The sequence below is a fragment of the Poecile atricapillus genome, chromosome W, assembly GCF_030490865.1.
Source record: "Poecile atricapillus isolate bPoeAtr1 chromosome W, bPoeAtr1.hap1, whole genome shotgun sequence".
NCBI lineage: Eukaryota > Metazoa > Chordata > Aves > Passeriformes > Paridae > Poecile > Poecile atricapillus.
Genome location: NC_081288.1, coordinates 43709046 through 43830941, shown reverse-complemented (window position 1 = coordinate 43830941; position 121896 = coordinate 43709046). Strand labels below are relative to the sequence as shown.

At 39.3% G+C, this 121896-nt stretch overlaps 4 protein-coding genes, 1 long non-coding RNA gene and 1 other non-coding gene across 10 annotated transcripts; 2 read left to right on the top strand and 4 right to left on the bottom strand.

The window, feature by feature from the left end:
• Window positions 1–245: 245 nt before the first annotated feature.
• On the bottom strand, window positions 246–9934 carry LOC131592312 (KICSTOR subunit 2). Of its 2 annotated transcripts, XM_058863729.1 has the most exons (4): window positions 9632–9934; window positions 7537–7610; window positions 7322–7458; window positions 246–2976 (listed from the first exon to the last, which is right to left on the bottom strand). In XM_058863729.1, exons 1-4 carry the CDS (start codon window positions 9864–9866, stop codon window positions 2160–2162), a joined length of 1263 nt encoding a protein of 420 aa, XP_058719712.1. In that variant the 5' UTR covers window positions 9867–9934; the 3' UTR covers window positions 246–2159. The 2 variants fall into 2 exon arrangements, with proteins under 2 accessions (XP_058719712.1, XP_058719711.1); XM_058863728.1 differs by having other exon boundaries at window positions 7322–7610.
• A 1396-nt stretch (window positions 9935–11330) lies between these two features.
• LOC131592313 (large ribosomal subunit protein eL20) lies at window positions 11331–14911 on the bottom strand. The gene is made up of 5 exons (XM_058863730.1): window positions 14793–14911; window positions 14228–14407; window positions 13515–13644; window positions 11899–12008; window positions 11331–11480 (listed from the first exon to the last, which is right to left on the bottom strand). The coding sequence occupies exons 1-5, from the start codon at window positions 14808–14810 to the stop codon at window positions 11388–11390; spliced, it is 531 nt and encodes a 176-aa protein (XP_058719713.1). The 5' UTR covers window positions 14811–14911; the 3' UTR covers window positions 11331–11387.
• LOC131592530 (small nucleolar RNA SNORA68) lies at window positions 12789–12920 on the bottom strand. The gene has a single exon (XR_009280648.1). It is a non-coding gene; the product is annotated as a small nucleolar RNA SNORA68 (small nucleolar RNA).
• Window positions 14912–15963: 1052 nt separating the features above from the next.
• Window positions 15964–45813, top strand: LOC131592310 (exportin-T). Of its 3 annotated transcripts, XR_009280586.1 has the most exons (27): window positions 15964–16122; window positions 19572–19705; window positions 21530–21612; window positions 22668–22724; window positions 24185–24254; window positions 25431–25649; window positions 26265–26449; window positions 26798–26966; window positions 28202–28438; window positions 28740–28778; window positions 30420–30482; window positions 31413–31537; window positions 32409–32553; window positions 32702–32821; window positions 33003–33097; window positions 33870–33939; window positions 34244–34482; window positions 34968–35253; window positions 36463–36652; window positions 37877–37993; window positions 38076–38191; window positions 38689–38736; window positions 39673–39744; window positions 40288–40344; window positions 40830–41050; window positions 42625–42737; window positions 45391–45813. XR_009280586.1 is itself a non-coding variant. In XM_058863725.1 (25 exons), exons 2-25 carry the CDS (start codon window positions 19646–19648, stop codon window positions 40854–40856), a joined length of 2889 nt encoding a protein of 962 aa, XP_058719708.1. In that variant the 5' UTR covers window positions 15964–16122; window positions 19572–19645; the 3' UTR covers window positions 40857–41433. The 3 variants fall into 3 exon arrangements, 1 of the variants encoding a protein (XP_058719708.1); XR_009280585.1 differs by lacking the exon at window positions 45391–45813 and having other exon boundaries at window positions 42625–42814; XM_058863725.1 differs by lacking the exons at window positions 42625–42737; window positions 45391–45813 and having other exon boundaries at window positions 40830–41433.
• Window positions 39622–47742, bottom strand: LOC131592315 (uncharacterized). Its single transcript, XR_009280588.1, has 4 exons — window positions 47605–47742; window positions 43977–44099; window positions 41835–41893; window positions 39622–39754 (listed from the first exon to the last, which is right to left on the bottom strand). It is a non-coding gene; the product is annotated as an uncharacterized LOC131592315 (long non-coding RNA).
• A 422-nt stretch (window positions 47743–48164) lies between these two features.
• On the top strand, window positions 48165–76735 carry LOC131592311 (serine/threonine-protein kinase TBK1). 2 transcript variants are annotated; one of them, XM_058863727.1, is made up of 21 exons: window positions 48165–48216; window positions 52154–52270; window positions 53945–54085; window positions 54917–55046; window positions 55618–55799; window positions 56606–56766; window positions 58616–58726; window positions 60449–60628; window positions 62169–62365; window positions 63553–63611; window positions 64737–64828; window positions 65281–65382; window positions 67383–67461; window positions 68314–68435; window positions 68563–68639; window positions 68985–69024; window positions 71306–71407; window positions 71503–71599; window positions 72640–72746; window positions 73042–73113; window positions 73890–76735. In XM_058863727.1, exons 2-21 carry the CDS (start codon window positions 52184–52186, stop codon window positions 73939–73941), a joined length of 2190 nt encoding a protein of 729 aa, XP_058719710.1. In that variant the 5' UTR covers window positions 48165–48216; window positions 52154–52183; the 3' UTR covers window positions 73942–76735. The 2 variants fall into 2 exon arrangements, with proteins under 2 accessions (XP_058719710.1, XP_058719709.1); XM_058863726.1 differs by having other exon boundaries at window positions 48174–48220.
• Window positions 76736–121896: the final 45161 nt, after the last annotated feature.

Sequence of the window (121896 nt, the reverse complement as noted above, 5' to 3'; positions counted from 1 at the left end):
CTGCTGAACAGTCACCTCCTTTTCCTCTCCCCATAAAAACCACTGGGAACAGCCTCTAGCCATTTCAGCAGCTGGTAAAAGCTACTGGTCTGCTTCAAAGGGCAGCAGTTTTCCCTTCCACCTCTTCCAGCTCCTCCCCTGCAACTCAAAAATGAACATGTCTGTACCACACACAGTTTCCTCCTCCAGTTTTCTCTCCCCTTTCCCACAGATACTATGACAGGGAAGTACTCTACAGACAGACAAATTTTGTACAACACTTTATTTACGCTGCTGAAGATTGGGAATGAGTTCTGGCGACAGTTCCTTTTGTGTTACTCAGGCTGAGGAAGTCAAAACTACACGTTATTACAAGGTCACTGTCCCACAGAAGGAAGCACACAAACTCTCTGTAGTACTATCACTTTGTCCTGTTAAAATGCAATTCAAACTGCAAAGAGCAACACTCTTAAAAAACCAGGTGCCCTCCAGCTGCTGGTATATTTGCAACCCCTGTTATTTTCTAGTGGCAAAGAGCAGACAGCTTTTTCAAGTGGTGCTGCAGTCAGACCAAGACTTCAGGTAAAAGGCAGTAGCACAGATATTCAAAACAGGCTACACACAGTTAGAGCAAAGCATGTCAAGTTCCATTTGGCACAGAGTGGAAAGTCAGAGCTTGTACTTCAAGAACAGAACGCAATTATATGATTGTAAAAAGTCAGCATTTGCAGAGAGGCAATACAAGTTACCACAACCTTCTGTGGGAGAGGAAGGGAATCGTTACAGACACATTCGCTAAAGTATCTTTTATAGTTCGATCTTAACAGAAACCAACATTTTTACTTAAACTCCCTTTTAAAAACAACTTGATGATGTTATTATACATTACAGTGTCAACTAATGACCTTACTTTACTACACTTATATACACATCAGTTGTCCTGAACCCCCGTGAAAGTGCGTGCACAACTGCATAGCTAACAGTCAGAAGAATCCTGCAATGTAAGGCTAGAGGCACAGCCAAATGGACCCCTTTATTGTATTTGGAAACCCTGATTTCCAAATTAAAGCACTTTCAGGGTAACTAGAAAACATACTTTTTCCAACCCTGCAGCCTTGGAGTGGTGAAAGAATGAGGTAAACATACTGCATAGGCTATATATTTAAATCCAAATCCCCAAAGTGTTTTGGCTTAATTATGAAATTATTGAAAACTGAACAGAGAGAAAAAATAGTAATAAAAACCTGAAAACAAATCTAGGCTGACACTAACAGCATATTAGACAAGAAATCATTTAGAAAGGGCATTTTCTACTGGTTTTTTTTATTTGTTTTTTAAGTTAACCAAACAAAAGCTAACAAATCAAATACAGCCTTGGTGCTTTTTCCATGGAGCTGCTTCTTCTAGAACTGCTCAAATTCAATTTGTCTGCTTCAGTTAGTCCGAGCCAAGACTGGGCCCACACGGTCACAGCACTCCAGAGAATATCAGCCCTCCAGGCCATGCTGCAGCTTTTCTTGCCCAGCCCAAGTCCTGGAGCAATGACCAAACTTTAAAATACAGGGCCTTTAGAACAGATAACCAGCACTTAACAGAGTGCCAGAGACCTCAACTGTCATTTTAAACCACTTGGAAACTAAATTATAATTAACAATAGTGACTTTTCTGATTATCATATTTTTATTTAAAATGTGTCTTTTGCAGGTTCACTTTTTTTAATATTCCCTTGCGTCAGTGTTTAGTTCCCAGAAATCATTCCTGTCAGGCAATGCAGTTTTCTGAAAAGATAGTATCTTCCATCCTCACCACATTTTCAATAAACTCTGTAGAAGACAGTCAATGATCAGACTATGATAAAGTGCATATATTCCTTTCTGATACAGGCAACAAAACTGTGGACTAAAAAAATAAATCATACTAGAAATTGAAAACCACACCAAAAAAAACCCACAGTGGCCCTTTACCACCCCACAATTAAGTTCCTCACTGAGTACTGCCCAAAAATACTTTTCTTCAAGTGTCTGTTAGCTTAAAAAAAAAAAAAAAAAGGAACTTACAACGTTTAAAAAAATGGTTCCTTTTCAATTAGACTCTGAGAATCACTAATTTATGTAACTTTGAAAGCTACAGCTCCCTCAAGGCTGCCATAGCGCCTTGACAACTTTTAAGTAGTTTGTACTTCACCCTTTGGACCCAGGTTTCAAGCTTGCAAAAGCTTTGGAGTTCTTAAGGGAATGTGAAATTTCATTGAGAAAAGAAATAAAATGATAGTCCCTTTCTGACTTCTTGGACTCAAAAATAACTACAATGGTAAAGTGAGGTTCAGGGCGAGTCAGAAAGTAGGTGCTTTGGACTTTGTCATCATAGAAGTGAACAACCTTCTCCAAACTGTTGAGGTCAGAGGTTCTGTCAGTCATAATCATGATCACATTGGGCCAGTGCATAACAGGCCTGTCACTGGGCAGAGACACCACTGCAGGGTACTGATCCACTCCTTTGGGGGCTTCCCTGTATGAATGGGGATGATGATAACCATGTCCCTGAAAACTTTCTGATCCACGATTGTCAAAAATTAAGGAAACATTGACAGCATCATACTTCCGGATGAAGCTGGAAATTTTCCCAAAGTAATCAGGATTTGTTTTAGCAGTCAAAGTTTTCATTTCAGATGCTGTTGTCTGTCGACTGAGGGCCTCATGAAAGTAAAAACTAAACTTGGCAAGGAGAATGTTTTTGAGCTTCATCAGCCAGAGGAAGAGGTGTGGAGGCTGCACAGCCTTCTGAGACTGCCCTCCAAACAGGTGCTTCTTGGTCTCCCGCTGTTTCTCAAAAATTTGGCCCCAAGTCTGTAGCTTTGTGTGAGCACTGTGCAAGTTGACCAGGGATGGAAGGAATTTCCACTCTGAGATCTGAGCCTGAGCCTTTAAGAGGTGTGCAAGCACATCTACCTCCAGCTGGAAACTGCTTTCAAGAGGACTGAGGATTGGATGATGAAACCTAGAAAACATAACATTAGTCAAGACATGAGAACTGCTGTACGCAATGGTGAAATAATCAGATAGTATTTGCCAGTTAACAGACAAAAGATCAAATATCAAAGCAGAGCAAAGTGTAAACAAAAAATAATATTCTTAAAGAACAACTCTTTTTACATAATTAGGGTAAATATTTTCATGAACAAACAACGCTTCACATCTGACAAAAAAACCACCAGTCAGACATTTCTCTATCAAAGTAAGGGAGTTATTTTTCATCAGTTCAAGAACAATCACGGTTTATCTTAATCCATTAACTACTTTAACACCATTTCTTTTTAAATTCAGGTGATCTTGCTCCAATTTAAAATCTCTGGCAGTAATATATGTCTTGATGGTTCTAGAATAGCAGTAAGACATTAAGTTAAAGGAATTATGTTATAAATTTATTGTTCACATAGGGGAGCTAGGAGGAAGCCAAGATGAGCTTGGTTTTGCTTACTGGAACCACAATTAACTCCTTCTCACTTCTTCTTCCTGATGTTGAGAAAAAATACAGATGCAGTCTACCTCTCTTCCCATGATACTCAAATTATTTGCAAATTTATAACGTCATCAATGACATACTTAATTGAAACAGTGAAAAAGTGTAATGTAAAATATGTAACTTTAGAAAGAAGTCGCCTTTTCAGTAAATGTGTTCCCTCATTGGCATTTAGGATTCAGAGAGATCTCTAATAAAGAACAATGAACAGTTCAAATACAAGATTTGATGAGGTTTCCGTTTAAGTAAAGACACATTTATCTTCTCACTTCAGAAAAATACCTTGGGTCTTATTATTGGTTTCAAACAAGAAAGTTTATACAGAATTTTTCCAACTTTTAAAACTAAAGCAGTGTCATTATTCCTGTTAGTTTCTAGATCACAACAAATACCATCTGTTTTGTCCAAGACCAAACACTTCATTTTGTTGTAGACTAGAAGAGAGAATGAAAATGTCAGGCTTTTCATTCCCTCTCCACTACTCTTCCTTTGGCCTGTGAGAAATGTCTCTTTTATGACTGATTTGTAAGCATCTCTTTTTTTTTTTTTGAAGCCACAATTTGTATCTTGCAAGGATTTGTTATTAAGATGCAAGTCCAAATTTATTTGAAGAAAATTAAGAATTAAGAATATCATAAACCAGCTGATGCACCACATGGGGCAAACCAGCCTGGCTGGGTGACCAGGCATCTCCTGCACACAGCATTATGTCAGCAACCCTAACGTCGACCTGTTGTAGCAGAGATCCAGTGTTCACTGATCACTTTGGTGGGCTGAGAAGTCCACAGCATATTTACATTGCCTTGAACAAACAAGAGTACAAACAAGAGTCAACAAAAAGTAATTTCTAACAGTCAAAATGAAATCTCTCCAATGGTTTTGGTATTCACCAGAAAAAGTTCTGTTGCTGTGTATTTTAAGAGGGTACTAAAAGCATTATGCAACATTATTTGTTGCAGTCCCATCAAATGACACACAGCACAGTGGTTTAAACACATTTGCAGTCAGATCAAGAAAGTTTTCTTCCATAATCGTAAAAAACCTTATTAAGGCAGCACTGCCAAAGTCTCCTGGATTAACATTCTGATGTACAGCTTCCACTTCGACTTTGCTTCACAGCTTTCCTAATGTCTCACTGTGCAGCAGGCTTTGCTAAACTGTTTTAATCAAAAAATACACACCTCAGCTACAGCTGAGAAGCTTGATATGGCTGCCGAGCAAACTGACGAGTTATGTACTAAGTATAACTGCTGTAATTGAGTTTTATATTACAGAAACATCCAAATGAGCTCAGTGTCATGTACAACAGACAAGTTTTTACAGTATTTCATAAGCCAGAGTGTTAAAAACTTAAAAGCATATGGGAAATTTGATTTTTTCCTCCTAATCATTCCTGAAAGCAGAGGGATGGTAGTTTTGTTTTGCAGACTGTGAAGAAGCCACATTTTCCTTTTATTTGCTTCCAGAGATCACAAATTCATGCACATATTACACAATGCTTACTAGATAAAAAAACATTAAACATTTAAAAATCATTACGTCAAAATAGGTGTTATAGTTATCCATTTTATACTAAGCTTTTAAAGGATCCTGCTTCTGAGGCTGCTTTAAGTATTTAAGATCTCACTCAAACCACGAATTAAAAATTTCAGGAGAAATTACTTCACCAGATGTATTGTAGAGAAAAATGGAAAAGAAAATGTTGAGTACTGGCCATGCACAAGTCAGCAGTAAGTAGCAATAAAATAGTAACAAAATAGCCTTAAACTGTTCAAGAATTAATGATATTTCAGATACAAACAATATGTCGTGTTAACTGTCAATTCTGCTATTCCTTTACCAGCAACCAGGTATTTCCTCTATGTTAACTGACCAGATGTTTTCACACATAAAGGAAAGAAACCAAGGCCAGAACCTCTCTAGAAAATGCACATCCTGTCCAGCCTTAGCACAGCTGGCTGAAATGATGGCACACATCCTCAACTACCAGTGAGGAACATATTGACAGAGGGAAGAGGCTGGGTAAGGATGACTTTATTTAATCTTTCACCTGTAAAGCAGAAATGCCTTGCAGCCAGTACATATCAACATAACACACCCCAGAAACTGATCTGAGATATAAAGAAAGGAAGGACTAAAGAAATAGATCATTATACCTACTTTTTTCACAAATATTCTGTACATCACTCAGGAGGAGCACACTGCAGCTACTGAATTAGCTCTGACAGCATCTTAGATTGTCTCTGTCATAAAGACTGCTTGTTAACCCAAAGCAAGATCATCAGTATTTTTTTCCACGGAGATATTACTTTTTTTTTTTTTTAAGATGCTATAATGTAGTTATATAACATATATTATATAAACATATTATATAACATATAATGCCATAGAAATACAAATGTGTACCTGTGAAATTTATTTAAGTAGCATAGTAAAACCTTTTGTATGCAGGTATAGTCTCCAATCACTTCATCAAAGTAAGAATTTCAGTTCTCAGATTTTTACAGTGCTGTTGATTCAGCACATGCTCAGAACAGATGGCAGTTGTTAGTACAAGAGAAATCAAGTTTTCAAAAAAAAAACAAACCACAAACAAAAAATGCCAACAACAAAAACACCCAAAACATTAAACTTACTTCCATTTATTCCTTAAAGTTCTTAAAAGTTCCTTAAAATTCTTTAAGGTTTACCAAGGAAAATATATCTCAGTTTCAGGTTTTTATTGGACTAACAGCCCATTTTAAGTGATCACAAGCCAAGAACTACAAAACATCACTACTAAGATTATACAGACTAGTTTTGATTTTCAAATTGCAGAATTACATAGCAATTTGCCAAAGGTATCCCTAAAAAAAATTAGTGAATCAGCTGCAGTGCTTCAATTTGGAATATCAAAAAGCAGCACTGAATTATTTTCATTTTTCCTAGGTGAACACTATAAAAATCATAACTGAAAAAAGCAAACACTATATAAATACTCTCCCCAAAAGTCTTCTTAGACACTATTTCACTAACAAGGATTTAAAGAAATTCAACCACATTTGACAGTCAACTCCCTACAATGGCTACCTTTTTGGTTTAAAATGAAGAGGCAGAATTCAAGTGTGTTGACAAGCATTCAAAAATTCTCTTTTAAACTGCCATCACTTTCAAGGCACAGAAGCTGGATGTGAAATACCCAACCTACCCTCATATAGAAACATCCCAGGATTTTTGTAACAGTAACTATTAAATCTTAACTTCAAGAAACCATATTGGCAAGGACCAAGGTCTCAGAGGTGCTCCTTCTACAGGCTCCAAGACCTCTGGAGAAAAGTGGTAACAAAGCACCATAAAGCCCTGCCAGCTAGGCCAGATAGTTGTGGTGTACCTTTTAGATCTAAGCAGATATATATATTCTAGCCTAAAAAATAAGATCATCACACATGTATTTGCTTTATTTACATCACCTTTACTGAAGTCCACTTGAAATTATGGCTTGTTTCCTCTCCCCTGCCAAAGAAAAAGTTCAAGAAGCCTTGCATCTTATAAAAGGAAAATCACTCTTCCTCTCTCCTGAAAATGAACATGCTGAGCATTAAGGCATAGGGAGGAAGGCTCCTAGTACACCACGAGCAGACTCTCTTTGTTATTTTTCTTCTTTTGAAGAAACTTCATGCATCTCATGCTGCTGGCCAACACAGACTTCACACATGAATTCGTGAAGGGACTGTGCTGTTCAGCAGTCAAAGGACAGCAAAGTCTTTAGGTTTGCTTTGAATTCCAGCATCAGGTATTACAGATCACATGTCTGAGTATGTACTGCCAGCAAAGAAGCACTGACCTTGAACTGTATTTCTTTAAGATGGATTCCAAAATGTTTACCAGTTCCTCAGAGTTAATGAACTTTTGGGTGCTGAGCGTGTACATTTTTTCATAGAAGTCAGCAATTTCCATCCGAGCCTGAACAAAAAAACAGAGCTGTTCAGACAGGTGAGAAAGCAGCTCTTCCAAGTGAGGAGCTGTTCCTCCTAGTGCATTGTGACCCGTCGCCACCACCTTCTTCAGCTCATTATGCAGAGATGTGTAGATGGTTCGGATGGAGTCCTTTCGGCTGAAGAATGACTGACCACCTGTTCAGATAAATATGGAGGTATTACCAAAATCCAGGGATAGCAAAGATAGACAGCAACACTGTCTAAAATTCTTGTAATTATATATCTAGTTATTTCTAAGTATTGTTTAATTACAGTACTAGTTTTAACAAAGAAACAGAATTCAGTGTTTTATTCTGCAAGTTACTGAATTACTGCATATGCTCTGAAGAGCTTTATGTAATTACATGCAAGCTACACTTCTCCCAATGGCTGCTGCAAAACAGTAACTCCTTCAGGGCTGCCTCAGCCATGCATTCTTAAAGGTCAGCTTTAAGAAACCCAGGGTTCAGTTAAATTTGCTACTATGACACATGACCTGGAAATACTGTTATCTATGGAAGTCAGAAGAATTAAGTCATCATGACCTGACTGATCAAATTTTAATAGCATCCACTCCTATTAATAACTCTAGACATTGTCCAGAGAATTCCCTTAACAACCCTTCCTCAACCATGAAGCACTCAAATTCAGTAAGCAACCTTTAAATGGGAACCATGTGACATCTGTGTGTACAAATCAAATATTTCTAGTCCCTGTACAATCTCAGTATAAGCCAGAATTCAAAGGGGAAAAAAAATCACACTTTATCCCAGTGAGACCACAGTGCAGGTCAATCCATAACTAAAACTTGGAGGGTGAGAGGGTGAACAAGAAGTCATCTGTGCTTCTTTCTACCTGCTCAACGCTATGAGGAACTTAAAAAAGAAAAGAAGACAGGAGTAAAGAGTCAAAGTGAAAAATATTTAACTTTGACATTATGAAAAAACTGTATAAATGTACTAGCTTTATTTCATAGTTTCTATTTACAGAAAACCTAACGTGCCATTCTGGCAGTCAACAGTTGCAGCAGAGCAAAGACCACAGGACTGAGTCTGAATCTTTTAAAGATTCCAAATTTAGGTGCAACTTTGTTTATAAATTTTGTAATGCTGGATAGCTCTTTCCACATTCCTCTTATACATATAATGTTCAAAAATGACCATTGACATTTGAGGTAGAGAACTGGCTATTATAGTGAAACAGCTCCCACTGTAACACATAAGCTGTGCCCCAGACATAGGCAGGAGGAAGAATCATCTACTGAAGTTGTTCATGAATAATAAACAAAACTTTGCCCCTTCTGTTGTCACCTTTATCCTTTCTACAAGCACCAAATTCACTCTTTAAAGTCAGCCTTACAGACAGAGTTTTGGCTGTAAAGGTCTTTTTACAAATAGTTCCAAGTCACCACTTAAATAACAAAGAAAGGCAAATTTTCTCCATGGTTTAATGTGCTATACATCAGACTCATATCCTTTGATCCATACCCATCTGCAGTTCAAAAAGAAAATAAGCAGCTTTGCTTATTTTGCTAAGCAGGGTAGTATCATGAAAGCTTGTCCTGTGCCACACTGAGATTTTTCTGTTTGTCTACTGACAAAACATGAAGCAGCTGAGATCGTCCATGTCCAAAGTTCCCAGAGATCCTGCAGTACTTGCATAGGTAACAACTCCTAGGATGCTATATCCATCCCCGAGTAATTACACATATACACCTCTAAGACAAGGTGAAAAAGCTTTAACACTTTGGTCACCCCAGTAAGCTCATCTTTGCCTGTATCTCAGCCAAAGCATCTCCACAAAGAAAACCTCAGCTCTTGGGAAGGGCGGGTAGGTACCCTACCGGCCAGTGAAGAGATGCATGGACTGGCACAACAGCCAATGTGCCACCTGCAAGGGACCTGTCCTCCTCTCCTTCCCTCATCAGGGGCAGCACAAGCGGCACAGCCGGTTTCTCAGCGGGCGCACGGACACTCGCTAAGCCAGCGCTTGTCTTCCAGACACGCACGGACCCGCCGGGGCAGGGCCCCGGGGCCCCCGGGTGCGCGGCGCTGAGCGAACACCGGCTGCCAGGCGAGCTCCCAGCCCCGCACCCGCGGAGCCCAGCGCGGGGCAGGCCCCCGGGCTGAGGCGGGCACGGGTTGGGGGAGCTGGTCCCTCCCTCCCCGGAGCGGTACCTAGCTTCTGTCCCAGGAAGGTCATGCTGTGATAGGCCTTCTCGGCCGCCGCCAGGTGCGCCAGCCCGGCCAGCAGCGCCAGCCAGCTGGACCCCGCGCTCTTGTTGGCCTCCCGCTCCTTCTCCACATTGTCCTTGGCCTTGTCGTAGGAGAAGATGCCCAGGTGGGAGAAGAAGGTCTCCAGCACGGCCTGCTCCACCGGCACCGGCGCTCCCAGCGGGATCGACTCCCCCATCCCGCCCGGCGCCTCCGCAGCGGCCGCGACTTCCGGGTCCGGCGCCCGCCCGCCCGCGCGAGGGAGCACGTGACCGGCGAGGCGGGGAGCGGCCGGCTCGGGGTCACGTGACGGGCCCGGGCTCGCGCTGCCGGCGGGCGGGGCAGCGGAAGCGCCGGGGAGCAGCGGGCCCGGGGCCGCGCGCGTTCCTGGGAGCAGGGCCCTGCCGGCCGCTCGCCGCCGGCCTGCGATTCATGCTGTCAGCGTAAAGCCAGACCCACTTTCCTGCTAAATTGAGCTCTCAGTGTAAAAAGTTCTAAACAGCAAGGTCTGAGGCCCTTATTCCCACCTCTTTGACTCCCACAGGACCCTCCAGCTACTTTGGGTTTAGTTCCTCCCTCCCTTACGACTGGGGAGACTGTGGATTGCCCACATTAACCCCATTTTCTTCAGTTCCCGTTTCAGACAGAAGAGCTGCCTGAACTGATTCTCCGTGCAGGCGATGACTGAGCCAAGGGCCCAGGCCGTGTAAGGGGAGCTCGCTGTGGCCACACCGAACTGGTCCCAGTTCCACAGAACAACTACCTGCCCTTGCACGGACAGACAGCACCTCTCCAGACTGACGGGCAGCTCTCCAGCTAACCCAGATAGGATACATTCCGTTTCCTCTCTGCACAGTATTTCCCTGCACTCTAACAGCACCTGCAGCTGTTTTTAAGCTGACATCTGGACACAACACAGCATCAGCTCTCTTCACTGGTGTGACCCATGTACTAATTTATGTAGCTGACTGCCTTCTTCAGGAAACATCACTGAAAATGGGCACCAGATGCAAGCACCACCTTTCAGTTTGAAGCAGCCTTTTAAATAAACCTCAACTACACAGTGTCTGCAAGCTTCTTACTGTAAACAAAGTGGCCTAAGGATTTGGGCTTGGATATAAAAATTGTCATTATTTTCATTCCTTGACCTAATAAAAGTATACATCTGCCAAGCCCTTCATCGCTTTTCTAGGCACAGGCAGCTCTGTACACATCCTTGAGCTTATTCAGAGTGGTGTGTAACATTCGTGAAAAGGTTCCGATTAGAACTAAAATTTTGACTTCAAATGCTTAACATTTGAAGCAGCTTAACTGAAGTTATGAGGACATAACTTTATTCTTACAACTGATAAGTCTGAGTTCTGCATGCACCAGAAGCTGCCTTCTTTCTGAACTCAACTGTTCACTTAATATGCACAAGGGACAAAACGGGTGTAGGATTTTACAGCTGCTCGACAACAGACTTCTCTGACCTGGGAAGTTGGTTATTAAAATTTGATTTATTGATGTGGTATTTCAGTAATTTAAGTCAGCACCTGAAACACTCACCTGTTCAAGACCATCACAGCTGTGAACAGTAGGCTGCCAATGGTTTACAGAAAATAAAAGAGTAGGAAGGAGGACTCCTAGAAAACCAGAACAGTCTCCAAAACACAACTGGAAGTGAAAGGTTCCAATAAGACCTTTATTGCAACACGGAGTTGACAACATGTTTTTGTATTTAATAGAAAGTATTTGGTCTCTTGGTGGTGAAACGTGGTTTGTGCTGGCGACGCAGAACTCTGTGCGGCAGCGGGAACTTGATTTTAGAATCCTGCAAGAAAAATATTTCTATGTTAATTGAGGGGATGAATCAGATGAACACCACAAAATTGTTTGGAATAAATAGCCAAGCTGTACTGAGTGACTAACTTATGCTTAAAAAATAGTCCATCCACAAATTAGAATATACTTTACAGGACTTAATGAATTACTTAATTTTGCATTCTTTCTTTTTCAAAATAATGCCAGTCAGAGGCATGTTTTCTGCACCATAACATGTATTTGTTTATTGTGACTTTCTTCCAAATATCTGCAGCAGTAGAAATTTTCATCATATAATATCATATACCATAATCATGAACACATGCACCCAAGTTTGGTTCCTGCCTTTTTTTTGGCTGCAAAGCAAACCTGTACCACTCAGGAGAGATCCCCTCATCCAGCAGCCACTGCAGGGTTGGCTCACTTACATGGAACTGCTTGACTGCTGGTCTGCGGCACTTGCTGGCAGCAATTTCCTCAACCTTCATGATCTGGATAGAGTGAGCACGGGCACGATGACGGGCTCCCATATCACGGTCTAGAACAACAGAACTCATTAAAAATAAATTTTATGACATTTTCAGTTCAAGACTCTTACAGCTTTTTTTCAAGAAATGTTCATAGTGCCATCTACAACTTTCAAAATTACTGATCAGCTGTAATTAAAATCACTGTTTCTATTATGTAAAGTGATGGCACAAATCACAAAACCAACAGCAGCAGCAAATTCTTCCTGCAAGTTTTAAGTATGCTCCTCAACAGGAAGAGCCATCTTAGTCTTCTTGTCCAATTTCAAGAAAGTACAGATGGACACAAGTAATATAGCTAGGACTATTCACTCTCTTGCAAGAGAAAAAAAATCCTGTGATTTAGAATCAACACTGAAATATGATCACTGGAAAGACACATGAACTTCAAAACACCTTCCCTTCCAAAAGAAAGGTGCAAGTAAAAGTAGGACCCGAGGATAACTTTACTTTTTATTGAAACTGATCAGCAATAGAACCACAAACTGATGTTCATCCCACACAATCAGGCTTTCTGAACAGAAGAAAGCATCTGTACTTAGGCTACCTGAAAATGCCTCTATTCAGCAGTGCCGATCACTGGCTTCAAATCACATCCACAGCTAGTTACACGGGTATGCCTGTTGAAATACTACTGTGTTTCCCATGAAGATACAACATACCTATTAAAAACTTACCTGTCACAACTATTCTTGAACATAAAAGTACCAGTCATTGTATCATGAAAAATAAGATTCCTGGGTCTCTTAAGCAATCCTTTGGTATGTTCATTAACAGGGATTATTGTACATTAATGTAGAACCTTCAATTTCACTTTCAACAGCACTTCAGCTTTTGAAAGGCGACAAGATACCTTTAATATTTGCACACATGACAAGAATATCATTATTAAGAACAATATTCTTTGGGTTTTTATGTGCAATCTGTAGTGCTTATAGCACTTTGGAGACAAGTATCAACAGCTCAAGTACTTCACAAAACAGACTGAAATCAGAACAACCATTAATTCTCCCTGAAATGAGGTGATGAGATCTTGGAGTAACAATATGGGTATTCTTCCTGTGATTTTTTTTTTTTCTTTACTTGCTCAATAAAGGACAGATGCCAGTATATTCTGTATGATCTCTGAAATATTCTCTTTACAAGACTTGGAAAGATATATTCAATTATCTTAAAACAGCACAGTGCAGGAAATGCATACAGCACCTGAAAAGTCATTAAATTTGCAGTTTGTATATCGAAACTCATTACTAGAATTGTAGAAAGACACATCAAAAAGAAGTGGAACTATTTTCCAGTCAGAGAAACTGTATAAAGAGAGGTAACAAGTCAGATACCACATGCATAACCAAGAAACATCTACAGAATTATCTGGCAACCCCCTCCTTTAATTTTCCAGTCTTCCAGTTATTTTACCATGGATTAAGCCAGCATGCTTTATGCCCAGTTTGAGAATTAATATTCTGCTTGTATACTGATCCTACTGTTTTACACCTCAAAAGGTTGCATATACTTACAGCACTGAGTGACAGCACCCGCAGTGGTCAAATCTCTGTACTCCCTGTACATGTTGTGGGTTCCACTACGAGAATCATAGCGCAACCAAATACCAAAATTTTTTACCCGCAGAGGGGACTTCTCATACACCTGGAATTACACAAGAGCATGGAAGTGGTTAGAGATGATGTACTACCACCATTTTACAATTTTAAGAATAAGTATTTCACAGCTCTAACAAAACTGATGTTTTAAGTCTTACCATCAAAAAACAAGTCTTCGTTCTCTTTCCCCTTACCAACATAGCTAGATTTATGTCTTGGTAATTTAGAGGACAAAGCTTTAACAATTCAAAGGAAAATACAAGATTTCAGCTCAAGTGAGAGTTTTTGAAGTACCAAGGTAGAAGAGTGTAAGCACACAAACATCCACTTTCCCAGGGTTATGAATATCCAAATGCGTCTTAAAAGGCATATTGCACTATGCACCAAGTCTAAGAATGAGAGCCACACATAGCTCATAATTTTGAATAGGTAAGTAAATTTCTATTTACTTTACAGGACATATACCACTACTTCCAAAAACTAAACTTGTCACTCCTTTTCATAGCAATTGAAAGCTGAATTGATTTCAACCTCACACCACATAACTGCGATTGCTGCAAAATCCTTCCACATACACCTGCTGGAATTCCATAAGAAATTCCCACGTTTTTAGGTTTTTAATCCTTCACCTGGCCACAGTACACAATCTCTCCAGAAGACTTCTTCATCTTCTTCAGCTGAGAAACGAAGTACCAGAATCGGGACTTGGCGACAACATGGTTCGGAGCGAAGATGCGCATACGGTACAGAGGCGGGGTCGTGCATTTCGGCGTGGGCAGGCAGCGCCCCACCACCTTGTACTCCCGCAGCTGCAGGGACATCAAAAGCAGACAAGCCGCAGTGAGTGAGCCGCGGAGCCACCACCGCGCCCACCCCGCGCCGAATCCGCGGCTCCTCAAAGGAGCAACGCGACGAGAGGAGCTCAATCCAGAGGCGGAGAGAGCCCCTTGCGCCAGGCGGGTCCATCTCCCCGTGGATCTCCCCGCGGTGCCACCCGCCGATCTGGGCCCGCACCTGGCGGGAGCGGCGCCGCCGCCATGTTGGCCCCTCGCCGCCTCACGGGCCGGGAGGCGCCGTTCGGACACGCACGGGCCACTTTCGAGCGCTACAACCCGCCACCGACGCCCTCCCGACGGCCACTTCGGCCGCACTCCCGGCCCCAGCTGCGCCCGCCGGGCCCCGGCCCGTACTCACGGTGCCCGACGCCTTCATGGCGCTCCTCCGCCGCGGCCCGCAGGAAAGGAAAGGGACGGCCGCGTGCGCCGCCGCCTGACGTCAGTCACCCAGCCCCGCCCCCGGCGGCCCGCGCGGCGATTGGCTGAGAGCGGAGCGCGATTGGAGCACGTAGCTGTCAGTCCCCGCGCGCGGCCCTGGCTTCCGGGCTGGCGGCACCGCGTGGTCCGGCCCGAACGGCGCCGTTCTGCCCCGTGCCCTGCAGGCAGCCGGGCTCCGGCCCTCTATTCCCATCACCTGGGCCATGGGCCTGCGTGGTCCCGATACAAAGAGACCTATCTGTGCGTGACTCCGTCTCTCGCCCGCCCTGCTGGCGTCGGGGCGAAGGACGTGGCAGGGAGGCTCCAGGCGGGGGCACCGCAATCCCCCCGGGGCGGTAGCCGGGAGCGGAGAGCTATCGAGGGAACCTCTCTCGCTCATCGTCCTTTGTGAGAGCGAGGTCACTGGCTACCGCCCCTGGGGTTCGCTCCCACGCACTCAGTTCCATGGGAAGCCTCTCTTTTGCGGCTGGTCCCGCCGGCTGCTCGTTCCCCCGTGCACCGTGAGCGGACAGCGGCTCTCCAGGCAGGACAAGCAAGTCTTGAGCTCTGAGCGCCTCACGCCTTTTGAGAGCTGTGCTGCCGCAGTCACGGGATAAAAATGGGTTTTGCCTTGAAAGATACTGTAACAGCAGCGCGGCTGGGACGGGTTTGTAATGGAGTTGCTGGGGTTTACGTCGGTTTTAAGTCTGGCCCGGCGGCCACGCGGGCGTGTGGTGACGCCAACCCCCGCACACGGCGCTGCGTTGCAGAGCTCTGTGCGCAGGAGCCCAGTGCCACATGTGCGGACACAGCTGGATCACTCCTCACGGACGAGTCCACGCCAGCCCAAGCCCTGCCCTGTGCGCGTTCCCAAGCAGGTCGTTCCGGCCGCTACTGCGGAGCTCGCACCGGCGGCCCAGCCCCGCCCAGCCCCCACTGACACAGCACCATTTCCAGACACTGGAGGCAGGTCGGGGGTGGGCCGGGACTGCTCTAGTTTATTCCGCCGGTGCGATCGGTTTTACAGCGGTGCTGGCGGTACTGAGCGAGGGCAGGACTACGGCTCCCAGGCCGCCCCGCGGCCGGGGCACATTCCGGCGTGCCCCGCGGCCGGCCGGCTTGGTGGAGAGGGGCGGTCCTGCTTCTCTCCTCCTCCTCCCGCCGCCAGCCGAGGCGGCGCGGCCCGGCCCGCTCCGCTCCCTGTGCTCGTGGCGGCTGCGGAGCCGTGGGGGTGGGCGGGAGCCGGCGGCGATGGAGCACTGACCGGGAAGGTACCGGTGGGGGGGCGCGGGCAGGACGCGACACGCGGAGCGGGTGACTCAGCCTGGGGGGGAAGGGGCAGTGTGGGCTGAGCTGGCGGCGCCTGCGGGCTCCCGCGAGTCCCCCGGCCGGTTCCCTCAGCCCGGGGCCGCCTCCCCAGCAGCCGAGAGGCTCCGGGGAAGGGGGGGAGGCTCCGCCGCGTCCGCCTGGCCCCGCTGCTGGGGAACAGCGGGGGCTGCAGCCGGCCGGGCCCTGCCGGTCCCGCCCTGCGGGTGCCACGAAAAATATCTGTGTTCTTCTCTGCTGATACACGCTGTAATCTGCGGTGCGGTTCTGCTCGCGGGAGCTGCCGCCTCGGTGCCTGTCCATCCGCTATGGTTCCGGTGGGGGAAGGAAGAAATCGTAGGACGGCAGCATGAGGGGAGGGAGGGACCTCCCCGCACCTCCATATTCCGCTGGTGGCGGCGTGGTGGGAGCGGTGGTTCCCCGCCGTGGGGGCTGGGGCTGGGTCACTCCCAGCGGCCCGGGACGGCGCTGGGGAGGTTTAAGGGCGAGCCGACGGCTGTGCCGCGGAGCTGGGCGCGGGGGCTGTGAGTTCCCGAGCGGAGCCGTGCGGGCTCTTCCCAGCAACAGGAGACCGGGCTCTGACCGAGTCTGGGGCGGGGGCAAGGAGGCCTTGCTCCTTACTGGGAATTCCTGCCAGTAAAATTGTGCCTGAAACTAAGACCTAATGTCACTTCTAGAAAGAAAAACTTTTCTAGTCCAGTTGAAAAGTTGTCGAAGTAGCAGTAGTTACACAGCTGTTGGCTTTAACCGCGTGTTAGGTTAGTGTAAAGGGTAGAGAGGCCAAAGAAGCTGTAAATATGCCCAAGGTTTGCAGCAAGCAAAACCACAAAACAGACTGTAAAAAATGAATTTTAATGTCTTTGTTTTATTAGAGAGAAAACTTGAGGAAATTCAAATGAGGCACACCACTGGCTCCCCCTGTGTTGTCATATCTTAAAATGCCTGCTGAACATGAAGCTTTTTATAATTGCTGATTGTTCCCGTGCTTAGCATCTGTAGTTAAAATGCTTTGAATGCTTTCATTATTGGGGTATATCTGGATCGAAGTTGCACACTTTGACCACTTTTGTATTGTTAATTGATCAGTCTTCTTCACTTAAAGTGGGTTGACCTTTTTTTTCCCTCCTTCTTTCCACTATGAAAACAATCATTACTGTTAAATGCATTTTTAAGTATTTAGTAGGGGAAAGGGAGTAAATTATTTTGATGAGACATACTTGTATGACTTCACTGGTAAGGAACTGCATCCTTCTAAGTACTGTATGATGAGTTTGCCACCTGACATGGTGTACTGCTTAACAAAAAATAATCTCTAAGTAAATAAGGCAATACTTTCTGCACGGCTGCATATTAACTATTAATGCTATCAATTGTTTTTATAAATAAGCCTTGCTTTAATGACATACTTGATGCTACAGCTAAGTGCATTTTGCAGTGGGTTTTGTGAATTATTAGTACTATTAAAAACCACTGCTTAGTTTTGCTTTTGAAGTGTAACTGGCTGGTTAAATAGATTTGTGGTAGAAAAATTACCTGCTTACGTTAAACCATGAGATATGAAAAGCTATTTTATTTTTCTTAAGAGGTTCATTCAAATATTTGATGTCACTGATTGTCTTTTAGAGTTGTCTAGTCAAGATGAAACTGAGAAAAGGCTATATGGTAGAAGCTGAAATTTTAAATACACTCATGAGGCATTTAGAAAATTAGTAGAACTGATTTGTGTTGCTGTTAGCAATAACAAGTGAAAAGAATACGTTTGAGTTGTGTTATTTTTATTAGCAAAATTTGTCACCCAGGTATAAATCACCTGCCCAGAAAATAGTAATGTACTGATATCAGCAGGTAAATATGCAAAAAAATGCCTCTGTATATTAAATAGTTGAGTAACTCCGGACCAGACCCTAATCAAAAGATGCAATTAATTTATTTTTTTTCATTTTCCCTGGAGCATTTTACCTTTTTTTAATCTGGCTCTTCTGGATGTTGATTATGGGGAAAGCAGATTGGGGGCTGGGAATGCAGAGGGAGAAGACTCAGCACAGCAAGTGTAATCCCTGAAGATTCTACCCCTGAGGGGGATCACTGTGACTAAGGGAGTCTGTGAGGCTTCTTTTGCCAGGAGTCATCACTTTGTTCCAGACTTTCTGGTTTCCATCCTGCCAAAACCTGCAAATTTTTTTTTGTGTGAACTCAATTTTACTTACTAAATTGCTTTTCATTGTGCACTTTGGCATAGTGTATTCTGTCTTGACTTTTCTACAAGAGTCTGTTACCATGTTAAATGTTGAGCTCTCCTTTTCAGTTGTGCTTGCTGTTGCTTGTCACTGCGCCACTTTTCTCCCCGTGGAGGAGGGTGAACAGTAGAGCGTGCAGGAGACACAATACTAAGAAATTAGAAGTTCTACCTATGGTTATGTAGGCAGCTTCAAACCACAGCTCCTTTGTAATTTCGTCTCTTCCTCTTGTCTCTTCCTTTCCCCTACCTCCTACATACTTATGTAACAAGACCTGATTTTGGGCCTAATTAACAATGTTACCATGGGGGGGGAGGGGGGAAAGGGGCAGAGATCTGAAGGATAGATGGATTTTTGTCCCCTCTTGTTATTTAACAGCATCCTAGTATTTGACAGGGAAGATTTATTTTTTTTAAATTCTCTGTGTTTTACTAGAGCATTGCAGAACAGCCTATAGAGGCAAGCCATCTTTAGAACATTTGTCTGGCTTACTTGTTAATTTTACACTGAATTTTCTAAATAAAAATCATTGCTAGTAAATCAGCACCCATCAGTAGGAACAGAAAACTTTTGTTAACAGTGTGGTGTATTTTGTGGTTAACTTCTAAGACATGTGTATATGTATGCTATAGAAGGACCCCCAATGACTTTGCCCCTACAATGGGAAATACTTAATAAGTTGGTGTATGAAGCATCTTATCTATATTAGAGTTGAGTAGAGATTCTTCTTTTTTTCTTTTTTTTTTCTTTTTTTTTTTTTTTTTTGTAGTTAGGTTTGTGGTGGGGAAAAAAAAAGCTGTCTTCCATTTAAGGAGTAGATTTATGCCTATGTCATATCTTGGTGAAACTTCTGCATGCTTGAAATTTGAATTTAAGCCTTTCAGCTGAATACTATACATAATGCCATCTTTCTGCTAACTAATTTCTCTTTTCAGGAGAACTGAAGTATATGGAAGGTTTAAAGTTTCCTTATTCAGTATGAAATACAGTACCGTGAAAAGTTGATTAAAGGACTTAGAATTCTGGTATCTGTATTGGAAGTGTGTGCATTCATGGAGTATGTTATTTGAGGTTTGAGGGCCAACTTTTGTCATTGTTGCTGTCCTGGTTTTAATTTTTCTTATTCTGCTGAGCAAATAAAATTTCTCTATTTGCAGATGATCGTATTTTCCCCTCTAGAAGAAGTGGGCAAAGCAGTTAGGAACAGGAAACAACGAATATAGCAGTAGAGATGGATGAACAAGCCCTTTTAGGGCTCAACCCAAATGCTGATGCAGACTTCAGACAAAGAGTATGTAATTAATTTCCTTTTCTCTCTAATAGCTAGAGGTAGTATTGCAGTGCAAATATCCCACATTTTCTTGGGCTGGGCGAGTTTGTTGAGTTTGTTTTTTGAGCCAATGCATAAAGTTGTGGTGGCAAGTACAAAACAAAGTCATGTTGCAAACATGTAAGCTGAGGGGGGGTGTTATCAATTCTGTTACACTTCAGTTCAATTGCACTTAAAATGCATAGAATTTATTTTTCTGGACTCTGTTTCTGTTTTTTCAGTTCTTTGTACTTGTTGCTCAACTCTGTACATAGATTCTCATAGAATGAAATTCAGCCACTGAAAATAATTTGCTTGAAATTAGCATGTTGATTCTTGGATGGTTTTTAACTATAATTTTAATGGATTACCTAGGTTTAGTGTCTTTTTAATGAAATGTGTGGGTTTAATTGTACTGAAGCTTATGTTATTGTAAAACAGGTTAAGAAAGTAATCGTATGTGGGTAACATTTATTTCATAAGAGATGCTTTTATGAAAATACATTATTCATATAACTATTTATTGAGTAATTATCTCTGCTGATTGCCATGTTAATTTAACTGTCTACAAGATAACTTCTAGTAAAGTCTTTCAGGAATGAGGATGTTAATACCGTGGTTTTGTGTTCGTAGAACAAATCCTGGAATGTTTAAAACAATTACAAATGTGGTTTGATTTGATTTTCTAAGTAGCCTGTTAAATATGTTGGTTCTGTGTATTTGGCCTTTTTAAAAGGATGGATATAGCTAATCTTTAGTGATCTGTCAATACAATATCACTAAAATTGGAAGGGTTTAGATTTGACCGTTTAACTATGCAGTCTGCCCAGTTTTGAAATATTTCATAGCAGAAGGGGCCCTACCTTTTCCACTATTGTGTAAGATGTAACATAAGGAAAGTATCAAACCATTTTTAGTAAAACAATACTTTAAGTAAAGTATCACGAAGTATCACTAGTACGAACTACAGAAAGTGAATTATTATTTTAGAACTTCATTCTGAATAATTACTTTGGGAGATGACTTTGGTAAATGAAAACCTTTGTGAAATAAAGCAAAAAGCAGCCTCTAAAAATATCCAACAGCGAAACCTGCCCCTTGAAATACATGCATTCATAGAATTGAAATAATATTGTTAATCTAATCTGTGCTTCAAAACTTGCTTTACTATTCTGTATTACAGGTCACACTGAGCCTTAAAGCAATTAAATCAAATTAACTGTTGTCAAAAGCTGTTTAGAAGTCCTGATAAGTAACGTGATTATTTAAAATTTGGTAGAGATTTCATTGATTTCTGTAGAAGATTCAGAAACTGACAATTTTCCAGATGATCAGTGTTTGGTTGTTTTTTGAGCTTGAGGTGTTGAATGTGAGCAAAGTGGTGCAACAAAAATAGTAAGTTGTTTCAGTGAAAAATCTAAATTACCACTTCTTTAGAATTTGTGGAAGGAATTTTAACTTGGATGTGAATTTCCACTTATATGGAAAGGCCTTGAGCAAGCTGCTCTAGTCAACTGTCTAGTCTAGTCTGTGGAGATTCCATCTAACCTCAACGCATCTGGTTCTTTGACTTCTGTATTCAAGTAACAAAAATCTTTGTATTGAATATGAAGTGGAAATGGGTACTTATGATATTAGCATTTGGAAGAAACCTGCTCAGTGTTAAGGTGATTAGGGAGCCACTGGAATGTATCCAAATACAGTTTTTTTGAAGAAGAGCTGTTTAAATACAAGGGCAAGTGTGAATTATATGTATTGCTACATGTTTTGTTCTTTTTAAAGTGAGATTTACCTTGATTTTTGCAGGCACTAGCCTACTTTGAGCAGCTCAAGATATCTCAGGATGCTTGGCAAGTCTGTGCAGAAGCATTAGCTCAGAGTATATACAGGTAATGTAACTAATAATTTCTTATTTTCATTAATAATATGTGTGGGTCTGCTTTGCAGCATAATAGACAAACTAGATTGTTGAAAGTTAATATGGTCTTCATACTATTTTTAAAACCATAGTTGATCTGTGGCCTCTGTGTAATGGTTTTCACATAAGAGCAATATATAAATTAAACTCTATTAATTTAGTAGCATAAAGACTGCTGATTTTTGAAATTCAGGGGACAAGAAGTGGCTGACAGTTGCCCACTGAGACTATAGACTTCAGTGATCTCATAAGTAGTTCCTTGTCCCTGTTCTATGGAGTAGGCCATCCCATTTTTCAAGATGCAGAGTATGTAATCACCACTATTTTTGCACATAGTTGTGTATTTACATCAAAAATACTAGATTGTCACTGTTTTATGGAATAATTCAATTTGGAAGGAAATGGAGGGGTGCATATCTCCTGAATAACAGCAGTAGTTTATAGTGAATGCTTTTTTGTATGTGTTTTATCAAAACTACTGACTCCGTCAGAATGTGCAGCAATTAAAACCATGTAAGATTAGAAATTAGAATCTTTAAAAAATACATTATGCTTGTTGCAAGTTTTAGATTGTAAGATAAAAAGTGGTGTGGGTAACAGAGCACATGGAATGTCTGTGCTTAATCTATACTTCAGTTTGTCTTTACCTTTGATTTTTAAGATGCAGAGTACAACTTGCACTTAGCGTAGTAGTGGGCCTCAAACATACTATTGAAGCCTGATAGATTTTTGTAAGGACAGGATACAGTAGGTATTGTAGTTTTATTTGTTCAATACTGAAATCAAACCATAACAAATAGGTGACTATAGAAAAAAAGGCTAATATCAAACATAAATATTAGCAGTTGCTCATTTCTACCAGATTAACTGCTTTACTATTTGTCATTTTTGCTTTAAAGTAACTGTAGCCGCAGGTTTGTTTTTTTCTAGTGCCAAAGGGGCAATCTGATTGTAATATTTGAGGAATTTTTTTCTTCACAGAAATGTGTACCATATTGTTTTCAGTAACAAAATTTTCTTTTCTAGTGATGATCACATCAAGTTCTTCTGCTTTCAAGTTCTGGAACATCAAGTTAAATTCAAGTGAGTAATTTTTGTTGGCACCATCCCTATACATCCATTTAATTCCCTTTTTATTCTGCTTGCAAATAAAATCGTATCTGTTGCCTGGTTCTGTTTGATGAGGTGTCTGTAGTCTAGTGCAGAGAGCTGTCTTGTATTTCTTTACCTTTTCCTTAGAGAAGTTTTGAGCAGCGTGCTCTGCTCTCAGCTAGTCTAACATCTGTGTATGGCCCAGTGCAGACCCAGTTAGCAAGGACTGCTTGAAACTTAACTATTCCTGTCTGCAGATTCAGGCTTTACTCTGTACTCTCACCAGTTGTTGCAGCCATTCTCTGTAGAGAGTCCTGGACTTTAGACAGAGCCCCATTCATTCAATAACCATAGCAGAGATGTTGAGAAAGAAGTCTTTTCACTGAGTGGTGGTTTCATAAAACCACAATTCTAGGGAAAAGTACTTGTTAATACTATGAATGTCATTGCACAGAACTATATTTTTTCCTCACTTTGGGCTCCCTTGCTCTGGAATTGAGCATCATGGAATCTTTGAATATCATCATGGCTGCTTGTAATACACTGAACAGGTCAGGAGTTTAGATAGGAATAAGATGTACTTTGTGACTGATTTCTACAGTTTGGTATGAGTGCAAATGTTAGAGACTAATTACCTAATTTTACCTGTCCTCTTTTCTCTGCTTCTTTCATCCCTGTCACCGTTTCCTTCAGTATGTTTTCTTTCTTGTTTCCTACTGCTTATTTTCTTTAAACATTTTCAGTGGGGTGGGTTTTTTATGTCTTTAGTGAGCAGTTGGCTGTGACAGAAACACTGGAGTCCTATTCAGTCATTCCTATTAAGGACTCTGTAAACCTATAGCTAACTCTCTTTGCAATAGAGCATTCTCAGTTTCACTAGTCCTGGCAGAGGTATGGCTTGTATTTGAGGTGAGCTGGATATAATGTCACAATTTGCCAGGACTATATCTAATGACATAAAGCAGAATTACTTCCTTGGATTTTTTTGACATAAGTGTGATAGTAAATGTAGTGTAGGTTAGATCAGCGAAGGACTTCTTGTACTCAATAGCGATAGTCTTCTATGTGTAGTAAACAAGTTCAAGCATATACAGATGTCTCTTTCTTCTTCCTTTGGCCTATGGTCAAATGTGTATTTTTATCAGGGTGATAAGTCCTGTCCCTAATAGAGCACCTGTCCTGCAAAATTTCAAGCTTCTACTCCAATGTAGAAGGCAGTAATGCCTCAAGATGTGATCTATTACTACGGGTAAAATGTTTTTTAATATTTTTGCCTTTTTTAAAGTTAAAATTTTAGCATGCAAATAGTTTTGTAAATTGCTGTCATAGAAACTTTTCATTTATGTTAATGTGGAGGTTTATATACCATATAAAAGAGTTTTTTCTTTGCTGAGTGTTGGTGCTTGTCATGAAGCACAGTTGTATTTTGACCTCAATGTTTTTTGTTTCAGATATTCTGAACTTACTGAAGTCCAGCAGCAGCTAATTAGGGAAACACTCATAACATGGCTGCAAGCACAGGTATGTATGTCCTTCACAGCAGTGTTACATGTTAAGTTTTTAGGCTAACACAAGACATTGAGTGTGGACTAAATGTTTCATCTGTTGTTTGTGTTTAAAGATGGCTTCCTGCAGATATTTGGTACCTGATTGTTAAAGGTTTGAGAATTTTTTTTAAATCAAGTGTTGTAAAGAAGTCCATGCCTGAACTTATTACTAAATATGTAATTCTTGTATCAGATAATGAATGTGGTTTAATCAATTGTAAATCAATGTGTAAGATAAGGTGTATTAAAATTTCCCCTTTAGAGGGGTATAATACAGACTCCTGATGTTTCTGGGTGTCTAGAGGAGGAGCAGGCCTGCTAATTCTTTTTCTAAGATCCTACTGAGTGAACTCCTATCTACTTAGAATCTGCTGGCAGATGTTTATCAGTCCTCTGGCAGATGTTTGTCACTCCTCTGTTAGTACCATGGCAGAGTATGGACTATTCTTGCTTGTGGAATTAGTTACTGTAGCCAAACTTGTAGTATCAGCCCCACCCAGGAGTTTGCAGTCAGCAGAACCATCCACTGGTTTGTCCATACCTGCCATTATATAGCTGTCATTCCACTTCTGCGCTGAAGATTAACATAGTTGCTGTGTAGAAAGTTTAACAGTAGGAAATAGAATATAACAGAGTTTAAAATACAGTTTTTACTGTTAAAAACCAGATCATTATGAAGTGGATTAAATTGCTTTTCTCCTTGTGGCAAACTGTTCCATTTAGGAGTTTATAAAAGGGAAAGGAGAAAAGGGGAGATTGGTAGTGACAGTTTTTTTTATTTTTTCCCTTAGATTTAGGAACTTCCCTTACTATTCTTAGCACTAACATCTAACACAGGCACAAGCTAGCTACAGGAGGACTGTAACTTTGATCTAACTGGCAAATGGCCCTTTAGTCTTTGAGTAGTACACTTGATGTCTTGGTACTGAATGAAAGGCTTAGGACTGTATCACCCATAGAGAACATCTTCCCCATTGCATGACAGTTTAGCCAATTTTTCTTTAAATTCCTTGGAAATGTAAGGGTTTCTTTTTTGGTCTCAGACAGGAAGAGAGGTAGTACATTAACTACTGCAGAGAGATCAACAAACCCATAAGATTCTTCTATAATTTATTAAGAATATACAGATGAAATGTCTTGTTTCTGCCAGATGCTGAATCCCCAGCCTGAGAAGACTTTTATTCGCAACAAAGCAGCACAAGTCTTTGCATTGCTTTTTGTTACTGAATATCTCACAAAATGGCCCAAGTTTTTTTTTGACATTCTGTCAGTAGTTGACCTTAATCCACGAGGTGTGGATATGTACCTCAGAATCCTGATGGCTGTTGATGCTGAGCTGGTGGACCGGGATGTTGTTCATACATCAGAGGCAAGTTATTATTTTGCATTAAAAAAATGTTTTTGTTTTAAAATTTTAAGACGTTCTCTTCCTTTAATTAGAGCAGAAGGTTTTTAGATATGCTTTTTTCCTGTGGCAGCTCTGCCTTAGACACTTCAGATGTTTAGCTTTAGATGTACATTTGATTTAAATTCAAAATATTTTGTTTAGCTTTGTTGTTTAATACTTTTTATGATTTCATACTTTTCAGCTAATATTTATTTTTCCTTGAAAGCTTTCAAACAAAATTTAATCAACTGAGTTTGCCAGTGTAATGCTAGACTTACTCGTTTTAAGTTGTTAATTTTTTTGTAGTGCGTGTTTTAAGGGGTCCTAACATCGCAAGTCCATTTAATGATTTAGAGGACTGTTCTTCTTTTTCTGCCTTTTTTTTTTTTCAGTGTTTGGGCATTGTGGATAATAAAAGAGAAAGCTTAGGATATTTTAGTTTTATTTATTGGAAGAAAAAAAACATGTTCATGGGGTTTCTGATTTATGTATCTTGCTATGACACATGATGTCTGCAAGTGGATACAAAAATGCTACTAATTTGACAAGATGCTAATCTGTGACAAGACTGATTTTATCCTTTTTTTGTATTGATAGGAGGCTCGTAGGAACACCTTACTAAAAGATACTATGAGGGAACAGTGCATTCCAAGTCTGGTGGAATCATGGTACCAAATCTTACAGAATTATCAATATAATAACTCAGAGTTGACATGCCAGTGCCTTGAAGTAGTTGGAGCTTATGTATCCTGGATAGATTTGAGCCTGATAGCCAATGAAAGGTAAGGTTTTGATGGAAAGGGTTTGCAAATATCACCTTGGTAGTGTGCTGACTCTACAGAGTGAAATATATATATACAAGTCTTTTAAAGATGGTTTTTAATTCTATGTTTGGAGTTTTGGGAATTTTTAGAGAGTGTTTTTGCAAGCCAAGCTGATATAAAGGCCACACTAAACATTACTCAATTTGCTGTGTTTTCTTTAAAATGTATAAAATTGTTAAGTTCTGACAGTACAATAGAAAAAGAAGAGTTGTAAAAAGAAATAATTCTAAATATGCACACAAATAATATAAAGCTTCTATACAGTGTTACTTTGTGCATCTAAAGCTAAACTTTTTTTCTCTGAAGGTTTATAAATATGCTGCTAGGTCACATGTCTGTGGAAGTTCTCCGGGAAGAAGCCTGTGATTGTTTGTTTGAAATTGTAAATAAGGGAATGGACCCAATTGATAAAACAAAACTGGTTGAGTCTTTATGTCAAGTATTGCAGTCTGCTGGCCTCTTCAGTATTGATCAGGTTTGTGCATTGATTTTTAACAACAGGAATGAGTCATAGGTTGCTGACAGTTCTTAAATAAGCAGATGCACAGAAAATTATAAAGCAGTCCATAGATTAGAGGGAAGTACTTTTGCTTCTGCATCAAAGCTGAACACTTCTTTCAGTTTTCTTATACTTAAATTTAAGAGCTTATTATTAATGTTTATTATTAGTTTGGATGAAACACGCAGGGTTTCATTCTAGAAGCAAGGTACTATGTTACTCCTCTGTTCCTCTCCTAGAGTATGCTGTGCTTACTGTTAATACTGGTTCTGTGTTTCCTTGTCTTGAATCTTCCCTTCTGAATGATTCTGTAATAGGTACTGTAGCCAAGATCACTGATTTAATGTCTCATCCTGAAAAAATCTACACATAATTAGGTACGGCAAAGAGCTTTCTTAAGGACACATGTACTCTTTTGCCTGTGTGCACTATCAAACATGAGGCTTGAAATGCTTATCTATAAGCTGGAAAAGTATACCTACTAACTAAACACACATTGCCTGGCAGATGCCATGTTCAAGGAACAGCTGTTCACTACTTGCTGTGGAGAAAGAGCAACTAGTCCTTACGAAGATGTAGTTCTTAGATTGCAAGGCTTTTACCTCTTACTTTTGAAACTTTTGTCAAATTTGTGGTCCTACTTATAAAAATCTTACCTCAGACTTTCTTAGGTGGACTTGTTATTTTTACATTTTTGTACAGTTTATGGCAGAGTTGGTGGCTGCTTCAGGGGTATTCTTGATTCTGATCAATGTTTTCCTGCAAAGCAAGCCAGAAGTATTTAATATTAACTCACTCTTATAGGCAGTACTGAAAGGTAATACTTGTCATCAGTATTTCTGAAGTGAGCCACAGCTATTAATTCTTTGAAGTTTTTTCATAAAAACATTTTCCTCTTATACAGCCTAAAATTTATGGTAGGCGTGTGCTGCTGCTTTTATTTTTAACCTGCTTATTGTTGTAGAGAGAGAAGCAAACAAATCTGAAGAGATGAAGCAAGCTACTGTTATGTAATGGAGGACAGCCACGTCTGGCATTGCTTTAGCTTTTTTCTCTATTCCCGGGGGGAAAAGAACCAGTTGTAGGCAGTTGGTAGTTTCCATCAAGGAGAAAAGTGTTGGTTTAATTGTACATACTAGACATGGCTAGTACAGTCTCTAGTCTCATGTTATTTAAGTGTAAGCTTTTTAATTGGATGTCTTTTCTTGCAGGAGGATGATGTGGACTTTTTGGCCAGATTTTCTAAGCTGGTCAATGGGATGGGGCAAGCATTAATAGCTAGTTGGACTAAACTGATAAAAAATGGTGATATGAAGAGTGCTCAAGACACTCTACAAGCTATTGAAGCAAAAGTGGCCCTGATGTTGCAACTTCTAATTCATGAAGATGATGATATCTCTTCCAACATCATTGGCTTCTGTTACGACTACCTTCACATTCTGAAACAAGTAAATATGTCTGGCTTCTATTTAACACCAATTCTGACATGATTTAATTTGATTTTTGTGTGAATGTCTCATACTTTGTGCAAACTGACTTGGAAAATAGGTTTTTTGACTAATTAGCATTCTGTTTCTTTAATGCCTGTGGTCATGCTATTTCTTTAATGTTTAGAGATCTGAAGGAGTTGAGTTAAATCTTGTGATAAGGGGAAAGGCAGATCGTATGGCTGTTAAAAAAGCAAGTCTTTCTCTTAGTAATGAAGGAGTTAGAATACAAAAAAAATAACACTTGAATTTTATTTTCCAGCTTTCTGCACTTTCAGACCAACAAAAAGCTAATGTAGAGGTAGGTATTTTTTTTACTATAGTTGTTTTACTTCAAGGACACGTTAGATCAGAATATTTTGTTTTGCTGAAACAAATCATATTTCATTTATGTGCCTCAATGTATATGTATATGTATATGACAATAGTTAAAAGTGAAGACTTAAAAGTATGGACAGTGTGTTCCATATTTTACTAAGTAACTACAGTTGTTTCTTTAAATAGCAAACCTATGTTGAGTTGTGTATGAAGATGAAAGAGCTGGTTTTCCCAAACAATCCTTAAGCATATGTTGGCAAGCTCTTCTGCAGGCTATACTGTTCAAAGAATATTCTTAAATCAACACAGAAGAGTTTTTTCCTTGAAGTCTTTATTTTTATTAAAACCTGTCCTAATTCCAAAGGATTGGAAGAAGTCTAGGAAGGATTGTCATAAATATAACTATTAATAATATAGATTAAATTTAAGAAAGAAGCAACAATTGAGAAATAACAGTTGTAATTATGAGCAGTTACATGTTAAACATTATATCAAATATACATTAAGCTCAAGTAGGTAATCTTAAGTTTATATATAAAACATAAAGTTTATGTCCAGTTTTGGAGGTAGTAAACTTACTTGGGTTTTTCAGCCCAGTCTGCACCAATGTAGATATACTGATTTGGATGTTGAACTGGTTAGATTGGTGCAGCATTATTTCAACAGGTATGATTCCTTTTCCTTTACAAAGAAAGCTGAACTCTGTACCTGTTCTAACATGAAAAGTTGAAATTGGATAACTCTGCTGTAGAGTATCTTGATCTCCTTTTGTCTAATGTGTGTTTAAATTGGATTAGGTAACACAAAAAGAGAACTTTGATAATAATACAGAATCTTTTTATTTTTGTGGCTGTCTTTTGTTGTTACAGCTAGATCAAATGATGTTACTACTGTGGTACACTTAAGACACTGAAAGTTGGAATATGTTACTGTCCTGAAATATGTTGATTTAAGTTGCTTTCAAACTGGAGATTTTTATGTTGCAACTATTTCCTTATTTTACTTGAGGATTTGTGTTAAATTGAGAAACAATCATAACAAGTTTTTTTCTTTAATCCAACTAAACCAATGTAATAATAAATTATTGGGAAATAGTCTTACTGTTCTTTGTCTGAAGCTTTAAATTTTGTGCTTAGCAACATTCCTTTGAAGTTCTGCATTTTAAAGTTTACACCTGTTGATTATTTGAACAGGAAAAAAAGGGGGGCTTATTTCTTGTGCCTCTGAAGTTCCAAAGTTTTTTTCTTAGGAGGATCACATTTTTAATTCTGAGGATGACAGGTCTTTCTAAGCATTTTTGGCTACAAGTGTACTGCATTCATGTTTTGAAATTATTTTAATTCTTAAATATCACTTCTTAGAGAGAAGCAGACACTTCTCACAGGTCACGGTGACACTTGCTGTCTGTCTGGAATAGCATCTGTGTATTGTTTGGATATAATCCATCTGTTTTGATTTGGACTATTAACTTCTTCTAAACCTCTGAAAATAATAGTTCAAAAGAGATTAAAATATTTGTAAACACATAACATTAGCTTCAATGTTTTCTTGGCTGTAGTATTTTTAACAGTTATTTCTTATAAACTTGTCTGCTTCCGTGCTTACTATTCTGTTTTTGTCCTAGGCAATCATGTTGGCTGTTATGAAGAAGTTGACATATGATGAAGAATATAATTTTGAAAATGAGGTATTGTGTTGTAGGAATAAACAGACACATGCAACTTAATTATATGTAGTAAAACTTGCTCACACATAAAGTCTGTATTTTTCATAGACTTAAGATTAAATAGTAGGAAGCAAGGATGTGTAGGCTGAGTTTTTTTCCTATGGAAAGCTTCTAGGCATGTCTGCATAGGTCAAAACAACATAGTAAAGGTATATCCAAGCCAGCTGAGTTAACAGTATTTGTGGCTGTATTTGTGCAGAACAAATTCCTAGGCAAATACAGCTGTGCTGATAACTAAACATAGCTGTTGAGGTGGCTTATTCAGTGCAAATCTGCATGTTTCTGCACCCCACTTCTGTCTTGCAAAAGTACTTGAGAAATATTGTGTAATGAAACTCTCAAAAGACATGCTGCTTGAGCTATTGGAAATGGTCAAACTACTGCAAAAATGAGCTAAAGATTTCATTTTCCTTCCATGTTTAAATCTCTGTCAGCCAACAGTAATGATTATGTGAGACGTACTTTGTCCCAGGCTGTTCAGAGAGCTGTAATCTTAAAAGGGTTAACTTAAACTGTATCCAGTCCATCATAAATGTTGTCAATCCAATTTTAAAACGAAGCTAGAAGCTAAGAAAGAATGTCTTTGAGGAGTGAGTCAATTTTTAAGAATTGGGTCAATAAGGTTTTGCGAAGAGCATTTTCTTTCTTGTACTTTTGGCTGGTTTTCATTTTGGAAATCCTTTTCAGTATGTTTCTGGACTGAATGCAGTGTATCTCAACATATTATATCCAGCCATAAAAAGAGCCTGCTTTTTGTTGCAAGAGCACTGGATCAGCATTATTGAATTCTCTTGAGTTTGCTATACTGGTTTTGTATGTACATGATGGTTGTGGATTAATTTAAACATGAAAATAAGGACTTTACTGATGTGATTTTTTTTTTTTTGGTAGGGTGAAGATGAGGCAATGTTTGTGGAGTACAGAAAACAGCTGAAACTGTTGCTGGACAGACTTGCTCAGGTTTCACCAGAATTACTGTTGGCATCTGTCCGCAGAGTTTTTAACACTACACTTCAGTAAGTTGGGGTTTATAACTTGTTTTGTATGATGCCTTTTTGGAGTTTGGTTTTTATTTTCCTTTTGTAAACCATCAGTCTCTAGTGAAATGTGTGATGCAGCAAGGTGAAGTCAGTTGACAGAATGAGCTTGTTACAACTTAATGAAAAATATGACTGTATAATCTGATACTCAGCTCCTTAGAAAGAAAAAGCTTACTTTTTATAACCTTAAATAGCAGCTTGTCTTTCCTAGAGATGTTTCTTGATTTTTGTCACTTACCTACGCAGCACCAGCTATTTGGACAGATGCTCACTTTGCCACATCTCATAAGAGCTTCCTTAAGGTGAAAATATTATGTGTTACTTTTATCAGAAAAACAAGGTTGGATGGAGGGAAAAAAAATCTAAGTGAAATATTTCTGAAAAGAAAAAAGTAGATTTAATCCTGGAAACTGCACACAAGTAAAGAAACATTATTATTTCCCTGGCTAGGAGGAGAGTTATGTGTATACAAATAAAAATCCAGTATTGTTTGTAGTTACCTTGTACCTTAACTGAGCCTCTTATGTGAAGCTGAATGGCTTGTCCTTGTGTCATAGTAGGTGGGTTTCTATCTAAATAAGTACAATAGAAATCTGTAGCTGTCAAGCTGAAACAGACAAAAGAAAGTTGGTGGTGATCTGATGAGGAGGTGGTATTTTAGAGGATAAAGTCTCTCAGAAGCATCCTAAATAACTGCCTGGGCCTTCCAGTGTTTTCCTTAGTTTAACACTGTTCTTTTTAAGCTGTGCATCTAGAAGAAGGCTTAAACAAAAATACTAACATGATATAATTGTGATTATTTCATAAGGTACTAAAGACTAACATGATCTTCATATTCTTTCTCTAGGAACTGGCAGACGACACGATTCATGGAAGTAGAAGTGGCAATAAGGCTGCTGTATATGTTAGCTGAGGCTCTTCCTGTATCTCATGGTGCTCACTTCTCTGGTGATGTTACTAAAGCTACAGCTTTACAAGACATGATGAGAACGGTAAGCATGTCTTGAGAGCTGTTTAAAAGTGCCACTAAAGACTGGAATGTTTCATTTCAAATGGCTCATCTTAATTGCATGTCACTTATGTTGCAGTTAGGTTTTATAAACATCTAAAATACTAACTTGCTAATGTTTTTGTTTGTAGCTGGTGACTTCTGGTGTTAGTGCCTATCAACACACATCAGTGACCCTGGAATTTTTTGAAACCGTGGTTAGATATGAAAAATTCTTTGCTGTTGAACCTCAGCACATTCCAACTGTACTAGTAAGTTTCATGTCATTTACATTTTTAACTAGCTGAGACTAGGTAAGTTCTTTAGACTTAGAAAATGTTTCTGTTCTCTAAAGGTCCCTAAGGAAACTGGGTTTCTGAACTTGTTGGATGATTAGATTTGTCCCCTGCCTTGTTTAGGCTTTCTAAGACTGAGATGCTTTATTGCTTGCAGATGGCATTTTTAGATCACCGTGGTCTTCGTCATACAAGTCCCAAAGTACGGAGTCGAACAGCTTACCTCTTTTCCAGATTTGTCAAGTCTCTTAAGTGAGTAAATAAATGCATCCAAGTGGCACCGAATCTACTACACACAACACTTCAGTATGTCCCCATTGTCATTGCAACAGGCTGGGCTTCAGATGGACTGCAATGAAGTAAAATACCAAAACAGTGCTCTAGCAGGATTGGTCTACAGTGTAATACTAATGTAGCAATGGAAATAATTAGTCACAGAACAAAGAAGTGGAACTCATACACTTAGTTTATTTTGTCAGATGTTAAACCTGATCCACAATACAAAGCCTTTTCTACTTTTTCTCAGTAAACAGAGCTGAGTGGGAGTGGATCTGGAGACTTTCAAGAGTAACTCTTCCTTGTCTCTAAATTTTGAATAATTTCAGATTTTATACTGATGAAGTTTACTCAGTATATGAGTCCTTTGAACAGTCCTATCCTGTTGGTCTTATTTCACAGGCACGTATTTCATTTAGAGGCAGAAGAAGCTCAGAGATGGCTCAGATTCCAGCATGCTTTTATTTTTCTACTGTTCAAAATACTTCACTTAAATGATGCATACTTTTAAAAAATGAGGGAAAGAAAGAAATAGTTATTTCCCACTATGCCATGTATTTATTTGGCCTACCACTAGCATCATACCCATAAGACAGATTTTTCTGCAACAGTGCTTTGATATTTAAAGGGGATTCCTATATGAAGAGGGTAGTTTAGCATCTACCTTCACAGCTTACATAAAGTATCTTAAAACCTGTAAAAATGAATGTGCTTCTAAGTAGTGTTATGTACTTGTGTTTTACTTCAGTAAGCAAATGAATCCCTATATTGAAGATGTTCTGAACAGAATACAAGACCTGATGGAACTTTCTCCTCCTGTGAGTATTTGCAGTAAGTTTTTGTAATGTCACAGTGTGGCTTGCACTTACCAGTGTGCCTGAGTACTTGCTGAATTGTAAGCTTAGCATGCAGACATTTAAGCACAAATAATTATCCTGCTTTTTTGGTATGAGATGACTTGCACACCTTACTTTTTGTACCTAATTGTAATAATCTTGCTTATTTGGGTTTCTGAGAGTATAGGGCAGAGATGGGTGTGTGTATATAGAAGGCTATAAAGTTTGAGAAGACAGCCGTGATAGAAGACACTTAGAGAATTATGCCTGTTATCTTCAATTTTAGGAAAATGGCTACCAGGCACTGTTAAGCAGTGATGATCAACTTTTCATTTATGAAACAGCTGGAGTGTTAATAGTTAACAGCGAATACTCTGCAGAAAGGAAACAGGTTCTGATGAGGAATTTGTTGACTCCGCTGATGGAGAAGTTCAAAGTATTGTTAGAAAAACTGATGATGGCACAAGACGAGGACAGACAGATGGCACTGGCTGACTGCCTCAATCATGCTGTTGGGTTTGCTAGGTAGGTACAGCACAGTAACACTGTTTATAAACCATATTTCTGGTTGGAGTAAAAAGGAAATACAAGGGATTTACTGGGAGGAGGGACTGAGTTTTCTACTTTGACCTAGAAAATGATCAGTGGTTGTAGAATTTTTTTGTGATAGCTGAGAAAATAAGTTAAATCCCCTTAGAAGAGCCTGCTTTGTATATACAGAGAATATTGAGCAAGTTCATAATGAATCAGCATCTATTTCTTGGCTCAAAGAATGGTATGCAGCTAATCTAATAATGTGTTGTTGGTAAATTGTTAGAATTTAATTCTCAGAAACTGCCAAAATGATGCTACTTCATATGAAAATATTCTGTTCATTACTTCCACTGTCTGGCTCCCATTTCATGAAATGGAGTATCGTAGTTTAGTGCCTGGGTTGGAAAGCATTTGCTACTGCTTCTTCATTGTACTGGAATGTGAGCTTATGTAAAACTTGATGTGTGCTTTTACAGCCGAACCAGCAAGGCTTTCAGCAATAAGCAAACTGTAAAACAATGTGGATGCTCAGAGGTTTATCTGGACTGCTTACAAACATTTCTGCCAGCTCTCAGTTGTCCATTACAAAAGGAAGTTCTGAGAAGTGGTGTCCGCACTTTCCTTCACCGCATGATTATTTGCCTAGAGGAAGAAGTTCTTCCGTTCATTCCTTCTGCCTCTGAACATATGCTTAAAGATTGTGAAGCAAAAGATCTTCAAGAGTTCATTCCTCTTATAAACCAAATAACAGCTAAGTTTAAGGTATGATATTGGATAAGCTTTTCAGGGTCAAAGTGCTGCTGAGAGATCATCTTTTCTAGTTCCAGAAAACCAGTTATTGTGTTAGAACCCTCCCTAAAAATTAATAAATAAGTGTATTTTGAAGGCTGCTATGGGGAAACTTCTTTGATCACAGTCATACATTGCTGGACTCACAGTGATTAAATGACTGATTTTTTTTCTTTGATTAGTCTTTGATTTTGATTGTGTTTAAGTTTTTGGATTCGGTATTTTAAAATACTACTTGCAGCACAAATTTTTTTTTATTGACACAATTAACTTTGTGCCCTCCACTGAAGTTTTAAGTTAATGGTACAAATTAGCTTACAGATACACAAGGTTTGCAATGAGATCTTGTCTTTTATAACAAGATTTCCAGAAGACAGAGATACAGAAATATAGATTTATATCGGAGATAACAGTACATAATTAGAAATAGTCCATGAAAGATGAGGAACATAAAAGAAAAAAGTCACAGGAGCAAGATGAGACAAATACCATGTTCAGGTGTAACGTTTAAGTTTGTATGATACAGTACTATTCTTATTATAACATGGTAAAATAAAGATCCTAGCTTCTATAGTCTCACCTTGAATACTTAAAAGGCATAGTAAAGAGAAGATAAAAGATAAAATCTCGCTTAAGCATTAAGAAGCTACCATAAAGTTCCCTCTTTGTGCAATTCTGACGTGACTGAATAGCACACGCCTTCAGTTTTTCAATTCATAATTTAGTGCCCTTACATATATTTCTCACTAAAAGTGTTGTGACAAATTTATTCTGTAATGTCAGTAGGAAAACCTTTTCTTTAGGAATCCTTAAAGAAAAGTTCTATAAAAGCTGTCCTGTTGCCAGTTTAAACGTCTTAGAGATGGTATTTCAGGATATTTGAAATTGTCTGTCTGAACAGAAGACAGAAGGATAAAAAAGCCTGAAAAGCCTTTTCCTACACAAGATGAGGCTAGATAGAACTAGTTATTTTTGTGCAAAAGGCTTAAATTGGGTGGTGTGTAAGTCAAGGTGTAGTAATGTTCATGGTGACCCTGATGCAACTTGCTGTGTTATAAGTAATTATATGAAATTACCAACATTAAAAGTGAATCCAAGTGGAGAATTCTAAGGAGCTTTCAGGTTTTAACTTTTAAATGTTCAATTTCTCTTTTTGAGCTGAAACCCTCTTCTGATCTTCAGACACAGGTTTCACCTTTTCTGCAACAGATGTTTATGCCACTACTTCATGCTATTTTTGAGGTGTTGCTCCTTCCAGCAGAAGAAAATGACCAGTCTGCTGCTTTAGAAAAACAGATGTTACGGAGGAGTTACTTTGCTTTTCTGCAAACAGTAACTGGTAGTGGAATGAGTGAAGTCATAGCTAATCAAGGTAAGGAATTCAGTTTCTCAAAGGATAGTACTGTGGTTATTCTCACCTCTGTTTTATCTGAGAAAATTATTAGCCTAGTTCCTGGCAAGTACCATTAACTTAATAATCCATTAATTACAGTAGAATGGATTAATGGAAATACTATGTTCACCTTGCCTAATTCAAATTACCTGTTGTACAGGAATTTGGGGTTGTGAAATCCAGCTACAATAGGCATATTCTTCCTATTGATCTTTTCAGCTTAATGTGATCACTGAGCCTGTTAGGATAAAAAGTGTATCCATCTTCATGTATCATTGTATTTGTCTGGTGAATTGAAGATCATACAGTGTATACCAATGTGTAGCAGTGTTCAGACTGCTGGGCAAGACCACTCAGAGACTATTCATTGTGTCTTTTTGAAAGGACACATCAGTAAATTCTATAAACTTCTATTACTGTTGCCTGATCTTGTTATCTATGGTAGAAGGTATCATGTGACTTAATATATATATGTAGTTACCAGGTTTTCCTCACCTTTACTGGCCACAAGCAAATTAGTTCGTTTTCACAGTGGGAATTTGAAGTCGGACATCTCACTGCTTGATACGTTAAGTGATTCTTTCTATTTGAAGTCCATCAAAATGGCTAGGGACTTGAGAAAGTTTAAAATTACTCATCTGGTAAGTGAAGCTCAGAATTCCTTTCCCCTGTCCTAAAATGGTGTAGTACTGCTGGGAAAGGAAAAAGTAGCATTAAGTAGTGAGAGCTTTCTTGAAAGAAGCACTTGGTAGTTGCGATAGGCCAAGAAATTTTTCAAGGAATCAAACAAGCATAGATGCAGCACAGAAATTTTAATTGTGTGAAAAATATCCTGTCATATCCTGCAAGATAAGCTAACTACTTCAATGCTGCTGAGTTTTAATTAACTCTTCCAAGTTTAGGTGAAGAGGACAAAATTTATATTTGTAAACAGATCAAAGTACTTCCCTGACCTTTGTGTGTGTTAAAGGCCAGAAGAGCAATTTAAATCTCCAAACTTAAAAAAAAAAAAATTATAACCTAAATAAGAGTTGTCTTGCATCGTAGGGGAAACTTCCCAAAAATATTTGAGATTTGTGCAAAAAAGAGCTATTTTGAAGTTGAAGCATGATTTCCAGGTCAGTATTTGTATAAAATAGTGTATGATACCAAAACATTTTAGGCTGCAATTTGAAGTGACAAGTTTATTTTAATGTGTTTAAGGTGCAGAGAATGTGGAACGTGTGTTGTTCACTGTCATTCAAGGAGCAGTGGATTACCCAGATCCTATTGCACAGAAGACTTGTTTTATTATTCTTTCTAAGTTGGTGGAGCTCTGGGGTAAGAATGTCTTTCCAGAATTCCTATCTATCTGCTACTACCCATGAAGCAATAATAGAACTTAAATTATTTTTCTTTTTAGGAGGTAAAGATGGACCAGTAGGTTTTGCAGACTTTGTCTACAAGCACATTGTTCCTGCATGTTTCTTAGCACCTTTGAAGCAAACGTTTGACTTAGCAGATGCCCAGACAGTACTGGTGTGTATTATAGATGGGTTTTTTTGCATTTATTCCTGTGGGGCAGATTCAAGCTACCAAAACTACAATAGCCATGGGGTATTAAAGATTGTTATCTCAGAAATAGATAGGTTTTGCAGGATTTTTTTACATTTAGGTATCTGTATGATTAATTATTGAATATTGTGATAGTGTATCCTGTAGTTTACCTAGGCTTAAAATCAATTGGAGATCTAAGTATTTAACATTGACCTGCGTTATTTATTAACTAATGTTCAGTGGAAGTGAACACACAGACTTGGCTGTTCTCTAGTTCATTTTGGATTCAGCTGTGCAGGGGTTTTTCCTGATTAGAGTGGAACAAAATCTGGAAGGTCAAGACTTGGCATTGTGTGAAGGGAAAATGAAGGGATAATGGCATGAACTAGCCCTTGTTTTGGGCCTCATTAGGTTCTTTAGCTTCGAATAGTGAACCAACAGACCAATCCAACAGCCTAATGCTCTGTATTACATTTCAGGCTTTATCAGAATGTGCAGTGACGTTGAAAACAATTCATCTCAAAAGGGTAAGCTTCGTCATACTTCACAGGGAATAACTGTCACAAGTTTCTTTCTAGTGGTTTTATCAATTTCTAAAAGTTAGATACTTACTAGGATGAATTATAGGTGAATATTGCACTGTTGTATAAAGTAACAGGATGATCATAATGCTGTGCATAAATACAGGATCCAGTAGTTCTACCTCATGATAAAGTAATGCAAAATACTGACTCTTCATTAAGGAGAAAAATCGTCTTGCTTTTTTGCTGTCCTAGTTCCAGGGTAACTTATGTGAATTAGTAAAGTTGATTCACTTTCCCTTGGTAGATCTTTTGGGTTATGTTTGTATTCTGACATCTTATGCTGTAATCCCACCTGTGCTGAAAGTCATCTGATAAATATAGATAAAGAAAACAAAAACTGAAGTGTTGATCAAAATGTTTGTTTCGCTCAAAGGTTTGGACATTCCATTTTTTTACTGCTTAGTTGACTGCATATTACATAGTCAGTGTTACAAGAGGAGAAATACTGTGTTCATCTTCACTTGGCTACTGAATTTTGCAATGGGAGTAGTATGGTAAAGCAGTAGGCAGATGCTGATACCCAATTATTTTATTTCTTCCAAATGTCAGATAATGAAATTGGAGCTGCCTCCATAATTAACTGTCTCTCAGAGTTGACATGTAACAAACTGATTCTATTGTAATTCTTATTTCAGTGCAATTTTTACTGCGTGTTTCTTTTGTGTAATAAAAGATACCAAATTGCAGTAGAACCTTTAATGCCAAGATTGGGAAGTCTTTTTATTTGCTAACAGCTGAGAATAACTTAAACATTTGAAAAGCATTCCTTTTCTGTAAAAAGGTGATGTAGACTACCATACAGTACAGGGCTATGATTTTCAGCTGGAAAAAAAAAAAAAAAAAAAAGACATGAAAAAAATGTGTACTGCTTTTCTTTAGGGTCCTGAGTGCATTCAGTATCTTCAGCAAGAGTATTTGCCTTCTTTGCAAGTAGCTCCTGAGATAATCCAGGTAGGAGTTCCTAAAAGAATATTTGGAAAACTCTTTAACAATGATAAATGTTAAATGAGGAGAAATGGGTATTTACAAAGTTAACCTCCTTTCATCCCACAGTAAAATTTATTCAGTTATTGCATATAGGAATAGGATTAATATGTCATAAGGAGTAAAGATACTGCAAGGGTTCCTTGGGGAAAAAAAAAAAAAGTACAGTGAATGTAACTGTCTAAACAATCTTTCTACTTTAATTCAAATTTTAACTTGAAGATATCCTTGTAGATAGTCCTGTTTGTCTCCTCAGCTAAAAGTGAGTCAGATATCTTGTATCTGAAAAAAACCCCAACCAAACAAAGAGTTTTTCTCTCTAGAATGCATTTGGACTATCACAGCCTTACAAGTTTTTATCCATAACCTGTTTTTTTCAGTTGTACATTAGGGAAAATACAAATGAATATCAATGGCTTTACATATAAATGTATCTCAGGTTGTTTTGTTGCTTCTTTCTTTTGTTCTTCTTTAGTTACTTCTTAGTTATTTCTTTGTTCTCTCTTACAGGAATTCTGTCAAGCACTTCAGCAGCCTGATGCTAAAGTTTTTAAAAATTACTTAAAGGTATAAAGATTTTTTCTTTCAGCAGCTTTTAGTTCCATTTGAACTTTATCATAAATTCAGTCATAGTAGTAACTTGAAGTAAAATCAAAATACTAAATTTTTTAGTGGTTTTTAGCTATTGGGAATCTCCAAGTAGTAAAGCAGTTAATTGGAAAGACAGACCAAACAACAACAACAAACGTGCACCTATAAAACTGCCACTCATTCTTAGCACCTTGCCATCTCAGTAGTTTGATATTCTTGTGGCTTTTGTTTAATAGCTGAAAAAGCTAAAATGGGATGCTGTAATTGTAGAGAGTGTCAAAGTGCATAATTTTTGAGGGTGTGAGTGTAACCAAATAGCCCAGGTCACACAATTAAACTTAATGTGTCAGCCAGTATATGAAACACAAAAATTAGCTCTGTCAAACGAAATCTCTTACACCTCAAGCATTCCATGTCTTACATTTCTTTTGTTTTCATTTTTTAAATATCATTTTTCACAGGTTTTTTTCCAGCGAGCCAAGCCCTGAGGAAAATACTGGAATCTCATGTACCTGTTTCCATAATGCAGAACTCTGGTTGTTAATTTATAAAAATGCTAACTCTTGTGCCATTCAAACTGGTTTTGTTTTTAAGAAATGTTGCTTTGTGCTCACATCAGTATGTACTTTAACCTTCTGCAAAAAAGAAATGCAAATTCCCCACCTCTGTCTCAGACATGAAGGTATGTGACAACATGAAAAAATGATCTGTATACACAAACTTTTATTATGTATAGGATGATTTAAGCTTACACTGTAACACATACAGCATTGAAATTACACTTATTTTTTAAATTAAATGAATTAAATGTAAAAATACCTTCTGACCATAGCAATGGTTATTAAAATGTGTACATTTTTGATACGGAGTAAAATGTTTTAATAAGACATAAAATTCATTTGTTCATATATGGTGACATAAAAATAAAACAATCAAAGTCCTTCTTGTAGATAGTCATTTTATTGAAGTTGTCTTAATGATAAAATATATATATACCTCCTATAAAACAGATTGGTGTAATAAACGATTTCACTTAAAAGTAGCATCTGGTTCTATCTTTTTTTTTATAAAAACAATAAAATTTCATCCAGTGAAATGTCTTACGTCTCTCTGAATCATTTTAGCTGAATCTTTAGAAACTACAGCATTCTTGAATCTTCTGTCTGTTACATCCAAGTAGAACCTGGCAATTTTTCTGGTGCTTAGGTAATAAATTGTATTGCCCCTTTGCACGTGGAAGATGCTGGCAGAAAGAAAGAATTGCATTCACTGCAATATTTCAGTAGCATCAGTGGTCTATACAGTGATTTTTAGTAGAATGATGCTACTTTTATTTTTTTAGTTCTGTAACATTACAGACATTTATAACTGTTTCATGGGGGCAGGGGAAAGTTTGAGTCTTGCCATGCATGGGATTTATAATATTTTCCTCATGAACTAATGTCCATAGTAAAAAGCTGACTTACCTCTAGCATAATCAGATGAGTATTTTTCCTAGACTCTGTAGTACTGTGCTCTTCAATCACTTTAATTGAAAAATAAATGGGAAAGTGGGTCAGAAGAATCATCCAGGATTAGCATGTGATTATTTGAGCATAGTGCCATTTTCATTTTTCACTGAGGGAAGAGAGTACCTTTACTACTTTCAATAGGACAGTATCACTTCTGTAAGATTTTTTTCCTGATTTATATGTGTTTAATCAAAAGTTTCTTGTTATTTGATTTGTTATATCACAGAATGAGTGCTTGTGGTGCTTTTCGTATTTCCTAGTTTCATGGTACTGTTTTCCCTCTCTTTGCTGCCATACCAGTGCTCCATTTCATTTTCTCCCATAGCACTAGAGGCCTTCCGTCTCTGACTTGGAGCTTTCCAGCTGTTGCCACTCTCCTGCACCTCCCCAGTATGAAGGTTGCACCCCTAACACTGCAGCTGTGGCTGTCAGTCCTCTGTGTCTGTCTTGGCCTTCTTCCCCGACAATTACAGAAGCTTTACCACACCAAGGGCAGAGCTTTCACTAGGCAGATTATGAGGTGAACAATAAAGCTTCCATCTTTAGCAAAGCTTTTTGGGTTTGAGTCACTATTAGTTTTCATATATGAATTAGGGTTTTGCCTTCTCAAGTAAGGGCAGTAGTGCTAAGAGGATGATTTAGCTGTTACCAAATTAGACCCTCATAAGGAAAGTTTTTTAATCGGCCTCTGCTAAAAGAGACTCTTTTCTTTCCTCAACCCCACCATCCTTTACTCTTCCTACAGGTCCCTTTGTGCCAAATCTGGAGCTCATCTGTACCCATAATCTGCTACCCAGGAAGCTGAAGCAGCAGAAACACTTCCCTCTCACACTGTGTTGCCCACTCTGGTGGTGGCAGGTGAGAATGGATATAAAGCAGAGCGTGCCAAGTGTAGGAGCGAGCTGTGTGTGGCACCCATTATGTAGGTGTGCCTCTATTATAAACTTGTACCCTGCCCTCCCATCCATCACTGAAGGAGTTTCCTGTAGGATGAGTAGCCTGGATCCTCAGAGAATGTTAGTTGGCTCAGTATGAAGAATTAAAAACGGATTCTTTACTTTTGTATGCTTTGCTTCTGTTCAATCACCATACTGCCCTGTCGGGGCTTATGCAACATGAGCTGTAAAACATCACCTGTGGGGTAGTTTCTGTATCTTGAACTTAACATGTAATTACTGATTCTGGCTACAAGCAGGTTTTGTGGTTTTTTGGGTTTTTTTTGTAATTTCCTTCAGTAGTACAGACAGCAGGTCTGTAGCTGCTATATCACAGTTGGGTTTGTGGTGGGTGTTCAGTGCCTAGTAACGTTCTTTGTAAAGAGTCAAGGTTTAGGAAGGCAATTGCTGGGTTTTTACATCTTTACTTTGAAGAAGTGGATTCCTGCTGTGTGTGGTTTTTTTTAACATCTGGACTGAGAAGTTCACTACCTACCCGCAAAGAGAAATCTAGTGATGCACCTTCTAATCAAGAGCGTGAACTAGATTCTTCAGGCAGTGTTTAGATACTTAGAACATAATAGGAAAACTACTCAAGCACATGGTGTGACTGCCAGGGATGGTCTTGTGCAGAGCCAGAAGTTGCAACTCAATGATTCTCAGTAGGCCACTTCCAACTCAGCATATTCTATACCTCTGATATTTCGTGTGAGATAGAAGGGGAAGAAGATAAGAGATAAATGAGAGCACTCCACTCAGAGACTGGGTTGACAGTCACAATTTTCCAGACTAATGTTAATGATTTCATTTAAAGGCTGCACCAAACACAACCACCTGCAGCTTTCCTGTATGACTCAACATTGTTGTGGGCAAAATGCCCCTATAGCTAGACTGAAGATGTTTAAAATCATCACAATGGTAACTCCTCTTGTGTATAAGGCAAATTTCCTCTTGTAAAGAGTGTTTAAATGGGAAACACAAATGCAAGTCATAATTAAAGATGAGGCACCTTTTCTAGAGAGCTGGTACCTTTTATTTACAAGCTGGTGTAATGGCTAAAGACTGATAAGCTTTCAGGCCTTCTAACACTTTTCCTGGTGCAAAGTACAATGAGTTTCATGCAAGCTGATATGGGTGAACAAGTTTGGGGAAAAGCACTTACCCAATGCAGGGAAGACATTTTAGCAACTAATTGCTGTCCAGAGAGGCAATCTGCCTTTTTCCCCTCTTCTTGTCATCATTGGCAGTTGTTTGATTCCAAAACAAGATGATTTATGGTGGAAACCTAGTATTGCAAAATAATTTTCAGCTTTTTCAAAATCTTCACTGCTCTTAAAAAATAAAGTCAATGCTATGTGGAAAGCTCCCTATCCTGCCCCAGAGACATTTTTTTTGGCTAGAATTTTCTCACTATGGGGTGTAATAAATGCTACAGCAGGTGCCAGAAGAGGGTAGGTGTGGAGGGAGCAAGCCCATTTCAGCAGCAGTTGGCCATTGGGCCTGTTAGGCTGTAGTGTCACTCTAGAGCCATATGGTCGTTGGACATTTCAGTGAGGTAAGCCAGCAAGAAACCAAAAGAAAGGAGAGTGAAAGAAAATAGCAAGCAGGTTTTAACCAATTAAGTACTGAGAAGGATGAGCACAAGTGAAACAACCGGACTTGGTGGAAGTAGTGACTAGTGACAAAAGTTGGATGGGGCAGCCAGAAATAGGAAGGGCAGTATCTCCCTGTGAAGTGCAGTAAATCCCTGTGAATGGTGGTAGCTAAAGGTGGCATATAAGAAAAATTGGAAATTTGGAAAAATTGGTGCTAGAAAATATATTTTCTGCTGCGGTCAAGATTCGTGCAGTCCCTGGTAATAGCAGAAGCAGGAAGTCAGAGGCACAGTGATGATTTGGTGAGAAATGTTTTCTTACTCTAGTAGGTCTTTGTGTTCTCCAGTTGATCTGGTTGCTCACGTTCATTGTGACAGATGCATGGGCAGTATAATTTGTAATTTGTCTTGGGCTGTTGTACACAGTGTTTCTGACTTTCCATGAGGTGGGTGCGTGTGGGGGATGTGAATTACACATGTTATACAGACATACAGTATGATAATCACAGAATCGTTTAGATTGGAAAAGTCCTTTAAGAACATAAAGTCCAACCACTAACCCAGCACTGCCAAGCCCACCACTCAACCATGACCCTGAGTGCCACATCCAACAGATACTTCCAGGGATGGAGACTCAACTACTGCCCTGGGCAGCCTGTTCCACTGCTTGACCACCCTTTTGGCAAAAATTTTTTTCCTAGTATCAAATCTATATCTCCCCTGGAGCAACTTGAGGCCATTTCCTCTTGTCCTGGTGATTGTGAAGATTGTTTGGTAAATAGGTTTTGCATTTGTTGCTTGAGTATGAAGGCTTTTACCTCTCTGTCACTCTGTTCTTCCTGCATATGATGGTTATTCAATATCCCAGGCATTTGAGAAAAGCAGGAGATACTAATCTGTAGAGCAAGAGCTTTTTATCTAAGAACGTTCGTTTTTTTTTTTTTTCACTGTTAATACAAGCAACTATTCCACTGCATTTTAGATGGCTTTCTATCTACACCATGAGCAGAAGAGTATAATTAGTGTGAAGTCTGCTTGGGAACATTATCTGTACGTGTTGTAAACAACTTTGGAATGCATTCTCTGGTGGCAAGCTGGAAAGAGTTGCCTTACGTCATGGAACTGCATCTCTTCCCTCCACAAAACTACAGAAGAAAATGGCTTAAGTAACATGGTAAAAGGCAGCTCCAGCAGAACTGAAGTTGGCTGCTGAACAGCTTTGCTTATTCTACTTCAGCTGTGATGCCTCTGAAGTACTTAAATCAAATATAGAAAGCAAACAGATTACAAGAGTAAATAGCCCAAAAGCTTTGATTCTGTTCAGAGAATTTGTTTGTGATACAGGAAAAATAACTATTAACTTGCTTAGCAATTTCAAGTGTACTGTTCTCACACACTTAATGGTAAAGTTCCTTTTGGTAAGGTTGGTAAAATACAACTTCTCACTCAAAATTTTTAAAAGTTAAATAATTCAATTGGATGGTCATTCTTTCTTGGCAAATATCTAGTGTTATTTCCACTCTCCCGTTTGGAGAAAACCTCATTTTTGCCAGGTTACCCAGAGGGTCCCAAGAAAATGATTAGATGAACATATTATATTTTGCCTGTTTCAGTGCCTTCAGCTCTGAATGACTATGTTCAGCTCGACTTTTGTTTGTTTCCCTAGCATTTTTTCTTTTTGGAGTTCTGGCATTCACAGCTACAACTGTGAAGACTGCAACATGCCAGCTTTAGCTGCAGTTCCCATAGCCATATTGTTAGGAAGTAGAGTTCCAATAGTATTCAGTTACAGACTGCTGAATTTGTGAGCATGAATGAGAATCCAAATACAAGAGAGGCGAGGAATACCAAAAGTTTTACTTATATATTAAAAAGAAATGGAAGCAAGCAAATTAAAAAATAATCTAGAATGAAACTGCAATGGCACTTTCCTTTTTTGTGTCTATTTTCTCTTATTCTTAATTTGGGCATAATGTTTTCCTCTGATTCATTCTGTGAAACATTTAAAGGTTAAAGATCTTCCGTGCATTAAGGATCACTAATTATGTTGCAGACATACCCAAAAAAATGAATCATTTGGATCATGCAAACCCTGTGAATCTTTTTCATTGCTTCATGAACAGGGGAAAGCACATGGATGGTAACTGCAGTGAGAGCAGTCAGTGGCCAGACCCAGGGGCTGGGTGACACTGCAACTGAGATGCTCGACGTCTTAAGTAAACAAATTCCTGTGGAACCTGGTCTGAAGTCAGCACTTACACTGCTTTGAGCAGGTGACTGGACCAGAGATCTCATCCATCCTGAATGAGACCATGATTTAAGACATCCAGCATAACAGATTATATATATATATATATATATATATATTTATTTATATTTATATATTTTTATATATATATATATATGATGCTATAAAGCAGCATCATACTTAACCAACAGTTTTGTTTTATTTAAAAGTGGAAGCGAAGAAGAGTTCCCAGGTGTTTTCCTGATTTTGTGGGGGCCCTCACTAAAATCCGTATTAACAATCTGATGAACATTTCTGAAGACGACAAAGCTGGCTCATGGGTATCCGCCTGCCAAGAAAAAAAAAAAAAGGCTTGCAAAGCTGGGTACAGAAGAAAGGTTAACAAAAATAAACCATGTAACTTCTGAGGACCACTGCAGTGTTTTGAAAGATAAAAGTACAGAATGCAAATGTAGCAGGGAACTATTCCCTCTAGAATATAGCATTATAAAGCAAAGTTCAGATGCCAACAAACGGGGAACATGAATCAGGCATTTATATTAAAACCACAAATGCATCAAAGTCAATTTATCAGTTTCACTACGGAGAACTTCAGAAAAACCTTAGTGCCCTGTAACAAGTGAAGCAAAGTCTGAACTTGTGATAAAACCCATGAAAGCTAAGACAATAACAATAAACAAGGCCTGTGAGCAAGAGGCTGCTGTCAGTTCCTCAAGAGAATAGGCTTCCAAGATTTGGAAAGATGGCAACTCCAAACAGGAAATGCAGAGCATCAAAAGATGGATCGTCTTGGAAGGGAAAAAATAAAAACCAAAAACGTTTCATTATTTTCCCACTATAATTATCATCAGGTTTCATTATGCATAAATTATAAAGATATCAGTATTTTTCGTTATGCAGATCATTTACTGGAACAGCAACATTGCCGGACAGACAAAAAACACATACCAAGTGAAAAATCAGCCGGGAACTTTGGTTTAAATCAGTAACAACGGAGCGGGAGCAGGGATGTAAAAACTGCTACGATTTCGTGAGGTTTTTAACAAGGTGAAACTGAGAAAAATGACACGGGGCAGGAAAACATTTCTCTCCGGAAAACATCTCCCTTGAGGCCGCCGTGGGGAGGCGAGGGTCCCACAGCTCTGGCTCAGTGCTCGGGGTGCGGGCAGTCACACATCTCTCTGGGCAGCCGAGGAAGCGAAACCTCCGCCGGACAGATTACGCAGCAAAAAAATCAGCACGGGACCCTCCCCGGAACCGCTCCGAGCCCGCGGAATATTATCGCGCCAGCGAAAATACCCGGGGTGACCACTTTTACCCAACACCCGACTGCCACTTTCCCACGTTTCCCAGATATTTCCCTGTCTCACCGCCCACCGCCTGGGGGGCGGGCACCGCCGCCTGGGCCGCAAAGCGCGGGGTCCCAGCACAGGCCCTGCCGGGCGGGGAGGGCGCGGTGGCTGCGCCGCCCGGGCGGTGCCTGGCCCGCTCCGCCTCCCCGCGCCGCGGCAGGAAGCCGGAAGCGGCCGGGGCGCTGGGCAGGCCGGCGGGAGGCGGCTGGTGCGTGGGGCTGCCGGGCCGGGCCGGGCAGGGCAGGGCAGGGCAGGGCAGGGCAGGGCGGGCTCGGGGGTGGCCGCGGAGGGCCGAGCCGAGGTGGGCTGCGCCGGCGGCGGGCCCTCGCCGCCACAGCGCTGGTGCCGAGGCGAGGCGGCTGCCGCCGGGAGCGGTGGTTTCGGTTTCCCGGGGCGGCGGCGGGGCCTTCCCGGGAGCTGCCCGGGTCGCGGGGTAGCGGCGGGCCCGGCCGTGCAGTCTGGAAGGGACGAGGCGCGGCCGGCCCGTGGCCTCTGCGCCGTGCCCGGGGCCCGGCCCTTGCCCCGACCTCGGTGACTTCTATCCACCTGAATGTGCGTGGGGAAGCGGCGTCGCCTTCGCGGCTGTAGGAGTTGTTAAAGTTTGTTACCTCGGGAATCTCGTCCTGCTGTGAGCATGAGCCCCGGCGCTGTGCTTGCCCCCCGAGAGAGGGACGTAGCCCTCGGTTGGTTTCCAGGACCTGCAGTCCCAGACAGCCGAGTCCTCCACCTGCATTACGGGCTAGACATGCCTAGAGTAGGGCTGATGAGCAGCGCTGGAGCCAGCCTTGCCATTTGTTTTGTGTGCCTTTGGAAGAATGTTAGGGTTCAAGCAGCACTTTGTGTGGCCAAGGGCAGGGTATTTTCATTATTCAGATGCCAGCTGTTGGACTGGAAACTTTAGGAAGGAGGTTATTGCTGAATAAAGCAGGGGTAGGAAGCAGGAACTTTAGGGGAAGCAGCTTGTTTTCTAAGCCTTGAGGGTATATGGGGAGGTATAAAACGTGAATAGTTACCAGAGTGTAAATAACATTTATTTGGAACCTCAGTACTGCTGTTGGCTTTGGTCGCCTATAGGATCTTGACTGTAAAAGAAAGAGCCATCACTTTAACTTCATCGTCTGTCCCTACTTGCCCGTTGAAGTTGTATATTGCAGCTGTCAACAGGGGAGCCATACCTGCTTTGTGTGAATATCCCGTGTGCCTGACGTAGCAGGAAATTCCTTCCTATTAATTAGAAGCAGTCAGTACTCCTACTTCAAAGCATTGGGAGTTTAAAAAAAAAATTGCAGTCTTTTTTTATTACAATCCCCTCTGCTGATAAATTAAGACTACTAGCATGACCAGAAGCAGAAAAATCTTCAATAAAAACCACCTAAAAAGTAGCCTCCAAGCCCCTGAAATCCTAGTGAGTCATGGGGGACAATAAATCAAACTGCTAGCTGGAGAAATTTCTTTAGATGTATGTGAGGAGCTTTTGACTCATCTAATACCAGACTTAATGACCGTAAGTGAGATGTGAAGAAATAGAAAGTTCAGCATTAAGTCTAGTGACAGGATCATACAGTTAGAGATGTTTTGTGGGTTTTTTTTTTTTTAATTTTAATAGGAAACCCTTAATAACTTGGTGTAGGAATATAATGGAAGAAATGAAAAGAAAACTTGAGATGCTGAGTATTTAGCAAAGATCAGTTATGACTTTGTCAGAGGACACAAAGTATTAAAGGAGGCCTAATATGTTATTCAATGTAATTTTTATAATTTGAAGGTTAAAGCTGAACGAGACTATACCTTAAAAGTGCAGGCTGCCAAAAAGAGTGTACTCTTAACAAAAAAAGGGTAATAGTGCAATACTGACTTTACCACTTAATATGTACCCTGGTTTTAATATTGCTATATTTACATCTGTATTTAGTTTTAAAAGTGAAATAACCCCAGACCCTGAGAATCCATTAAATCTCTGGTCTGGGGTTTTTCTTAATATCCACTGAATTATACTGAAGATCATCTGTTGCAGTCATGTCCTTTTGTTTTTTCATCCATTGACCCTTGTGCATGTTTAATGAAAAAGTAAGAAGGTAAAGGAGAAAGAGCTGATCCTGTACATAAGCTATCTCATCTTTATTATTTGGGAAATGTAACAATTCAATCTCTTAATGGGCTGCTAATTTTTGTTTTTATTTGAATAGACTTCGATTAAGAATTTCTGTGCATTTTCTGTCTGATTAGAAAGGATTTGTTATGTTTCTGTGTCTTGTATGAGTCTAATGAATGTTGTTTTGAAGTAAATCACAAAATACATGCTCACTGGTAATATGCCAGCTGGGCTATTACAAGCAGGGGTTTAATTATGGGAGGAATATTTCAACTTGAAGATTTTACAGATGGTTTACAGAACAGGCTGTGCATTATTTCTTTGCATCCTCTCTTCCATACCTTGTGTCATAGATAGCTCATTGGCATCTACAGTAATTGCCCGATGGGAGAAGTTATCTTATTCTGCTATTTATTGCAAATTGTCTTGGCAGAGTTAACCACAAATTACAAGCACTGGGGATGTGGTGTTAGGGGTTTTTTTTTGTTGTCTAGATTTGACACAAAACCTTTCTGTCCCTTCCAGAGGCATTAAGAACTTTATCTAGATTTTGCAGATGGCATTGCTGCATGACTCTCAATTAACTGTAGAGTAATGTCAGGTCTTTGCATTGTGTCTTTGCATTCTGTATGCCACATGTCATTGCTTGGATGTTTTGGGACAGCTTTGCAGGAAGCTTCACATCCCATGTGAGCGAGCAGCTAAGCGGAAGTGTGCAGCCTGCAGTGACAGCAGGTAGAGAAGTGTGCTCAGAGTGGTGAGGAGGTGTGAGTGTCTGCAGTGAGCAGGCTCAGGAGCAGTGCAGGGCAGGGTGGGAGAGTCGTGGCTGCCCTGTGGCTTTCTCTGCTCTCCTGTGGTGCTCACTGTGAGGCTCCTGTGTCGCCTGTGCACCAGGGAGCTCTCAGAAAGTGCGTCACCTTCTGGCAACAGATACAGGAAATTCTGTCGTGCCTCTTCTTCAGCACTTACAGGAAAGGCTTTTTTCTTTGAGAATCAGTCAGCAGTTTCCTGTCAAGTGTCATGTGCAAGTAAGATGTATCGTCCCCTGCCAAGCTGAGCAAAGACCTCTACTGTAGGGGCTTCCCTGGTCCAGTTGCCATTTTGCTCTTGAGATTCTTTAGGTTTGGGAAGCTCCATCTTTGATTTTAGAGCCTTTTGCTAGGTTTAATGGCAAAATCAATGTGTTAATTAAACCAAAAAGTTCAGGGCATTCACCTGCATCTCCCACTGCTTTGGCAAACAGGAACATCTGAAAGTTGAAATGTTTTACTTGATGTTAATCATTTTAATTTAATCAAATTTTTTTTCCTTTTTCTTTTGAATCTGTGAAGACCCAAATATTTGACAGTTCATATTTCAGGAAGGATGGAGGAGCCAGGCTATCTCTGTTGATGTGACATACCCACAGTGAAATTTTAGAAATGAGAGAAATGTCCCTTAATTTCTTTCAGTAGTAATTGCTGTTTCCAGCAAGTGGATGAAAATGCTTGCGTTGATTGTGACTTTTTTGAGCTCATGTAAAAGTTTTTTGTATGTTGTTAGTCCAGCTCCTTTACGGTTCTACTAAAATGCAACTTCCAGAGCCAAAATGATGTAAAATATCTGTATACATATCTGCCATCATCTCTAATGTTTGTTCTTTGGCATATGTACAGAGAATTCAATTGCAGGTCTTGCTTACCTTTAGAAGACCTTGTGCGTGTGTTTTTAACTCTTTCCTGTATATTTTGTTACTTGATCATTTCAACACCATGTACAACAGTAAAGAGATTATAAGATTTTCACCTTTCCAGTTGATTTTTTAAACAAAGTTTGGGGAATACAGACCTTAAAGGCAGAGAGCTATTGTGTCAATGGTATGAGTTTTGATTATTTGGCTTATTTTTGTTTCCATGTTTCACCTCTTACTCCTCTACTTGGTTATTCTTAATTCTCCGTGTCGTTGGAGTTACAGTTGGGCTTTGGACATTTATATTTCCTTCTAATTGAAATAAGTCCCTTTCATGTATTTTACTGAATTATAATTCATTGTATTGAACCTTCTGTTTTTAAGGTGAGAAAGAAAACTGATCAAAGAGCAAAGATGCAGAGCACTTCAAATTACCTCTGGCTGTTGTCTGACATTCTAGGACAGGGAGCTACTGCAAATGTTTTCCGGGGGCGACAGAAGGTTTGTAAGGAGTTTTCATATGCAAGTACCTTAATGAAGTCAACAAAAAAAGTTCAAGATTTAGGCCTAAAGCAAATGTATCTGTGTAATTATTTATGCTTAGTTTTTCATTTTTAATATTTGTCGGTTGAATTAGAGATCTGTAGTTAGATTTCTAAGGATTTGTTCTTAATGTTGTATTATTTTTCCTTGTAAAATATTAACTATTAGTAATTCTTCATTTTTTTTTTTTCAGTTTTATGGAAAAAAATAATTCAAGAACCTAATTCATTCATTCATAATTGAACCTAATTCAAGAATTTGAATAGAAACAAATGACTTACCAATTTCTATTACATGATCTTATTATTTACATCTTTGTTAAACTGTCTTTTCATTGATTTTTAACTGTTCTTTTAAAACCTGTTTGGGTGATTTTTATGATTTTTGTACACGAAATATTCTTATTGCAGTGGATAAAGCTGTTGTTAGGTATTGTCTGTAAGTCAGTGCTTTTTAAATGTCTTCTTGGTGACATGCTCTGAGTAATCAGTGCAAAATAGTATTTTTTTTACCATGTAAATGATACACTGATGTGTATGTTGCAACCTGAGTGGGGGGCTAAGATCATTCTATTCCTGTGAATTTCACAGTATGTCTCACAAAGCAAAGTTAAGTGTAGTTGTGAAAGTTCCCTTACAGTAATGATAGTCTGTGTGAAATCAGTATAAAATGATTTATAAGATACAGTGTTTCTGTGTTCCACATTTAAGTGTGAAACAGCATTAAGCAATAATTTAGCAGTTATTGTGCTTTTCTGGGTGAGTGAACTTCAACATAGAATGATTCCCCTGTAAACCATGGTTGCACCTGTCAGCAGCCTCACTAGTGTGAGCCTGTGACCTGCAGCTTATTGTCAATGGGAGAAAGCTTTTTCCTGGGCGCCAGTAGCGCATGTGAGTGTGCTGCAAAGCACACCTTGTCTAGGCACAGGAAGGCTGTGTCCTTAGAAATAATCTGTTGCACAAACTGCTAATGTAAGCTCATTCCTGAAGTGGGCACAGGAAGATGTTTTGCCCTGAGAGGGACAGGAGTTGCACTTCCAGCTGGTGCTGTTGTTATCTGAGCATATTGGGGCTTAGTCTCACTGGAGAACAGAAGTTTGATTAAGCTCATGATTGTGCTCCTGACATTTATTATGTGGGTTTGAACTGCTTCAGGATTTTACATGAGTGGCACGTAGTGCTCGAAACTGCCTTTGAAAAAACAATATACTAGTTTATTAGTATAAACAGAACAGTTAAGAAAGAGAGAGCAACGTTCAGCTACTGGAAATTGTCTTTTAACTTAAGCAGGCCAAGTATGTGCATGCCTTTCATTGATTAGTGCAAGTAACCCTTGCTGAAAAAATATTTTTCAGCTAAGTTTATGAGTAGTTCTTAAATGTGTAGCCTAATACTTAGGTTTTGTGACCTAATGAGTTTCCATTCTGCTAGTCTATTTGCTTCTTGTCTATATTAAACTAATGCAATTTAATTTTTTAGCAGAATCTTTATTTCCACCTTAGCACAAAGTAGTATTTTAAAATATTTCTAGTCTGCTTATACTCACATGCACAATAGAAAAGATAATGTCTATGTGTACATTTACAATCTTTTGGTTCTGTTTAATGAATAGTTTGTTTGTTTTCAACAGAAAACTGGGGATTTATATGCTGTCAAAGTATTTAACAGTATAAGTTTCCTTCGTCCAGTGGATGTTCAGATGCGAGAGTTTGAAGTATTGAAGAAACTAAATCATAAGAACATTGTCAAATTGTTTGCCATTGAGGAAGAGGTAATGAATTGTTGTGATCTGAGATGCATGGAAGTAACTGCAGTAACTAGTATTTTTTTTTATCCATAACTATTGAGTTTATAGTTATATTTTTAAAGAATGATAATATATATGATGACCACCACCATGTTTTGGTTTTCTTCCTTCATTGTTGTTGCTGTGGAAAGAATATGCTTGCTTTCAGTCAGTGAAACAACTTCAGTGTGTAAGCTCAGGTTATGATTCTTCATCTCGAGAATTCACTGTCCTAAATTGAATTGGGATGAACTGAATTAGGATTTTTAAGGTATCTACAGGTACTAATATTTAATAGGTGAATAATGGAACTGTTTAAAGTGGAAAATGTTTCGGTAATCCTGACCATTTCATGCTTTTCCTTTGCAACCAACTAAAATGATGACATAGGATACTATTATACAGTTGTATAATAGTATAAATTGGAGCAGCTGAACTGAAACTGGGGCTGATCAGTTGAAATGACCCAGATGATGAGATGAGTAAAGAAGGACAATTGGTATTCTCAACATTTAGGGTGTGCTTTCTCCTTAGTGTGTACTTGTCCACCTGTCAATGCTGCTGTCAACCTGCCAGTGCCTAGAACTTGAGGCTTGCTTAGTTACTTTCCCCTCTCCAAGTTGGACTACCTTAAACAACGTAAAAATCCACCTGCACTTCTTTTGAAGATCACTGTAACGGAATTAGATATAGATATAGATTTTACTTTTCTTTTTTGAAAGTCAGACCTTGTGGTTATAGGTAATTTCTGACATTGGTGTCACGATAGTCAGATTCTTAATCTCTTTTTGATTTTTTTTTTTGTTTTCTTTTCAGACAACTACTAGACACAAAGTACTAGTTATGGAATTTTGTCCGTGTGGGAGTTTGTACACAGTTTTAGAGGAGCCGTCTAATGCCTTTGGTTTGCCGGAGTCTGAGTTCTTAATTGTTTTGAGAGATGTGGGTATGTAGACTTTGGTCTTATTTTTTGACTAAAACTCATACTTGTTTTGTTGATCTTGAAACTGCAAGAGACAAATTTAAACGACTGTCAACTAATTTAACAAATGAATATGGTCATATGGAATCATCTATTTATGTCTATGTTGATATAGGTAGTTGTATTAAGAAGCCATTTCTGTGTAAAGTATCAATGTAATTTTTTTTCTTGATTTCAAGATTATTTTTCACATATTGAACAGACTTCAGTGATAGTTTTAGGAGAGTTAATTAGAAAAATAAAATGGTTTACCTCTGTTTACCTGCTATAAAATTTTTCTTCTAATGTACCTGCTATAAAAATTACTTTATGGAAAAGATGTTACTGAGATCAAGAAATGCTGTAATTTAGTTGTTTGGAAAGAAAAAAAAAGCAATACATGGTCATGGTCTTTCTGTTAAATGACTGTCCCTTCTCATTCCCATTTCCCAATGAGAACATACCCATTTCTTCCTAGCTTCAGTTACAATTCAGTGTTTGTGCAGTCTGTGTCACAATGTATACATGAATTCTGTATTTATTGTTTCCATTGAAGTGGCTGGGATGAATCATCTCCGTGAGAATGGAATAGTGCACCGTGACATCAAGCCAGGCAATATAATGCGTGTTATAGGTGAAGATGGGCAGTCTGTTTACAAACTTACAGATTTTGGTGCAGCAAGAGAACTTGAAGATGATGAACAATTTGTTTCCCTCTATGGCACAGAAGAGTATTTAGTAAGCGTATATGATTTAATTTTCTGTTGAAGAAATGTTTGAAGCCTGAGGCTCTTCATGATTCTGGTTGAATAGGTGAAGGTCAGGTTGTTGGGAATTAGTATTTAAACCTTTGTATTACAGTTGTTTTTATAACTTTCTACTGGACTTTTTCATGCCATCTTCTGTTGATGTAAATATGTCAGCCTTGAAATAATTTTCAGGTCCAGCTTCAACTGTTGCCTTGTGTGAAAGGAGGAACAACTATATTTTAGTTATGAATATATTTGCCTTTATCTCTGTAGATGTGTTTTAGTTTGTGTTTGAACTACTTGGATGACATTAGCTGTAGTTAAGAATCATGTGAAACCTTGGCTTAACCAAAGAGAGGCAGGTAGAGAAGTATCAAGACAAGCACCTTAGTATGATTTTCTTCCTGCCGTGTTTTCCTGTATGTGCATCATAACTGATACTCTCCTCTGCTATGGATCTTTTTTCCATTAAGTATCTGTTGTTAAAAAATCATCTGGAGGAATACTGAATTTCTTCTCTTTTTTAGTGGTCTTTTATACTAGCAGTCACTCTTCAGCTGAATTTTAAAAAATTTTTTGCAAACTTTTTAATAAAAGCTGCAGTCATCCTTAGGAATATAGTGATGTTTGTCAGAATAGCTTAGGCAGCTACTATGATACAAGCAATCTTTTCTTTTTTAAAGAACTGAAAGTTTAGACTGACACATTACCTTGCTGTGAAAGGATAGATTGGGGTTTTTTTTCTTTACAAAGCTACATGAAGCAATTCTAACTTTTTTTTTCTTTTCTCTTTAGCATCCTGATATGTATGAGCGAGCAGTTTTAAGAAAAGAGCATCAGAAAAAGTATGGAGCAACAGTTGATCTGTGGAGCATAGGGGTGACCTTTTACCATGCTGCAACAGGGAGTTTGCCTTTCCGACCTTTTGAAGGACCTCGTAGAAACAAGGAAGTGATGTAGGTAATTTAGAAGGAGAATTTTATATCTTGGTAAATTAAATCAGCCCTTGAAATGCTTTTTACCAAGGAATCCTACACACATATAGTAAACTTTAAAACAGTGGATATATTTAAGGAAAAATACTCTTTTGTTGTGGTATAGTCCCAGTAGGTAGCTGAACATCACACAGCTCTTCACTCACTCCTCTCTAGTGGGATGGGGAAGAGAATTGTAAGGGTGCAAAAACTCGTAGGTTGAGTTAAAGACAGTTTAATAATTAAAAAAAAAAAGCCCCACAACAAACAGCATCCCTTGCCTCTTAAACCCAAAGGGAAACAAAACCAAGAAAAACAAATAATGCAGAAAAATCCCCAGCTGCTCACGAGCAGCCAACTGATGCACTGTCAGTCCCTGACCAAATGCCACCCTGGTAAATTCTTCCCCACCTCCTCCTTAGCTTCTGTTGCTGAGCAATATGATATGGATTATCCATTGGGTCAGCTGTCCTCCTGTATCCCCTTCCAACTCCTTGCCTGCCCCCAGCCTACTTGCTGCTGGGGCAGTAGTAAAGTAGAAGAGGCCATGATGCTCTGCTGCTCTGCAATGGCTAAACAGGCCTGTGTTTTGAGCACAAATCTAAAACATGGTACCATACACTACTGTCAAGCAACTTAACTCAATCGCAGCCAAAATCAGTAGAAACATTCTGCTTCAACAAGGATTTTGCTGTGTGGCACCTTAAAATCGGAATTAAGCATGTAAATTGAGAAAGACCTGAATTGAGCTCCCTCAAAATACTAATGTTTTTCCATGCATCTTTCTTTCAGCATGGCATTAGGCTGGTCTGTTGCAGTGCCATTCATAGAACTTGGATACTCAGGCAAAATTATGGTACTCTGAAATGGGATTTCAGTGCTGCGAATTTTTATTTTCCTTTAAATGATGCTCTTACCCAGCAGTCTTGAAATGGGTGCAGTATCAATGAGACACATTTGAGTAGTATAGTTGTGGGCTGCAGCTGAAGATAACAGGGGTGGCTCCTGAATGGAAAACAAAAGATATGTCTATGATACAACGATTGTATTCGATTCCTATTTCATCTTAGTCTGGTTCTATTTTGTTTTTCTGTGTGTTGCATTATAAGAATGAAGCAAGGTGGTACTTGGGACCTCTAACACATCGATATCATCTCTGTTCTGTTTACTCTGTGTAAAACTGACTTCAGTTTTCTTAGTTGAAGAAATTGTCCATCTTGTGATTTTTTCTTATAAGAATTCATGTTGTAGCTGCTTGAGAGATGTTCTGTGTGCATCTTGATCTTCAGAAAGAGAAAGCACAACTGAAATATTCTTTTACAAAAAGTCCATTATTCTTCATTTTTCTCATGAAAAAATTGAGAAATACTTGCCTGTGCAATACAAGGTTAAACAATGTCAAATTGTGTCCAGATTTCTGGATGTTCCTTTTCTATGCCCAAGCCACTTCATGGTGGCTAAATGTTTTCTGTTCCTGTGGAACATGCTAGAAGTTAGCATTTTAATGTGTAAATTGAACTAAATTGACTTGATTAATTAACTCTTGTGAAAACCATTGGTTTCCTTCAGTATGCTGGAAATAACTCCTGAACTTTTTCCCAAGACTAAGGTAGACAAAGTTGCCTCTCCAGCATAGCTTTTTGTTCTTTACTGTTTCAGCACTGCTCTGTCAGCTTGTAAGTGAAGCTTCCTAATTATTGCACCATCTACAAATTTAGAACCTGTCATTTTAATTTGCATTTTGCCTGCCCCTTTGAGGATTACTTACTAGACCTGTGTATGTATAAGAGGTAGTAATTGAAGTTTCCATTATTTTTGTAATATATTGCAGGTATAAAATACTCACTGGAAAGCCTTCTGGTGCTATTTCTGGAATACAGAAAGCAGAAAACGGACCTATTGAGTGGAGTTGGGAGATGCCTATTTCTTGTAGCCTTTCAAAGTAAGCTCAAGCTTAAAAATGCTCAAAAAATGTTTCAATGCCACTTGATTGTGTTTTTCCAGTTATTTTCTGGGATTATGTCCTTGGACCAGAGATCTGATGCAGTTTTTATTTTGAACTCTTCAGTACTTCATTACAGTCTGATATTTGGTTATCAAGTGGTTTTTTCTTCCCATCTGTCCAAATAGTTTTATGATTGTTAATTTACAAATGAGCACATCTGATCATTTTAATAGAAATACTATTACTGCATTTTTTCCACCCTCAAGAATGAAAAATCAGTAAGTTTGATGTCCCTCATTTCTTGCAAGAATGTGACTTCAGACATGACAAAGATTAGGCAGTAGGAAGGAAATGATAAGCAAAGACAATTCAGAGGCTTACTTTTTGCTAGGAAAAAGGTTGCATCAGCACATTTTAACACATACTTGTATCCTTTCAATTTTATCATCATATTTTTGCTTCATACATCCATAATATTCAGTAGGAAGAGCAATGGAAGATCTAATTTTGGTATGACTTTGAAAACACCTCCCATAACCCATTTTGCTTCCTGAGACTTTTTCCATACTTTAAAGTTACTAATCTTTCATGGTAAGGGAGGAAATAAATTGTTCTATGAAGAGACTGTAGAAGCAAACTTTCCTGAAAGCCAATTATCTACATCCTGAAGGGGTGTAGAGCTGAAGTCTGGTTTATATGAATTCATCAGTTTAGAATGTGAAGAACTTGCAATTTGTATGTGTTTTTCATTATACTGGTTGTTTGTTCCTCTGCTTATTCTGTACTATTGAACTGCTTGAAATGATAAAGGAAGCAGGTTTTTTCTAATTAAACATCTGTTCACAGTAATGCTTTTAAGTAGCATTCAAACAGTTTTTAGTGTTATAAGTTTAGTACTAAAGTGAATTTGAGCACAGCATCCACTGACATCTAACGGGGTCAGCAGTGTGCTTGCTTTAGAATGTTACCAGTTCTGCTGCTGGATTCAGGCTTGATGTGTACGTGTTAAAATTTTGGAGTTGTTTATGGTAAGGCACAAGTGGGATCCTTAAAGTTCCTTACCATTCAGCTGCTCAAGGTAGAAATGCAAGAAATTTAAGCTGACCTTTCTCACAGAATAGTAACAACTGTAAGGCAATGGGTAGCATGATTTTTTTTTTCAGTATTCAAGCTGCATGTGCAGAGTACTTATTTAGCCCCATCTCAATCAGGATGAATTCTTAGTGTTGACAATTTAAGTAATGAATCTTTGCTAACCCAGCTGATTTTGATTGAAAGCAACCTAGTTGTGCTCATACAAGCATCACCACCAGCAAATCCTAAATGGCAGTATCTTCCTTCAAAGTGATGCACTGTGGTGTTTGGGGTGAGCTGGATAAAATGCTACTAGGGTGGTAGAAAGTGGCCTCACCTTGACAATGTAGACTTAGTAAATTTTATGTGATTTTTGCAGTGTGAGTGAAATTTCTCAAATACCAAAAAAAAATTGATAGTTAAGCCTAAAAATGAAAGATTTAAAGTATGTATATTCATGAAAAACAATGGACATTACCATTGAACATTTTATTGCTCAGTGTAGGAAAAAAGGCACTGACATATTCTTTAAAGGATAATAGATGTGTACAGATGAGATAAATCAAATGAATTACTGCAATTGGTTGCAATGTAAAACGTTCCAAGTAGAACCAAGTTGTCTCATCTCTTCCTGGTGTCCTCTAGGGGTCTGCAAGTACTGCTCACACCTGTCCTTGCGAATATTCTTGAAGCAGACCAGGAAAAATGCTGGGGATTTGACCAGTTTTTTGCAGAGACGAGTGACATACTACACCGAATAATAATCCACATCTTTTCATTGCAGCAGATGACCTTGCACAAAGTTTATATTCACAACTATAATACGTAAGTGTTCTCTCTATTTTCATTACTTTGCTCTTGTTCAGGCTGACAGCAATGTGACCTCAGATCACCAGTTACAAATTCAGTAGCCTGTGACCTCATGTCACCAGTGTTACAAATTCGGCAGCCTTTCCTTGGCAGTTTATCTGCAGAAGTGAAAGGGCACAATTCTCCTACACAGTCATAGTGCATGTACAAACATGTTGACCAAAAATAAAAATAAAGTCACTGAAGGTCAAATCAATTGATCTTAAACTTAGTCTATTTTGGTGACAAAACACAGACTTAATCCTTGATGTGTGACAATATGTCTGTTTCACAGCAGAGGCCAACTCATTGCACATTTGTATATGTTCCTTATTTAGAAAGTGGTTTTCTAGAGACTGTATTCATCTCTTGCTCATCTTGTCCTCAAGCATACAAAATGCACACATTGTCTCTGATGTAAAACTCTCACAGGGATTCTGAAGTGGTAATTGGTACAGTTTAGGATCCTGATTTATATGGAGTTCACTTTATGACCATGAAGTGCTGATGTTAAAAGCTGTAAGATGTACAAACACAAATGCCTTTTCTCTGCTGTGTTACTGATAATACAAAGCACGTGTTAATTTCTAATACATGGATACATACTTTACCCATCCACATTTATTTCATCAAATGTGTAAATACAGTTCTGTCCACTTCAAATTCCTTTTCTATTCCATCACTATTATTCCATCGTATTTGAGAGAGCCCAAATATTGTCTTTGCAGAGAAATCTTCCTTCTATTTTTTATTATGATTTACATGTATGATTATTTATAAACTAGCTGTAGTATTAAGAAGCAAGAGTGTACTAGTGCCACACAGGAGGCACATCGGTCCATCTTGTTAACGTACTGAAGGTTTTTCTTCTTTGTGAGAGGTTTTGCTAGTTTGGTTTGGTGTTTTGGTTGCTGTTGTGATAGTAGGTTTTTGTGGTGGGGTTTTTTGTGGGTGAGAGGGATGGTGGTATTTTAAGTTCTTATCCTTGTATCTATCGATTACTGTAAATAAAATTCCAAAGTGTCTTTGCTCTTCCTTATCACTGCTGTTTTAGGAAATAATTTGGCTATCTGTTAGCTTACATGCTGAATTTAATTTTTGGACAGGTAAGACACCAGACTTTTCTTTTGGAGAGACCATCCATCTCCTTTGAAGAAGGGGGTATGCCTTGGAAAACTTAAGGGTGCTTCATTCCCCTCATCTGATGTTGCCTGTTTTACTGACCTTCAGACCAGAGCAGTTTTGTTTAGACAGACGTGCTTTGGCAGATACTCAGAGGTAGAAAGGAAGTTTCGTATTTTACAGGAAATAGCATATATTTTTGTAACACAGCAACCTGGAGTTTTAGGCAGCATGCTGCTTTTTTTGTTTACTTAAAACTCAAGTGCTTTATACGTAAACCCAGTTCTTAGTTAATCATAAATAAAATCAGTTTTTATTTAAATAATACAAAATCTGAAGTGTTGAACTATTGTAGTGAGTCTAACTGCTACTGGTTATATTGTTTGTATTACAGAGCTGCTATATTTCATGAGTTGGTCTACAAACAGACAAAAATACCGTCTCAGAATCAAGAACTGATATATGAAGGTCGGCGCTTAATACTAGAGCCTGGCAGATTGGCACAGCACTTCCCCAGAACAACTGAGGAGAATCCTATCTTTGTAGTAAGCAGGGAGGCTGTGAACATTGTTGGATTAATCTATGAGGAAGGTATATGAAAGTAATTTCCCTTTTCCACAGCTATCTTTTGTAAATAGTTATAGATTACTTAATGTAACTGTTTTATGTCTGTTATGTCTTAGAAATAGTGTTGGAAATTTTCTTTTGTTGATACCTGAAGTTCTAAGTATGCAGTCCAATGTTTCTCAAAATTGCTGAGTATCTGGAACATTTTTACAGAGACAGTAGGTGCTTGTAATGTTCCAAGTCCTTTGAACCTGAACATTTGCGTGCTAAGATGGTCCTTATGGAGTTACGAACTTTTTTGAAGCATGACACTTTAAACAAGTAGAAAGAAACATTATATAAAGTAACTCAAAGCTGGTTCTTTTGTTCCATTATTCGCTAAGTGGAAAGTCAAGTTTTACTTACATTTTTTTATTTGTCAGAAATGTGGTTAGCCTTTCGGTTAACAGAGGAGGTCTTTACAGTATACATTTGCTCAGAAGATAATACGGTAACAGGGGAAGAGAAAAAATAAATTAAGGTTTTGAATTTCCATTTATCATTGAGAATGCTTTTAGGGGGGCCTATGCCAGAGCCCTTTTTTTATAAATTATGAGCTTGAAGGCATGGCTGCAGCTGAGAGGTCAGTGTTGCTTTTGTCAGTATGTCCTAAATGCTGACTGCTCTGGCCAGCTGGCACTCATACAGAGGTGTTGAAGAGTCTGGGTAGGTGAGCTGTTTGTGGAAGGATCAACAGGGCCTTTATATTGTGTCACAGAGCTTTCGGAAGGAGCCAGTGAGTGTGAGAACAAAGGAGATTCAGGTGATAGGAGCTACCTGAGGTTTAGAAAAGGCTTTTTGGTGAAGTGCTACCCTTAAGAGCCTCAATGAAAATAAGTAGCCATGTGATAAAAAGGGAGTGGTCTCCTATGTGGGCAAACATGAGGCTGAAGAACAGAGAGAAACAGTTGGCTCTTTCAATGGACAGAGATTGCAAGTGGAGACCTGCACAGCATGTTCAAAAGTGAGTCTGGAAAAGAAAGGACGATTTACTTAAGATACCAAGTTATTTAAAACAGCTAAGCCAAAGGCTGGTTTAAAAAGTGTGCATGAGAACCACATGATATTAAAAGGGATAAAAGCAGTGTACAGGGTGGGGAGGGAAAACAATCTGAATTTTTGAAGTCTCTTCTCGAAAGTAATAAAATACAGATACTTGTTTTGTGTTTCAGTTTTACTTCCTAAAGTACATCAACGTTATGATTTGGATGGGGATGCCAGTATGGCTAAAGTGAGTAATTACCATTTTAGATTATATAACTGTCTTTGACAATGATACTGCAATGAAAGCTACTTAATTTTCAAATTAATAATGTTAATAATTAAGTATTTTAGTATGCTAATGAAGATTTTGATTGATAGAAATATATTTATTAACGAAGGATCTAAAAGTATATTAAAGCTGTACTTTGTATACAAAATGTGGTTTGGGTTTTCTTTTTTTTTTCTTAAACCAAACCCAAAGACCAGTCTTCTAAATTCAAAGTGCTTTGTTACTGTATAATTCAGTGCTGGGGGGTGGAAAGGAGTCTGACACTGTGTAGTCCTGAAGGTAGCTAGAAGCTTTGTAACTTCTAATGGTGCAAAATTTAACATTAGAAAAATAACTCTTGCTCAATAGAGAGGAGTCTCTAGGTTTCTGCAGAAGGGTGGAATTTCCGTTGCCTTTTAAAAACTTCCAGAATCTGTGGGAGACACGTAAATTCTTTTGGTTGTTTTTCTAAAACTACTGAATGTATGCACAGCCATGCTTGACATTGTGATGACCACTTATATATGTGAAATACTGATTGCTGAGGAGCCATTTATTCAGACATGATAGTCCTGAAAATGTATGGCCCTTTAAATACCAGAAATCTTGAAAATTAGTAAACAGAAAAGCATTAGTTGATACTAATTACTTAAAGTATTGTAAATTGTAATATCTGAAACTTTGTTCTGAATTCTAAATAATACAGCAATCTTGTAAGTGGAACTGGGTAAATGAAGAGTCTCTAGCATTAGAATTAAAAAAAGGGTCAGTTTTTGTAAGTTCCTTTTAATGTATGTGCTTGATTCCTAAAATGTTGAAGAAATGTTCTTGTGACTGACAGAAATAGCAAGTTGTGTCATTTTTGTTTGTGAGATTTGTTTTCATCCCTAACAGGTGCTTCAGCATATCTGGAAAACCAAGTTTAGCTCTGCCTTCACAATGGGTTGTTGCCTCGCTAAATCTTAGACCAAGTTATGCATTTTAAACTACCATCTTTATGTTGCTTTCTTTTACTAATCTGTGTTGCTTTGTTGTGATTTATTGTCTTGAAGCAATTGTTAAGAGAATGCCAGATCAGTACTTAAGCTGAGTTTTTTCCTCCAGGCAGTGACAGGTATTGTATGCTATGCCTGTAGAGTTGCCAGTTCTTTGCTACTTTACCAGGAGCTGATGCGAAAAGGAATTCGATGGCTAATGTAAGCAATTGATTGCATTTCACTATGTTGTTTTTTATTGTTTTGTTTTTTTTTAATTGAGATATGCCTTGATTATCAATACATAATTCTGTAATCTCTTGATATCTTGGGAGGTATATCCTTGAGTAAGGATAGGCTGAATTTCTCCTTTTCCAGTCATTGAGGAAACAAAAAGATTTTTTTTTTTTTAATAATTAAGGTTAAGGTGTTTAATAATTAAAGTTAAGGTGTTTGCAAAATTTACTTTTTACTGTGTATAATTTAAGTCTAACCTCTGGTAACATGCAGATGCAATTTAACAGCTATTTTTATATGAGGATTATGTTAATGTATCTCTAACTGAAAACAGTTTCTCCTGGCAATTATTGCTGCAGGTATATTACTGTATTACTGATTGCTGGTAGGATGGCAGTTGAATACTTTAGTTATAGATTAATGCTTCGCTTTTTTAGTGAAATAATCAAGGATGATTACAATGAAATGGTGCATAAAAAGGCAGAGATTGTCATCAGGCTGGATTTCTGCAGCAGAAACATTGAGAAAGCTGAGAAAATGTGAGTATAAGCACTATACTGTACACATTGATTCTTTGTTACCATTTTTAGTGACAACAGTATTTTAAATTATGATTATTTGCAGTGTTTTTGCATATAAAAAATAACTTTGAGTCAGCATGGATTTTCTGATGGCACTGACTTAAGCAGATTTAGTCATATATGTTAATTGTTAATTTTGTTGCTTAACCTAATAAGAACAAGTAATTACTAATTAGTGGTAACTGTGTGTGTTCTTTTTCTCCTTTCTTCTCTGACTCATCTTACTTGCTCTTATTGACTCTAGAAGCTATAGTAAAGCTTGGTCAAAGAATCAAGTAGCTTTGCTTTTATTGGTGCGTTTTCCACTGTGTTTGGTTGCATATGACTTCAAATACTGCCCCCTGCACAGTTTTAAGACTGTAGTATTTTCTGTGTAGAAGGAATTTTAGTGTTGAGATATAACATAGAGCAGCTGCAAAAAAAAACCCAACCAAGCCCAGCCCCCCTCACTCCCTTCCCAGAAAGGTGTTAGTCTTATGCAGCGTGATAGGAACTTTAAATAGCACCTCTTCTTCACATTCTCCTATGGGTGGTAGTTTTTCTGTTCAAGCTACTGCCAGTCTTCCCCAAATGCTGTCTTAGTCATGGGATTCTCTGAACTTCTCACCAGGCTGCTCTGAGAATGCAGATACCCACAAAATTTTTAACATACACATGCAGAACCACTGGGTTTGCAGAGTAGACTTAAGAATTAGACTTAAACCTGTTGGAGCTGCTATGCCTGTGCAAACTGAACACCTTATATGCAGTAATTGTGGATACCCAAGGGTTTGACAGATTTGCTATGTGTGCCCCAAACCTACCTTAAAACCCATGTGTGGCTGTTTGTATTGGCTTCAAAAAAACCGCATACCCACAACAGTGAAATAGTGAAGTTAGTAGCTTGCAAGATAACGCTATACCTGTGCAACCTAGGTACAAATCATCAGGGCAGGAACCCAAACTCCTCTTCCAACCCATTTGCACTAGTTGGTGGGACTAGATCGTGTTCAGACTGTGTTTGGTTCAGATAGTTTCTTCCTGCATTCTGCCAGAAGAAAGTCACTCAGGAGAAACCACTGTCAGTTCTGGTTTATGGCTCTGGTGTGCTCAAGAGTATCTCAGCAGCACTTTGAAAAAGAAAAACAACATTAATTTGCTAACTGGAGTAGTTCTCATGTGAACAGAAATTTTCTATGTGTTTGCACATTGTTTTTTGGCCTCTTACAAAGGGGCAGGATTTTCAGTTCATTTGGCTTTGCTAACTCCATAAAAATCTTCTAAAGGACATGTCCTTTTGTTTGTCCTTCCTTTTCAAGGCTGTGCTTCAAAGCATGAAAATGCAGTCTTTATTTGAAAAAGTAAATAAAGCATTGAACTTGAGTGAAGCATGTATTTTTTGAAAACAGTTGAACTGTTTGTGATGGCATTTTTAAAACTAAAATGTACATGAGACTCAACAGGAAAAATATTGTCCTGAATAATTTATTTGGCACTTGAGCTATGGTCATATGAAAAGTATCAGTATGAACAGATGGTTCTGCTATCCCTGCCTTTAAACATTTAACCCAGTAAGTTTTCTCAGAAAAGCACTTTGGTGCACTGAAGTATTAGTTTGTTATTGACTACTTTAAGTACCTTTAGTTTGATAAGATTTAAAAGAATTACTTGATGAGAGGAAATAGTCTTCCACTGCCAGTCAAGTACAAGTAATAAGACTAGAATAAGGAATTCAGGAATAAAAGTTTAAAACTTTATTTTAACAGTTCCAATGTAGGAAAAAAACAAGGAATTTTTTTTTAAATCTAAAATGTTTCCATCATTAATGACCACTTAAATTTGTCATCTTCATGGTTGTTGCTTGACAGAGACTGTCTTTCATATACAAGAAGAGGCAATTACTGATTTGGATTCAAGAAATACTTTGAGTGTATTCACTGCTTGTTTTTTTTTTTAAACTGCTTTCTTTTGCTGGTCAGATATGAGAATTTGATGCAGATCAACTTGGAAGCATCAGAAGTGGATGAAATTTCAGAGATACACACAAAACTCTTGCGTGTAAGTGCCTGACAAAGTTATCCTGTCATTCTGAAAATGGTGTTTCTACAGAAAAAGCCAAATACACAATAACACAGGTTTCTGTGAATGGCAGCTCTGAATTTTAAATGTAGTTTCTAGATTGCTAGTCGTTAAAATGTCCGTACTGTTGTATCTTTCTGAAAACAGAGCAGATCCTTTTATATTAGCTCAATGTAGTGAAAATAGATTCCTGAAAATACATTCAAATTTTCTAAAATACTCAAGAATTATAACCCTGATACACATTTTGCTTTGCTATTTTTAATTTTTTCCTTTCCTTAAGGAATTATTTACTACTTTCTTGGCTTTCTAAAATGTTACATTCACAAATACACTTCAGAGTGATCTGCTTTGAAATATGCATCATGTTTCCAGACATGTAAGGAAAATTTGAAAATTACTTAATACACTGGGAGCAGATACAAAGTTCTCCATTCTGAAAGCAAAAGATAATTAGTGCATTTTTACCTTGAAGGTTGTGTGAACTGCAGAGAAAGGAAGGTATGAGTTATGTAGATAGTTATTATATGAATTCTTAATAAACTTAAAGAGTAAGAGTCAAAGTAAATAAGGAATTTATGAAAGGTTGAAAGTTATTGTTGAAAGAAAATAAATTTTAACTATCAAAAATGCCAATATCAAATATGGTTCTCTGTTTAATAATACTTTGTCTTATCTGCTTCTAGCAAGGCCTAGGCAGATAATTGGACATACTACTTTAATGGAGATCAATGAAACAAATCAGCTTGTTGTATTAATGTGCTCAAGTAATAATCAAGTACTTTTTCACTTTACCTAGTGATAAGATTGTACCTTCTTGCTCTTATGTAGCTCTCCAGTTCTCAGGGCACCATAGAAACTAGTCTGCAAGATATCAAAACAAAACTTTCTCCTGGTGGTTTACTGGCTGACACCTGGGCAAATCAGGAAGGCATGCATCCAAAAGACAGAAAGTGAGTAACTGTACTTACTGTTCTAGTATGTATTGAATTCTGCATTGAATTGTAGTTCATAAAGCTTATTAATAGGTACTTGAGTTTATGTATAAAACATCTCATTTTCTTCCTTTTGTCACTCTAGTCCAGAAAGGCTGCAGGCACTGCTGTCTTCCATCACAGACATCTACTATCAGTTCAAAAAAGACAAAGCAGAACGAAGTAAGTAATTTATTTGATTCGCTTTTAATATAAAATGTAATGCAAGGGACAGGTCAGTCTTAGTTTGACTAGGGAATTAGTGATAGATATGGAGAGTTAGCCACAGTGCATATGTCTGTAGGTCCTTAGTGTGATACCATGCTAAAGCTCATGAGAATGAAACACCACTATTAATAGCATAAATTTGAATAGCAAGACTGGAGAGGAGGAAAAAAGTATATGACCACTTTGACCTGTATAAAAAGGGAAACTGTGTAAGAAGTGGGTAAACTTTACAGTAGAGTTTTGCATAAATGTAACTAACAGAGTTAGATTGGTAATGTTTGTCATCTGCTCTGATCCTAGGGCTTCCTTATAATGAAGAACAAATACACAAGTTTGACAAGTAAGTTTTGAAGTTACCTTTGGGGACTACCATGATTGCTTTCAGGTCCTCCAGGTGCTCTTGCCAATAACCCATTCTATTAATTTTATTTTAAGTCATAACTTCTTTAGGATTGTTTTGTAAAAAAATTCTTTTAAATATCTTAAATACATAGGGGTCCTAGCATATGATAATGAGGTGCTTTCTGGCTGTAGTTTTTTCACTAATAGGCCTTCTAAATGCAAAAATACCTGTTTGTTATCTGGGCATAACTGTTTTGTAGGAAGTTCACTTCTTCCTTGTGTTTTATCAGGGTGGAAAAAGCCCTGAGTAAGATTGAAATGGCTTTTTAACTAAGGTGGAGATAATTTTCTACAGATGACTAAAATATGGACTAGCTGAATGAAATTCTAGAATGATATAATCTTACAGGAAATATAGCACACAAAATTAATTTTAATGCCAATTCTCCATGCTTGTTTAAAATTGTCACTCATGCAAGGTGTCCACATTAAGCATCTATATGTAACCTGGGTCTCTGCACTCCCATAGTCTCCACTGATTCTATACTGCTGTACTTGTCTCGGAATTTATTCAATTCCTCATATGCAGATAGCTAACACCGTTTAAGTTGCCCTAAAGTATCTGAGACGTGCTCTGAGACTGGGAGGTAGGACACAAGTCAGATGGGAAGCCCACACCTTTCTGGACAGGTGGTCAGAAGCAGGGCAGGATATCTTTGCTGGAGAAGAGAAGGTTGCATGGAGTCCTCCTAGCAGCCATCCAGTACCTGAAGAGGGTCCTGCAAGGAAGCCAGAGAGCAGTTCTTCATCAGGAACTGGATAGGACAAGGAGTCATGGCTTCAGACTGAAAGAGGGGAAATTTAGGTGCATACATGGAAGAAGTTCTTCTCTGTGAAGGCAGTGAGACTCTGGAACAGGTTGCCCAGAGAAGTTGCAGCTGCTCCATCCCTGTCGGTGGTCTGCAACAGGGGAGTTCAAACTAGATTTTTTTTTATGGTCCCTTCCAACCCAAACCACTATAAGATTCTATCTCAAATGATGCTAGATGCTTATGTTTAAGTAAAGAAATTATTCTCTGAGTGGCTGGTCAGTTGCATGGTTCCCTAGACTTTGCTAAATGCTGCATGAATTTAGACACCACTTACATAGTTTTCTAAAAAGTATTGCTTTTGCTATCATGTGTGTGACTTCACTGACAATTACAGATAAAAAACTGTCATGCAGATGGCACAGCCTTGACACTTGATTTTTCCATAGTGAAGGCTAAACTGGATAATTGCCAAGCAGAGGAGAATTTCTACTACTAAAACCATATCCTTGCATTAGTATATGATAAACTTCAAATAAATATGCTTCATTTTCATGCTTTGAATACTGGTGTATATTCTACCACAAGTATCTCCCTGGGACTGTACAGGTTTGAGATCCTAAGTCCATCTTTTTTTTACTTGGTTCACCCCACAGGGAAATGGCAGTGGCTTTTGTTACATACTGTATGCTATTGTCAGCAGAGGCTGGCCTTTGTAATATTTACCTCTGGGCAGATAAGGGAGCAGCACTCAATTTGAATTTTATTTTTCTAGTTGAATGATAAGTATTCCTGATGACAGTCAGCTACACTCTAGCTACAATTTAATTAACCAATATGTATTATGCAAGACTTAATGAAATACCAGAAGTAGGTGTTGGTCTGCAGTGTTCCAGTATCCCTTATACTTACTGGCGTGATGCATAGCATGGCGAGGCAATTACACTGGAACTACTGTCTGCCACACTAACAAGAACTGGGGTTTGTTTTCCTTTCTTTTCCTTTTCTTCTTGTTTCTTTTTCCTCTTGTCATAAAATCAGGCTGACACAAAACTGCTGTTCTTTTTCTAGTGTGTATGTTACTCAGTGCAAAGGATTATCCATATGTGCTGGAAGTTCCAAGTATCTGCAGTAGGCAAATAGGAAATAATTAGGTCTTTTGTCCTTTCCATTTAGAATCCTTAAATATACCACCTGACTCAAGACATTTGACCTTTATTCATATACAAATATGAATACAAATACAAACTAAGTGCTTCAAACATTTTTTTCCTTCCTACTAGGGAATATTTTTTGAGATGTAAATTGTCAGTTCCTGTAGAATGTTGAGTTCTTACACATTACAACAGCATGAATAAAGGTGGCTGCACAGATTTTAAGTCCACAAACCTTTCTGTTTGAGTTAGAAAAGTTTGAGAAATTGGGTTTTGAAAGCAGTATGACACTGTTTTGGTTGTTTCTATGTTGCAGGCAGAAGCTGTATTTGCATGCTACAAAAGCCATGGCTCTTTTCAAAGATGAGTGTGTCAGCAAGTATGAGACATTTTTGGACAAAGCTGAGGACTGGACAAGGCAAGCTGTTGATTTCTTTAATATTTGGTAATGTTCATTGCACTACTTTTATATAAGCAGCAGGTCTTAAAAGAAAGCTCTTTTTTTTTTTTTAGGAAAATGCTTCACACAAGGAAGCAATTACTGGCTCTCACCAACCAGTGTTTCGGTATTGAAGAAGAGGTGTCCAAATACCAGGATTATATAAATGAGGTAGAATGCTTCAAAATTATGTGAAGCATTTGCATAGTTAAAAGTCTTTGGCATATTTTCATGTCAATAGTGTTGCTTATAGTGAGTCTTACATTAATGCAGTTGTATTAAAACACTTGCCTTTCTGGGTGCAGTATGTAGTCTACAGTAGCTTCATTTCTATGTCAGTGTGGACTACAGAATGGTGTTATTTTTTTGAATAATTCAATAATGTGAATTTTGTATTGATTTTGGAGTTGGGTGGTGTTTTGGTTTGGGGTGTTTTGTTTTTTTTTTATTTGGGTGGGGTTTTTTTGGTGGGGCTTGTGGGTTTGGATGTTTTGAGTTTGTGGATTTGGGGATTTTTTGGTAATGTTAAGTGTTTCCCCCTCAAAAAAATCAGTACAAATGGATGTGGGTTCATTGAGAAATGCTCTGTGAAACTGTTACCATAATATTTTTCAGAGGACTTAAAGGATTATCTTAATTCTCTTATGAAGTATAAAAATGCTACTTCAATAGTCAAGATTGTGGGATACACCCTTAAGGATGTTAAATTAATGATTTGGACGGTGACTCTGAAGGGTGCAAACTTCTCAGAATTACCTCAAGATTGAAAGAATAAGAGCATTTTCATGCAGTAAAATTATTATTTTTTAGAAAGGAAGGATAAATTAACCAAAAGCCCTTGCTAATTCAGTTTAGGAATGGTGGACAGCAGCATTTTACTTGTTTTTTTGTATTTTGTAGTACCACCAATCCACTGATTAGGATCCTGTTGCCCTAGGACATCTACAGACATAACAAATAGATAATTCTTCCTTTCCAGAGTTTATTACAAAAGTGTTAGATAAGAAGATAGAACAAACCAGCGATTTAGGTCATGTCAATACAAAACTTGCTGTGATGATCTCATCTTGGAGCATATCAGCCCCCTTAGTACTGTATAAATTTATGACGTATCACAGCAATGGAGAATTTAAAAAGGGATTTTAAGGTGGGCATCAAAATAGACATGACAACTTCTATTGTAACTTAAATTTCCTTTTTATCTGTTACAGTTACAAGATGCCCTGCCACAGAAAATGTTTGCAGCTTCCAGTGGGATGAAACATACAATGAATACAGTCTATCCAAGCTCGAACACATTAGTAGAAATGACTCTTGGGTAAGAATTTTGTAATGGGATTGATGTAATATTGCATTCTTGCTATACAGGGAAATTGAAAAAAATTAATTGACTTGGTGATTGTTGTATTAAGATCAAGCTTTTTACACTGCTATAGTGGTGGCACAGATTTGGAAGTGAGTGGGGGACAGCACTAATGTTGTAAATAAACAATATACCTGTCCCTTATTTTGTATGTAATGGCAACTTGCTGAAAACTGTGGTGGTGAGTGATCAGAGCAGGTAACTATCCCAGTAAAAACTGTAATCTTTCTTTTGCTTCTGGTTACTAAAGGATGAAGAAACTAAAGGAGGAAATGGAAGGTGTTGTTAAAGAGCTGGCTGAAAACAATCACATTTTGGAAAGGCAAGCATTTTTTTCCCTTTTGGGGCTGAAACTAACGGCATTTTTAATTTGGTACATTTATAGATTCAGAATTTAAACTAAGGGAGCAATTCTGTAATGTCTTTAACTGTAAATATATTTTGAGCTGTTCAAATGAGGTATAACAAAAAATATTTATTCAAAACCTTGGAACATTGCTGTAAAATTATTCTGACACAGCCATTTTTGTGGCATTTTTGTTTAATGTTACTTTGGTTTAGCTAATAAAAATTCCTGTTGCACAGCCAGATCAATTCTGAATTTAAACATAGTACTGTTGCAGCAATGCATTGGTGTCTTTTAATTCCTCCCTTTTAGATGTTATTTTTGACAACTGTGGAATTACACCAATCTGAATAAATGATTTTGCAGTTTTCAGATTGCTTAAGTAAAGTGAAGACTCAAACATGTTTCTTACAATCCTGAGAGGGTATTGTTGTTATCACATACAGAGTGATCTTGATTTTTTTCCTATGAAGAAGACAAAATATATAAAAATAAATCTCCTGAAAGTTCCAGGGTAAAATGCTGGTAGAGTGGAGTTTAGCTTCAAGCTGAATTGGTTTTATTTTGTTCTCCACTTCCAGTCCCATACTTGCAGCAAATCTTCCTCTCTTCCATCTTCTTTGCCAGTACGGAAGTTAAGTACAAATGCCTCTGTTGGCATGTGACAAGGGAAAGAAAACCCCATAAAGAAATTAAAGATTGATTCTATAATCTAGTCAACCACCTAAAAATATACTGGTTTTTTTGTTTAGATTTGGTGCTTTGACTATGGATGGTGGCCTGCGGAACATGGACTGTATCTAGCTTCCAAAGGACCTGAAGAGGACTTGTAAATTTTTTCAAAGGGAAATGTTGGGACAGTTAAAATCAGATAATAAATCTGTATCCAGGATTTTTTTTTCTCTTCAACAAGTGTAATATTAAAGAAAATGTAAATATGTAAAATATGTAAATACAAAAGAAACATATATCTTTTCTTGGTCACTTTTAGGATAGAATAACTTCTGGCAGGGAATTGAGCCCCTTGGAGGATTTCTGAGGAGTCCTAAAGGGAAAAGTATTGTTGATGAAATTGACATTTGTCTACTTTGAATATTGCTCTTTTTTTTCAGAATGCAATTTAGTCTTCATTGCAAGAGGACTTGCAGTACTCCAAAACACCCTTGTATAAAGGGTGTTTTGGATTTCCTTCAACAACCACTATTATGTAGGAGTCTAGCTGAATGACTTTGATCATCACAGAACATGATGAATATTTTAAATGAGTGTGAATAGAGACTAAGAGTGCAGATAGGACAGAACAGAAATGCATTTCTCTTTCCTTCACATCTAAACTGTTAGTTCACTTCTACTTGAGAAAGCAAATTCACAATATTTTTTTAAGTTCTCTAAATATTTGATGCCATGTTGTCTGTAATCATTTGACTGCTTAGTGTATGGAAGTTTTGCACTCCAGCTTGTCAGAATTAATGTAAAAATTCATTTTTTGGAGTACAGCATTTTCAGACTTCCCTGAAATCTTGTTGCTCACCACAACAGTGGGTACTTAAAACAGCTGCTTCTTAATCTTATTTGCAGATATAATTTTTTTAAAGATTTAAAAATTTGATATGAGAAGAATTAGTGGGCGGTCAGGAGACAGGATAGTATCACACCTCAGTAGTAACTGAATAGTGGAAAATAAGCTACCAGTCTAGATCTTGAAAAGGGGCCACTCCCACTGCTGCATTACTACTGAGATACCAAACTTTGATGGACAATTTAGTAAGACTGTATATTTATTTTCCAGCATCAATAGTTACTACTTTCAGTAGATGATTGGAATGCAGATATGCAGAGTAAAACATTCTGCTTCAAAATACATAGGAGAAAGAGAACAGGAAAACAAAAATTCTGAAAACAGCCCTTTGTTTGGAAGCTACAGATGTACATACTTGTTTCAGATAAGCATGCAAATATTACAAAACTTGTTCCTTCCTTGTGGAAACATGGTCATGGATGTTCAGTGGTGTCCAATAGCACTTCTCATTGCTGCATTACACTTGTAAGAGCTGGACCAACTATATTTAGAATTTTCCATAATTACTGGTGGAACATTTAGATGTAAACTAAACAACATCGACCAGTGATAGCATTTTGTGATGCTTATTCCCTGCTTATCTGTCCAGGTCAGAGCACAAAACATTTTCATTTCTTTTTTAGAAAATATTTGGAGAGAAACTTAAAAAATTTATAAATGAGTATTTAATTTTAAAAGAAAAGGAAATTTGCTTGCCTTGATGTCCAAGATCTGCATTCCAGTGTTCTTAGTGAGAATCAAAAAAGGGAATTCAGACATTTTTACACTTATGTGAGCAGCTTCTGTCTTTGTCACCCAGAAAATCTAGCTATGCAAAAGGAGTGCAACAGTTTGTCAGGCATCTTTCCTTGGCATTCTTTAACAGTTTTAAATACTGGAATTATGTGTAACTGGAATGTTTTAATGCCTGCTTGTACATTTGGTCATTAACATTCAGTCTCACTGAGTATCAGTAAAACACATGACTGAATGTTAAAAGAATTGGGCTCTCTAGATGTGCATAAACTGTATTTTGTTTCCAACATTATAACACTTCGTTGTTTCAAAGTTCTTCATCTTGAGAGAAATCAAACGCTAGGTGGAATATATAATTTTCAACTTCCTTATACTGAAGCAGTCTGAAAAAAAAAGTTAATTGTAGTAGAAGTATAGTCTGTATGTTGAAATATGTGCAGCATTCTTTTACATGATTGAATTTTTTTTTATATTTTATGTTCATTTTAAGCATTGCTGGCATTCTTGTTGAATACATCAGTAGTCTTAACCATGTTAAAATTTCTTTTTCTAAAGCAATTTTAACAAAGCAGTAGCTAAGGAACTTGAAGTAATCAGTTCACAATCTTCTGATTACGTTATTATGAAGCAAATAATTTTTCAAGTCAAAGCATAGTGTACAGTGCCATCAACTTTTTGCTCAAACTAAGTGTCCTGATGCTATGAATCTTGCTATTGATTTGCCAAAATAAGTAATAGAAAGTAATATATGGTTCTTCTTCCTGAAGCTGGTTTACTGGTTTGGGGGGTTTAGCTGAATATATTAATTATCTGTTACTTGAACCAATCTGTCTTCGTATGAATTGTGAAAATGCATGAGTGAACAGCTTAATGGCATAAATACATCATCAACCACTTATTGTACAGTGTGTACTTCTGCCTTTTCATAATTTAATTTTCTGTTAATTTCAGGATTGCCTTATGAGGTTTATTTCCTTGTAAGCACAGCAGAGAGCCTGAAACATGAAGTTGCAAATCGCAGCTCAGTTTGCATTATCCAGCTGTTGAGAAAATGTGCCCTGCACAACAGAATAACTAGCAGAGGCAATATGGTAGAGCCACTAATTCTTCTAATTGTTTTTTAACTACTTGGTTGACATGTGTTCTGAACTACATTAGTTATTTTAATGCTGGTAAAATTCCTAGTCTCTGCTCAGTCTGAAATTGTTCACTGGTAGAGCTCAATCAGTTCTAATGCTGTCAATCACTGTAGAAGTGTTAATTGTAGAACAGTTCTGGATAGTCCTGATCAGAACTGGGAAAAAGAAGATCAGCATTCACTCTGTCTTTAGTGGAAGGGTTGCAGATTATTAATACAAACTGTAGTTGAAACAGAAAAAAACCAAACAGCCTACAATTTAGGAGAAGAAACCTTTCTAATAGTAGAGAGGCAAATGCCAAAACACATTGTCCTGGGAGCAGCATACCTTTTGAAGAGGGTTTATAGAACAGGTTAACTGGTGGGAGTTCTTGTGACCGGTTCTGCCCTTGGCAGGGCTTCACAACCTTCTATTTTTCTGTGCCCAAAACAATTTTATTTTTTCACCAGTCACCAGAAAAATGTGGTAGGGGTAGTGTCCCTGAGTGGAATTTGCTGTTTTGTCACTGTTACCAGTTCAGGCAGCAGTATTTGTAGGTGCACATCTTTTGGAGAACTTTGGTGCCGGTAGGCAAGCGAGGCTGGCGGCGGCAGGTTGAGCTGCTGGTGCTGCAGACAGGGGCACGGCACAGTTCTTCAGAGCTGCGCTCCTGGATACTCACACAAGTGTCGAATGAGCGCTCTGACTGCCCCGGCCGCCACAACCTCCCCATCCAGGTGTGGGTTATGGCAGCTCTACCCAGCCCTGGGAAGTATTTCCCCCAGAAGCTGCTTTAAGGAGCTGAGTCAGATCATTTTAATGGGAACCTAGTGAAGCGCGTCACCAGCTCTTGTCAGCTGCCCCTGTGCCAGGGGCTGCCGCAGCATCCCGGAGTACATTTATGCCGAATGATGCGGAGTTTGTGCCTGCCGGGCGCGGGGCCGGCAGAGCGGCGCCGGGACTCGGCAGGTCGGGGGAAGGACGCGGTGCGGCGCCTCCTTCTCCCGCGCCGGCTCCCCGAGCCCGCGGGTGCCGTGAGCGTGAGGCGGGCAGAGGCGGCGGCGCCCGGCGCTCCCCGCTCCGCATGGCGGCCGTGCGGGACGGGCAGGAGCCTCGGCGGGGCCGGGCGGGGCCCCCGCAGCCGCCGCTCCCGCAGCCGGGCGCGCCCGCTGCCCTCCCGGGCCCCGCGCTCGGCGGCCGCCGCCGCCCGGCGCTGCCGCGGCCCCGCCACGTCCGCACCATCTTCGAGGCGCCGCCGCCGCCGGAGCCCCCGCACCGCTTCGGGCCGGCGGCGGCGGGAGCGTGGTGCGACCTGTGCTGCCGCTTCGTCCTCTCGCGGGGCCTGCGCTGCGCGGGTGAGCGGCTCCGGCGGGGAGCGGGGGGAGCGGAGACCCTCACAGAAGCGAGCGGCGCGGGGCCAGGTCAGGCGTCTCCCGATCCGAGCTGGGAAACGCGCTCCTCGGCCAGCCCCGAGCGGAGCCAGGGTTTCGCCATGTGAAGCGGTGCAGCACGACGGCTGCCGAGCGGGAGCTGGATTGCCGGGACAACGGCCTGGCTTGGGGGTGGGTGCAGTGGGATCCCGGTAAAAGTGCTGCGTCCCCACCCGACAGGAAGGTAACGCGTGTCACAGGCCGTGGGGAGTGCTGCCCTGAGGGGTTCGTGTGTGCTCCCGGCCCTGCCAAAAGCCGTGCGCTCTGCCCCCTGGCCGTCAGGGTCAAGGCCAAGGCAAGGCTGTGTTATCGTGTCGCCGTGTCACAGGTACACAGCATGTACGTACGTGTCCTTTCAGTCTCTGAGCTCTGGTTTTTAGTAGGCAAAGGTATGTCTTCCTTTTCTTGCACAGAAAGCAACTTTCCTCCTTTGCACCTCTTTCGTTACCACGCTCTAAAATACAGTGATTTCATTCACCTTCTAGCTCCTGTCCTTTACAGTAGGACAACATACATAATCTAGTGATGGTGAATTCTCTTTTGCCATCCCTTGATTGATTGAAAAGGCTTTGGCCATTGTTCGGCTTCATGGTAACGTCGAGGGTGATTTCAGCATAGAACTCCATGGGTGTGTTCGCTTTGCTGGCTGTTCCTTGCCCATGGCTGCAGTGCTGCTGCACTTTCTAGGACAATTTAGTGGTATGACATGTTCGGATGTGTGGTTTGCTTTTGATTTACACCACTGAGCCTTTGTTTAACAGCTGATATTTGAAACAAAGGTGGGAAAGACAGGTCAATCTTTTTCTTTATTTTTCTGTCTTAAGGAGATGTAATAACCTCATACTGTCCTCTGCTGATAAATATAATTTATGTTATGACACACTGTTCTCAAGGTTACACTCACTTTCGATAGCTCTATTTTTACAGTTATTCTTGGAATGGAAATACTTTGGCTGTGAAAATAAAATATTATTTATCATTTGCATTAGTGCGCTGTTTGTTCTGACAGGATATGTAGTGTGCTGATGTGAAAACAGACCTTAGAAATAATAATTTTTTTTATGATCAAATGCTCCATGGCAAGAACTTCAAGTGTCACATTGGATTATGTATCTTCCAGCAACATTTTCTCGGAACGATTACAGCTTACAGTGTTTTTCCCTCTCCTCTGTGACAAGCTCTATTTTTATGAGGCATAGTACTTCAAGCTGCTCTCTTAAATTGCTGTTTCAGTAGCAGAGGAAACATTCAACTTTTATGACCTAGCATGAATATAGTATTTAGAAGCTGTAGAGTCTATGGAGATGAAAGGAAATGCCAGCTAAAGCGCACAAGGGTTGCTGTAAGAACCTCTGTTCTTGCCCACTTGGCAGGCACAGCTGCTGAGCCAGACTGGTGAACAGATCTGGCTGATAAAGTGGCTGAGGGCAACAGAAGTAGGGACTGGGTCAGGACAGCTCAGAGACCTGAAGGAGTGTGTGACAGGCTGCCCTCCTGGCTCAGAGCTGCTAAATCCACTGGCCAGACGTCAGCCTACACCCAGAGTCACAGGCTCTCCTGTGAGTGAGTGAATATAGGAGAGAAAGATGTCCCCTGCTTTGGGAAGGCAGCAGACACGGCTGTGCTCAGCAGCCAAAGTGTGTCTAGGCTGGCCTTGAAAGCTGAATTGGATGTATCCAGGACTACACTACAGCCAAATCTGTGGCCTCTGTGGTGTCTTCCCTGAAAATGACATGGTCTTCTTTGGGTATCATTGCTTTTGATTTACATCATTGAGCCTTTGTTTAACAGCTGATATTTGAAACACAAAGCAGAGATTACAGCAGAGGTTAGAAGTACCTTTCAAAGATTTTAATCTGCCTGGCAAGGTGTGACAGTGCTGAGTTTCCCAAATAAATCTGTTTTCTGGAAGCCACTTAATGTCACCTAAAAAGTCAAATATAACAGCATCTTCCAGATGAGCCTCTGCTAATAAAGAGGGATCTATGTACTAAATCCTCATGATTCTGAGTCAGAAAGATATATTCAAAAATAGATATAGATATAATCAGAAAGATGTAGTCAAAAAATACAATATTTATTTAAATGACCTTCTCTCAGTATTGGTCAAAGTCAGTTCTCACCAGATCATTGCCATTAGACATGCTCAAAGTCAGATGTGGTGAATGTAGTGACAAGGATAAAAAGGCATGAGAAATTTCCTCTGGGATAAGGAAGAAGTCAAGGGGCACATCAAAGGAGTAATTTTAAAGTATTTAGATACAGACTTTTTTCTGGAAGAAAAGTCTGACTTCTCTATGGGAATGGGGATTTCTTTGAGTATCTCTGTCCTGCATTCCCTACAGTATATACCAAAAGTCCCTGAATTGAGCTTCAGTAGAGGTTAGGCTTTACTCTTACCATTTTTCAGTGGGTCTGTGGTTAGGGTTTCTGTACACTCCTTGGTGTACCTCATAAAGTGAGGTGGAATCCCTGAACTACCAAGAAAAGGTCTTTCTGCCTTTTGTGAAGTTTTTGTTTGGAATTCACAAGTTTTCACGCTTCTGATAAAAATTGAAAAAATACATTCATTTTATTCAGGAAAAAGAGATCAGAACGGCAGAAAAAAGTCAAGATTAATGATTGTCTACTTCAATGCAGTGCACAAAGTGCACATTATTCAAGCAACTTATTTTTTGAAAAGAAGTAAGGCAGTGCTGATATTCCTGGACCCCAGCCCAGGAAGAAAGCCATGGGTAATGAAATACGTCTGAAAAGGATACTTTGTAGTATCCGACTTCTTGCTGTTGTTTTGGATTCCTTTTCAAGAGAGGCTTAATTGGTTTAGCAGTCCAGGTTTGCTATTCACCTTTTCATCTGTATTATTTGGGGTAAAAACCTGGTGTGGGTGCAGAATTCTATTGCCTGGCCTGACTTCTCTGCACAAAGTTGTTTGAAACAGAAGTAGTGAGGATTATTCCACAGTGGAATGGTGCACAGTACAGAGTGGGTTTTGTTTTCTAGCATTCAGGTTTTCTCTCAGTCTGAAGGTAGTCTGGAGTGAAAATTTTCAGTTTCTTTTATCTCATTGATGGTGTGTAGCATTGTGTAGTGTAAGAGGTTGTTGCATTGTATCAACATGTCATTTGGCATTTGAAAAATGAGGCATTTATCATGGTTCTGGATGAAAGTCTCTACTGCCAGGCTATGAAATACCTTTCTGAACAGTTTTACTTTCCTCACAGTCTGGAGAATAGACAGGTGCATACTGATGGTGGGAGTGTGAAAAGGGAGTGTGAAAGGAATTACTTTTTGGACCACTTGCTCTGGACTTCCTGGTTAATTTCTTTAACTTATCTTTTTCCTTGCATTTTCCACCTTTCCATTGAAACAGATGAAACCAAATGAAACCTTTTCAGAAGTTTTATTCTTTACTTCAGAGAATATATAGAGATTATAGGTCCTACATGACTTTCACTTCAAACTTTCTAAAGATATTTAAGCAGATGCTTTCGAGGTACCATGAAAACCAGGTGACTCATTTCCTGGATTTGGTGATGGAAAACAGTCTCTTCTCTACATCTTTTTTTTTTTTTTTTTTACCAATTTTTCAGTCTTTGTTTTTTGAGCAAGCATTCCCTGTGAAGTGTACAGCACAGTTTAAGGGCCTGTAAGGGCCTTCTCTTTGTTTTTTCTCTGCTGAAATGGATATTTTGGTGGGAGCCTTGTTCAATATCTAACATGTTTTTATATTGGCTCTGAATATTCAGTAGCTGACTCCTGCCTTAGTGCAGTTGAAGAACAGAGATGTTTTGTTTTAATATGTAGTATAGCTCTCTTTCTACAAGAATTTTTGAAATATCTGTAAAAACGAACAACAGAACAAAAACCTTAGAAATAAATCGGATATATTGTCTAAATGGCTACTAATTGTCAGGGGTAGCAAAGAAATAGATGCCCCTGTAGAGAATGAAATATGGAGGAAAGGAGCAAACACAGATTAGTGTTTTGGTTTTTTTTCCTTCAGAAAGATACTTTTTTGACCACCAAATTTGTGTAACATATGCTTTATTGTTTTTAAGTAAGAGAATAGACATTGTCCATTATCTCTTTAGTAAGACAACATTCATATTTAATTGCATGTAATGAGGGGGTTAAGTTGCTAAAATTGCAAGAGTTACTACTTGAATTACCAAAGCTGTTCAGAGTTGAAGGAGCCTCTGAAAGCTTTATCTACAGAGTGAGCATTGGGCATCAGATTAGAAATAACAGTGGTGGGAGTCTGCTTCCCTTTCTCATCCTTTCTGCAGAGTTGTTTAATGATGCACAGTTCTCCCGGTGCTTTATATTTTCTTTTAAATCCAAAATGGCCACATTTTCGCAGAATCCTTAGAAGCTGGAGCAGCAAGAGATGACAGGGTTTGGGTTTGCTGGTGGAGCTCAGCTCAGACAGAGCCCTGTTTTCACCCTTGTTGGATTTGAAGGAGTGTGGGTGGTCTGCTGCTGGAGCTTGCAGGGCTGATAGAGCTGGGAAAATAATTAGTCCCTGTGCAGTGCAGTAGGCACTGTGTCCCGCATCTGGTGCAGGGTGAAAGGCAGAGGTGTGGAGATGGAAAGAGGAAGCAGCTTTGGTGGCCATTGCTCTTCAAGAGTAATGCTTGCTGTCTTCCCCAGTGCCTTTCTGCCTCCTGGGGCATTTCTGTAGCCTCTGTAGCCACAGCAAGGTTCTCACTGCTCAAATCTGAGCTCTTTTCCCCTGCTGTTTGCAGGGAGTGGTAACTCCTCACTGAGTTCCTTGGTTACGGTGGATCCTGTTTTCTTAGGCTCTGACATTTCCTGCGTCCCTTTCACCTGTTTCTGCACACCTTTCATTGTTCTTGTCTTCACCACCTCAAGAGTAAATGGTTAATTATTACCTGTGGTGCTCTTCAGAGTCTGGGTGTCTCAGATGCAAACCTAAGAGACCACAGAGAATACAAGCAGTTGTTTTGAGGCCGCATAGCCGTGAAGAGAAAAATTTTTGAAATAGATTCATATGCAATCACTGAAATGAAAGGCTCTGAAAATGCTCAAAGGTTTCTCCACACTTGTCTTCCTCACACACTTTGGAGCTACTCTGGGAGCTCCTGCAGAGGATTTTTTCAGTGGGGAGGAACCTCCTCTGCCCAGGGCATCTTGATGTGAGATACCCTGTGTTTCATTTCACACATAGGGGGAAGGAACCCAGATGCCATAAGGCTTGGTTTCAAACACACCAGTATTTGAGAGATGGTACAGGAGTAGAAAGGGGTCTGCTAATAAAAATGTGATAAAACAGGTGTTTCTATAGGCAGTGTTCCTAACCTTGGATGTATTCAAGATGTGTAATAAAACATCAAAGACATGATGTGTTTAGAAAATCAAAGATCTTAGTAATAAAAATATTGGCATTTCTTGCCAGTGTGATAATTCCTGATTGTCTGCTTGGAGAAAGTCTTGGGGGACCAAGGAGAAACTTGATGTTGTGATGGGAAAGCTTTGAAGAGCTTCCTGTGACTTGATGCTCATTTTATACAGTTATACCATGCTCAAAGTTCAACAGGTTAGCACTACTTGGGCAGGAGTTTGGGTCATTGTGGGACATAATGGTACAGGAGCCTTTTAAATGATATTGCTAGGATCTGTGACTTTAACACACTGGAGAGAAAGGTAAAACTAAAGGTTTTACTGGATAACATGTCTTTCTGTTAAATGACTAACATAGCTTGGGGTTTTTTTTGCATATAGGGTTAGCAGTAGGAGCTGTTGGCCACTGTAAATCCTTATGCTTGTATGTCCTGTATGCTTGGACAGGAAGAAGCAGTCCCCACTTTGAATCGCTATGAGCCAAGCAGAGAGAGATGGAAGCACCGATATATTAAGTCATATTTTCAACATTACCCGTGAAGTCACTGGTCAAGCCAACATTAGAGCTCAGCTCTTATCCAGGGACTGTGGTCCTCTCTTCCTTCTGTTGTTAAGTGGTGTTGACCAGAAATCTCCAGCCTTCTTGGAAGGATCTCTTTATCCAGACAGTGAAATGCTGGTCAGCAGTGTGCTGGAGGGGTGGCTTTAGGAGCTGCTAGACATGCCTGTTTTCTCCATACTGTACTGAGTAATTTATATTTTGCTCAGTGAAGGAATTCTGCATTGTGTGCAGAAGCTTGGCTGCCACAGCCTGACAGTGAGTGTAGGAGCTTAGAAGAAAGTATGAAGAGCTACAGTGAAAGTCCTCTTGTACAGTATTTTTCTCTTATACTCCTGTTCTAAACATTCACTTGTTACCTAGTAGCTGCTGTGGCTAAAGTAAGAAACATTCTACTCTTCTAAGAGAGAAGAAATGTACCAGGTGTACCCTTGTTAATCTCAAGAAGAAACAGCATGTAATCACTCCTAGTTCTAAAGAAGGATGGTCCCAGCTTGCTTGCACCCTAAAAAAATGGGCAGACCAGATTAGGATGAACAAATTTACCATTTTATCAAAGTTTAACACATTTCTGTTTTTCTCCCTCAATCCATTTTCTCTTAGTGATCGTTCCCTGCAAGCTCTCACTGAGAAGTCTACTAATTTTGGCACAAAGTCACCCGAAGCCCACAGGCAAGTTGGTCTATCATGCACTGAGTCAAATCCTATGTGTCAAACTATGTTAAAAGGCAGCTCAGTATCTTCTCTCCAGTTTTAGCCTTGAGTTTTGTTTTTCCTCTGCCATACAGTGTAGCTGTTTACATACCAAAGTGGTTTTCCTAAAGATTGTTTAATAAGTTCCCTGAAATTACCATGAATCTGTTATTTTCACATTACACTATTGTTCTCTTCATCTGGCTTTTTAATCTTATACTCAGCTTTAGTTTTGAAGCACCAACCTACAGACATACAGTAAACCTAGAACCAAACCACATTACAAAGGAAGATGTGGAAGATGTGCAGCACGTTGTAGCAGCAGCAGTCTCCATGAAACAGTGCATTACCTTCCCAATGCTCACCTCACACACTTCCATCACAGTGCTGTGCTGGTCCTGCCTGCCTCTGCACATTCCCAGCATCTGGAAAAGAACATAAAACAAATTACAACAAATTTTACTGACTGAAGTATTTGAAATAAAACAAGGAATGTACAGTACAATGGAAGATAGTGAAAAGAATAAAAAAGAAATATTGCTGAAATACACAAAGAGACATTGTTTTCCATGTAACAGTGCAGGGAGACATTTATTTACAGTGTAATATATTGTAGAGGTAAAGAAGAACTAACCAGATATGAGTTAATGTGCTTTGGAACATTGATTTTCCTCTTCAAAATCCAGGTTATATTTCATTGGAGCTATTGTCAAGAAGAAACCTTCCTACTCCTTACATCTTAAGGGGAGAAATCAAATTATTCTCCAATATAGTCATTAATAGATCATTAAATGTGATAACAGATGTATTTCACATCAGTTTGAATACTACAGTTCTTCAATTACCACCTTTCAAAAGGAGGCAAGGTTTTGGAAATTGCAGGTTGCCAATCACTGTTTAATTTTTAGTCCTTTCTTTTTGTGTATGTGCAGCTGCTGAGAATCAAAAGGTTTTTTTAGAAAGCTCACAAATATAGCCACTTATTTGGATTAGGGAGGGATGAACAGCTGAGCTAGAAATTGGAGGTATTGTGCTAGTTTTGCTGCTTTAAAGTCAAATACAGCAGGTTTTTTGTTTCTTTTCTTTCGGTAGTTGTGTTCTTTATAAACTTCCTAGCAACTGCATAGCCTTGTCACACACCATGATGTTATAAATTATGTTTTGATATGAAATCAGTGATGCTGTGTCTTGACAGTGTTGTGGAAATGCAGTAATGCTGAAGCCCAGGGACTAGTTAGGCAGGGCCCTTTTTTTGATGGATAAAATTTACTCTGGCATATAGCTGAACAGAATTTAAGGAAGGGTGCAGATTTTGTTTATAATTTCTAGGTAAATATATTTCACACATTCCATTGTTTCAGTGCATGGGTACAGTGTTTCTCTGCATAACCCAGTTCCAGACTGCAAAAATATTGTGGTCTGTTTCAGATCTCTGTCGGAGAAAAAAAAAAATGAAGGGAAGCAGTTTATGGAGCTCTGGAAGTCTCTTCCTTCTCTGGAAATTCAAGGTCCATCAATATAGAAAATATCCTTGTGAAGGCTGGTTTGTGAATACTTCCCCATACTGAACTGTGTGTGTGTGGCATATAGCATAGTGACATACATCCACATTGGCTGGAAAAGACACCACCTTGTTTCCCCAGTATCTTATTGCCTACAAGGAAAGGAAAACCTCATTTTGAGCCTAGTTAATAGGGACATTTGCCAATGCAGACAGGCAGATATTACTTAGTTACGCTCAGTTTTTCCTACACACGGTTCTTACTTATGAACAGGTGTGGGGGGATCTTTGTTCCTGAAACTAGACTAAATGGAGAAGTTCCAGTTGAAGACAAAGCAAATGAAAGCCTTTACTCATCCCAGCCATCTGCTGCCTTAAGAGCTGGGGGGAGTGGAAACGGCAGTAAGTCCTCACTGAGGAAAAATGCTCTTCTGCTCTGGGGCAGTGTTCTGCATTTGCCCCACATCTGGCACCACTGTGTGTGCTCCTCTGATTATTAGATTTCATTTTTATGGTATCTCTGCACTGCCGCATTGCTCTAAAAGTGCTTGTTAGCAAAGAATTTGTTTTTAAAATATATAAACTTTGCACACCCCAAGAGAATATTTCCAGTCAAGCACTGCTGGTTGTTTACAGTTAATTTAAGAGTATTTTGTTGTAGCAATGAAGGTTTGTTTGGGGTACTTTTAGTTCTTTCAGGTCTGTCAGTGGGCATGGGAGGGCTGCAGTAAGGGAGCCCCCGGGTCACTGTATATCCCCCTCTGTTCTCAGCTGGTCTCTTGAGCTCTGTAGGGTAAACAGGGACATGCCTAAACTGCTGTTTCACGAGCACCCCTTTGCTTTCCAGCTGGTGTGCACAGGTTGCTGCTGTGCAGAAAGTGGGTTGGGAGGCATATGTAGAGAGCAGTGTGGTGGGCCCATCTCTCCTGCCAAGGTGGTGACTTGCCATGCACCCCAGGCACCCCACACATGGAGGCTCTGTGGGCATTTCTGCCCTGCACAGGGGCCTGCTGAGCTCTGACCCCTGCACTGCTGTGGGGAGGTAGGAGGTCAGAGGCTGCCTGCATAGCAGAGGGGACAGCTGCTCACCTCCCTTCCCAGGCAGGTGGGACAGCAACGAAGGCAGCAGTCATTCCTTCCCCTCCTTCAGACACTGCTTAGATGAGCAGAGTATGACCTGGGGGTTGAAGTCTGTTGCAGAAAAAAGCCTTACATGGCTTTTTTCCCTAAAGGGAGGCAGGGATCAAGAGTCTGAGTCTGCTCACATTTCAGGTCCTCTTGTCCTCCTTGGAAAGTATCTCTGTACAGTCTCTCTGGCAGCGTAGATTGAAAGGTACACATGCAGCCCTGTGCAGTACCTTTCTCATACAGTGAATTCTTAACTTTAGTAATGCCTCAGTGTAATGGGAGGGATCAGAGTTGTCTTAGCTCTGTGGACTCTCCCGAGTCCAGCTGAGAGCTGTGCATTCCTGTGCAGAGCACAGTGGCTCATATTCTAAAGCTAGCAGTTCAGGTTGAAAGGAACCCCCATCATCATCACACACCCCTGATCCCTAAGCTGTGGGAGACAGGCTGGTGGTGTTCATTACCTTTACACTTTGGTCTAACTATGGCCTAAAAATGTAAAGTAATGGAGAAGTTGTGAAATTATTGGATTCTAACTAGCACTGCTGCTCAGTTTAGCTTAAATTCAGATCTGTGTTCTCATCTGTATTACCTGGTTTGTCATTTAGTGTAACTCAGATTCATCCCAATGACTTTTTTTTTGTATAGACTAGGTTCTGTTTGCTTTAGAATAATACACAGTGTTCCATGTTCTTGCCTATTTTTGTTTCACTAAACATTGTAAGGTATAAACCTCCACATGTTTGTTATTCTCATTAGCAAAGTCAGTTTATCCCCTTATATTGTTCCAGCTGGATATGTTTTACTGGGTATTTTTTAAGCCTCACAAACTACCAGTATATAGATATTGTATCAGCATTTTCTGTAAAGAGGAAAAAAAAAATCCTGTGCCCTTCATATCCTGCTAAAGGACACATATGTCTATATGGATTCTTTGACAAATTGCAAAACTAATCAATTTATCACATATTTTCTTACAGTCTGAACTAGTACAAGGTTTTTAATGTCACTTTGATTTTCATAAAATTTTATACCTATAAATTTCAGAAAAAAAAGAAATCTTGTATTTGGCAGGTGCCAGTACACACTCAGACCCCTGCTATTTCCTGAGAGAAGCAAGTTGTTTGTTGAGCCTTTAACTCTGCTCCATGCCTGTTCTGAATTGGGTGACAGACCTCCTACTTGTGCTAAAACCGTCACTTTGCTACTAAATTCCTTCTGGTATGACAGGGTGGAGCTCAAACAAGAGACAAAATCCAGTGGTCTGTGTCCTGCCTTCTGCTCTTTTCACTGACACTGGCTAAAGAATTGTGAGAGTTACAGTGTAAATGGAAATGTTTATTTGTTTTCAGAGACATACTGGCAATAGGAAATGCAATCAGAAACCAGTAGCTCAGTCCTGAGAAGCAGCAGTATGTTTAAAAAGTCAGATGTATAAAATGGGGTTAAATACTTCACATATTTTAGTGTAGAAAAACACATTGTGAATTCTAAAATATTTATTAACTGTATGCTGTGAACATAGCTGGTGTAACAAAACCCTTACTTTCTGTAGTTTAAAGGTTGATTCAAAAGGACCTTTGTTTTGTAACGACATTAGTCTTGATTTTCCAGGGATTTCTGCCATTCAGATCTAGCAGAAGAAAAAAAATCAAATCAGATGTGAGAAGCTGGACACATAGTCAAGGAAATGATCCTTGGGAAACGGTTACATTGTCTTGCTGTTTAAAAGTCTATACTAGAAGCTGTGATAAATGTTGCAGAGGGCTTAGTGAATAGCATCTCTGGATTTACAATTCAATATGTACCATGATTGGAGCATGTGTAGGTTATGTACTGAGATGCTGTTAATTTCTTTGGATAGTGATATGTTGATAAATGCCCAATTCTTAAATAAATTGTGGCAGTGAATGATTTGACTCTTATGTTTGCCTTAAAATCCATTGAGAGGAAATTCACATTTTGAACAACATGTGTTTCCACAGAAATCTCTGTTAAATTTGCTGCTCAGAACTTTCAGAAGAAAGTCTTTGAGAGACACTCTCTCCAGAGAAAATTCTGTTGATTTACATTAAGGGATTTTGAAAGAGGACTTGTCACTGTCAGTTTTGGTGTTTATTTGTTTTCAGCCTGGAAAAGGTAGCTGGAGATGAACAAAGGAGCCCTTCAAAGCCTTTCTGCAGAAAACATGTCTTAACATCATTGGAAACACAGTAACAGGTTAAGACTCCGAAGCATTGGTCTTTCTTTAGCTGAAGCATCTATTAATATAGCTGCTTCTTGTAATAAAGAGGGAGGTCTGGAGGGCTCTGAGCGGCGTGACGGAGAGGGAGGGGATTTAGGGCTAACAGGTGCTCCTGAGCCGTGCTGGCTGACGCTGAGCTCAGAGCGAGCACACTCACTGTGCTGTTTGTGGGCTCTCCTCTCTCGCCTGGGTACATGTGCCTCTTGTTCCTGGTGTAGCTCTGGAGCCCTTTCAGCCATGGCAGTGAGAAACGACCTCAGCAAAACCATCAGGAGGATCGCACGGCTCTTTTACTGGTTTCCCAAGTCGTTGAGCAGTTCGAGGAGAAGGACGGTAAAACTTATCTGGAAATCTCCTGGTAAGTCTGTTGCTATGTTTCCCCAGACATTTTTCCTGCTAAATAAATAAATAATTTAAAAAATTATATGTTTCCTTTGAAGTGGTTAACTTCTCCAGGCCAGAATTGTTTGCATTTTTTCATTCTTGGAGGCTCATTAGGCAAAACTGTAAAAATATTCTGGAAATGCAATAGAAGGTTCATCAGGCTTGTTCAGACAGGGTTCCCTTGCAGCTTAATAATTTATTCGCGTCGCTGATATTTGGTATCTTGTTTTTGCCCCGTTTCTCCCTTAGGGATGTATATAGGAGCTCTAATATGACTCAAATAATTGCCTGAGAATTATTTGGAATTGCCTTGAGCTGTTAATTGATCTAGAAGAATGTGCAAAGACTGAAGTAACTAAAGACTTTAATTCATTGTACCAGTGTTCACACAAAGTGATGGGCAGCTTAGAGAGGCTTGTGTTCAGCAGTGATGCACTTGCCTTCTCTTCCATTTTATCAGCTGAAATGCAGAACAGCTCAGCTCACCAGTTAGTGAAGGCAGTGCTCCTCACAACAACTCAGTGCTCGGATCCTTCTCCTGGCCTGCCAGAAAACCCTGTCTCTCAGATTAACATTCAAATAAACACCCTTAAAGCCCAAATATGGTTTTTGTCTCTTTAGCATGGTCTGTGAAGGCTGGGGCTGAGGCGTGTTCTCAGGGGTTTGGAATAACGTGCACTGCCATAGCGTGGGAGGCTGAGTTCTTTCTGTTCTTCTTAAGGGACTAATGGTCCAAGGTCAGTTTTCTTTTGTTTGGGACTCCTTGGGACAGAATGGTGAACTTGTCAATTCTGCAACATTAATAGCAAATTTGTATTTGCAAGGGATAGAATTTGGGAAAGTTCCTCAGCTGAGCAGTTTGGTGCTGTACTTCAGATAACAGAACTGTGACTCTTGAAAGGGGATGTGCCATCTGAAGTCTGTCACAGAAATGTTGCTAGGCTCCATGTCTAAATGACACGTGACTTCTTCTGAAGGAATCCACAGATTTCAGATATGCAGAAGGAAATCTCAGCACATTGAAGTCTGTATGAAACTTTCCTTGATGAACCTAGAGTTTTAACTAACCTCTCTTTGAGGTAATCTCAAGTCCTCCTAATGCGTCAAATCATCCTGAGCTCTCATAACACATCAGATCATTCCTGCACTTCTTTTATTACTGTAAAAACTATCAATAGATGTTATTGAGAGCTTTAATTGCTAGCTCGGTTGCACACATGTGGAAATGTTTGCATGCAAGTTGTCCTTTCCCCTAGTTTTGCAAAAAAAAATGACTGCATCCATGACTTGTAACAAGAAATGAGATGAATTCTGAGTGCTTTAAAAATAATGCTCTTTGTCAGTTGCCTTCCTCTACATCTAGTGCTTTGAACAAGATTTGCCCATTTACTATCATTTTAGTGTATGTTCTAGCATCTCTTTTGAACTGAATTTATAAATATTGTCTGAAGTGTCCTATAAGTCCTTTGCTACATGTGCAATGAGATATTTGTCACAAAATTGTGGGTTTGATGGAAATGCCTCATTTTAGCAGAAGGTTTAGTCCAAACAGAAAAAATCTCAGTGTGAAAATTCAACTCAAATTTCAAGTAAGTTTACAGAAGCCAATCTCATAAACTGGAAGCTGAAGTCCTGGTGCTCCTCTCGCAGGGGAGGAGACCCAGCTCCTGATTGCTCTTTAGTCTGTGCAAAGACTGCAGGTTACACAAAACCTTAGCTACCCTGAAGTCCATGAACATTTCTGCCTTCTTCTTCAGTGTCCAGAATTTCCCTTTAGTTTTTTATGAATTACAAAATTACCCACTTCCTCAACTCTGAAACACCACGTTTTGGTAATTCTTTACCAAGATGCCCTTCTGTCCTTCTGCCCTTCTGTCCTTCTGCGAGCGTTTTTCAACACAAAAGCCTACCCTGAGCAGTACTGACTACCATCCCTTGGTACACTGTGATTTATCCTTGCTTCCAGCATATTAGAATCCAACTTTTTGCTGTCTTTCTGATGGGTTTTACTCCAGGATTGGCACTAACAGAATTTTTTATTCAGTATGAACTAGGACCCAGGATGACCCAGCAGAAAATTCTGCGTCGCTTGGCTTGTTCCGCAGATGAATAACCCAGCTGGCAATTAAAGCTGGCAGTAATACTTACTGATAGTTTTTAGCTGCTTGTGCTTTAATAGATAAATTAACATTTTAACAACAACAGAAGAGAAAATTTCATGATTTGGACATGTTAGGAAGGTCAGAGATTTTGTTCTCTATTATGCTTTGTAATAGATTTTGTGTGATATTATTCATCATGTGAACCAAGAGATGGGCACTCTGCCTCTGCATAGTGCCCTCAGAATTGTTGCTTTTGTTCTGCTTCTATCACTCCATGTCTCAGGATGCCTTGTCCTCTCTGCTTGACCCAGAAACTAAATCTACCAAAGCAAAAAATTAGTTTTTAAATGTAACAATGAATTTTGTACTGTTGTAGGTCACTGTGTTCAGAAAGGTGCACTTGACACAGATTTAGAAAGAGCTGTCAAAGCATAATTAGGTTGCTGTTCCTAAAAATTTGTAGCTTTTCAGCCTGTCCATGGATGGATACTTTGGGATTGTTGTCCACAGGCTTTTGCCTACAGCTGATGTGCTCCTTGCAAAGCTCTAAAAGAAGGAAGAAAAATTTGCGGCTGCTCTTCAGTAGCTGATTTTGATTATATTACTTACTAAAGGATTAAAAAAATAGACATGGTTCAGAATATACAAATTTAACTGATAATCCCTCAACTGCATTTAGTTTAATGAAGCATACATAACATTTTATAAGAGGCTTAAATGAGGGATGTACTGTTTAGGGTTCTGGAGCCTTCACTTCTTTGAAATATGTTTGAATTTTTTCCTACAACATCATAGGAGAATTTATGTTGGCACATCATATGATTAGAAGTTTTATCATGATAAAGTACATACGTACTGGGAGAGATATTGAAAGACAAAGGAATCAGAAAAAATATGGAGGGCCATTATAAGACTATGGAATGATGCAAAAAATCAAAATAGAGAAGTAACTCCTGTTTTCTCTGTCTCATAGCACAGGAATAAGGTGAGGGGTGACAAATATAAAGCAGATAAAAGGATTTTTCAAAATTATTTTTAATTCAGCATGTAATTGAATTGTAGAACTCATTACCAGAGGATACTGCTGAGGTCAGGAACGTAACAAGATTTAAAGAGGGTCTGGAAAAATAAGAATATTCAATATTATGATAATTGAAGCTACAATGTAAGCTTTGAAAGACACATAAATTTTCTTGCTTCAGGGTTTAAGATAATTTTTAACAATTAAGTATTAGTCTGAGATACTTTTGTGGCTCAGTTCTCACAACTCTTACTGTTTCATGCAGTTTCTCCTTAAGCAACTAATGCAGCCCCCTGGAAGAGATGATTTTGTGATCTGCATTGATTTAAAATTTTATTATATTTTTCAGGCTTATATAGAAAAAACAGATTTTAGACCCACTCAGAAAAGAATCCCATGGCAAACATAAAAAGCACAATGCTTGCTGATTTTTAAATTTTTTTTTTTGCTTTGCAAAACTGCCCCAGTGTCAAACTCAGCTTTTTCTGCAGCCATTATAATAAAAAATAACTACAGAAATCAAGTTGTTCCGAGATGGGTGATTTTTTTGTGTCATGTTTTTTGCTTAGCTGAAAAAAGTTCACCTGGTCATCCCCACAGTTCAGTGAAGCCCTTGCAGTGTCTGGGTTCAGTGCAGCCCTTGCAGGCCAAGCAATTGCATTATTGATGAAAGTGTGTCATATAAAGATCCTCTGTGTTGTGAAAGTATGATTTTAGTTTCTGGTCTCCTTTTCAAGATTATCTCACATACATCTATGTGCTTTTCTTATCTCTTTTAATTTTAATTATATATATATGTGTGTGTGTGTGTGTGTGATTTTCCTTGTATGATTTGCTCGAAAGTCCACTTACATAGCTAGAAAGCTAGCTGTGCTGGCATTGGTAACATAAAAACATCTTTTAACAAAATGAAAAAGATGGATGTAGGATGTCAATGTTGCCAGATCATCAGGATCACTTAAAGTTAATTGTAAAATGCAGTAGAAGAAGTCATACTGAGTAACTGGGCAGTAAAACATAGATGAATTTGAACTAAACCATTTAGGAAAATGCTGACTGCAGATGTAGAGAAGTGGCTTCTAGTTTAGTTCTTATCACACGGAAAACAGAGTTAATCAAGTGGACAGTTCTCTGAAGAGACTCATCTTATTGTTCAAAAACTAAAGTAAAACCCCAGAAAACTGTGCTGTGCTTGCACATCATATGAAGCAGTTTGGTCATCCTGCCCTCTTAAAACAGGTACAATAGTATTTGAAGACAAAAGCAAACATTTTGAATTTTCAAAGAGGTTAGTGAACTCCTGTGGGGCTTCTTCCCTTGTTAAGAGGCAGCTTGAATAGAATATATTTTTGTACTAATAAGAGCAGTGTGGAAAATTGCAAACAGAAGAGTTATTTTACCATTTCTCATAGTGTAAAAGTCAGGGCCACATCATGAAATGGACAAGTGAGCGACTCTTTCATGCACACATGTAACACAGGAGTGGAACTGACTGGCACAGGATGTTTAGGAAACTAGAAGACTTCTATTTGTTCAAGAAGGGATTAGATAAATTCATGGAGGAAAGAGCCATCAAGGGATATTAAATAAAAAGGTGCAAATACGGCCCCTGGTAAATTTGTTTTTAATTGCAGATTGCCAGAGAATAGAAAGGTGTAGGGGGGAAATATCACTCCTAAGTCACCCTTTTTCTTGCATATGTGTTCCCTAATCATCTTCTGGCAGGCTCTTCTCAAGACAGGCTACTGGCCTAGGTAGATCTTTGGTCTCAGTCTATCTGTTCTTGTGTTCTTCGAGTGCAATACTGATGAAACCTAGGGAATACCTCTCTTGCTATTGTTGATTTCTGTGTAACTCTCCTCCCATTAAATTACTGTTTAGATTTTCTGTTATTTGTGAGTCTGAATTTTTCAAGGGGAAGTACATTCTGTGTCCAATAGCCCACAGCATGTTTTTCTCTATAGTGGTTTTCATTCATAGCCAGTCGTGTGGCTTTTGCAAATTGCATCATGTGTTGTTTTATTCCATTTCTCAGATAATTAGTTGAGATGAATATCACATCATCCCAGTAAATTTCATTTTTCTTGGCTCTACCAGTTTTAAATTAGACAAGACAAATCTCTTTGTGTAATCTGCCTTCGATCCAAAGGAAAATCCTGATTTGTATCTGTGAAGGTATTAAGAATTTTCATAAGTCTGTGATAAATTTAAGGAAAAAAGTCTGTTCAGAGCATGAATTACATCTCATGGACTCAATTGCTGCATGGATGAAGGTTACCAAAATTAATATAACACATGCAGAACATCAGTAACACCAGGAGTTAGTTGCTAATACCCTCTATGTCTACTGCAGGCTTCTCTTTCTCAACTATTTCAGAAGATTTCATTTTACTTCTGTTTCATTTCTTCTTTCTTTTGCCAATGTCAAGCCAAAGCAGTTGGAAGATGCTGTTTCTCTCCACTGCACATCTTTGCTGCCCTCAGCACTAGTAGGAAGACAAGCAAAAGAAAAGACAATGACCAACTGTTGTGCATTAAACTGAGCACCTCTCCAGTACAGCTGTTTCAAGATTCACTGTCAGGGCTGGCATGATGACCCATAACACCCGAAATAAAAGCTGTGAATTGGTCATTTATGAAGAGTAACATTAATAAGTTAGTAGTGTGGAATTACCTGTTTTAAAGAGATAATGTAACATTAGAGCTTGATATGTAAACATAGACCAAGCTTGGATGCAGCATGCAAAAGCAGGTTTAGAATTGAGCTGCACCCAACGAGAGAGGTGATCTGCACTTATTTTTGTATTAAACTTCATTTAATTTGATAGGTTTGTGTCAACTTTTTTCTCATCTCACATTTAAACAGAAGAGACTTCAGGTTTTATTTGGCAGAAAGTCAAAGCTTTTAAATTTCATGTGATCTGTCGCTTAAAAGTCTGGTTTGTGTCCTGCTGGGATATCACTGCTGTTTAACCCCTCTAATGGAGTGATCATTGATCCTTCAGCAACTATTCAGAATTAACTCCAAATCCCAGTGCTGTGGCCAGGTAAAGCAGGGAGCTCTTCTAAGCTCTCAGGACTGCTTTTCTATGGTCCATCTCCTCTGTGAACTTGTAACTCTTGATTGTTACAATTTCCAGCAAGAGGAGGTCTGGTCGGGAACACACAGTTCTGGGAGTGTACAGATTGAGAAAGCTAATTGATACTTTTCTTTCCTGTTGTATTTTCATTGTGTTTCTCCTAAAGTGAAAACAGAATGAAGTGCTGCTTTGTGAGTATCCATAAGGCTGGCTATTTTGGGGATTCAGCAATAGAGGGCACTAGAGTAAATGCTTTCAAAAAGCAGTATTTTTATTGGATTTGCATACAAATGTGAAAGCTCACCTTTTTTTTTTTTTTTTTATGTCAAAGGGATATTCTACCCATTTGTTTAGGTTTTTAATGTTGGAAAGAGGATAACAGCCAAAGCAAGTGGAAGTCCCAAGATACCAGCATGATACGCAGTGGAACTGCCTAAATACTTTGGACCAACTTTTGACTTTTTCAACAGAAATTCTGCTATTTCTTCCCATCACAATAGCAGTGCAGAAGCGTATGCAGCAATGTGTTCCCGAGCCAGGTGTTTACTGAATGTAATATCTGATACCTTTGATTTTTGTCAAAAGTGGATTTCAAATGCGTTTTACAAAGCCACCACAAAAGGAAAATCAGTTGTGAGAATATGTGTAGACCCACATCCCCATTCTTGCTCAGGCTCTGTTCCATCAGAAGTTGGGAATTCAGCGTGGGCTGCTGTGTTTTGTGGTTTTCATATGAAAACTTAATTTAAAGACAACCTGAGCTGCTTTTAGACTATTGGTAGAATTTACTGTGTCTGGTGAATTGGGTTGGCAGCTGGGGTTCAAATGCCTGTGGACAGGCTTGTGGGAGGAAAGAGGCCATAGCTGTCATTTTACCATCCTAGCCACTCTGCTGCCACATCTCTGCTGCAAGCATAGCTCAGTGCAGTGCCAAGGCACCCCTCTGGCTGCTTGGCCTTATGGAGCAGGTGGGAAAAGGTGGAGCAGCCAGGACTCACTGGGGAGCTGCTGGTATCTGTTCCTCCAACCTGACTCTGGGGGCTGAGTGTGGCACAAGGCTGCGAGCTGGATGCTGGCTAGGGGCTCAGCCCTCTGCTGCTTAATGATGTGTAGAGATACCTAACAGCTATGGCAGTCTCACACAGGTAAGCTTAAAATCAGTAGTTCTGTAGGAAATCAAATGCAAATTATTTTAAGCTGATTTCTAGGGCAGGTCAAATCTAGGGTCATACCTATAGGGCACTTTTCAGAGTGTGGCATAACTGCAGTTCAGAAATTAAGAATAAGATTCGTTTTCTGTTCCAGAAGTGCAAACTCTTTGCTCTTGAGATGAAGAAGAAGTACATTTCCTATGTTACCCTGGTTTTGTCACTGGTACATGTGGTCAGTAAAGCCTGACGCTATGCAGGTCCATCAGATTTTCTGGAGACTCTGTGAGAGGGTTGTGTGGTTCACTGGGTCAGGCATACAAAAAGCACTCCCTGAAGTTTGTCATGAAAGGATAGACATGGTGATACATCAAGGCATCTGCCAAGTTTCGTCTCTAATTCATTGTTTGGAGTTACTGCATAGAGGAACTTGGCCTCCCCATCCCTACCTGGCATGGCGAAGTAGGAGTCTCAAAGCTCAGGACAAAAGCAATGTAATCAGCCCAATGAAGTTGTTAGGCTGTAGCAGAAGAAGTTAAAAATACTAAAGAATGCCACAGATGTGTGTATATGAAGAGGACTAAAGGAGAAATGAGGCCTGTCCTTTCCCTCACACTCTGGCATTGTGTTCACTCACACTCCTTGCATAGTGTTCCTGTGCCCAGGTACTTCCAGGTAAGCCCTTACAGGGAAGAGGCGTTTCAGGCTTCCTAGGGAGGGAGAGCTCAGCCGTGTACCTAACGTCTCAGTCTGCCTCCCAAAAACTGGCATACTGAGCTCCCAAAATCATGATAGCTATGGTATAGCCTGAGGCGGGGATGTGCTCCAACTCTCCAGCTGGGTGTGATGCTGAAACAGATAAAAGAGATTATGAGAAGTAAACATAACCTAACTTGATTTTTCTTGTCTTATGATTTTGTTTTTAAAGTATTTCCACTATTGCAAATTTATGTTTTAACCCATACCTCAATTGAATGAAGTGAATATTCTCTTCCATGTTTGCAAACAGATTTTGTGATTATTTCAGGGTGGTCTGGCAAACAGTGGGTGTTCCGTTTCTGTGGGAGTGGTGACTGTAAATAGGACTGTATGCAGAGCAGTATCTGGCCAAAATAAGTGCAATAGCTTTCAGGAGCAGAAGCCTGTTTACAGGCTGGTTATGTTGGATCCCACGTTTGTGCAAGAGTCTCCTGTGACAAGTCTTCAGTGGATCCTTTTGGCAAACACTGGAAGGAGGAAGAAGACTTGATTGTTGTCACATTGATAAAAATACAAACAAGCTTTAACAACCAATTAAATTGATTTTAATTCTTTAATACTCTAGAGTAAACCAATGGGATTTATGCTCCTATAGCACTTAGGGCCAGGTGCTGAAAGACATTTAAGCATCTGAGAACCAGTGTAGATTTCAGTAGCTGAACTGTTGATTCTTCTCGTGGATTTTACAGCCACTGGCACCAAGAGTGGAGAATCCTACCTCAGTCAGGGACCTTCTCTGTGGCAGATGCTTCATCGATGCTAACACCTACATCCCAGTTTTCCAATGCGCAGCTAGATGGCAATGTCACCTTCCACTTCTCAGAAAGGCTGGTGAGCAGCCCAGCTTGCCCCATCTCCTCCCCCCAGCTGGGATCACCATGACATAGAATGCATGTGTCCTGGTGTTTACCAGTGATCTAGCAAACAATCTGGCACAAACGGGTTAACATTAGTGCATAGTGAAAAAAAAAGTATTTAAAGGCTCTAAGACAGATGACAGAATTTTGGAAGTTTATAGAGGTACCAGCAACAGAAACCGAAAAAAAACCCAGTTTAGGCTGTTTACTCTAAAATACATGTCATTCATTCCTGTTTTGCACTTGGGAAATTGGATTTATGTATTAACCAATTATTTTCTCTCTGGTGCATGAAATCAGTATGGTCCCTGAGTTCCCAGGACCCAAACAGTCCCAGGTTCATGCAGGCTGCTGATTTTTTATACCTCCTTTTCTCCTTTGGGCCTTCCTTGGAGTTCTCAGTGATTCACTCAGGGAAGTGTTTTCTTCCTACCAAAAGGCTGATCACTCCCTCCTGCTTTACAAATGTAAACAAATTTTACAAATTTAATGTACAAATTGCTTACAAAACTAATGTCCTTTGCATGTGGCAGAGTTGGGTTGTTGCCTGCCTAGATGATAGATAAACTGTTATCTAAAACTCTGAATCTGAAACTGGTGAGTAATATGGCAATGTTTTTGCACACTACCCAAACTCCAGCTCGGTAAGACCCTTGCTAACAAAAACACCAGACGCATTTGTGTTGGAACCGGGACTGTTTGATTAAAGTACTTGTCTTCTGCTGAGGTCCAAATATATGCAACTCATGATTCTGCAGGTCTGTGCCATAGGCACTCTGGTTAGTTTTATCTCAGTCACCACGAGTAGCTCTTAATAGAGACTGTTACAGGAGCTTATCCTGTTTCCAGAGCAGGGTTGCTGACCCTGAATGGAGCTGTGGCACTTACAGATAGGGCTGCAGTTCAAGTGCTTCTTGGAGAATTTCCCTAGACAGCAAGTTAAGCCGGTTATATGGTCTTTCTGTTCTTGGGGAAATGACAGAAGATCCTCTCTATGGGAAATGTGTATTCCAAAAAGGGCCTCAGGACCTGTGCCCATGAATGGCCATTGTTCCTATTGAGAGCAGAATCTACAGAGACACAGCAGAAGACCTTAAGTGGTACTTGTGGATAGTCACAGCTTTACAGGAGTTTGAAAGATGTGGACTTTGCTGGACTGCAATCTAATCTAAGCCTTGTGTAGCTCCACAATGGGGAAGGAGCACAAAATACACACAAAGATCCCTCATGGGAAAGGATGGCCATAAGGACCTCAGAAATCCTGTCTTATCTGTAATAATAGTGATCCCTTAAAAATCACTAATTGGGAAGTATGGTTATAACTTTATTTTAATCTCAGACTGATGTTAAGTGTGACTAACAGATAAACAAACAAGGAGAAATTATGAGTATTTCATAGAGATAAAACTGATGTACTACAGCAGGTACCCACCTCCTTGTAGCTGTGCTTAGAGCTTTATGAAGGCTGTTTATTTCAAATAGGTTTCTCATTCCAATACAGATTTTGAGTGAAACTGTTAAAAAATATCTTTGTAGCAACTTCAGCATCAAAGTGGAATGTAGACATGTGAATATCAGCAAAAAAGAGACCAACAAAACATATATTAAGCATAACTGAAATGTGACATGCTGATACCAATGTATTGTAGAAATAACACAGTTCAATTCTGTGTTGCAGGAGAAATATAGCTGAACTTCATTCTCCTTCCTTTTGTTACCTGCTGACTGAAGATGGATTAAAAATTAAAGTGCTAAACACCTCACATAGTTTGAATAATTTTTCCTTTACAGGCATACTTTCCATAGAGTGAGCACAGCAGTAAAACTCTTCTGCTTGCTGGGAACCAAGCTACAGGTTCTCATGTAAAGATTATTTTACTTGCTAACTCCCCAACACAGTAGCAGGACCAAGTTGTATATTCTCCTCACACTTTCCAAATAAACACTTTTTACTGTGGTTGATAAATAATGCAAAAGTAATACAAATTTGGCTTTGAACTTTCCATGTGCTTCAGCTGTTTAGGCATGACATACATTTTGCATATTCATTTAGAAGTTAGATTTGTCTGAGCCATCACAAAATGAAATCACACATTTCCTAGGCAGGGGAGACCAGAGTAGGATAGAGGGACGTTGCTATTGAGCCTCTGCCTGCCTCTGCCTGATTTAGTAATACTTAGTTACTAGGATCTGATGTTGAAGCACCTGTTGAATTTCTGTTCCTTTGCTTGCTTCCTGTTGCACTGCCCTGGAGCAAATGGGTTATGGGAACAACTATTTACAAGCTATCAGGCAAAATCAAGTTTGGGGTGAAGAAAACCCAAAGGACCATCAGGTAGGGTCCATTCATGTAAAATGAACATGTTGCAGCCTTACAGTTCACCCATACTAGAGCAGGATAGGAGTGATGTTGATTTCTGGCAATAATATAAGTTATTTTTTTCTATGACTCTAGTCAAGCCATTGTTGCAATAGAATAATAAAACATAAGGTGCTTCATTATGTTTCAGTAGTTGACAACAAAACTTCTAAAGCATAATATTTATATGTTTAATTAATAGATTCTTACTTTGCATTTCCTAATAATTCAGGACAATTTTCTTAATTAATATGCATTGATGCATCATTTTCACACATAAATTCAGTGTACATGACAGTCTGAGCATCAGCAAAATAAAACTATTACCTTTTCTAGTTGCCAGTGAATGCTTTTATCAAATGTGTTAAGTTAAAGTCCCCAGAGCTCTGATTTCAAAGAACAGGATTCATTTCAGGCCACATCAGGAAAGAACACCTGATTCTGATTGCTTTCCAAGCAGAAATGATATGGCAATCTATGATCTGATGACCAAAACAGTCTTTACAGAATTATAGCTACTTTTTGAACTCATGGAAATTTTGGGAGTGCTCCCGTAAAGGTTTACCAGAAAAAGGTGTTTTTTAAATTTGATGCTGTCTGAATCTTTGTGGAACATTATATGCCACAATTGGAATGAAATAATATATTTAAAACTAAAACACATACGAAGAAAAGATCATACATAGATCTACTGTTTTAGGGAAAAAAAAATTCCTTTTTCTAATCTTGCTTCTTAAACTTATCTAGTTTGAGATTGAAACAATTTTAGAGATGAAGCTTTTACATTTTTTGTAATTATGCCTGTAATAGCCAGGTGGAAATGATGGGCTTGTCTTGCAAATGACATTATGGACTCACAAATTAAAATGAATAGAAATGACAAACAAAATAGCATTGAGAGTTAATGTTTCCTAACTGAATAAGTAATCCTGTTTCAGAACACTGTTTAGCTAACAGATTCTTTTCCTAATATTATTTGTGAATTGGTGCATGCTCAGTACATACATTTGCACAGTCAAAGGAAGTTGGGAAATTAGTGAACCCCAGTGTCCTACAGATTTGTAGACATTCCCCATAACCTCCTCAGCATGCAGGTGATATGCAGTAGCTGGCTGTCCAGACACTGTCAGACAATGGCATAATGGCTGAATTTTGCCAGCTTTGCCCTGAGGGTGGGTGTTAGTTTGGGTCTCCCTCCTTTAGCCAGGAGATAATTTTCTTAAAACTTAATTAGCTTTGAGAGTATTTGTAGTTGAAATGGTCAGCTCTGTCATAACTACAGGGGAAGAATTGAAAGGTGGGCATACAGTGCAATCTCATAAGGATTTTTCTAAAGAAGGTAACTGAACTTGTGAAGTAAAAACAGAAATTAAGGGGAAAAAAAAGAAATTAAGATGCTGCTTTCATTTGATCTTCTTTTGCTTATGCACTGTAATGTAATTTTTGATTAAGTGCTCCCATCCTGATTTTCACATGAAGATGCCCTGTTCCCCCTTACTTGATGAACAATGGCTCCAAATTTTATTTGTTCCTGTTGGCTTTTCCACTGTGTCTCATGGGGTCCCTTCCTAAAGACAAAATCCTTCTCTTCTCAAGGCATCCGCAAAAATGAGTGTTCTGTCTCCCCCAGAATTTCATGAGGTGCATGAGTCATCTGAAAAATAATCCCAGCTGCATGAGCATAAAATAGAGCCCTGGGAAAACCTCATTTGGGTCAAAAGCGCAGTTCTCCCTGACTTCAGCTCCAGTTGGGAATACTCCATGTTTACTAAAAATTGGATAAAGGAACTCAAATGCAGAACCCAGGAGAAATTAGGCAGCAACTGGAGCAAGCCTGACATGGCTTGCCAGCATCACAAAAGGATTTAGGGACAGCTACCATTCCTCCTGGGTACTGTACAGCTGCCTTAATCATTCTTTTTATTTGTCTCTGTAGTCTTCTGCCTGTTTTGCTTCACCTTTTTCAAACTTTGCATTAAATACAGTGACTGTTTTAGAGAGTTTGAGTCCTTTTCAGTGCTTTGATTTATACTGCAGTAGGGTCTTTTGTAACCCGTAATTAGCTGGAAGCTATTTGCTGATGTCTCAAGAGGAGTGTGACTTGAGAGACAGTGATATTATTGTGATATACTTGTTGTGATATAGTCAGTCTGTTTTCAGATCAGAAACATCCCAGTTATCTGCCTCAAAGTGCTGATCCAGGATGGACTCACTATGCTGGGTTGCTGGTGTTAAAAAAGTTTTGACAGGCTGACTTTGTGTCAAATAAATACAATTAATCTTGCCTTAATGCAAGGGTAACATGAATTCGGTATCAGGCACAGGAATGTGATTGCAGGTTTACATTTTATCCACATTATAATTTTTAATTTTGAACGGTCTGATGGTACAAGGGTCTTAAATTAAAGATCCAGTTCCTAACCAAGAGGAACATAATTTCAGAGAACACTCTGCTGTCTTGCCCCATAACACCACGATGAGTATCGATTGGAAATGGGAAAGTTCAAGAATTAATTTCTTGCAATGTGAATCTAGTTCACCAGAAGGGAAACTGAAATTTTTGAGAGGTCAATAAGGAAACAAAAGAGCCCTTTCAGAATTCATCTTTTGCTATAAATCTTGAAAGTGTAAAGCTTTGTAACAATAATAAAAAAAAAAAAAAGTGTTTAGTTAGAGAAAATGAAAGCATTTCCTCCAAAAGTCATTCTTGGAAACGGCTGAATTGTTTTAGCCGAAATGTTCTAAAACAAACAGCATGATGTTCCCCAGCATGGAAACTTGAAGTACAAGTGGTTGCTCTTTGGCAAAATTATAAGCAATTTAAAACCTAAAAATAGAAAGTGACATTCAGTACTAGACAAAGATGGCATCATGAGCTCTGCCCAGCTTACATAGAAAACCAGCAAACACAACAGGACTTCAAAGTAAATACAAGCTGATTTTGAAAATACTCTTAAAGTGATTCTTTCCCTGAGATTAGAGGGAGTATGAATCATCTATTTCTTACTAGAGATAGGGCCATCTGCCTGCTATAATGAATTTACATTTCTAATAGCCATCTTAGTTGACTTTAATAGCCAGCAAGTGAAATTTCTGAATTGTTACTGAAAGCATCTATGTGATTTATCACCATAATTAAGCTTCAGATAAGCCACTTATTCTGCTTTCAATATTCATATTCCTATGAGTACCTAGAGCTTAAAACATGAAAAACCATGTAGCAATAATTCTATGGGGGTGGAAATTTTTGTCTGTACATCAAAAATGTTGTGTCTTTTCTAAGAATTGCCCCTTTCGTGCTTACATTGTAACAGCTAATACCTCATTTGTGGCACAGAGCTTTTGCAAGACCATCTCATTGAGGCAGCCCTGATCTAACTAAAGACCTGCTTGACTGCAGGCCTGTCAGTGTGACACTGGGAGGTGTGCTGCACTGTCACCTTCGCTCCGGTGAATTCACATCTCCAGCACGGTGTAGCTATTATTATCTTTGGTGGGGAAATTCACTTGAGAGGTGGTTATTTCTCTGAGGTCATGTAGCAAATGAGGATGTGCCTCACTCCTATGTTTTGCCTGCAGAAACCTAATTTCCAATTTTAATTTTTTTTCTTCTTTTTTCTTTTCTTTTCCTGGTGTCTGTGTGTGGGTTTTAAAGACTGCAGGTACACCTGCCATGCTCACTGCCGAGACCTGGTGCACCTGGGCTGCCGGCGGAATGGAAGATTAATGGACTGCCTCTCTCCCCATGACACCTTAGACTCATCTTACTCCAGTGGTCAGGTAAGGGATCTTGTGCTTATGTAATTACTGCTTTCTCTTGTCAGCTCTGTGGTGAATTGTGGTCTGCCTGCCTCATCTGGCTGCTTGGGAAGAATGTCTCACTTAGGCATGGCCAGCAAAGCTGGATTTCCCACCCAGTGCTGTGATTTCACAGCACAGCTGGGTCCGGGTGCAACTGGCTGCTGCCAGCTGGGTCACTCCTGCCCCAGTTAGTTTTCAGTTAACTGACTGAAAAGTAATCCCACAAAACAGTGTTTTTCCTGTTGGTTTTGGCAACTGTGGGGTCACTTACACCTAATCAGTAGAAACCTCTGAGATGTCACCTGTGATAACATAGAGACACTAGCCTGGTTTTATTTTTAGGGAGGAGGGAGGATGAAGAATTGTGGGAAGTTTTTTTTTGTGTGTAAGTTCCTTTTTTCAAGCCATCTATTTAAGCACCAAAAACCCCCTTCATTAATGCAGGTCTGGTCTAAACTTAGAGTGTTACTGGTTGGACTGAAAAGTGTTATTCAAAACATAATTTGTGAAAACAAATTGATATATGTATATCCACAGTGGTCAATTTAACTCTTTCACTATCTTCAGAATTCATATTGAAGAAATGTCTTTATTGAGGGAGAGGGATAAAAACCAAACAATCCCAGACCCAGCTATCGTTGGTCATGCTCATTTTATTCAGTGTAAGAATTTATTTTGTTCACTGTAAGAATCAAGAGAGATTCATAGAACAGCCTAGCCTGGCTTTCATTATCCACAGAACTGCCAAGCACAGGCTGTGCCATGCTGCAAGCTACCAGCTGTAAAATTTGTGCCCACCCAAAATACTTCTGTCTTCAAGAAGTATCCCCTTCCCTTCCTTCTGCCCCATGATAAGATGCACAAATACATAAAACTAATGTTCTGACACACCAGTTGTACACCCTGTGTCACTTTTCCTACCCAAGGGATATCACATTATCAGATTTATGCAATGGGTTGTTTGGGTCTGGGCTGGGCATTTTTTTTTCAATAATGTTGTACAGAATAAACATTTTTTATTTAAGTTAAGCATATTTTGGTATCTTACAAATAGTTATGCTGAGGTCTTAAAAGACTATTTTGTCTTGTATGGCAAGAAACTAGAATTCTTGGGGGTTTTTTTGCAGTATTGTCTCATATATAGTGGACATTATATATTTTTGAGGCACTATAACTGCTCTCAGAACCTGCCCAATTATGTACATGAAAGATTTCTGCACAATTATATTAACACACTACAACAGACACCCCTTTTAGACAGCAATTTATGCTTTGAATGTTTTTTTCCTGAAATCAGTCTGGTCTAAGGAATCAAACAGATGCCACTTCAAAGTCATTACTACCATCCTATTTACCAATTGCAGGATATGCAGTCATAGGTGATTGTAGTCATAGCCCTAGTTAAAGGAAGGTACTAAATACTAAGGAGGGCAAGGAACTCCTCCTTGAGGATTGCAAAAAGTTATTCTGAGTCAGCTCTTAAGCCCATCAACACAATCATTAACTAAAGTTGATGCACTGACATTTCAGTGAAATAGTCTGAGGACACACAAAGCAAAGCAAGCTTAACTTGGTGGAAAAAGCAGAAAGAAATATTAATGTACAGTTGAGATGAAACCCAATGCTTACATTCCTCTGTGATGATTGCTTACTCACCAGTGAATCAACCAAAGAGGTATTTTCTCAGAGGATTCCAACTTAAAAAATACTGCAGCACTTTTCCTTTCCAGGTTCCTCTTGAGCAAAATTCTTATAGCATATGCAGAAGGCCTAAAATTCAGCTGGGAAACATTTGTGATGGACAAAGTTAGACTTTATCCTCAGCCTTTGCCATAGACATGTCAGACAGATTCCAGGAAGCATTTTTATAATTTTACTTTTTTAGTAGGAAAAAAATTGGAACTTGCTACAGACTTACGTCAAAATCAATTTTTATGAAATTATAATTCTACGGAAAAGTAAAATAATCCAGATAAGTAAAAGTAATATTTGGTCACACAAAGATGTGTAATGACTTCTAGTGACTAGAGTGATTGTTCAGGATAGTCCAGGAACAGGCTGCCCAGGGAAGAGGTGAAGTCACTGTGAAAGTATTCAAAAAATGAGTAGATACGGCACTTCACAATATGGTTTAGTGGCCTTAGGACCTTAATGATTCTACAATTCTAAAATTTCTGAGCACCCTAGCTGAGCTTTCTGTGTGTCCTCCAGGTCATCACTGAATTTTCTCTGCAAATGCAACATTTTATTTTGTAGAAGAGACGCTGCTCCAGCCACCCAAACTGTGACTGAGAACACAGTGTTTCTTGTGAGCTCCGTGTGTCTTGCTGTTGCGAAGAGTGAAGAGGAATAACTTGGATGCTGAAAGGCAGAGTAGCAGGGATGGAGAGTATGAAGTACATGGCAACACAAGTTTTGAAGTGTGGGTGATTGTCAGCAAGAAAATACGATGGGAGCAGAGAGAGAAGGGCATTAAAAATATTAAATAATAATTTAATAATAAATTATTAAAAATAATTTCTACTCAAGACACATACAGCTTGCCTGTGAGAGACCTAAGAAAGAACTAGTGCTCTCCTGGGTATGAATACTGAGCAAGGAATTTTTCTCTTGCTCTTTGAGCCTTACAGTACTTAGGGGAGCCAAATTTCATGTGCATTTGTTTGTGTCCAACAAGATCGCATCAAAGAAGTACTGTTTTTTCCTACTGATTTCCTTCCTCTTGGAAGAAGTCACACTTTGGCTGCTTTCAGTGGGTGACAGTTTCTGCAAATCTCTTTCCTCATTAGCTGTTTGGGTCAGTGGGTGCCTGACAGCTGATACATGAAAGATGAGAATTCAAATGCTATTTTCAGCATCCATCATCCACTGGTTTTGAGGCAGAAATCATTTACATGCAGAAAACCTGGAATGTTTCCTGTTGGGTCATTTTCTTTACGCACGGCTGTCCCGCATGCACAGTGCAAACGGAGCTACCATGGGAATCTGCAAGGTTTGAATTCACTCCTTCCTCTGCTACTGACCTGCTCAGATCACTTTGTCTTTCTAGGACTCGTCTACTTCTCTTGTAGATAAAAAAGGAATTAGAATTTTAAAAAATTATTTTAATATCTCTGAATGAGAACATTGTTGCAAAAGCTGTTATTAGGTTCCTATTTAATGAAACACAACTCCAAGCTCAGCTACCTTCTCAAAATTACTATTTCCTTCCGTGCTACAATTTTCTGGACTTTATCAGCCTTAAGGTGATTTTTAACTTCTGTTTAAAGTTTGAACCTGCATCTCATATATAAAACTGAACAGGTGATTAGTGTAAGATTGTGAAGGGGTCAGAGGATGGGAAAAAGACTGAACCTATCTTCTTTACAAAATTATTCTTGCATTCTTATTCTGTGGATGGTGTCTAGTCTGCAGGGTTGTACTTATATGCAGGACTGTGCTTTTGAAGCAAGTCTTCCAATTGTCTTCACTTCCCTGGTTTTGGTTGATATCAGGGAGTGGCAATAGGACACATCAAATCAATTCCACTTCAGGTGAAAATTAAGCTTCTTCCTGAAGCCTGTGAGAAGAGGCACCTCAAGAGCCAACCTAATATGCTCAGTCCACTGGATCAAAGTAGAGATTTTCTTAAGTGAACATTATGAAGGGTTTATATCAAGGACTTTGGATTCTCAGCACCAATTACTGTCTTTTACAGAGCTGTGTGTTGCACTACATTGCTAAAATAGGCATTAGATTCTTGGCACAGAGCTTTCCCCAGTGATACCTGCTTTTTTTAAATCTATATAATGACTTTGAAAATCACATGGCATGCAAAACCAGTAAATTTTGCATGAGCTATGCTAGTCAAATGCAGAGTTGCTAAGATCATACATGTATTTGGGAATGTGTCACCCAGAGAGTGAACATCAATTAAATTTGTGAAGGGATTTTGCAGGAATACTCAAACTTTTTAGTATTTATGGAGAGGGATAACTTGCTAACAGACCATAGTCCTGGGCTTTGTACCTTTTCTTCCTCCTGGAATAACTGTTTTCTTTTTGAAGTGCATTTTTTTTTTTTGTTTGTTTGTTTGTAACATTAAAGTACTAGTTTGAAGTCATTATATTGGCAGCAGTCTTGTACTGGTAGAGGTTAGATCTTCTCTTGTAAAGAGTCATGGCACCTCTGTAATTGCTTAAGTTCCTTCACACAGGGAGATTATTATTTTGTGATGATGGCAAACAATACTTTGGACTCCAACTCTCTATGACCTAACACCATTTCAGATTGTTCAGGCAATGTGAATATATCTCCTGCTTGATACAGGTGATATAAACTGCACTTCATTCTGATGCAGTGACCTGGCAGTGCCCTGAGTGCAGCAGAGCTTGGCGCCCAGCTGTAGTTCCTGGTCCTAAATACTTGTTCATGCACATATACTTTTCCGTGTTCCCCTTGCTCTTCCACTCCCAGTGGCACCAGGACCACTGGTTTTGGACAATGCTCTTTTCAAATGGGTTGGAAAATGTTGTAACTTCTAATCTTTGTCCCTGCAAAGCTCAACTGGCTCTTCAGTTCTCAATACAGTGCTGTCAGCACAACAGGGGATGGGTGTTATGATGTGGCTGGAATACCTTAAACTCCAAATAACCCTGAACAAATGTCTTGTTGAGCCACAGTTTGAGAATCTAGGCTTAAGATTTCCCTTGTGGGAAAGAGGAACTTCTTACAGACTCTTAACTGCTGATTTTGCAAAGAGAGTCAACTGATTTCCAGTGGATTTCCCTCCTGTTCAATTCTGCCAGCAACTGGAGCGCTTGGGTGCAAGCATGAGTGGTCAAACAGTCTCAGAATCTGGAATATGGCTTGACTTTGTTAACAAGTCGTTGGAGCTCAAAAGGCCTAATTTTTGAGCTCCTTTCTCTGAGTATGTGTACATATACACATAAATATTTAATTATAAAAAGGTCTAGGAAATTCCATCTTGAAGCTGTTCTTACAGATCACAAAGGCTGCAGGTTAAACTTTTGAAAACAAAACTCACAATGTCAAACATACTGCAGGCACCCAATGGCAGAAATATATGGTTTAGGTGAAAATTGTGTGCCCCTAGATGTTTCCCTTCTCAAGAGACTTCCTATAGAGATTAAACTATGTTTATAGATTCTCTACAGTCTTGTAACAGAGCACTCAGAAAAAGCTGGGGAAAGAGTTGCCAATTTCTTCCATGAGCAAGCACAGTGGGATGAATGAAGCTCCTTTCCAGCAATCCTCTCCTGTATTACCACGTTGCCAGCTACAGGCACAACACCTCTGACTGACATACCAGGGGCTTCTCAAAAATCTAACAAGTATCAAAGCCATTATGTGGATTTTAATATTTTCCTATTTGTCTATCATCCTAGTTGAATCAAAAAGTTAGAATTTTTCATGCATAAGTCACAGATATAGTTTCTTTTCTTCTTCAAGTTGTCAAGCCTTCCCAAAGAGGTCTCACTACATTCAAATTTTCTCTGAGAAAAAAGACCTGGGGCACTTGATAAAGTATAGAAAGAGATATAGCGTGTTGCAAATGACTTGGATAACAACACCCCCTCAGATTACTTCAAATTGCATGAATGCCATGAAGAATGAGAGGGTCTCACAGTGCTAATACAGAAATTTCTGGACATGGAAGGGCACTGAGGTTGTCACCTAAATGTACCTAAAACTGAAAGTGGTTTCAGTTCCTTCCCTTAAAAGATATGGTAGCTGAACATTTCCTCAGAAATAACCCATGGAGAAAAAACTGACAACACAGAGCAGAATATCATAATGTAGGTGTGTACAGTTCTTGATTAATAATGAGAACAACCTTTGAGCTATTGATTGCTTTCCTCTACTAACTCTCAGAAATGGTGTATACTCTGTGAAATGGGCATGGGGTTTATGGCTCACATATTTCAAATCCACGTTAAACCTGGTTATGCTTGGTAGCGGTTGAAAGAAAAAGAGGAAAACTGAATTATATTTGTTTTGGCAGGCAAAGCAAGATTTAAATTTTGACTATAACTGCAAAAGCTTTTAAACCAAAACTGAAGCTGATTTCAGTTCCAACTGTGTATATTGCTCAGGTTACTATTAGGGAAATATATTTGGCAAAAATAAAAGGCTTGATCAATTACATAAACTAGAAATTAGTTCCAATCTTTCAAAAAATAATTTGAAAGTATCCACAACACTTCCTGGGGCATTACCCTTTGCAATCCTCCCTCACAGAAATATTATTGAAATGGGCTCTGTACAATACTGACTTTAAATCATAAATTAATTGTAACATTTTATAGAATTGAATTTACTCGATCAGATATTTGGACTTCTTCAGTATTCTCTGGCACAAGCACCATGGAAGAGTCTATTGGGTTTTCTTGGGCACACTGAACAAACGCTTGGGTCAATGATAACTGAGGCAGTAGTTGAATGTTGCAAGTAGGATAAATCCAAAAGACACTTTTAAACAAGGAGAGGGTTTTAGAACTCAGAATAGACCTCAAAGCACAGTAAGTAAAGACTGGGTGGGGCACGTGGTGAGGGGACGTGTATCATCATACCACCAGAGTTAATACCAGAACCGATACTTTTAACAGAATGAACTTCAGCTTACTGGTGGAAATTTTCAGCCCACAGGAACAATCTGAATTGTGCTTGTATGCCATTATGTTTTTTAAACTTTTTTTCTAAAAAAAAAAATCAGTAAATCTATCTTTAAACTTTTTTTCTTAAGTTGGGCTTGTTGGGGTTTTTTTTCCATGTTAAGTATTTGGTTAATATTCAGGCCTGACCTTTCAAACAGAAAGGTAACAAGCTCACTGCTTAAAGTACACATCACTGAAACCTAGAGAAGATCAATTATCAATAGTTTAGCAACCAGATCCATATAGACAAACAGCACTGATTTTCTAATTCCATTGGAGAAGCAGACAACGCTTCAAATTACAGGAAAATTTTCCTATTAGACAAGGGGAACATTTGAAATGCACTTTTTTTGCACAGTTAGGTGTTTTCATATTCAAGAGGTTTGTATTGTCTTCCTAGAAAATACGTTTTCCTAAAAATGTAGCCAGCCTCAATCTGCCATTTTGTCAGCTGTCAATGTTTTTTTTCCACTATTTATTTCTAATACACACATTTTTTCACAATCCTTTCCACTCCTGTCAGTGTTGTGCCAGGTGTAGGATGTAAAACACCTACTGTATTTTTTATTATGCCAGTTTTCTTCCTAATTCAAAATTATTAGTATCTTAGATTATATCTGAGATTAGTATCTCAGCAGGTTCAGCAGAGCACAGATGATCACATTGCTAATTTAATACAGGTAGTACAGGCTTGCAGGTCCTGTATGTTCCAGGTGGTTCTCCAGTATTTAAATGGCATTGCTTAATCATGTTGGAGAAAAAGTTCAAGGAGAACTGATCTTTTAAAGCATTGAGTTCCCTGTGGAGCCTGAGGGTTGGGTTGTGACTGTTTGCAGTAGAAGGAGCAGAGAGCATTTATTTCTGTCTTATCTTCAGGGTAGATTTTTCAAAATGGAGATAAGGACAGCAGCCACTAGGAGAGTTGTTTTTGATGTGGCATGTGAAGGCAAATGGATGTTGCTTCAGAGCTTGTGCTTGAAGATGTGTATTTTGCTGTTTTATGTTGTAGATTAGATTGTACATGGAAGCTGCACAGTTGCTGGGTGATAGATCACTGACCACAGTAGTGTCCTGAGTGCCTTACTGAACCCTCAAAACATGAAAAGAAAATGAGCACTGGTAGGGAAATTATTAAATGGGGTGTAAATGCTGGGCCCTGCAAATCTCTGTCTCAGTGAAGTCCTAACTGATTTTTCTCATTAGTCCATATGCTGTAGATGACAGATGGAGTACTGAACTTTGCCTTTCAGTTAGAGACAGGCTGGCAAACAGGGTGACAGTGGTTTTCATTCTAGCCTTCATGGCATGATTATGTTTTTCATATCCATTAAACACCTCAGTCTAAATAGAATTACCAGCAGCCATGTCAGGTTTCTCCTAATCTATTAGTCCACGGGGGTAAAGGGGTGACTGGTTTTCAAGTATAACAAGGGTCTGAAGAGATACTTAATATCAGACACTTTCTAGTGCACTTACTCAAGAGGCTGATTTTATTTTGTATTTGAATATTTAGGAAGGTAGCTGGGCTTGTGATGTGATCCAGACTACTTAATTCATCCCACATAGACCTGCCCTGAGCAAATAATGAGATGGCAGTGAGAACTGATTAGAAAAGAAAGTCAGAACTGTTGGGAAACTCATATCCCATGTTCTCAAATACTCTTCCAGCTTCATATTATCTGGGTTTTTTAAAAAGAATTACAGCCTTTTTGTTTGTCTTATGGCATTAGCAGCTGCTGGAAATATACACATAAGAGATTGCTGCTGCCTTTTGACTCAGTGCAGGAAGGGCATGATGCAAAACCTTCCCTGGTGGGGAAGGAAGGTGGGGAGTGGTTTTTGATTATTTTTAATGATAACATTGCTGGGTGAAGATAGGAAAAAATTTTTTCTTAGTCTTTGATCCAAGTAGCATGCCAACCAGCAGTAACAAAGACAGCTGTTAGGAAAACGGGTAGACAACAGAGCCCTATGTTGTTCTGTTTGTTTTTCTTACAGAAATGATAAGTCTTGTTTTCCAGAGAGCAGGAATCAAGTGACAGCAGGTAGCATTTTTTCATATTGATTCACGGCTTCCTCTAACTGGTGACACTGCCTAAAAACTGCCCTCCAGACTCTTCCTCAGTGCAGAAGAGCCTGCTCATTCACGGGAGCTCAGTTTCCCCCCAGCTATGTGCATGTGCTGCACTCTGTGTTCCCCTTCTCCGAGGGATCTCATTCTACAGTGAAGCTCCATTCTTGTATGTGTTGTCTCTTATCAGTGTGCTCCACAGGAAATGGGGATAAGAACTTTAACCTTTCCCATTTACTCTGCAAATAATGTGTATAGGTGTGTAAAAATTCAGTAGTGTAGTGTTAATGTTTCAATATCGTTCCCGGGAAAGGGGAAATTGTCACCAGTTACATGCCATTTAAATGCAACAACAGTGAAGTCCTACTAGTTAACCTTTTGGGGAGTAGTCCTGTTCCTACTCAAAGCATGAAGAAGTAGCTGGCTTCCCCAGATCAAAACATGTTGGGTTCTCTTAGAACTTGCAGGAGTTCTCAAGCAATAGCCTGTTTGTCATCTTCCCTCCCCTCTTTATTTCAGCTATGGTAAGCCTCCATTCGTGCAGCATAGGTCCCCTGGTGATTCAGCACCTCTGCTTCCCGAGACCTTATGATACTTCACTGCCAAGTAAAAAATGCTGCCTGGATAGAAAAGGCTGTTGTATAGTTTCTTGGAGACACAGAGGCACAGATACAAAATGTATACTCCTACAAGCTTTTCAGATCTGGTTTGTCCTTCAAATAATATGCTGATGATCAGTTGCCATTGGTTTTTTGTTGGGTTGGTTTGTTGGTTTGTTTTTTGTTTGGTTGTTCTGTTTTGTTTCGCTTTGTTTTTTTCTGAATGCTTATTTCACAAAAGATGTAGCAAACCTTGAAAGAAAATTAGATTAAATCCCTTTATCACTTCTTTCAAGATACACACCTTACATTATGGTTGTGACATCTCAGTTGGGATGTTCAATTTAACAGTAGTTTGCATCTTGATCACCTTTCATCTGTGACCTTCAAATTCCTTATGACTTGTGCCTTGGTTCCTAATCAAGAGGCCCCTCCTGTGGATGAATTTTGGATCACCTCCTGGCCCAGATGATGCTGAAACCATGATGCTTGGATTCTGGACAGTTTCCTGAGAAGACAAACTTGGCTGGTCTCTACATGCCTGTCCTGTTTGGATAATCCCTAGAGAAAAATGGAAAAATTAGCTCCCCTTTACATTTGAGAAGAAAACTTTCATCATGGGATCTTAAGAGATCTTCAGACACATATATTACAATTAGTCTTGTGAACCCATGGAAAGCTGTACATGCCTTTTTCAGGTATTTTGCCTGCTGATGTGTTGCAGTAAGGTGGATAACTGGTTACAATTACTTGATTTGCCTAAATCATACCCTATACTTTTCCATCTTTCTCTGCTGGTGCTTGCAAGTGTGTATTGTAGCCATGGCAAATCCCCTTTTAGGACTTTGTCTTTTCTGACAGAGTGTTTGCTGTTACAATCAATGATTGTATGTATCTTCCTCTGTTACAGGAAGATACATACAATCATTGATTATTTTGCTTTACAATCCTAGGTGAGAGCAAAGCAGTGATGATGGTTACCATGGGGCAGCAGGATGAGGTCAGTACCATGCATCCTGTCTGGGGCTGATCTCACTTAGTTGACTTCAGGATAAAAATTACATTGTCTTAATTTCACTAGGCTTTTCTATGACAATTTCTTATCAGAAAATCCTGCAACATTATTCTCTGGGGAAGGAAGGCCAGTGTATCACAAGGCTGAACACTACTTTTATATTTCCCAGTACTCCTGAACTTTGGTTTAGAGGCACACTGCTTGGTCTCTACTCCACTCTGTTTTCCATTTGCATTGTTCTCTTCCCTCGGCCTTCCTTTTGCCATCCTGAGTAATATTTTCCTTTACAGTAACCTTGAAGAGAGATTTCCTTATCTGCATATATGACTAATCAGTAAGGTCTTATGATTATTATAAAACAGTTTGTTGGAGGTGGGAATTAGAGCATGAAACAGGGGCTGAGGAAGCCAGATTTGCAGTCCTTGCTCTACTAATGACTGATTAGATATGGCCCTCAGCAAGTCAGTTTGGCCTCAGTTTTCAAATGTTCTGATTTAACTTTTAGTTGTTCGCCTCCAGCTTTCTTTTCTTCGTTGTTTTGTAGGAAGGGAGTTGCCCATGGCTTGCAAATCTGTTATTTTGTTTTGCCTTAAAGTAAGTCTCAGTCTGGGCAGTCAGAAGTAGAAGCTGGTTTAAGATATGGTTGTGAGTAGCGTCCCTTACCTATCACCACAATGTGGATGAACTCTTTCTTGCAAAATGTTATGGGTGAATGAATGCACTAGGTGGCACAGAGTTATGAGTTCTGAGAACTTGATTGTTTCTTCTTTATGCTTTACCTTTAACTTCTATGAATATTCCTGAATTTGTTAAAGAAACCATTATTTGGGGAAGGAAAGCAAGGTTAATTTCTTAAAGCTGAGGATTACAGATGAAGGTAAATTCAGAGTTAACTCAGTATGAGGGAAGGAATAAAATCTCTGGCACTTGCATTTGTGAATTATGATTTTACTGACTTCTTTACATTATTTTCCCCACAATCAGCAGATACAACTAAAGACAAGAATAATACATTGGAGTGGATGAATACAAGAAAAAAGTGTTTTGAAAATACCTAGGATCTGTATTTTCAGTTGTCATTTGGCAGCTGCTGTCTGTCTGAGAAGTGTCCTTAACACTATCCTTTGTGGGTAGGTCAGGAGTTCTCTCCTTTGGCTTCACCTAAGATCCCATGTTCCATCTCCCAGCAGGAACCTTCCAAGCTGTGCTGGGGTGCACAGCTCCCACAGCTTCCCCTGCCTCAACCCATACCCCAGGCTGCTGGGCTTCACCCCTTTGCTGCCAGGTCCTTCCATGCAGTGCAGGAGCAGCCTGCCAGACACGTACATCCCCCATGTGGGGCCAGAGAGAGGACCCACTGCCAGGGAAAGAGGGAGACAGAAAAGGGACGAGAGGGCCTGACATGAGCCATCTGGATTTTTTATTCTTGATTCCCTCTGTGTCTCATCAAGCTGTCTGGACCTCCCAGAGCAGCCCCACTCTTGGGGGGTTCTTGAGAATCATGGCATTAGGTTAGACAGTGAAAAAGGAGATGTAGGGTCTAGCAGAGTCAGTAAAAACAGAGTTTTGCTGCTATAGATCCAGTTTCACTAACAGTTTATAAACATCCATTACCTTTTTTTTTAAAGTACCCTCAACTTGCAGTTTTGAGCCTTCTCTGGACTGAGATTGCCTAATGGGGAGTCAGTACATGTCCATGAGCCATGGGGCCTCTGATATATGTGTGCCTCCATCCCACCCACCCTCAGGCTATCTGAATTTTAAGATGAGTTGGCCATGGTCCAACAGCTGGCAGCATTTCATAGGCAAGTCCTGTAGACTGTGCTAAAGTGCTGTGCATAAGAGCTGTCTTATTTTGCACTCTTCTCCACACTTTCATTTCTTATAAGTCACCTGTGTGTTTTGGCTTCAGTTAAGAAGGAAAAAAATCTGGAATTTCTGCTGTAGTCAGATTTGGCAGTCTCACTGGTTACTTCCAGTAATTATCTCAATGTCACAGATATGCTCTTGGTGCCAGTTTTAGGAAAACCTTCCACCTTTTTGATGTCTGGTTAAGGAAATGGATTCTTTTGTAAATTGTTTTTGTCCGAGAACAACCCTTTCTTTACAAATGCTCTCACTGTCATCTTTCACAAAAGGCTGCATTCAAAATTTGAAATCTGCTGATGTGCAAATAATTTCAATAGCTGACCTGCAGAATCTGTTGGCAGGGCTGCTGGAGGCAGTTTGCTCTGGTTCCAGCTGCCTGCTTAATTTTGGCAGCTGCACGCTTTCTGGTCCAGATGCCTGCAGTCTCTTGTCCAAGTTAGGAGCTAGACAGACTCTAGTCACTGTCCTGTAAGTGCACCTCAGCTTATCATCTAGATGAAGAATTAGACCTAGAGCTTGGGCTGCCTTTTGCCTCCCAAAGTTATTTGAAATGGACTCAAGGATATACAGCGGTGGTGTGGCTGCTGGAGCCCTGCCAGGGAAGGGGGAGATCGCCGCCTTGCCTTGTAAGGGTATCTGCACAGCCACAGAGATTTTGCAAGTGCTGCCAGCCATCCTGAGCCGTTGCAGGAGGCCTTCAAAAGCAGCCAAGCACACAGGGGCAAGTCCTCTGAAAGAGCAGATGCTGAAGCAGATGTTAAAGCCACACCGAGGACCAACGAGTGCAGTGTGGCAGGGTTGTGGCAGGAGATGTCTTCCAGGACACAGACGTGAAACTCTTAGCTATGGCTTGCAGTGTTGGTGTGCCTCTCTGTTTCAAATCCTCATACCTTGGCCACAAAAATATTTTTAAAAGTTTTGCAGACTTTTAATAAGTTAATTTAAAAACAAGTCTTTGAAACAAAGAGTTTTTAGAAAGACTTCCAAATAAAATGAAGGTAGATACCCTAGTGCATACAGCAAAGAGCATGAGTTTTTTAGCATTGTTCTTCTGCTATCGTAAATTATGTTTCTGACATGTTTTGAATGTAAGACTGCAAGCTCACTTACCACTTACTGACTTTGAGGTCCAACCCATCTTTCAATTACCCTGTGACTCTGCTAAAGTGGTCCCATGTCAGAGGAGGGGAGGAGCACTCCCAGTGTTAAGTTACCTGCACATATGGACAGACAGCTGTACATCTGTTGAGCCACATGCATATAACCTCTCTTTGGCAATGCGTTGCTGCGGTTTGCTCTCCAGGTCTGGCACTCCTGACACTGAGTGCAGGCTCAGATGTGGTGCTGCCCTGTGGCTATGTCAGGTCTGGCACTGCTCCTGTGGGACAAGAGGTAGAGGGTGAATGATGGAGACAGCATATGGCTGATGAGAATAAGCACCGACCAGCAGATCTTAAGGACAAGGTGGGAGGAACAAAGATCATCCTTTCTAAAGCAAAATTCATGCACTGTTCATGCCAGATGCAGTTTCTTCACAGTTGGCATTGACGGCACTGCCTTTGTAATGGCAGCTACCCAGATAGATCTGGGATCCAGTTGGTAAATTGCATAAAAGGAAGTGCTTGTGACTCATGCATGTGGCTCTGGTGCTTTGTGCCCCAGTGTGCTTTGTATTCCTCTCCTACGTGGAGCTTTCCAAGCTCTGACCACTGACATCTTACCTTGATGTAGCTATAGTAGTCCTCCACTGGCCCAGTACCCAGCTTGTTCTCCTCTTGGAAAGCTCCATTTTGCCTGGAGGGATGGCTCAGCTGATGAGGCAGCTGTTCTACTGTGGCAGATTTCAGCCTGGTGTTATTAAGGGAAAAAAAAAAATAAAATAAATTGGTTCCAGTTTATCCTAACCATCCAAGCCCTTAACTGAGGTGGTTCAGCAGCTGCCGCAGGAACAGCTGAGCTGCCTGTGCAGAAGGAACAGAAACTTCTCAGAGAGAGGCAGCTCAGATTGATAGTAAAGGACAGGAGTAACTACTTGTGTCCTACTTCAGTCTCTAGGTGCACAGGTTGCGTGGCACATCTCAATATAGCTTTCTAAATTTCCTTTCTCAAAGGAAATTGGAGTTGTGGGAGATGTCTTTGTGAGCCTTTAACAGAGAATTTCTATGTCAGTAACAGAAAAAAGAACATGATGAAACATGTTGTTCAAATGTAGTAGGAAAAAAGCTATATTTAGCTGCTCTAAAAATTTCTAAGCATCAGACATGAGGAAAACGGCTGTGGCAACCTACACTCCTCCAGTTTCACCTGTTGCAGTGTTTCTTAAGTCTAGAAATATCTATAAAATAAGTAATATAGCAGTTAAAACTTTCCCAGAAGAGGTGTAAACAAACTAAGCTCACTTGCCAAAGAACTATGAATTGACCTTGAGCTGTGTTGATTTGCTGTAATGCAAACCATCTGCACGCTGAAACAATTAAAGCCTTCACATCTCCTAGGAGTTTCCTTCCTCCGATTATAACTTTTGTGCTGTGGTAGAAGCACAAAGGTAAACAGCTAGTTAGAGTGGCCCTCTGTGTCTGTGTAATTTTATGGTGCAGCACATACAAAACCATTTTCATTTGAAGTGGCAGCCAGCTTTCAAGTAGAAAATATAGCATATGCTTGGTACCAAATGCTGGAATCATAGCTTGTAAGAAAGCCTGAGTAAGACACATCTGCTTTGCTCCTCTACTGCCCTTCCCCCAGCTTCTTCTTGGGATGTACCAAGTTTTCATGAAGCATAGGTCATGCTGGAGAGGCAGAGCTTAAACACAGGCTGCTCCTGTATAAGGCCCTCTGCATGTGCTAAACTGAAACCCCTGCCTTCTGTAAGAGCAGTACCTAAGTGTGCTGAAGTGAAAGCCTTGGATAGCAACTACACATGATTTTATAAAAATTTTATTTAATTTACAACTACTTTAGTTTCCAGAAGTTCAGAGTTTACACTTTTTAAAGCCATAAAAAATCAATCTACAGCCATGGCATCAGAGTTTGGATGTTGCTGCAGTGGGAAAATACCAGAGATGTTGTTTCTGTACCATTGCTGTACAATTTTCTGTGTCCCACAACTGGCAAAGTTTCATATTCACATCTCTGCACTATAAAACCTCTTTTTAACACATTCTTCCACCATCCAGATGACAACAACACTAAAACCTCAAATCCTTCCTCTTCAGATCACAGGAAAGAATAACCATGCAAGCTCAGTAAAATAAGAAAATAAATTTATTTTGTAGGTTTTTTTTCTGGAAAAAAGTTTTAGACACTCATATTTAGGAAACATTTGTTTAGATTAACATTCTAGACAGTGTAAATATAAGCCATGTAAACATAAGACTGTAAAATTAAAATAATTAAATATTTTGCTTTTAAATTTAAGTCTGAAAAATAATGAGTAGATGCAGCATGGTTTCTGAGCCAGCCATGATTATTTGTCTCTGTGGCCAAAGGCTTCCATCCTAGGGAATCCTCTGGCATCCGGCCAGGTCCCGTGAAGCACCTCAGGTCCACGTTTCTCAGAGCAGGCTGTGTCCTACACGCCTGTATGTGTGGACTCTGGATATGGCATGCATGTTTTATCAGTTCAAAGTGCTGGAAAACGTGAGGGGGGGCTGAGCGGGTGACACTGGCTGGGATAGTGTAAGAGGATAGTGAAATGCAGAAAAAGACTGGGGGACTCCACACTGCCATGATGAAGTGATTCCTGGTGCTGACTACCCTTGGAAGAACCTCTGGGGTTTGTTTTGAAGGAAATGTATTGATTTGCTGTAAAAGAGGGCTCACAAATGAACATATGAAATAAGATTTTCAGAGCACCTGACCCTGGGGCTGAGCTGGGAAGGGGAATTATTTGGCAGTGTTGGTTCAAGTCCTCTAAATTCTAGGTCATGTACATGTCTTGTATAAAAAACTACCTATAACAAATAGATAAAAGTATATCAATTGCTAGATTTATAGTTTCCTTTGTGACCTGCGTACTGACCCATGTCTGACCTTTGCTGCAGGCCAGAGAAGTAATGAGGGTCTTGGTCATGCCCTGCATGAAGGGTTTGCAGGAATATGTTAAGCTTGAGGCAGTCAGTCATGAAAGAGCCATTTCCCACCCTAAAAGTACATGCCTTTGAGACCCAAATGTATCCCCTTTTGTGTTTATTTTTTATAACATCATGGGGATTTTGTTAATGAAACAGATAAAAATAAGAAATGTCAGCTTCCCTGCATCAGCCCAGGGCTCAGGCTCTGACCTCTTCACCCACCACAGGACCAGACGTGGCAGTCTGTGGGGGCATAAATGACTTCTTTCCCTCAGGGTGGGAATGGTGCTCCTACTGCATTTAAGTGCATATATTGGGTTTTTTCCCCTCTGGTCATCTCTTTTTTTCCCCTCAAAGTGCTGTCTGATTGATAAAATGTAGGCAGAGGAGAGCAAGAGCCATTCTGAGCCAGGACGCCTCTGGCAAAGCTACAGCCCCGTGTGATCTGCAGCTCTGCTGGACTTCTCATTGATGTAAAGCGTCCACTTCCTTCCTTCCTCTTCCCTCCGTATGTTAAATCTCCTAAACTCTGGATTGGTGATGCTGTGTGCACATCATTCCATAATTTTGAAAGAAAAATAGAAGCACATAAAATATTGTGTTTTTCTGTTTTCTC

Bases quoted from the DNA above. Each gene is read 5' to 3' on its own strand.
- LOC131592311 (XM_058863727.1), top strand. From the start codon at position 52,184: ATGCAGAGCACTTCAAATTACCTCTGGCTGTTGTCTGACATTCTAGGA. The intron at 54,086-54,916 runs GTAATGAATTGT...TTTTCTTTTCAG, and splicing joins TGTTTGCCATTGAGGAAGAG to ACAACTACTAGACACAAAGT. The intron at 55,047-55,617 runs GTATGTAGACTT...TTTCCATTGAAG, and splicing joins AATTGTTTTGAGAGATGTGG to TGGCTGGGATGAATCATCTC.
- LOC131592310 (XM_058863725.1), top strand. From the start codon at position 19,646: ATGGATGAACAAGCCCTTTTAGGGCTCAACCCAAATGCTGATGCAGAC. The intron at 26,450-26,797 runs GTAAGGTTTTGA...TTTTCTCTGAAG, and splicing joins AGCCTGATAGCCAATGAAAG to GTTTATAAATATGCTGCTAG. The intron at 31,538-32,408 runs GTAAGTTGGGGT...TTCTTTCTCTAG, and splicing joins GTTTTTAACACTACACTTCA to GAACTGGCAGACGACACGAT.
- LOC131592312 (XM_058863728.1), bottom strand. From the start codon at position 9,866: ATGGGGGAGTCGATCCCGCTGGGAGCGCCGGTGCCGGTGGAGCAGGCC. The intron at 7,611-9,631 runs GTACCGCTCCGG...TTATCTGAACAG, and splicing joins CTTCCTGGGACAGAAGCTAG to GTGGTCAGTCATTCTTCAGC. The intron at 2,977-7,321 runs GTCAGTGCTTCT...TATGTTTTCTAG, and splicing joins TTAAAGAAATACAGTTCAAG to GTTTCATCATCCAATCCTCA.
- LOC131592313 (XM_058863730.1), bottom strand. The intron at 13,645-14,227 runs GTGAAGGATTAA...GTGTAATTCCAG, and splicing joins AGATTGTGTACTGTGGCCAG to GTGTATGAGAAGTCCCCTCT. The intron at 12,009-13,514 runs GTAAGTATATGC...CTGTTGTTCTAG, and splicing joins GGGTGCTGTCACTCAGTGCT to ACCGTGATATGGGAGCCCGT.